The sequence below is a fragment of the Sander vitreus genome, chromosome 16, assembly GCF_031162955.1.
Source record: "Sander vitreus isolate 19-12246 chromosome 16, sanVit1, whole genome shotgun sequence".
Taxonomy (NCBI): domain Eukaryota; kingdom Metazoa; phylum Chordata; class Actinopteri; order Perciformes; family Percidae; genus Sander; species Sander vitreus.
Genome location: NC_135870.1, coordinates 23,922,504 through 24,036,320, shown reverse-complemented (window position 1 = coordinate 24,036,320; position 113,817 = coordinate 23,922,504). Strand labels below are relative to the sequence as shown.

The 113,817-nt window shown below is 42.2% G+C and overlaps 5 protein-coding genes across 8 annotated transcripts; 3 read left to right on the top strand and 2 right to left on the bottom strand.

Moving 5' to 3' along the window:
• Nucleotides 1-4,112: 4,112 nt before the first annotated feature.
• On the bottom strand, nt 4,113-16,387 carry alad (aminolevulinate dehydratase). Its single transcript, XM_078271860.1, has 12 exons — nt 16,300-16,387; nt 15,104-15,229; nt 14,847-14,897; nt 14,036-14,132; nt 11,129-11,264; nt 10,508-10,591; nt 9,089-9,177; nt 7,817-7,872; nt 7,634-7,721; nt 7,460-7,546; nt 6,035-6,164; nt 4,113-4,526 (listed from the first exon to the last, which is right to left on the bottom strand). The coding sequence occupies exons 2-12, from the start codon at nt 15,220-15,222 to the stop codon at nt 4,468-4,470; spliced, it is 996 nt and encodes a 331-aa protein (XP_078127986.1). The 5' UTR covers nt 15,223-15,229; nt 16,300-16,387; the 3' UTR covers nt 4,113-4,467.
• Nucleotides 16,388-17,284: 897 nt separating this feature from the next.
• On the top strand, nt 17,285-20,768 carry tmem203 (transmembrane protein 203). Of its 2 annotated transcripts, none has more exons than XM_078271867.1 (2): nt 17,285-17,416; nt 17,948-20,768. In XM_078271867.1, the coding sequence occupies exon 2, from the start codon at nt 18,152-18,154 to the stop codon at nt 18,566-18,568; it is 417 nt and encodes a 138-aa protein (XP_078127993.1). In that variant the 5' UTR covers nt 17,285-17,416; nt 17,948-18,151; the 3' UTR covers nt 18,569-20,768. The 2 variants fall into 2 exon arrangements, with proteins under 2 accessions (XP_078127993.1, XP_078127992.1); XM_078271866.1 differs by having other exon boundaries at nt 17,888-20,768.
• Nucleotides 20,769-22,194: 1,426 nt separating this feature from the next.
• On the top strand, nt 22,195-63,301 carry tprn (taperin). Its single transcript, XM_078271472.1, is given in 5 exon segments — nt 22,195-23,454; nt 23,456-24,595; nt 56,341-56,542; nt 60,778-60,902; nt 62,682-63,301. Coding segments are annotated over 5 exon segments (2,586 nt in total). The 5' UTR covers nt 22,195-22,398; the 3' UTR covers nt 62,745-63,301.
• Nucleotides 63,302-66,591: 3,290 nt separating this feature from the next.
• Nucleotides 66,592-70,529, bottom strand: ssna1 (Sjogren syndrome nuclear autoantigen 1). The gene is made up of 3 exons (XM_078271473.1): nt 70,240-70,529; nt 68,148-68,347; nt 66,592-66,840 (listed from the first exon to the last, which is right to left on the bottom strand). The coding sequence occupies exons 1-3, from the start codon at nt 70,289-70,291 to the stop codon at nt 66,748-66,750; spliced, it is 345 nt and encodes a 114-aa protein (XP_078127599.1). The 5' UTR covers nt 70,292-70,529; the 3' UTR covers nt 66,592-66,747.
• A 4,107-nt stretch (nt 70,530-74,636) lies between these two features.
• On the top strand, nt 74,637-113,349 carry ehmt1b (euchromatic histone-lysine N-methyltransferase 1b). Of its 3 annotated transcripts, none has more exons than XM_078271470.1 (26): nt 74,637-74,729; nt 88,666-88,756; nt 88,845-89,371; nt 90,835-91,105; nt 91,256-91,404; nt 93,236-93,391; nt 94,365-94,436; nt 94,536-94,638; nt 96,141-96,263; nt 97,579-97,856; nt 99,937-100,169; nt 102,238-102,453; nt 102,575-102,657; nt 102,782-102,888; nt 103,005-103,127; nt 103,396-103,497; nt 105,228-105,332; nt 105,427-105,581; nt 105,752-105,922; nt 107,423-107,567; nt 107,704-107,781; nt 108,064-108,179; nt 109,089-109,175; nt 110,510-110,588; nt 111,378-111,553; nt 111,898-113,349. In XM_078271470.1, the coding sequence occupies exons 1-26, from the start codon at nt 74,709-74,711 to the stop codon at nt 112,085-112,087; spliced, it is 3,957 nt and encodes a 1,318-aa protein (XP_078127596.1). In that variant the 5' UTR covers nt 74,637-74,708; the 3' UTR covers nt 112,088-113,349. The 3 variants fall into 3 exon arrangements, with proteins under 3 accessions (XP_078127596.1, XP_078127595.1, XP_078127597.1); XM_078271469.1 differs by lacking the exon at nt 74,637-74,729 and adding an exon at nt 75,766-75,879; XM_078271471.1 differs by lacking the exon at nt 74,637-74,729 and adding an exon at nt 84,882-84,911.
• Nucleotides 113,350-113,817: the final 468 nt, after the last annotated feature.

Genomic DNA, 113,817 nt, shown 5'->3' with positions numbered 1-113,817 from the left:
TTTTTTAATACTTTTAAGTACATTTTCCTGATGATACTTACATACTTTTACTTAAGTAACGTTTTCCAATGCTGGACTTTTACTTGTAACAGAGTATTTTTACAGTGTGGTATTAGTACTTTAACTTAAAGTGCTCATATTATGCTCATTTTCAGGTTCATAATTGTATTTAGGGGTTGCACCAGAATAGGTTTATGTGGTTTAATTTCCAAAAAACACCATATTTTTGTTGTACTGCACATTGCTGCAGCTCCTCTTTTCACCCTGTGTGTTGAGTGAGGCATCTCACTTCTGTTCCATCTTTGTTGGGAGTCGCACATGCCAACCTAACCTAGGTAAGGACTACTACCAAGGGGGTAAGCGTCTGTCAACAACCCGTAGCTCCTATGGCGCCATTTTGATGCTACCAAGCCATCACCTCCCGTTAGCATTCCATTGACTGCCATTCATTTTGACGTCACTTTGACAGCGAATAACTTTACATCTGAAGCGTTTAAAGACTTTATTTGTCCATTGTTTATTTCTAAAGAAACACGATAATGTCTAAAAGGCTCCATTACCTTGTATCTCACGTTATGGCTCCGTAGCAGACGTTTTTGTAAAAATAGGCTAACGATTGTGTCATAACCACGCGACTTACTGTCGCACAGTAGAGAAATTACCGTACAGTACAGGAGAAGCTCGCAGGCAGTTTCAACTTACATTAGCTGTTTAAGTTTAATTACTAATGTTAACTAGCATTTTAGTTAGCAATAATTAGCCTGTGCCTATATTATCTATATATAAGATTGGGAATGATTGAGATTTCTCTTGGCACAGCTACCAGAAGACTTCCAACTTTCAGACGCTCACGTCACATTTACTTCATCAAGCTCAGTTGGAGGCTGCGCAGTAACGCTCAGCCATCACCGGAAAAGTGCTTCTAATATCCTTCACTGGTCTCCGTCCAGAGCAACAGGATCTGTTGGTCCATTATATACACTGTCTGTGGTTAAGTACTACTAGCCAGTCAGAAGCAGAGTATGAGGGCGCGCCATGCTAGCAGCTAGGCGAGCATTACAACGTGTGTTACGAAGTGACGCACGTTCGTCACGGAAGTAAAGGCTGGACTACAATAGAGCCGTTTAGAGCAGTTTGTGAACAATGTTTTCTGTTGGAGATGGTAAGTCCCTTTGGGGCGGACTTTGGGCTTTTTCACTTTGTACACCTATAACGTTCACAAAAAAGATATATAACACGATAAAAGAAACGGGAAAAGCGAAAAAGCATAATATGAGCACTTTAAGTAAAGGATCTGAATACTTCTTCCACCACTGTGTAAAAGGACCTTTGGTCGTAATGGGCTTTTTTCACAGCAGACATTTTGACTTGTCATAGCAGGAAAAGCACAGGTGTGACTAATAGCACTAACGATGGAATTCAGTCATCATTAATTGTATTATTCACACCTGCGCTTTCCCAACTGTGACATGTCAGAATGTCTTATTTGAAAAAGCCTATTACCTACAATATATTCTAATTCTATTATAATTCCAGGCAACTAAAATGTGTTTTGCCTAGAGATGTTCCGATACGCATATCAGTATCGGGAAAAGCCTCCGATACTGCCTAAAATGCTGGTATCGTTATTGAAAAGTACTGGAGTTTATGCACAGATCCAATACCTGAAGAAAATCTACTTTAAGGTTGTTTACTTTATTTATGTTCTTTTTCTGTTATGACTGACTGTCAAACTGGATAATTAAATGAAGTAGGATGGGATGTTTGTGAGATGTGATAGGACATGCCTGCAGCATTCAGTGACGTGTAGAGAATTTAAAAAGCACCGTGTGTGTGTGTGTGTGTGTGTGTGTGTGTGTGCCTGGATGCTGCTGACTGCTGCTTGTAGATGTTCTTTTTCTGTCCAGCTGTGGTCCAGCTGTGATCGCCTCCACCCACACAGCAGCACCTTGAACCAGACATTAATGACTCATCGTATTAGAGCTTTTCTTGAACGCTTCTGATGTCAGCAGTCAGGGGGGCTTCACACTGCAAAAGCATCCGCTTTATAAGTGCTTTACTTTAGAAATGAGTCATTTTACCGTCATCAACACTGAAATAGCCCACCATCCATCTATCTGCAGCATACAGAAAACAATACCTCATAAAAACAGAAAAATGGGGGAGCCTCTAGCTCACCCAGTAAGAGCGTGTGCCCCATGTAGGCTGAGTCCTCTGCAGCGGCCCGGGTTCAAATCCATCCTACAGCCCCTCTTTCTCTCCCCCTTTCCTGTCTATCCACTGTCACTATCGAATAAAGGGAAAAGCCCCAAAAAATAATCTTAGAAAAATAATACTAAATAATAATACAAACATGTAATTACACTTATTACTGTCAAAAGAAATTATTTTTTTTACACATTTATAACTTTTAAGATCTTGAGTTTCAGCACTGCACTTATTAAAATGTTTAATGCAGCAATTTGCACTTACTTTTTTTTTTTTTTACACTAAAATGTGATTACCTGCTACAATTTTATTAAATGCACTTACAACATAAATTTATCCTACTACAACTTAAATAATTAAATGCACCTGACTGTGTTATTTTCAAGCAATAAGTTATAATTAAGTGTATTTAAGTACACTATTTGTATGACTAGCAGACTACTATTCATACTTAAAGAACAAGAGGAATGTCCAGATGTAATGAGATTCAGGCTGTTAACACTGCCACTCTGTGATGTTGCCTAACAGACAGGAAGTGCAAAAAGCTTTTTTAACAGTGTTGGTAAAGTTGTTGAACAAAGTAAACAGGTGGCGTGTTTACTCACCATGTAGTCTCGCATTGCCAGACCTATCTCCACAGCTCTGTGGAGGAAGGTCCGGCTCCTCCACACACACACACACATTCTTTGATAGGCAAAAAAAAAAAAAAAACTCTGGGTTGTTTGCATTTCTTTTAAACCAATCACAATCGTCTTGGGCGGCGCTAAGCTCTGGACACAGCAACGGTGGCTCTGCAAAATAGTCTCAGGAAGGAACTTGTTTTGGTGGAAAATTTGCAACCTGCAAAAGAAAACGCCACATACAATGTTAAAAGAAATGAACTGTTGACACAATACGGTGACGTGAGCTAGTTAAATTAGCTGGATACATGGTTAAAAGTAATTTGCTCTTACCAGTGTATCGCTGTGTGAACTTCGTCCACAGCAATCTCCACCAATCGGTCCCAAAACGTCCCGGTTAGAGAGGAAATGCCGTAAACATATTATTTCTAAATCTTTACGATCATTCCCTGAAAGACCCAAGCAGGTCTGTCTTGTTGCACGATCCAATTTTCCTCAAAACTTTGCCACACACAAGTCTGTTGTTGAAGCGAATGGGTTTTGAGACCAGCAACACACAGTAGAGTGAAAAATGAGTGAAATACGGTGCCAGGCAATTACCGGAAATGTACTTCTGTTGATCCAAACTACTCACCATGTATCAACTGAATGATTATATTCCCTGTGGTCAATAAGCGCTTGTTAGGGGATGGTGGTGCTTAAGTTGAGTCAGCAGTCACATATATACAGTGCTAAGCATAACTGAATACACCCATGCTAAAGCTGACTAAAAAGAGGAATAAAAAAAAAAATCATATTTTGGCAATTGATCTTAATGCCTTAATTAAAAAAAAGAGGAAAAATACAACCTTTAAGGACACCAATTTTCTTTGTCAATGAATAATGTATCATAAATAAATAAATGGTCTTCCTTAAAATACAGGGGGCATAAGTATACACACCCCTATGTTAAATTCCCATAGAGGCAGGCAGATCTTTATTTTTAAAGGCCAGTTATTTCATGGATCCAGGATACTATGCATCCTGATATAGTTCCCTTGGCCTTTGGAATTAAAATAGCCCCCCATCATCACATACCCTTCACCATACCTAGAGATTGGCATGGGGTACTTTCCATAAAATCATCTCTCAATGCAAATCAAAACCAGCTATTAGGCTAACTGAAATAAAACCATGCCAATCTCTAGGTATGCATGGGTGTATTCACTTATGCTGAGCACTGTATCAGACAATTCTGTTCCAACAAGTCATACCAATATACATTCCATAATCACGTGTCAAAAAGAGATGACAGACTTCATTTAATGCTGATCCCAAAGACAAACAGGAGTCATTTCCTGCTACAAAACACCAACAAGATTGTCAGTTTTTTACATACTCAGTGGTCAGCTCCACGTTAGCCCTTCAAAAGATTAAACAGAAATAGAACATGGATACAGAACTTTTTTTGGATCACTTCTACAAATCAACCTAATACACAGATACACGTACATACTGATATTTGAATTGTTATCAAAACTGAACAGAAAAAGTGAAAGAAAGGCCTTTTTATCCATTTTAATCCGTTAGTGCTCTTTGTTAGCTTGAGTCAACAGCAGGTTTGTTCTGTCTGTAGGTCCGCCCGTCCTTTTTCTATTCTTTACTCCTTCAGCCAGCTGAGCAGCTGAGGTGTGTAGTAGGTGATGATGATGTCAGCACCTGCATCACAGAGCATGGAAACACTATATAGCATCAAGTCCGATTACATCAATAGCTGAGCTGAACAGATAACTGATTTATAGTGACAGAAACCTATAGTAACACATCACCATATTTGGGGAAAAAATTGTTTTATTGTACTATACATACTGATGTACTTAAGACAACCACGGACATTTACTTTAAATGTGCTCCAAGTCAAAATAAGTTAATTTCATATTTTTGAAATAATGAATAAATACTGTAGGTGTGTATCTGCAGGGATATGATAATTCACACAAACAAGTTACAAACAGGCTGGGTAGTGAACAACACGGTTAACGTGCTGCAGATCCTGTGTTCTTAGCCGAGCTGGACCAGAGAATATTTGGTTAAAACAGATCGGTGAGGCCGTCTTGCCCTCATTGTTCTCCGTGAAGTTTGCTTGAGGTGAAATGAAGCCGTGGAGTTGATTGTTTTGAAAGAAGGAAATAATGAGTGTAACAGGTGAACTAGCTTTAAAAAGTGTGTTGTAGTGGATAGAGACTTTAAAGTAGTAACAGTACGTGTACACTAAGGGCTTCAGTATGCTTCAAATGCAGTACTTGTTGAATCGTGTAACAGCTCCTAATGGCAGAATCGAGGGGATAACCTCCTTCCCCCCCCCACCCAATTCTTCACATAACGGTAACTACCTTTGTCTCGTTTTGTGTACAAAGGTGCTGCAGTAGCTAAGTCAGTAGGGAGTTGGGTCAAGTCCCCTTACGGAACAAAGTATGGTGGTGGACTGGTAGCTGGAGAGGTGCCAGTTCACCTCCTGGGCACTGCCAAGGTGCTCTTGACCCACAACTGCCCCCCCAACTGCTCGGGGCGCCTGTTCATGGGCAGCTCCCTCACTCTGACATCTCTCCACTCTATGTATAGGTACTGAGCATTTCAGGTCTGTGTGTAATGTGTATAATAATAACAACAACAGAGTGAAAACATTGTAATTTCCCTTGCGGGATTAATAAAGTATAAATTATTATTATTATTAATAAAAACAAAGGTCTTCAAAGAGAGGCTGTCCATTATCCTGTCTCTATTTAACACCACCACAGATATAAACTCTTTTTCCCTATAATACATAGTCAGACGACACGTTGTATGACCTAGTTCATTTCAAACATACTGAGGGTACCCAGCGGGAAAAATTCACTTTTTGTGCACCAGCCGAATGGCTAGTGAGCGTTCACATTTTACAAGCCACCATTGGGTTTTTTTTTGGCGGGTGAGTGAATTTAATCTACTAGCCACATGCATATTTTACCAGCATTTGGCTGGTGGATGGGGCTTATTTTGCACCCTGCTGAGACCTTAAGCTGACTTAATCTAAAACAGCAGCTACATGTGAAAACAAAAGAGGTGTTTCAGGATTTCAGAGACAAAGATACATTTTGAAATTTAGCCAATTTAGCGAGGACACGGCCTTTGTTCGGGGGATATGAGCGTTAAGCCCCCACCCCCTCCTCTTCCCTCCTCCCTCTCACCTGCCCTGCGGAAGGCGGTCATGGCCTCCATCACAGCGGCCCGCAGGTCGAACGCTCCGGCCTGGGCGCCATGCCACATCATGGCAAACTCCCCGGACACATTGTACACCGCCAGGGGGTGAGTGGGGAACTGAAGAGAACGCGGGAGGAAAATGAAAGATTAATCACATTATGGACACACTTCCTACAAAAAGGCACAATGATTATTTTTATTTATAAAATAAATAATAATTATAAGGTCAAATAAATTCCTGTATTGAATTTGTGATTATTTGGCTAAAGAGTTCTATTTCTTTCTATCTACCTTGCTGACACAACCACTAATGACGTCAAAAATATGCAAATGACCATATGACGTCATCTAGCGACTTTTAGCGACTTTTGGAGCTGGTGCTAGCGACTTTCATTGGAAAAGAGTTGGCAAAACTGCCTGTGGTGAGGAGCAGAGAGTTCGCCTGGAGTTCACTCAGAGTTGGAGTAATAGAGTCAACAATTACTAGATAGTAAAAGCATAGTGACCTTGTTATTTGTACACGCTGTGACTATACAAATCACAACATGTAAACAGGAACATGTTGGCGTTACTTTTGTCACTTATTCGGAGCAGCAGGCTAGTTGGAACCGGTTACCTCCAGGATCTGTGCTAGGCTAAGCTAGCGCTGGGGGCGTCAGACAGAGTTACAACACGCACGGAGATGAGAAGGGTATGTATGGACTTATCTAACTCTGGGGGATACGGGGAATAAGACAAAGTCCCAATAAGTCGGCGTGTTCCTTTAAGTGCGACTCCAGTCCGAGTCTCAGACTTGAGTCCCCATCTCTACCACCAACAGTGTCTAGACCCTAGGGGGAAATATCCTGAACTCACAGCATCACTTCCAGCCTAAATATACCACGTCATGATGGGGGCTAAGTGCCAAAAAATCTTTTTTATCAGTATTTAAGTGAAATACTAGAGTTGTTCACTCTAAATGAAGTCTCGCCTGATTGAACTCTGACAGCAACTGAGTTGTTTCCCAAAATGCCTAAGTGCAGCATTGTTCTATAGTGCTATAGTGCGTAGTTTCTGTCGCCCCCATGAGGAATTCTAAGTAATGACAACAAAACTGTCGGCGCGTCCAAATGATACAAGCCTTCAGTGACCGTGCACCCCCCAACGCCCCCTTCACACAGTTGCTCAGCTTCTCTATCATCTGATAGACGGAGGATTAAAAAAAACATGATGGACTCTTCAGAAGAGGTAATTATCTTCACTCGAGCTTCTACGCGGCAAAGTCACCGGACGTCACAACCTCCTGAACGTAGCCATGCTGAGAAATACAGAGAGAGTTGTGTGGAGCTGATAGTCTAAATTACCTTCGTAGCAACTCGTTCATAAATATCAAAAAGTTACGCACTAAAGCTTTAACTGAGTTAGTTACAGACCTTGTCTTTGACTTCTCTCACGATGTCCAGATACGGCAGACCCGGTTTCACCATCAGCATATCAGCTCCTTCTCTCACGTCTCGCTCCTGCAGCACACAACGGCAGTAAGATCTCCTGCAACCGCTTCAACACAACACCTGGAACCCAGCTGTACAACACGCACGTCGACTCACCACAGCTCGGATGGCGAGTCCTCTGGCTCCAGGAGGCAGCTGGTAGCAGCGTCTGTCCCCAAACGCAGGTTTGGACTGGGCAGCATCCCTGTGTACAAACCCAGCAGGAAGCATCAGTCTGTTCTCACTCCAAAGTGCTATTTCACTGATCTGTTTACACCTGATCCTGGAGCACTTACTTACCTGAAAGGACCATAATAACAAGAGGCAAACTTTGCACTGTAGCTCAGCACTGAAGCCTGGAGAAGATAGTAAAGAGACAAATGTTTTAGTTTTAAAAACATCTTGCTACATTTACATCCTTCTTTGCAATATACTATTTCTTTCTTATTGTCAACAAATCCCATGTAAAGACCAAAACCTACATTGAATGTATCCTACTAACAAATATTGTGTGTGTGTGTGTGTATTAGAGGTGTGAATCTTCACTGATCTCCCGATTAGATTACGATTATCATGTCAGCGATTCGATATCTCGATGCATCAAATACATTTTTCATAACATCAACATTCTGCAGTGCTCTAATACTAAATAAATTGGATACATAAAACTACAGCACTGAGCACATGGCTCTTCCTGAATGTGCAAAACATAACAGAATATGTAAACAGAAAGGTTGTTCGGCATACATTAAATTATAAACAGAAATAACCGATTATGGCCCGGCCGATTATCGATGCAGGGTCGTCCATGTCCACGATTCTATGCATCGATTATTTGATTAATCTCTAATGTGTATCCAAAGCCTGATATATCTTCTTCCTCTGTGCCATAGAGATGCATTTGCTGTCCTAAAACTTAAAAAACACATCAATGAGCCACACTGTTGCACTGGGTGACATGTTCCATTTTAATTAGTCTATCGCCACAGCGCTGTGTCAGCGCTGGAGTATGGTCTGGCTGCACGAGTTAACGTTTGGGGGATAAGGGCTTGTTTGTAATTCTTTAAACCAATCACGAACGCCCTGGGCGGCGCTAAGCCCCGGATGCAGCGACAGTGCCCCTGCAAAATAGATAGCAGAGATAGCGGAAGGGGAGGTACATTCGAGGCGTCCCTCCCAGAACTGTACATCCGGTTAGCCAGACTAATTTTGACTCATTCCCACATACACTGTTGCACCAAATGTGTATTGTAATCCGCAGCTGAAAATAGTCCCTAACAAATGCCCCATTTACTCCTGTTTGAGTAACCTTTGGTAAAAACTACAGTGCCCAGCTGTTTTAGGACATAACAAATAACTTTTTTGGTGTGTTCATAAAAGATTTACGTCTGCAACAGATTCACGAGCTGCAACGGACAGAGTAGGGAAGTCAGAACGTTTTGAAAAGACACGTTGTTGGTTTTCGTCTTTTGTATGGGATTTGTTGACTATGAGAAAAAATCTAGACCTCGATCTCGTTCTTTGAGGTGTTCTTGTTATTACAGTTTGTACATGGGATCTCCCGTCCTTTACCTTGTTTCCCAAACCATTAGATGTCAGGGCATGTTTGATGGCTCGGACTCTTCCATCCATCATATCAGAGGGAGCGATGATGTGACAGCCTGCAGAGCAACACATGACAACATGATCACCAATGTACTGTCATTATTGGATGGCATCAGCTTTCTTAAATTAGCCAAATTTAAAATGTGTGGTCTAAAAATACAGGAATCAGTCTCTCTCTTTTTTATTGTAAAATGTAACTACCGCTTATTGTTAAAGCCCCCACAAATCCTAGAGTACAAACAACATGGTTGCTCTGGCTCGAAAATGTTCTCCTTCTTAAAACTAGAGATGAGCCGATACCGATACCAGTATCGGCTCCGATACTGCCTAAAACGCTGGTTTTGGTATCGGGAAGTACTGGAGTTTATTTTTAACGATCCGATACCATGTAATAAAGCCCTAAAGAAAATCTATGTTAAGTAGTTTATTTATGTTCTTTTTCCGTTATAACTGACTGTCAAACTGCAGAATAAAAGAAAGTTGTGTGGCGTTCATTGTTTATTTTTGTTCATGTGTCACAAAGAATTTAACCTGAGCCAGACCGACAACAAAGATAGAAATAATATCACATCCATACAGAGATAGTAGTATACAGTTATTAAAACATAATAAACTATATAACACACTGGTATGGGATCGGTACTCGGTATCGGCCGATACGCAACTTCAGGTATCAGAATCGGTATCGGGAAGCAAAAAATGGTATCGGACCATCTCTACTTAAAACCCACTTAAAGGTGCTCTAAGCGATGTTGGGTGACGGCACTTCTTGTTGACGTTCAAAGTATTGTCAAACTAAACGGAGGCTAGCTCGCCTCTCTCTCCTCCTCATCCCGTCCCCTCCCCCTCCCTTCCGCGCACTAACCCCCCGACCCCCAACTCCTTCTTGTCGGTTATTGGCTGGAACACTGTTATGTTTGGTGGTGCAGGTTGGCGCAGTTTGTTTTTGTTGCGGTTTGTGGAACCTGGGCTGTCTACAGAGACCGCGTTTTTTTTTTTACAGTGTGTTCAGGGGACAGGCAGCTAGCGGACAGCGAGGAGATGTTTGCTGTATGACAAAAATATTGTAGCCTGAAAAACGGTTGACATTGCTTAGAGCCCCTTTAATTATACAAAGAATGTCTAAAAAGCTTATTTTCCACTTGCAACGTTTCTTTTCGAAAACGACATAGACCTGTCTGCGTCTCTATCACCTGATCTTGGTGAATGAAAACACGAGTGGATTAAGGCTCAATTAATACATACATACAAATAAAAATGGTGCATTCCTAACTTATATAGATCATTCAGATCGAATGGAGAGGCTCACTGAGGAGAAGGAAGAGGCACGCTTATTTCCTATTGTTTGTTACCAAAAAGAGAGACACTTAGAGAAACGGGTTTTACCAGCTCGGGCGTAGGCCAGCGCCACTTCTGCTAAGCGCAAACAGCTGGCGTCATTGTTCAGAGTACCGTCGTCGTTCAGGATACCTGCAGGAGAAAGAACAGAAAATAACATCAGTAATTAGCACGTTATTTCTGTCCGTCGCTGCTCTTTAAATGAAATAAAGACAAGGTAAATCTTGACTGCTAGAGCTGTAACAATTCCAAATGTTGCTGTACAATCAACTGTGTCAGAAATAATTGTGATTAACAATAGAATTGTCTCTTTCAGTCAAATTTAAAAAAAATATTAATTTGTCACTGTTATGTGACCCAGATAATGTAGTAACACAGGTCCACAACCTATGAAGAAAACAATGCCCCTTTATTATAATAAAACATCTTTACTCACTGTATCCCCCCTTTTTGTTGCTATGAACGTGTTTAGGGTCAAGTGCCAACAACTAACAATTGAAATAATAATCAAAATATATAGCCCGACTAATAATCACTTATGTAATTACAAGTTGGCATATCTTAACAAAATCAATGATTATCAGCAGTACGCTTTAAGACCTTAGCTTATGTTAACAAAGACACTGCGATAATGTTAAAAAATAATAATAATTATACAGGCCTACTGACCGCAGTGTCCGTGTGATGTGTAGGGACACAAGCAGACGTCGCACGCCACCAGCAGCTCAGGGAACAAGGACCTGATCTTCTTCACGGCCAGGACAGCCGGCGTGTCGTCTGTGTCGGCTCCTGAACCCCGGTCGTCCTAACGGGAGAAGCCCAGACCACGAGTAGTAGTGTTTCGTGTTAGTGTAAAGAGGAAAGGTTTTCTGCCGCTCGGAACATCTCAATCCAAAACTATGGGTTTATTATTTATCTGCTGCTAGTTCAGAGTGCCTCCACTCTTCTGAGAAGACTTTCCATAAGATGGTAGAACCTAGCTGCAAGGGATTAGTTCCATCCCATTCAGCCACGAGAGCATGAGAGGGGTCCAACACTGATGTTCTGGTAAGAACTCATTCTGTGTTGAGACTAAAAAATGCAATCCGGCGATTTTCTGCTTCGTTTTTTCTGCTTTCATTTTGCACCACAGGCAGATGCGTTTATCTGCCCCCCCCCCGCAGCAAACCGCCGCAGCCTAAACGCACTAACCCCATTCAAAATTTATGGAAAGACCTGCGTTTCTGCCGGACAGTCGGACGGCAAACGCAGCCTACGGCCTGGCTCCCAGTCAGTGTGAACGCAGCCTACGGCCTGGCTCCCAGTCAGTGTTCCAGTTCAGTTCAGGTCAGGGCTCTGCAGGCTAATCAAGTTTTTCTGCACCAAGGGGGCGAAATGTTTTGGACCGTGGACCGTATACAGAGAAGTATAAGAGGTCACAGTCCAAACAATAGTAAATGCGTAGTTTTCAACCATTAACGCTGCAAGAAGATCTGCGTTTTTAGACCATAAAACTCCATGTGCATAGAAAATTATGCTTTATTAGTTAGTTTATTGACCTTTCAGCATTATCACAGGTTCATAAAAACTATTGTCACTAAAAACACTAAATTATTTTGCTGTTAAAACATGATGCCAATAATAAATAGAGCACATCATTTAAAATAAACTAAAAGTTTGCCGTTACAATAAAGCATCAATACTTAGCGGACCACTACATTTAAAATAGACTAAGAGTTACAATTAAACCCAAGTTTATTGCAATTATCTAAGCTAATATCTCTGATCACAAATCTGAAATCTAAATTCTGCTGTCATTTAGGAGTCTGCATTAACAGGGGATCGGTGATCTACTGTGTATCTCTCAGTTTGTAACACTACTAAACAGTTTTTGTCATACAGTAGTTCATTGGTGTGCCCGCATATTACAAAAGAGTGTTTCTGTATCTGCTGCTCTTACATTTAATTAAAACTGATTCAATACTTTAAAGTTTTAATACAGTGCATGGCCTAAGCGCCAAATTAAAAGATTAGGGACCGTTCGGTATTTATGGAATGGACCACCGGAGGAAAATAGGGGAGGGTCATGTCTTTTTATTCTTTGCTGAGGGGAGGGTCAGCCAACATTTTTCAGTCCAATACAACTTTTGTATTCATGAAACGGCAACATTTCAAAGTGGCTTGTTTGGTGCATATTTTTCCATGTAGCTCTTAGTCTCGGCTCTCCTTCGCTACCAGATGGGTCTGACCCATGAGTTTGCTGGGGGGCAGGGGGAGCTGCCCCCTGGTGGCTGAAACGAATAACTGCATTGTTTAAAAAATGAGTGGAATAATTACGTCTGACATGATCAGATATTGTATAAATATCTTAAATAACACAAAACAACTAACTGGTGGTAGGTAATACATCTGATTTCATATACTGCTTTAGTAAAAAAAATATTACCTGGCTGACGATGGGAGCAGCAGGACGCAAAAAACGAAAGTTACTGTTGCACTAGTCTGGACATCTTACCGTGCCAAGGTTACAATAAAGGTTTCTTAAATGCCACATTTGATGTCAGCTTACTAATTGATTGCGGGTTTTGTGTAGATTTGGACTTTTATACGTTTATTCCACTTTGTTTAAACGGCGAAGTGGAGGAAGCCTAGTGACGAGTCCATAGCAACCAGTTTGTGTGTTGAATGTTACCCAGAGTGCCTTGCTGAGTGGTCTCAATGTTTTATTGTTTTATTTCATGTGAATACTAGTTTACTAGAGGAGTAACTTAGTATTTGAAGTAATGCAGTAAGTGTGCATTTAGTTTCCATGCTTATTGTGTTTCCACAACAATGTTAGTGAGTAAATCTACTGAAATGGCCACCACACCATAACAGAGGAGTGGGATGTGTAAGATGAGAATGTAGAGGTTTAGTCACGGCTGTTAAAAAACAATGGGGATCTGTATATATTTGCCAAGCGCAAACCAGTACAGAAGTTATAGATAAATTGCTGGGGGAGGGTCATGCCTTTTTTCCAAATCGTTTTGGAGGGTCATAGAAATTTTTTTACTGGCGAGGGGAGGGTCATGTCTTTTTTTAGCTAAAAGGTCCCAAAACTCCTCGGTGGCCCCTTAAATAAATAACGAACAGTCCCTTACAATGTGCAAATGTGTAAGTCTATTATTAAGATATAAAAACACAACAGGCAGAAATGAGAAAATATTGGTTTCTGTGGCAAGAGGTTAAGACAAAGATCATTTTAAAATAGGTATTTAGAGCAACAGCATGTTTCTGAAATTTTCGTCACTCACTCGCTATCTTCGGTCTCGCTATGTTCCCTGAGGTATAAATCATATAGTGCATCTTAGTAATATATTGTAAATTCATTATTTACAAAGTGGAAAGCCTTTTACTATTGCTGCAAGTTAAATTGACGGGGAAAGGGTGAATTAAAAAGCTGCACATTTGCCCATTTAACAAGAACTTGACACATGAAAAGACGTGTTAGATATATATGCAATAATAAAGGCCATAATAAAGGCAAATACGAGACTGCAAGCCCGTGTTTGTGTGTAACATGGGGTTTTTTTCCCCCACTCTTTTGGTTTTACATACCTTTTCTATTTTTGCAGGGACACCAAAAATCAGCACACATTTCAAGCCGTTCTCCACAAGTGGCCGCAACATGCCCTCCAGCTTGTTCACTCCGTATCTTTGGATGAGAATACATATAATATGAACATAACATCAAAACACAAAAAGGCCTTTCAGGGAATGCCTGAAATCACAATGAAAATGATGCTCCATATCAAGTTTTATTCAAGAAGAACCAAGTAGGCAACGAAAGCAACTTAAGATCTGAGGGAAATGATATCAATTATAAGCATTGGCACGACATTTCACATTTCTAACAGGAACTTCAAGAATCGTGTGCAGTTCAGTCCCTGTGTCTTGTAATTCAGAAGCACACAAAAAGTGCAGGCGGCTTTGCAGTTTGGTTTTGTTGTGAGAAGAATAAAGGTCTAACGGATTCTCTTCTTATCTTGGTCCAGGTCCAGTGTTTGGCTCTGGGTCCACCCTGCCTGCCTGCTTTTATCTGAAGACAACACCCTCAGTGGGTTCCCCGCTGCAGGATGATACTGTGTGTGTGTGTGTGTGTGTGTGTGTGTGTGTGTGTGCTGGTTTAACTATATTCGTGGCGTCCAAAAACCGGGAGTCCAGTATACTTGTGGGGTCCCGACAGCTTTATGGGGCCAAAATGCTGGACCCCACAAGTTTAAAGGGCTGTTTGAGGGTTAAGACTTGGTTTTAGGATTAGGGTTAGAATTAGGTTATGGTTAAGGTTAGGCATTAAAGTCTTGAACCTGATAGCTTGCAGTTATGGGATGGCTATGGCTATGATAGGATGTGTTGCTGTGACTCTTACCTGGCCTGTCCCGGCAGGCTGCCAATGGGCTCCACTGCATCTGCACTGTCTCTGTAGGAGAGAGTGACAAAGAGACCAAGATAGTCCATTTAAGTTTAACATCACAAATATTGTACTGTATTCCACTTCTCGTGGTGAAAGCATAGTCCATAGTTGTTGTTGCGGCATCAGTCAAACTCCTGTCGCCTGCACTTGTTTTTATTTGCCCTTTCATGTGATTGGAATTTGGATACATTTGTAGGAGACATTTCATTTACGTGATGAAGATGGGGTAGATGAGATTGTCAGGTCTCAGATCGGTGACGCAGGTCTGCCAGTATCGGAGTGTTGGGTGGAAATAGCCGCTGTGGAGGATGGACTCGGCTGGTGTCTGCATCTTGACTCTGAAACAGAGAGACCAGTAGTGTTTAGAACACAGACAGGAACACGGGAAACAGATCGGGTTCTGTTTTGACTTTAGACCTCGAGCGGAGTCAGAATACCGCTCTCACATTCTTGTGCTTCAGCTCAGCTCAGCTCAGCTCAGTCAGCGTTAACACTGAGCAGGCATGCGTGATGCTGCTTCTCCAAACAGCAGCTAGGCTCTGTCTCACTGCAGAGGAAGCAGGAGAAGCAGTAGCAGCAAAAACTGTCCTATCCTGTTAGTAGTGTCCTGTACACTGTCTGTCTGACTGTCCCGGGACAGTCATGGAGTCACAGGACAGTGTCTGGGAGTCACTGGACAGTGTACAGGACAGTGTCTGGGTGTCTGACTGTCCCGGGACAGTCATGGAAGTCACAGGACACTACTAACAGGACAGGACCGTTTTTGCTGCCATTGCTGCTTGCTGGGAAGCAGGCTGCAGCTTTTCAAACTCTATTAAATAGGGAACCTTAAATGGGCAATGTTTCACAAGGTTTTTTTCTCCATGCATCCGTACTATGACATAACTTTTTTTTACTTATGAATATATTTTAAGTAAGGGATCATATGGCTGCGCAATAATTCAATAATATAAATGATACGGTGTTGTGATATTGGGACCTGCAATGCTAACATGATCTGATTTGGGCCTTGCTGTAATTTCAATAAACAACAAAAAAAAGCAACTTTAAGATGACAAGCCATTTCTGATACACGGAGCTCGAGCTTTGACTAGACATAGGCTACTGTAACGTTACCTTAAAACACACTACTAAGAATGACTTCGTGTTTTTGCCTTTTCACATTTTTCACTGCCAGATTGGTTGTGTGCTATGTAACATTTAACCAGAGCACTAGAGCAGGCTAGGTTACTATTACAATATGTCATTTTTCACCTTGGCAGGGAAAATACCTTTATACCAACTGTGCAATGTACAGGGACGGTTATCGCCACGACCCACTGTTACTAATGTCACAAATCGGTGATATTACAATCCAGAAATGTGAATTAAAAACGGAATAAACGCCACATAAAGACAGTGTACTTACCTGTGAATACGAGAGCCTGCGCGACTTCTCCACACTTCGGTCAACTACAACTACACTGTTTCTTCTTTGGTTTTACCCGTCGTTCTGGGGCGACGTGATGGCGCACTACCGCCACCTACTGACTGGAGTCAGAGTTTATTTAAACCAACTATAGCGGCTATATTAAAAAAAAACACCCACATAGAAATTATTGTATTGTTGTTATATTAATGTAACCAAAAACATACAGCGTTTGGTGAGTATTACAGGTGGTACTCTTGAAACACAAACGGATAACAAAACTAAAAGTTGTCTTTTCGGCCACCGTACAATCCGGGTTTAATCTATCAGCAGAACTAGCAATACTCTTCAATGGGTAGAGCGCAGTCAGACCGCATATAAAGTAGTGACATGTTCCGATTCTACAGCTACAATCCAAAGTAAGAAAACAGGTCAATCAATTAATGTTGGGAGGTCAGAAACCAAATCAATAATTCGTCATTAAATAATGAGATCTTGGCTAGAACTCTGGAGTAATGACGATAAGGGTAGAGATTTTGTACCGCATGATATTTGTGGAAATATGCAAATACAGTTGGGGGAAAAAAGATAAGGGTAGAGATTATTTTAAAATACAAAAGTCTGTCAAAGTAAGAAGGCATAGAGGTGACTCAATGCTACTTTATACATGATGAAAAGGACAGCGTCAAATAAATGTGAGCCTTGTAACTGGAACTGTTGAACATGTCATGACAGGTTGTAGGGAGTTTATAGTTGAAAGGAATAGATTGCAGGACAGGGTGGTAGTTATGGGAGGGGAGTGGAGCATAAAGGGTTTTATTTAAATAAAACAGCTTTAATGGCCAGAATATAAATATATATATATTTTTTATGATTGTTTAAAGTCACGATATGACACACTCCGGTACAGCAGGTGGAGACATGCACCTTAAACATTGGTTTGTAGCCCGCCACTAAAACTGAAGAAGATAAAGAAGGGTTTTACTCTTCTCGCGATATTTCTCAGGAGGCAAAAGAAGAAGAAAAAGAAGCTACGATGCTAAAGGTTTGTTAGCCTTGTGTACTGACAGTTTCGCATCTAGCTGGATGGAGGAGAAAACGCCTCACTGTTATTAAGGTAAAGTAACGTGTGGTCACAGTCAAGTACATTTTGTGTAAGCCTATACGTCCGTTGTGCTAGTAATTAGATGGGCTCTATCATATCTGACTGTCTGTGGTTAGCTTACATTGTAGTGCAAGCATCGGCTACAGTCTGTATCATCGATGTCATTGTAACGTTAGGTCGACTTGATTTGTAACGTTAATGTTACACTGCGTGGCATTTAAACTCAATCTGCCTGTATACAGCTTTATAAGTCTGTATATTGAACTGACAGTGTGAGGAAATAATGGTATAAAGATAGCTTGGAATCACTCTAACGTTAGCTAGCTGTATACTCATTTAGAGAGATGTGATTTTGGGCCCTGTCTGCTCTACGTTACAGACAATGTGTGGGCGTATGCCTGTTCGTTTTCTTCATCGGTTCTGTCCGATGTGGCGCACTGTATCCTCTTTATTAATGTTGTGTTTTCTTTATCAAACAATAAGGAAGGGTTTCCAGACACTGGGAGCACTTCCTGCAGTCACCTCCCCTGTCATCCTCCTCAGAGTGGATTTGAAGATGTAGCCAAGAGTGAAGTGGATCATCTCTGCAGTCCCTCAGCATTCCTGCCCCAGGCATAGCCAGTGTCTTCTCACCGCCAGCCTAACTCTGGGGCACTTTGGCCCCTAACCAGGGCTGCCCAGCGCGTGACTCAGCCGTCCCCAGTCAGTCAGTCCGTCCCTGGTTTGAAGACCCTGCTGTCCTCAGCCATGCTGTTCTCCCTGAGGGAACTGGTCCAGTGGCTGGGCTTTGCCACCTTTGAACTCTTCCTCCACCTGCTAGCGTTGCTGGTCTTCAGCATGCTGGTTGCTCTGCGAGCTGACATGTTCACCCCTACGCTGAGCTGGTGGCTGGTGTTCGTCCCGCTGTTTGCCGCCGACGGCCTCAGCACCTACTTCACGGCCATTGTGTCGATCCGTCTTTACCAGGAGAACGAGAAGCGCCTCGCCGTGCTGCGGCTCCTCTGGGTGCTGACAGTGCTCAGCCTGAAGCTGGTGTGCGAGGTGCTGTTGTGCCAGAAGCTGGCGGAGCAGGAGCAAGCCAGAGACCTGTGGTTCGGCCTCATCGTCTCGCCGCTGTTCATCCTGCTGCAGCTGCTGATGATACGGGCGTGCCGCGTCAACTGAGGGGAGGCAGTTGACGGTTGTGCTTTCACATCACCGCAAAACACAGGAACATGGAGCGATCTTCCTCTGCCAATAGAGATTTAAAGCATAACAATAGTGTCATTTCTCTTTGGGCTCATTGCTACCTTTTCTTTTCTTTTTCTTTTTTTCTTCTTTTTTTTTTTTTTTTTTTAAATGCACATGTTCCAGGTCTCACCAGATTTGTGTACATTTGTGTTTCTAATAATTATTTATAAGTTCTAATGCAGTGTTTCTCTTCCCAGAAGAGTGGAGGCTGTTGGTTAGCTAGCAGTACCATTGATTTGGAATTAGATCAATCATACATGAGAATAATAAGGGTGAGCACGTACTTTTGGCCATGTAGTGTAAAAATTAGTTAAAAATAATCGATTCTCCAATTAAAATAAAAAAAAATGTTTGGGTGATCCGATATTGATTAATAAAATCCCCAAATCGATCTTTTAATATATGCATTTTCAGCATAGATGTGGGGAATCTTAATGTAAACATTAACCTGATGCATTATAAAAACATATTTGAGGGTTGCTTCTTGCTTGTACAATTTACAGCATAACTTCTCTGAGAATCTCTTTTTATCCAAGCAAAATTTAGCCTAGAAATCTAGACGCACACCTAGCGTCTAGGCACTCTCCGTTGGCTTGCGAGCTGGAAAAACCAAACTCTGGTCAGGCCAATCACATCGTGTATAGAGTCGGTAGGCGGGCTTATGGCTGCTGCTGCTGCTGCTGCTGGGAACAGCGGTCTTCTGGAAGACTTGGAGTTAAGCTTTTCTTTGAGAAAAGAACAAAGAACGGCACTGAAGTCATTCTTAAAAAAGGAAGATGTGTTCGGAGGTTTGACGACCGGATACGGCAAAAGTTGAATCTATCAACTTAGCTCCGCTACCATCTTCGTTGCTCTGCCTGGTTGTAGCGCTATCCTATTGCGTGCAGAGGGAATTTGAAAGACATCCGTTTATCCCGCCCCTCGGATTGAGCTCCGTCAATGGTGTGTTCCCAGACCCAACATCTTGATGTGGGTCTGGCTTGTCAGGCTAAGCAAAATTAGTATTGTAACTGAAATTTCCCTAACGTAATATTGAATCAAACGAGAAATGTAATTGAATCGGAATGGTTCCCATTGCTATAGTGATCCTTTAGTTGATTCCGAAGACTGAATGGAATCAAATTGTAACAATGAATACCAGTGAAGCCATTGTTTGTACCTGAGCCCCCTTTTCATCAGGGGGAATTATGGCTTTAAGTTTTTTTTTTGTTTTTTTTTAAGGTTTTTTTTGGGGGGGGGGGGGCTTTTCCGCCTTTAATGGACAGGACAGGTGAGAGAGGGGGAAGACATGCAGGAAATCGTCAGGTTGGAGTCGATCCCTGGACCTCTGCATCGAGCATAAACCTCTAAATATACATGCGCCTGCTCTACCCGCTGAGCCAACCCGGCCACAGGCTGTACGTTTTTGATACTTTTAGGAATACAAAGAGTCAAAGCAGTACATGTGTACTTGGGACATGGTGTGCCTTTTTCACATTGTGCAATCAATAGACAATGAGCCATGAGAAAAATGCATGCCAGAGTTATGTTTTAATGCACATGTGAACACAACACATGTACATTTAATAAACGGTTGACACAGAAAGGCTGTAATGCCCTAGGCACCTTTTTTGGCCAACTGTCATGGGGAACAGAGCTCTGCTCTTACTGCAACTATGTTGCTCTTTTTCCCCCCGTAGAAGAAGACATTGCTTGCCTGCACAATTTGATTAGGTTCATTACTACTATCATCATGTGTCTCACTTTGTTGCCTGTTACAGGGAGTGTTGTTTCCACAATTGTCAGCTTACAGTCTCACCCCATGTAAAAGAACTGAGTGGGATTATTTTTTTTTTCTTCCACAAGCAGTCAATTGTGAGCACACGTCTTCCCTGAATCTTGCCGTTTATTTGTACAATATGTAATGTATATATAATCTGAGCTTGATCATACCGTATGTACAGTATGTACTGCATGTATTTAAGGCCTCATTTTAAGGTAATTCCCAATGTGAAATGATGTGTAAGTAAGATGTATATGTTGATTCTGGTAAGGAATTCACCAAATTTTTTATTTATGTTCTTATTTTCTTGTTATGGCACCCTTATTGTCATCTGTGTATATACATGTAAATAAACCATCAACATTTATCCAATGCCGTCTAATGAATGTCTGGGTCTGAGTAAAGATAGCTCTGTGACTGGGCCTTGGTCCCCCCTGGCCACAAGGAGGTGCTGCTGGCCTTTAATATGGACGCGTATACCACAATGTAAAGGACCATACATCTATTATCTTTTTTCTGTTTCCTTCTTGTGTTTTACAGTCAATTCGACACTGGGTGAAAATCATACAGACATTCAATAAGATGCATCACACTGCATATCCAGTAGTTATATTAGGGTTCTGTGAACGATAAGCAGCAGTATTGGCTATTATTGCATGTGGACATGTTAAGTGATGGATTTGGATTTAGTCTAAAACCAATAGGTGGTCTTGCCAATGTCATGTTACACATTAAAACTGTCAAATTTTAAAATATTAGCCCCCCCCCCCAAAAAAAAAAAAAATGAGTAGGCCTATGTGTGACACTATGTAACGTGTATGTTGACGTCACCATTTAAATTCCCAGGAATATTACAGAGGGAGTGATTTATAGGTACACCATGCTGTGCTTTAATTTCTTTCAATCTAACTTTTACGAGCAGACAAAGGTAGGCTACATTTGGACTATGCATTTGATTATTTTTCTCTCTCTCTCCCCCCCTCCCCCTGTGCTCTATAAAGCCTTGCTGTTCTTAATTATGGCTCGGTGATACATTTTTGATGAGCGACAGTAATCGCTTGTAGTACCCAAGAATAGCCCTCTTAGTGCTGATTCATGTGCAGCAGGCTACTTGTCAGCTCATGTGTTAACTGCAGACGGATTATCGACAGGTGGCATCACCGGCAAATGCTGAATGTCTAGATATTCTCTACTTATCACATCCGAACAAAAACAATGAAGGGCTAATAGGATCCCCATACTGCAACACTGGTTGCAGAGGTATGCGGGTGTGAAAGGAAAACTTTACAAAGACCACAAAAGACCATCAATTTGGAACAATATTGGCAAACCATAGGTAGTGAAGTACAAGAAAAATTAAGCATAAACAGACGTTCAATTCCTGGGATTTTAGCAATAATAATAATAATTTTCTTTTTTTTATGTGAACCTAGTCTACGCTACAAGTCTCGCGGTGTGGTTAGGATTGCAATAAACATAACATTAAATGAAGCAGTATGCAAACAGTATGACAACAAATATATATGTCATAACTCAATTAAAGATATCCACTGACAGTATTAAATCGGCTATAGTATAAAAAGGGAGGGGCGGGTTGAACCTGAACGCAACACTTTTGATTGATAGCTCTTCCTTGCCCAGTCAACAATAGAAACGGGAGTGGTTTGCGTCAGTGTGTGACGTTCTACATAAAGGGATGGGGCGTATCTGTAAGCAATAACGACCAATCAAGAAGCGGGTGGGACAGCCGAAGCCGCTCGTGCTGCTGCGGATGGGCGGGGCTGCGACCAAGGGTTGTGGGGAGAGAGGCAGTCAGAGTGAGAAAGCAGAGGAAGAGGAGAGAGAAAAAAAATAGACGACAGGGATGTGTTTGAGTGTGCGGTGAACAGTGCTGCAGGTACAGTCAGAGCCGAATACAGGTTTTATAGCCGCACTGGACAGCGGCAAAACCGCCTCAGAGCCTGCCTCTCTCCTCTTCATCCCCTCTAAACAACACTCCGCAATGTCTGGCGGAGGAGAGGTACGCGTCCTCCGCCAAGAGCCTGGGCAAGAGAGCCCGAGGATGCCGGCCTGGAAGCGAGAGATACTGGAGAGGAGGAAGGCGAAGGGCGGCGGGGCAGGTGCCGCGGAGACAAGCCCCGGCGGTGCGGGTTCGCAGCGGGCTAACGGCGAGACGACGGGAAATGTGAACGGCAGTAGCAGCAGCGGACACAAGAGAGACAGCGGACCGAGCGGTGGGTCCGGGCGGAGCTACACCATCACCACAGCCAGTCAACACTTCACGAACAACAAAGAGCCACGGCCGACGGACGCGGAGAGGACGACACCGAGGGAAGACGACAGACATGAGAGCCTGGTGCTACAGGAAAGCCTTGGCCCGCTGGAGGAGAACCCATTCATTAAACTGGAGAAGGAGCGGAGGCGGCGACAGGACCGAGATAACGCTTCTCGTCCTGTCCAGCACATCTTGGAGCTGTATGGCAGTGTACCCGGTATACGGACTATCCGCGCAGACAATATTATCATAATTGAGTCAGACCCGGACTACTTTCCGGAAGCTGGTGGGGTAAACACCGGGTCCAAATGGCAGCAGAACGGTGTCACTAGTTACAGCTCTCTGAACGACCTCCTGGACCGGAGAGGGAGTGCTGTTACTGAGATAAGAGCCAAGGAAGTTGTCATTTATGACACCACGTTAAGCAAGAGTGAGGAGAACTTGAGCACCCTGGGCCGCACTGATCGTGAGGCCTCATCATATGAGACAGGTGAGGGCCAAGGCAGGGTTAGCCGGATGCTGCAGAAGTTTGATAGCAACTACGGGAAGCTGCAGAAGAAGTCCCACAGCACAGAGAACCTACTGGACCTGGATTGTAGTGCCAGCAGCAGGCCACGACTCTGGTCCAGGCCACAGCCAGATCTGGTGCCAAAGGCCAGGCCAGGCCCGTCGCTCAGCAGCCCGGGCAGCAGCCAGCCATCGTCGCCTGTCTTCCAGAGTCCCTTGTCTTCCAAACCAACGCCACAGCCTGTTGTCTCTGAGCTGGGCAGCCCCCAACCGCTCTGCCGGGACCCCTCAGCCTGTCTTTTCCTTCCGTCAGCGGTTTGAAGAGAGTGGAGGCCATGGTGCAGCTGTCACCCCAGGGGATGAGCCAGACAGGGTGCAAACTAAGCCCATCAGAGAGAGAGACTGGGAAAGCTCTGAAGTGCCACCCAAACCCAAGGTGCCATGCTCTCCAGAGACCCGTCGCGTCCGTGCCGAGCCCCCCTCAAGCCCCATCTCATTCAAGGTGTCGCGCTCCTCTTCTGACTTTGAGATCCGTCCCTCACCAAAGCCAGACCTCACCCGAATTCCTGATGGGGACACCCAGGCACGGGCCCTCGCAAACCTGCGCCTGCAGTCCCGCAACTCCTTCACAGTGATCCCCAAGAGCCATGTTGCTGCCTCATCTGCAACAGGCAGCCCAGCACCGCCCAGCCCCATCAAGTCTTCCCCTTCCCACAGATTGGCAGAGGTGCCCACGCCAGGAGTGCCAACCTCCCACGCCCCTATGCCCACCTTGACACCCTCAAAGAGGAATGAGGAGAAACGGCAGGAAAAGGAGTTTGAGAGGCCGACGAGGCTCTCCCAGCCTGAACCATCTCCTTCTGTTGCCACAAGTCCTGCGCCTCGTCCGACCTCAGAACCTGTGTCTCCATCCCCTGCTCTAACCCCAGCTCCTTCCTCTCCACCTGCTCTGCCTTCACCCCCCTCTTCTCCGGCTGTCCCATCTTCACCCTCCTTCTCTCCGGTTCCTTCAGACTCTCCAGCCCCGTCTCCTGTCCCTCCTACGCCATCCACAGCTCCAGAACAACAACCCCCTCCCGTGGATCAGCTGCCTGTAACAAACATAGACGACATTGAAGTGGAACCCCAGCAGCGTGTCTCTGTTCCCAGCCCCATGGCGCAGAGAAGAAAGGGGAACACCTTCACTGTGGTCCCTAAACGTAGGTTGGAGGCCGAGGGCCAGCCAAGCTCACCTGAGCCCCAGCAGGAAGCCTCAAGTGAGCCGCCACCAGGGTCCACGCCCCCACAGGCCCCGTACGCTCAGCTGGGCTCCCTGCTGAAGAAACGCTACCCCGCTGCAGAGGAGATCGAGGTCATCGGTGGTTACCTGTCCCTCGCAAAGTCCTGCCTCTCCAAGACGGGCTCCACGGGCAAGAAGGTGAGAGCAAACACTGAACCAAACTTTGTGACTTTGTTGATGGGTTTTACAACTGCATTCTGAGCATGTAGGGAATCAGTAAGTTTAGTGGGTTAATTGATCAGTCAAACCATTTAGATGATCAACTAATATCAAGAAAGAATGCCCACAAAATAGCTGGTTTCAGCTTCTCCAATGTGAGGATATGTTGCACTTGTCTGTTTTACATCACTGTTTAACTGAATATCTAGCTAGCTGGAGAGGTGCCAGTTCACCTCCTGGGCACTGCCAAGGTGCCTTTGAGCAAGGCACCGAACACCCCCCCCCAAACCGCTCAGGGCGCCAGCAGTCGCGGCCCACTCACTCTGACATCTCTCCATTAGTGCATGTAAAAGGACCTGTGTGTGTGTGTGTGTGTGTGTGTGTGTGTTTCAGGCCTGTGTGCAGTGTGTAATAACAGAGTGTAAATTGTAATTTCCCCATTGGGGATCAATAAAGAGTATAAAATTATAAAAGTGAAACTATAAAATCAGACTTTAAACTATAAAATCTTTGGGTTTTCCAGCCGACTCGCGGACAAAACAAACCATGTGAAGACATCACCCTTAGAGTTTGTGATGGGCATTATGTAATATTTTCTGACATTTACTACGACCGATAAATCAGTCGCCAAAAATGACACACAAGACAGATTCGTTTGCCACCCTAACTGCTACATCATTGTTCTTCAATGAAAATAAACACGTCAACACTGCAGCACGCAGGAGGAATATTATTCCCAGTCCTCACAATCTCATGCATAACATGCGCCAGGTCTTCCCAGGGGGGATCATGAAAGTTTCCTCTGATCTAAATTTAGTAGTCAAGCGTCACACAGGAAAAGCTCTGTTATTGCTATGTTTTCATCTCAGTACATCTGTCACTTTGTGTCCCTTTTTTTGAAGCAAGCCAGTGCACATTCCGGTCACCTGTGATTTTTAAGGATTTAAGCAGCATTTCCACCTCCATGGTTAATCCTCAGTTATATCAATGCATCGTGGTGAGTCACTGCTACTCTAAATCTCCACGTCCCATCACTTGACCTGCTCTCAGGCCTCGATGCCCAAGTGGATTAAAAGCATGTGTTTACACAGCCACTTGGAGTGACACAGAGTGCTTTTTACTGTGGACTGCCGTCCCAAAAAGGCGTGTTATTTGTCACAGAGCGCATTATTGGGTTAGGTGGCCCCTCCAAGCCTATTGACAACAATCTCATCAAGGCTGTGTTCAGTTCTCAGGATTTGGCTCGAGGGGAGATTCGGGCCCGCTCCGACCTGTCCCAAACTCTGAGGAAGTCATCATGTGTGTTTTTGCCCAAAGCTGAGCTATTCCCAGGCGTGCTCCTAAAATCCTAATTAAATGATAACAAAGTTTGTGCTTTTTGGGCATCACAGTTATCTTGCCATCATAATCAGATATAGCTGGTGCTTGCAAGTTCTTGCTGCAATTTGCTCCTGTTTCATCTGTTTCAGGGATTAATTAGATATCAGAGAGCGTTTCTTATTCATTTGGAGATGTCTGCTGCAGGCTGCTTTCGCATTCTGCTCTGGATCAGCCCGACATTATTTTCGGCATGGCGCTGTTTATGTTGCTCTCTTGACAGCCAAAGATCTCAGCCCGTGGCTTGAGTTATCTTTTACGTAACACTAATACGTCATCCACGTTATTGGGACTATCGCGGTGGTTCAGGATGCTCAGGGTGTGGAGCATGGAACCACAGCATCCTGGGTGTGAGTCCAGCCTAGGCCCATGTCATCCCTCACGCTTCCTCTTAGCCTGCTGTACTCTGTCTGCCAAAGAGGAAATGTGTTATGTATTCAGTTACACCACAGCCCTACCCCCTAGCCTTTTGTTATTTACAAAGCGCCACATCGCCTCTAATTCTGAATATTTTTAGGCTTTTGGCAGTTCTTTCGCCTGGGCCGGTGTCTCAACCTCTCAGACGTTGGCCTGCAGTCCTGTTTCCTTGACCTGGTCTGCTACAGTATAAATCCTCTGCTCTCTTAAGTAAATCCAACTACCTCTTACAACAGGGGCACACAACTGAGGCCACTCAAGATGGTATCATGTGGAAACAGTGAGCAGCAAATGGAAAGATTCTGCACATCACATCCCATCATTGAAACTATATATTTGTACTGTGCAGGGCTGGCTATACCTATGTGTATACTACTTATTTGTTATTTTATATAGACCATATTCTTGCATTTAAAGATTATTGTTTGGGCATTTTTAGGCCTTTATTTGGACAGGAAAGCTTAGACTTGAAAGGGGAGAGAGAAGGGGAATGACATGCAGCAAAGGGCCGCAGGTCGGAGTCAACCTCTATATATGGGCACCCGGTGAGCTACCAGGTGAGCTAACCAGGGGCCCAATGTTCTTGCATTTAGACAACACATATTGATGAAAGAAAGGTCTGTTTATATTTCTCAAAGTAAGGTAGAGTATGATTAAAGTATAGCTTTGAGATCTGCAAAGATGAATCGCTTAGGCTCGTTGTCAACTATTAAATTATTCGCCAACTATTTTTAAATAATCCGATTTTAATCGGTTTGAGTCCTTTTTTTATGAACATTTTTTTTGTGGTTCCATGTTTTTAAATGTGAATATGTTCTAGTTTCTTCACTCCTCTGTGACAGTAAACTGAATATCGTTGAGTTGTGGACAAAACAAGACATTTGAGGACGTCATGTTGCGCTGGTCGACATTTTTCACCATTTTCTGACATTTTATAGACCAAACAACTACTCGATTAATTGAGAAAATAATCGATAGATTAATCGAGTATTAAAATAACCGGTAGTTGCAGCCCTAATAGCTTTAACGTCGGGACTGAAACTCTATTAACTATCATATTGGCAGTTGTATCGAAAACATTTCAAACAGCCTCAGCACTCGGTAAACACCCGAACCCAGAATGCCGTAATTCTTATTGCTGCCTACCTTACCTAAAATGGGAGTTTGTAGATGTCTTGTGCAGCATTTTCCAGCATTGTATTTGTGGAATCAATAGAAACTCTGGAAACATGACTAGAATTTAAAAGAACGTTCTGTGGGTTTGATGTTTGCCTGCAGATCATGACTTTATAATGACTAATATTTAGACTGCTGACTTGTGTGCGTAAGCCTAACCCATGCTACCTGGTTGTGTGTGCCTTTTATTGCGTGCACATGTGCATGCAGATTACCACAGACCGTGGCCATGAGACATGAACACATCCTGTCTTTTGTCCTTGTCGCTCACAAACCAAACATTTTCTCCCTTTTCTTGTCAGTCTAGTCTTCTTGGTCATCAAGGCTTAGAGTCTTTCTTCTTCTTTTTCTTTTCTGGGCAGGGCAGCACAGCGCAGGCAATTACAAAAGCATCGAGGCTTGGCCTGGCCTGTATAATTTGTGCGGAATTTTTGTTCAGGGCCGCTTCTGTGTGAGAGCAGCCTCTGAGAATGGCCTCGGCTCAGCGTTCTGGTCTGGGATTGGGGTTTTCTGAGCGCTCTTTTTAACCATTTTTATGAGGAACTTGGCTGAAAAAGAATGTTCCATATGCACGTCAGTACTTGAGAACTTAACCAAAGCGGGTCATTAACTCGTCCTCTAGTTTTTCCTAAAATATTTCCACACTTTCCCCATTTTCTTGCTGCATGTTCTGATTTTTGAACTCTCTTGTATGAGTGCTGAATGCTGGACCACATCCAACACAGTCTCATGTACTCTCTCTGTCGTTATCGCTCCACAAGCACCACTCTCCTTTTGTTGTTTTATTCCCTCTCCCCACAGTGCACTGCTTTATTCCTGTGCGGTGGTGGTTAATAAGGACTGTCCCCTTGCTTCCAGCTTCCTGTGATCTCCTCCTCTCTATTGGGGAAGGAATTGTGGAAGAGCTATGTAGGTCAAGTGCAGCTTCTTGTACCGCTTCACTCCTGCATTTGCATAAACTCTACTCGGCTGACTAGTGAAATAGACAGGCCAGGATTGACTCGGTTTTCATCTGCGGTTTGATTGGATCGGGCTGCCCTTGACTTGACCAATTTATCTTATTTATTTGTGGAAAACGACGCCACACTCTGTTAGGGAGGATACAGCTGGCAACGAGACACGGGAGGGGGTGGAGTGGTTTGTTTTTGAAATCTCAGCTCCCTATGACCAGTTATTATGGGAAAAGGGAGACGGACCCATGTGTTGTCAGCACGAGAGAGAGAGAGAGATAGTGATAGTGGCATTTTATGAGCTTACCTGCCTTTTTTCCAGTGTTGGTAGCTTCTATTGGCACTGAAGAACCACTCAGATGACTAATTGTTTAAACTGCTGCAGCATGTTTATGTCTAATTATGACCATTCTGTCAAGCTAATGATTAGGTTTGGTGAAGAGGATTGTGTGTTTGTTACTGAAAGGGATACTTATTCAGGTGCTGTTAGTCTCATGGAACTTGGGATTTAGTCGTTTTTCTCTTAAGGATGCACCAAAGTGCTTTCTCACAGTGAAATACTATTGAACAATTCCTCAAAGGCCATGTGTACTTGGAGGCCATCTGATAGGGCTGTGGGAGAACGTCGGACAAAAATAGTTGGGAACCACTGTCCTAAGCGGTCGGTATAAACCATGACATAAACATTGTTTACAATTTTATAGGAGATCGTTTGGTAACCATGGCAACGCATATGCGCATCAGACCGTGGGTGCAGGGCAGCATGTTCCCTGATACATTTACTAATAATGCTCATGATGGTTTTTGAACTCTTTTATGACACCAGAGAAGATAAGTAAACACAGTAAAGTCACTGGAGTTCAATGGGTTCCCTCATGTGATCAGCGGGGCACTGATAATGCAGGACGCCATTCACCGAAGCTGTCTTCACCTGACCATTCCTATTACCGGACAAATCATATGACTTCATGTTTACGGGTTTGTTTGTATGAATCAGTGTGACAGGTATAAAATGTAACAACAGTACCCTATACTCTTTAATTCAATTTCATTCAATTGTATCTACAGTGTCAAATCATAACAGAATGTATCCATTAGTCGATAGAATAGGACAAGACCACACTCTAATTTACAGAGACCCAACACAACCCCCCCCCCCAAGAGCAAGCAGAGGAAAAACGTCCTTCAAACTACAGATGGTCCGATACCATTTTTTTCTTCCTGATACCGATTCTGATACCTGAACTTGCGTATTGGCCGATACCGAGTACTGATCTGAATATTTTATTATGTTTTAACAACTGATTACTACTATCCCTGTATGGATGTGATATTATTTCTATCTTTGTTGTCGGTCTGGCTCAGGTTAAACTCTTTGTGAAACATGAACAAACACAAACAATGAACGCCACACAACTTTCTTTTATTCTGCAGTTTGACAGTCAGTTATAACGGAAAAAGAACATAAATAAACTACTTTAACGTAGATTTTCTTTAGGGCTTTATTACGTGGTATCGGATCGGTGCATAAACTTCCCGATACCGATACCAACGTTTTAGGCAGTATTGGAGCGATATCGGAACAGGCAGACACCTTGGACAGACCCTGACACTTGGTGGGCGGCCATCTGCCACTGCCGGTTGGGATACAGATATACAGAAATATAATTCCTAATATTTATAGCAGTTGGCATGATGAGCAGTGCCAATTGTAGTAACAGTAAAGGTAATAGAATTATGACTAGTAATAGCAGGGCGTCGAGCAGCAGCTGCAAACACGATTCAGGTGCCACCCACAATCCAAGGAAATATGCGAGGCGAGAAAGCATAAGAACTCTGAGGAAGAAGCTCCCCGGAGCTAAGTTAGTAACACGTATTAATGGGACATGGATGCACACAGATGGAGAAAGAGAGGAGGAGAGAGAAGCTCAGTGTGTCATAGGAAGTCCCCCGGCAGTCTTAAACTTTAGCTGAGGGCTGGTCCAAGGCAAACCTGTACTTAAAGGAGAATTCTGGTCGATTTCAACACGTAGCTCTGTTGTTTGTAAATTTGGAGTGCTGTCAGTAGCGAGAAAAACGAAAACAATCGGTGCTGCCTACACCATGTTGTCCTGCTACAGTTTGCACCCAGGAGACTGAAACGGGGCAAGTTTTAAACATGCTTTTAGCCTCTTAACATGTTCGAAATGTCATTACAAGTGCCTACCCATGTGAAGTGATTCCTACCGAGTGAACACAGTGAATCTGACTGCAGTAGATGTGAAAGAAATGCATGAAAGTCGTGCTAATTCAGCTGTTTAGTTCCGGTGTCGAGACGGCAAGACTCAGGGACCGTCTACAAACTACAACACCGAAAAGAGATACAACAGAAATATTTATTAATTTAATGATTAAATAAGGTAGTGTCTCCAAACTTACCTCAATTATAACTTGTCTCCTGCTAGTTGTACTACAGCACTTACTTTTAAAAAATAAGCATATGCCTATTTTTGAAAATGTTTTTGTATCTCTTTTCGGTGTTGTAGTTTGTAGACGGTCCCGAAGCACTCGTCTTACTGCCGTCTCGACACCGGAACTAAACAGAGCTGAATTAGCACGACTTTCATGCATTTCTTTCACATCTACTGCAGTCAGATAAACTGTGTTCACTCGGTAGGAATCACTTCACATGGGTAGGCACTTTTAATCACATTTCGAACATGTTAAGAGGCTAAAAGCACTTTTAAAACTTGCCCTGTTTCAGTCTCCTGGGTGCAAACTGTAGCAGGACAACACGGTGTAGGCAGCACCGATCGTTTTTCTCGCTACTGACAGCACTCCAAATTTACAAACAGCAGAGCTACGCGTTGAAATCAACCGGAATTCCCCTTTTAACTATAGTACTAAGTACACATTGACACTAGGGATTGATGCCATGCATTGGTGCAACAACAAAAGTTACAAGCTAGTTGCTCCTACATGAATAAAAATAATAATAAATAATAAAAAAAAGTGTCATGTTTTGTGGCATTAAGTACATTCCTCCGCTGTGCAGGCATGTTAAAGACATTATCTGCATCTGTGTTTAAAAAAAAACACACTAGTGGTTAAATGTCATGCACACAGCAGGTTAAAAATACCCAAACCTAAATGGTTAAAAGCTCTCTGTAACACAGGAAGGCCAATGAAAGGGCACACTCCTTCATTTACATTGTGCGCCTGGGCTACAGGTGTGAAAGTCCATTGTGTTTAATTATTTACCACCCAGCATACATTCCCCATCTATCCTCCCATACACTTCCTGAAAACCTACCACCCTACCCCTTTGCTTTTGGCTTGGCTGAGGTGAAGCGACAGGAGAAATGTTTCATATTAGGAGTGTGTTGAAGTTGAGTTATATCACCAAAAACGGAAACCAACTCTCCTGATGATGTGAAGAGACTGAAGTATGAGATCAGGATTTTTCTTTCTTTAATATTGTCAGGCACCTTTTTGTTATCACTGTGAGAACCTGCAGAGACAGGTACGTACATTACATTAATTTAGCTGTTGCTTTATCTAACGGGACTTACAAGAAGTGCATTCAACCATGTGGATACAACCCAAAAAAAATGAATCATGCAGGTACATCAACTACATCAAATATGCTGAACTGCTTAATTTAGCAACCGTAAGAGATAGAGAAAGTTATTTATTTATTTTTTTTAAATGGGCCAAGGTGCAGTCAGGACAGGACACCTTGTGAGTTAGTATGAAGCAGCAGCTCGGCCCTCCTTGCAGTGAGTGAGCAGCAAGCCGATTGGTAGTAGCAGAGTGTAGCAGACCGCTTTGGGTGTATGGTTTAACTAGGTGGTAAACTCCAGTGCTGAAAAATAATGCTAATGCGGGCAAAGTGCCAAAAAACTGTAGTTCCTTGAGGCTGGCTCCAAAAGGGAGTCAGTCCATATAGACCCCATGTTAAAATGGCCACAACTTGACAGCAGAACTAAACATGTTTAGTTATTTTTGGATTTGACAGGATCTGGCTCTTCAGAAACCTATGGGTGACCTCACGGAGACGCCGTCCGTGTTTTATACAGTGTATAGGTTTGACCATGTCCCGGATGCAGGATGGGCCTGAGCCATTCACTGCAAGATAGTGTAGCCAGTGCAGGGTGCGCAGGGGCGCTGTAGTGTGTAGGGTTAGAATTCTCTGCGAGTTTGTCTTCTACAAGCAACCCCTTCCACATTACACACATTTCATGTGTCATTTGATCCATTGGTAATATACAAATATTAGTGCAGCTTTAAATCCAGTTTTTATAGTCTTAAAATGTTGCATACAGGTTTACAAGTTAAAGTTTTTAAATTTTTTTATTTGGAGAGAGGTGCTAGTTGTCTTTTGATGACTGATATCACTGGCGGTGCAAATATGCTTTCCTTTTTAACAAGCTTGTCATTTCTTCCGAGGGCTCTGTGGCTGCAGGATGTGGACAAACCCACACTCTTCTCACACTCGCACTCATACAAGCACAACCCATGCCTAATTTCTGCATAAACAACCCCGTAGAAATACACACGGTTTCCCACACAGGCCTCAGGCACATGTGCAGCCCTGCAACGTCACTGTAATTAGAATTCAGCCAGCAAAGCCCCATTATCATAGTCGTGTGTGTGTGTGTGTGTGTGTGTGTGTGTGTGTGTGTGTGTGTTTAGAGTGCATGAGTAAGAAGAGACTAAAAGCGGATGACGTTAACAGACGGGGCTTTTTGAAAGTGTATAAAAAGTAACCGAGTGGGCGAATGACAGACGCAGGTAGAAGCCACTGACTTTTAATAACTCTCGTGCTTTTTTTCAACATCTACATCTTTCCTGGAATCAATTCGGTTGGTTGTATTGATAATTTAAGGTAAAAACACACTTAGCTGCCTTGATGAAAATACACCCAGTTCTCCCTCAGTTGCAAAACATTGTTGGGACTCTGGTGCCTTATGTGGTTCTTTTTGTACGGTATGTAAATTTTATTCAAATAGTCTAGGTTGATGACCTTAATAATTTGTTGTCCTGTTTACATGATCAAAAGCTGTCAGTCTTACTGCCATAGTCGTCTCTCTCTGACTGTCTGTCTCTACTTCCACTCTCCCGTTTCCCTTTGTCACATATCCATGGCGCCTGTCGCCGGGGCAACACGAGTCGTGGCCATTCAATCCTGTCATTAGGATTCCAGGATAAGGACACACACTCTCTCTGTCTCACACACACACACACACACACACACACACACACACACACACACACACACACACACACACACACACACACACACTTTGTTACATCAGTGCTGAAGTTGTAGATTCTTTAGTTGGTGGATATGTAGTTGTTATGGGGAGAGTTTTGACCGGATGAAGACCCACGTAAAGTTGAAACATGGTCTAATAAAGATGTTTAAAGGGTTTCCTTGTGAGCATGTTCTGTAATCAGCAAACCTAACCTCTCTCTGTGGGTGGAGACCCAAACAGCCCTCTGATGTTTGACAGATGACTGGTGTGTTTTCATGAGGTTTAATGTAAAGCCAAGGTCAGTTATTTAAGTGCAGGGTTGAAAAGTCTCCAAACATGTTTCTGTTTCATTTGTTACCATACCACCATGTTTTTTTATTAGAACTTGATGGATACTGGATTTTAGAGATTGACACCAATATTAGTGTATATATGTGTGTGTGTGTGTGTGTGTGTGTGTGTGTGTGTGTGTGTGTGTGTGTGTATGTATGTATGTATGTATGTATGTATGTATGTATGTATATGTATATATATATATATATATATATACACAGTGGTGTGAAAAAGTGTTTGCCCCCTTCCTCATTTCCTGTTCCTTTGCATGTTTGTCACACTTAAGTGTTTCGGAACATCAAACCAATTTAAACAAAAGTCAAGGACATCACAAGTAAACACAAAATGCAATTTGTAAATGAAGGTGTTTATTATTAAAGGAGAAAAAAAATCCAAACCATCATGGCCCTGTGTGAAAAAAGTGATTGCCCCCCTTGTTAAAACATACTATAACTGTGGTTGTCCACACCTGAGTTCAATTTCTCTAGCCACACCCAGGCCTGATTATTGCCACACCTGTTCACAATCAAGGCATCACTTAAATAGGAGCTGCTTGACACAGTAAGGTCCACCAGAAGATCCTTAAAAGCTACACATCATGCCGAGACCCAAAGAAATTCAGGAACAATTGAGAAAGAAAGTAATTGAGATCTATCAGTCTGGAAAGGGTTATAAAGCCATTTCCAAAGCTTTGGGAATCCAGCGAACCACAGTGAGAGCCATTATCCACAAATGGCGAAGACATGGAACAGTGGTGAACCTTCCCAGGAGTGGCCGGCCGCCCAAAATTACCCCAAGAGCGCAGCGACGACTCATCCAAGAGGTCACAAAAGACCCCACAACAACGTCCAAAGAACTGCAGGCCTCACTTGCCTCAGTTAAGGTCAGCGCTCATGCCTCCACCATCAGGAAAAAGACTGGGCAAAAATGGCCTGCATGGCAGAGTTCCAAGGAGAAAACCACTGCTGAGCAAAAAGAACATCAAAGCTTGTCTCAATTTCTCCAGAACACATCTTGATGATCCCCAAGACTTTTGGGACAACATTCTGTGGACCGATGAGACAAAAGTGGAACTCTTTGGAAGGTGTGTGTCCAAGTATATCTGGCGTAGAAGGAACACTGCATTTCATAAAAAGAACATTATACCAACTGTAAAATATGGTGGTGGTAGTGTGATGGTCTGGGGCTGTTTTGCTGCTTCAGGACCTGGAAGACTTGCCGTGATAAAAGGAACTATGAATTCTGCTGTCTACCAAGAGATCCTGAAGGAGAATGTCCGACCATCTGTTCGTGTACTCAAGCTGAAACGAACTTGGGTTCTGCAGCAGGACAATGATCCTAAACACACCAGCAAGTCCACCACCGAATGGCTGAAGAAAAACTAAATGAAGACTTTGGAGTGGCCTAGCCAAAGTCCTGACCTGAATCCTATTGAGATGTTGTGGTATGACCTTAAAAAGGCCGTTCATGCTCGAAAACCCTCTAATGTAACTGAATTAGGACAATTCTGCAAAGATGAGTGGGCCAAAATTCCTCCAGGACGCTGTAAAAGCCTCATTGCACGTTATCGCAAACGCTTGGTTGCAGTTGTTGCTGCTAAGGGTGGCCCAACCAGTTATTAGGTTTAGGGGGCAATCACTTTTTCACACAGGGCCATGATGGTTTGGATTTTTTTTCACCTTTTAATAATTAACACCTTCATTTACAAATTGCATTTTGTGTTTACTTGTGTTGTCCTTGACTATTGTTTAAATTGGTTTGATGTTCCGAAACACTTAAGTGTGACAAACATGCAAAGGAACAGGAAATGAGGAAGGGGGGCAAACACTTTTTCACACCACTGTGTGTATATATATATATATATATATATATATATATATATATATATATATATATATATATATATATATATATATATATATATATATATATATATATATATATATATATATATATATATATATATATATGAAGGGGTGTGCAAAAAACGATTCATATTCGAATCACGATTCAAGCTCTACCAATTCAAAATCGATTCATAGAATTCCAAAAATCGATTCATATTTTTTAAAATGTTTTATTTTTACATGGGAAAAGTAACTACATGTACATACTGTGAATCGTTTTTTTAATCGAAAATCGATGTTGAATCGAATTGTCATTTTCTGAAACGTACACCCCTAAAAAAATCTATCATATATATATATATGCCTTTTTAAAAGAGTCTACAGCCATGCCAGTGATTCTTCAAGACACTTAGGCTATGATGCTGTAATGCTAGTATGGCAGCATGCTCACAGTGACATGGTGATATTTCTCAGGTCAAAGTGTTCATGAGCGTCATTTGAATGATTCTAAATGACAGATTCTACGCTTACGAGAATACTTTGATTAGTTGGTGGAAGTAATTACACATGACTGAGCACATATTTGTGAAAGAACAAACAGATTAAATTATTATTATATGTTAATATTAAGTTAATGATTTTCTGTCATTTGAAAGAATTAAACAGATGTTCTGCTATACGTTTTCAAAGTATTTTCATTTTGACCTGTTTAAATTACAACATAACATCAATTCAGACAGAGCTGGACTCGTAATGAGAATTTCAGCAGAAAATGCAATAAAATACAAAAGTATTTCATTCCTATGCTGAAATTACTCTTTGCACAAGGTAGAAACCACTTATTATCGTTGTTATATTTTGTTACCTTAATTAATAAATAACGTTATGTTTAAAATCCTTACTGCCATGGTATTTTAATGGTTACATGAGAATGACAATCCTAGAAAATATGTTGTTTACATGACTTTGTTTAAAGGAAAAAGAAAAGTAGTCCACACACAGATTATTGGTAGCTCCCCCATCTTTATTGTTGCAACGTTTCGACCTTGGAGGGCTTCTTCGTGCTGCCTTTGTCCTGGATGTGCACACTATCCATATTCTTTGGTATGTGACATCATATATCATGAAACTGTGTCGGTCATTGACTTATCTCTGTCCCAAAGTTCACTAAAACAAACCATAGCCCAATCACTGCCAGGAATCCAATAGACTGTATTCAGCACCAGTTGAACTAACGCCAATGTGAGACACACCCATTGGGCTTTTCTTCACTTTCTAAATGTTAAGGAATATAAGATACAAGGTACAATACAAAAAATAATGGAAAAAACCATTGTATCAACAATGACTTTCTGATCCAAACTAGATCATGGACCCAAGAGATATCAGTGATCGTGACCCAGTGTGGGATCCTATCCTGTCCTTTGTCCTGATTGTGGCTTTCCAGACACGCCCGACTATCCACACTTTCAGTCAACAGTCCAAAAGTGAGCTTTTCTGCGTATTGAAAACCCTGAACGCTCCAACAATGACAGTGTGTGGAATGGATTGCTGATAGGTTTTCAATCTCCACCCTGCTGGTATCACCTACACATACAATGTGTGCAGTCGTATTAGTCTGTGCTAGTTCGTTTTCATCAGCAAATATATTCGTAGATGGGACGAAATACTGTTAAAATAGCCGCACTGATCTGAAGCAGATCTGTTCAGGGGCCTCGTTGATGGAAACGCATCCATCTGTTCCTTATCAGTCAGATAATCCAGCACCAAGCACAGCCCATGCCTAATTTCTGCATAAACAACCCCGTAGAAATACACACGGTTTCCCACACAGGCCTCAGGCACATGTGCAGCCCTGCAACGTCACTGTAGTGGGAATTCAGCCAGCAAAAGCCCCATTATCATAGTCGTGTGTGTGTGTGTGTGTGTGTGTGTGTGTGTGTGTGTGTGTGTGTGTGTGTGTGTGTGTGTGTGTGTGTGTTTAGAGTGCATGAGTAAGAAGAGACTAAAAGCGGATGACGTTAACAGACGGGGCTTTTGAAAGTGTATAAAAAGTAACCGAGTGGGCGAATGACAGACGCAGGTAGAAGCCACTGACTTTTAATAACTCTCGTGCTTTTTTTCAACATCTACATCTTTCCTGGAATCAATTCGGTTGGTTGTATTGATAATTTAAGGTAAAAACACACTTAGCTGCCTTGATGAAAAATACACCCAGTTCTCCCTCAGTTGCAAAACATTGTTGGGACTCTGGTGCCTTATGTGGTTCTTTTTGTACGGTATGTAAATTTTATTCAAATAGTCTAGGTTGATGACCTTAATAATTTGTTGTCCTGTTTACATGATCAAAAGCTGTCAGTCTTACTGCCATAGTCGTCTCTCTCTGACTGTCTGTCTCTACTTCCACTCTCCCGCTTTCCCTTTGTCACATATCCATGGCGCCTGTCGCCGGGAGCAACACGAGTCGTGGCCATTCAATCCTGTCATTAGGATTCCAGGATAAGGACACACACTCTCTCTGTCTCACACACACACACACACACACACACACACACACACACACACACACACACACACACACACACACACACACACTTTGTTACATCAGTGCTGAAGTTGTAGATTCTTTAGTTGGTGGATATGTAGTTGTTATGGGGAGAGTTTTGACCGGATGAAGACCCACGTAAAGTTGAAACATGGTCTAATAAAGATGTTTAAAGGGTTTCCTTGTGAGCATGTTCTGTAATCAGCAAACCTAACCTCTCTCTGTGGGTGGAGACCCAAACAGCCCTCTGATGTTTGACAGATGACTGGTGTGTTTTTCATGAGGTTTAATGTAAAGCCAAGGTCAGTTATTTAAGTGCAGGGTTGAAAAGTCTCCAAACATGTTTCTGTTTCATTTGTTACCATACCACCATGTTTTTTTATTAGAACTTGATGGATACTGGATTTTAGAGATTGACACCAATATTAGTGTATATATGTATGTGTGTGTGTGTGTGTGTGTGTGTGTGTATGTGTGTGTGTGTGTGTATAGTATGTATGTATGTATGTATGTATGTATGTATGTATATGTATATATATATATATATATATATACACAGTGGTGTGAAAAAGTGTTTGCCCCTTCCTCATTTCCTGTTCCTTTGCATGTTTGTCACACTTAAGTGTTTGAACATCAAACCAATTTAAACAAAGTCAAGGACAACACAAGTAAACACAAAATGCAATTTGTAAATGAAGGTGTTTATTATTAAAGGAGAAAAAAAATCCAAACCATCATGGCCCTGTGTGAAAAAGTGATTGCCCCCCTTGTTAAAACATACTATAACTGTGGTTGTCCACACCTGAGTTCAATTTCTCTAGCCACACCCAGGCCTGATTATTGCCACACCTGTTCACAATCAAGGCATCACTTAAATAGGAGCTGCTTGACACAGTAAGGTCCACCAGAAGATCCTTAAAAGCTACACATCATGCCGAGACCCAAAGAAATTCAGGAACAATTGAGAAAGAAAGTAATTGAGATCTATCAGTCTGGAAAGGGTTATAAAGCCATTTCCAAAGCTTTGGGAATCCAGCGAACCACAGTGAGAGCCATTATCCACAAATGGCGAAGACATGGAACAGTGGTGAACCTTCCCAGGAGTGGCCGGCCGCCCAAAATTACCCCAAGAGCGCAGCGACGACTCATCCAAGAGGTCACAAAAGACCCCACAACAACGTCCAAAGAACTGCAGGCCTCACTTGCCTCAGTTAAGGTCAGCGTTCATGCCTCCACCATCAGGAAAAAGACTGGGCAAAAATGGCCTGCATGGCAGAGTTCAAGGAGAAAACCACTGCTGAGCAAAAAGAACATCAAAGCTTGTCTCAATTTCTCCAGAACACATCTTGATGATCCCCAAGACTTTTGGGACAACATTCTGTGGACCGATGAGACAAAAGTGGAACTCTTTGGAAGGTGTGTGTCCAAGTATATCTGGCGTAGAAGGAACACTGCATTTCATAAAAAGAACATTATACCAACTGTAAAATATGGTGGTGGTAGTGTGATGGTCTGGGGGCTGTTTTGCTGCTTCAGGACCTGGAAGACTTGCCGTGATAAAAGGAACTATGAATTCTGCTGTCTACCAAGAGATCCTGAAGGAGAATGTCCGACCATCTGTTCGTGTACTCAAGCTGAAACGAACTTGGGTTCTGCAGCAGGACAATGATCCTAAACACACCAGCAAGTCCACCACCGAATGGCTGAAGAAAAACTAAATGAAGACTTTGGAGTGGCCTAGCCAAAGTCCTGACCTGAATCCTATTGAGATGTTGTGGTATGACCTTAAAAAGGCCGTTCATGCTCGAAAACCCTCTAATGTAACTGAATTAGGACAATTCTGCAAAGATGAGTGGGCCAAAATTCCTCCAGGACGCTGTAAAAGCCTCATTGCACGTTATCGCAAACGCTTGGTTGCAGTTGTTGCTGCTAAGGGTGGCCCAACCAGTTATTAGGTTTAGGGGGCAATCACTTTTTTCACACAGGGCCATGATGGTTTGGATTTTTTTCACCTTTTAATAATTAACACCTTCATTTACAAATTGCATTTTGTGTTTACTTGTGTTGTCCTTGACTATTGTTTAAATTGGTTTGATGTTCCGAAACACTTAAGTGTGACAAACATGCAAAGGAACAGGAAATGAGGAAGGGGGGCAAACACTTTTTCACACCACTGTGTGTATATATATATATATATATATATATATATATATATATATATATATATATATATATATATATATATATATATATATATATATATATATATATATATATATATATATATATATATATATATATATATATGAAGGGGTGTGCAAAAAAACGATTCATATTCGAATCACGATTCAAGCTCTACCAATTCAAAATCGATTCATAGAATTCCAAAAATCGATTCATATTTTTTAAAATGTTTTATTTTTACATGGGAAAAGTAACTACATGTACATACTGTGAATCGTTTTTTTAATCGAAAATCGATGTTGAATCGAATTGTCATTTTCTGAAACGTACACCCCTAAAAAAAAATCTATATATATATATATATGCCTTTTTAAAAGAGTCTACAGCCATGCCAGTGATTCTTCAAGACACTTAGGCTATGATGCTGTAATGCTAGTATGGCAGCATGCTCACAGTGACATGGTGATATTTCTCAGGTCAAAGTGTTCATGAGCGTCATTTGAATGATTCTAAATGACAGATTCTACGCTTACGAGAATACTTTGATTAGTTGGTGGAAGTAATTACACATGACTGAGCACATATTTGTGAAAGAACAAACAGATTAAATTATTATATGTTAATATTAAGTTAATGATTTTCTGTCATTTGAAAACGTATAGCAGAACATCTGTTTAATTCTTTCAAAGTATTTTCATTTTGACCTGTTTAAATTACAACATAACATCAATTCAGACAGAGCTGGACTCGTAATGAGAATTTCAGCAGAAAATGCAATAAAATACAAAAGTATTTCATTCCTATGCTGAAATTACTCTTTGCACAAGGTAGAAACCACTTATTATCGTTGTTATATTTTTGTTACCTTAATTAATAAATAACGTTATGTTTAAAATCCTTACTGCCATGGTATTTTAATGGTTACATGAGAATGACAATCCTAGAAAATATGTTGTTTACATGACTTTGTTTAAAGGAAAAAGAAAAGTAGTCCACACACAGATTATTGGTAGCTCCCCCAAAAAAAATCTTTATTGTTGCAACGTTTCGACCTTGGAGGGCTTCTTCGTGCTGCCTTTGTCCTGGATGTGCACACTATCCATATTCTTTGGTATGTGACATCATATATCATGAAACTGTGTCGGTCATTGACTTATCTCTGTCCCAAAGTTCACTAAAACAAACCATAGCCCAATCACTGCCAGGAATCCAATAGACTGTATTCAGCACCAGTTGAACTAAACGCCAATGTGAGACACACCCATTGGCTTTTCTTCACTTTCTAAATGTTAAGGAATATAAGATACAAGGTACAATACAAAAAATAATGGAAAAAACCATTGTATCAACAATGACTTTCTGATCCAAACTAGATCATGGACCCAAGAGAATATCAGTGATCGTGACCCAGTGTGGGATCCTATCCTGTCCTTTGTCCTGATTGTGGCTTTCAGACACGCCCGACTATCCACACTTTCAGTCAACAGTCCAAAAGTGAGCTTTTCTGTATTGAAAACCCTGAACGCTCCAACAATGACAGTGTGTGGAATGGATTGCTGATAGGTTTCAATCTCCACCCTGCTGGTATCACCTTACACATACAATGTGTGCAGTCGTATTAGTCTGTGCTAGTTCGTTTTCATCAGCAAATATATTCGTAGATGGGACGAAATACTGTTAAAATAGCCGCACTGATCTGAAGCAGATCTGTTCAGGGGCTCGTTGATGGAAACGCATCCATCTGTTCCTTATCAGTCAGATAATCCAGCACTGATAGTACAGGGAGACTTAAACGTGCACACACACACACACACACACACACACACGGCTACAAAGGGCATACTATTACAGCAGTGACTCACATAGTCTTGAGACATGGCAGTGTAAACACAGATTTTCACATGTTGCACTGCTTGCTGCCCACGCCGCCAGTCGGCACTATGTGCAGCAACCACCCACACTCGTGAATGAGTTTCCACAGTTCTTTGTTGGGATTATTGATGGTTGTAGCACTTGAAGCATTTCCACATAAACACTGAACTAATTTAACCTCCTATGTGATGAGAAACGACACCTACACAAGAGCACGTACATGTTTGACCTGAATCTGCTGCACAGATCACAGCTCCAGGGGGGTTTTTTTTTTTTTTTTTTAGTAGGTGGACTCTGGTTTTAGCTCCGGTGTGTACTGACCTTTCATTGAAATATGTTGGGTCACTAGTAGCCTGAAGGTCTGATATTTGGGTCGGAGCTGGATACTGCAGGATTGAACCTTTGCATTCAGTAAGTTATTTTGTTTGCTCTCTTTGTTGCTAGCTCGTTGAAGGAAATCTGCTGCTAAGGTGTGTCTTTTTGGCAGCTGGGTGCTGTTCAGCAAGTTACTCATCATTACTGTAAAGAATGTGCTTATCGGTGTGATCACCATGTTACACCAACACAAACAAATTATTTATAAATAAATCTGGGCTCCATTTCAATCAGACAGAACTTCATTCTTTCTATATACAGCAGGAGAGGGTTGTGTGCTTACAGTTTAGTGGCATTATTGTCCGTGTAAGAGAGTAATCGTTACGGTTTATAACGACAAAATGCACATTTTATGGTGCTACAAGTTACCGTAGCTGTTGCAGCATTACACATGTATCGCAATCATTACACATGGACAGGGAATTTAAAGTTTCCTGAAACATCAAGTACCATTAACGCCCTATTTGTGGTGATGTATTAATAGGCTCGTTCGAGATGAACTGCGCCTCGCCTGTAAAGTGGACAGGAGCGTGCGGCAGCAGCAGCCGGGGGCGGTGACAAAAAGCTGCGGTCAAGTCGAACAGTGTTCCAGCCGTTTCCAGCAGCCTGCAGGCTGAACAGGAAGTCACAGAAACACTCACATATTGTTAGGCCCGATTCCAATTCATTAAAATGTTATCAGACCCGTATATCAACTTGTAAACAGTCTCCAGTTTGTTTTTATTATGACAGAGTAGCCTGTTAAAACGCTCTACAGGCGATCTGTTGCTGATGTTAACAAACGACAGACTATAGATGATCCGTAATCGGAACGATTTTAGTCTCTCTGACTTTTAAACGTCACCATCAGCCACGCTACATGTGTTCTGTACAGAATACGCCTTTTAAATCAGACAAATAGCAATTCAAATCCCTCCAATTCAAAAACAATAAAAAAAACTTTATATAAAATGTCATCACGTTGAGTCGATTCTGAACCAGTCAGCTGTTACAGTAGATCAGCTGAGAGCCAGGCATTTCCCGTCATGCCCTGGGTCTTGCAGTCGGTGGAAAGCAACTGCGTCGCCTGGCTCTAAAACCTGCGGCCGCTGTGATCTTGTGAGGTTATTGTTGACCGCGTGTGCATGACGTCCAGAGCAAGTCGGGATAAGGTCAGACACAAATCTAACCGACATGCATTGGGCAGCAATTGCCAGTGATCGATTCTGCTCAGGCCAGGCTCATCTCGAACGTCTTACAGTGCTTCACAGATGTGAATATATTTTGTCCTCAAATACACCACAGCCTCTCTCCTCCCAATCTATATTTGTCTGGATGAAAATAATTCAGGTTTCAGGTTGATTTTCAAATTGAAATCTCCTCCGTTCCCCTTCTCTTACTGTCCTGCTACCGTAGTCCAGATGAGAGTAGAAAGGAGTTGTCCACTTATCTGAGTCGCCTCCAGTTATTAGAATAACTCTGAGCAATAAGCTTAACAAGCAGCAGCGGGTAGTCTGGCCAGTGCTTGGTCGTGGCTGGCTGTTTTCATACAGGCCGCGATTATTGATCTAGCAGCCAAAACTCCAGTCACCTCTCTGTCAGCTCTGCAAAATGTATGCTGAATTGTCTATTTTACAAATATTAGTTGTCGCTCATCAGGATCAGGAAAACAACTCACCAGGTTCCTGATGATTCTGCTAACCTCCTGCTAGCGTCCTGCTGACTCAGCTAGCCTGAGCTAGCTAGACAGCTGGCTCTACGTTTTCAAATGTAAACACTTAGGAAAATGTAAGGAAGATGAGCTCAAGCTAGCCCGGCCATCTCTGCGGCCATCTCATTATTATCAGCCGCTAATCAGCTCATTCACTGGAGTTGTACCTCGTACGATTTCCTTTGATTGATTAATTATTGGTGAAGGTTGTTTGGGGTAGATGGCTAGAATGTAGCCACCAAACGACAACATGGCGTCAACATACAAACAGTAAATTGAACTCTGCTACATCGCAATGTTGTAGTAAATTAATAATGAGGCCACACGCAGCAATAATCTACTCTGTAATTAATCTTGAAATCGTGGCTCACCTTATAAGTATCGAGATGTAGCCCTAACCCAAACCCTGTCTTTTAACCTAACCCTTTAACCATAACCCTTCATAGCTAGCTAGCTGCTAACTTAAGTGTTGACGCTTGCGCAGTATGCCAGTTTCGTTTGGTGACTCTTCCTGTGACTACATTCTAGCATCTACCGTCGTTGGGGCTGTATGCTAACATGACACACAAGATGATTTGTTACACAGAACCATCTGAGAAGTCTGTAAAAGGGAAGGCACTTTCAAAAGATACCTGGCAGGTGATTGGATGAACCTTCTGTCTATCATGTCTGCCATTTTTGTTGGCCTTTGGCCGTCACACACACCGGAACCACATAGCCAGTAGCTCCTCACCGGATGTTGATTAGTTCGGTGAGCTGGTAGTTCAGACACAAACACATTACTTAAAGCCTGACAAGATGGATTTTCGTGTGATGTGTAGGGCTGGGTATCGTTAAAAAAAATGTCGGTACCGATACCAATACCGTGACATAGATACCGGTTCCTAAACCTTTTTTCGATACCAATTTGATAAAACAAAAAGAAATTACATTACTCATTACGGCACAAATCTTTTTATTTATCTCTGTGCGTAACGTAGAGTTTTTCCTGCGTCTCTACGACGTGTAACGTTAAACAGCCAATCACAAGCATTATTAGATCTCGATAGAAGCATTTTTTTTTTTTTTTTAACTAATCGCCACTCTAATTCTTTTATCCCTTCTGCAATTCGGCTTCTAAATGGATAAAATCTATTTTTGGATCATTCTTTATCTACTCTGTAGGGTGTGGGCCTTTATGTAGGCTTGTGTGCTGTTATGTATGTGTGTGTTGTCTGTAGCTGCTCTTAACTAATTGCCCTTCGTGGGATTAATAAAGTTGATGAATTGAAGCATGCTGCATGCCGTTTGGCTCACTGATGCTGATGAGATTTACTTCTTAGGTATTGAACTTTGGTATTGAATGACGAGACATGTTTTGATACTATGTATTTGGTCGATGCCTAAAAAGTATTGAAATCGGTACCTGGCCCTAGTGATACGTGATCTTGTGATATCGCGAGAATACAGTTTCCTTGCAAGTTTAGCTGTATGCAGCCTGAAAGTAATACCACTACCTTTTTTTTTTAAATTAATTGTCATCTGTATTATTTATTTGCAGTTAATCAAAATATGTGCACATTGTCAACAGTTTTCATTGGAACTACCTTTTTAACCCAAAGAAATAGTCCCCGCAAAAACTAGAAAATCCAGTCACCTCTATGGTATTGGGTGACGTGGAGGGATTTTATTGATGAATACAAAGGTTACTGGTTCACCTGCATCTTTTATTTCCGTCAACAACCCTAATGGACAAAGCCTTGGACTTTATCATACATTTGTTTTTAAGTTCTGAGTGATTGAATGTCCTTCTTCCGTAATGTCGCAACTATAAGCATAGCGGGGGTAGGGTTTGAGCTCTCTTCCTGTAATACTTGTGCACTGATCAGCCTCATACCTAGTAACACCCAATAAACCACATTATCTCACTGATTAACTGGAATTGTCAAAAGGCGTCCCTGACGAAGCTTCTCTACCAGTTTCCCCCAGCTTGAAGTGTTAAAGGTGCACTATGAGTTCCTGCATGGTTTCAGCGCAATTTCATTTTTGCCTCAGATCGTAGGCATCTGTCCTTGATCCGCTAGCTGCCTGCCCCCTGAATACACTGTGAAAAAGCCCCTGTCTCGGGAGACAACACAGGGGTCGTAAACGTCTAGAGGCAGAGAGTGTCTGTTTTCATGGAGACAGACGCTGTGTGTAGAAAAGGCTGTTGGACTGATCAGTTTACTCGAGTTGGTCAAAAAAATGCCTCGGAACACACCAAAGTGACGAGATGTAATACGTCTCTGTAACAGCAGGCGGCGCTAATCTGTATTGTCGCCCAAAAATGAAAACCGGCAGCTGATTGGACGAATGCTTCACGTGGGTCTGGTTTCTCCAGAAATTCACAGCCAGACTGCCATGGCGGCTTGTTCAGAATCCGATCTCATATTGTACTAAAATAGTTCACTGAAACGTGTTTCTGAAAACATTTTAAGCGAGAAATAGGCCATGCAGTTGCTGAATCTGTCTTCATTTCAGATCAACAAAGGTCAGTTTAAAAGATTTTGAGAGGCTTAGTCACGCTCATTCCGCTCCCCTTTTCCGGGTTAGCACTCTACCAATCAGATGGGTCATTTGAGTCTGACTGCCGGCAGTGCCCGCCCCGCCGATTATACATGTGAAATCGGCCAAAATGAAGGACGACGGCCCCTCGGACGGACGGCGGTACGGAACACACCGAACCGACTCGAGTCACCGACCTCGCCAGACTGTCCAACGGCCGATTATCGGCTCTGTGTGTCCGGGCCTTAAGGGACAGTTAGTCAGTTTAGTCATGACAGTTACGGAAACATGGGGGGAGGGGCGAGCTTGCTGTGTTTTGTTTTGAATTTACTTGAAACGTCAACAGAAGTAACGTCATGCAGGAACGCACATTGTACCTTTTAATGCTAAGCTAGGCTAAACACATCATGGGCCTATATGAACATTCAGAGATGAAATGATACAGATCTTTTCTTAGTAGGAAAGCAAACCCAACATGTCTGAATATTCTTTTCCATGTATTTTTGTAAAAAAAAAAAAAAAAAGAAGTCTTAAATGTAGGTCACGATAAAAAATGGATAAACGAAAGAGCAGACTTTTGAAATGTGTGCGTGGATATCTTCTCCATCTGATCATTAATGAAGCACCCACCACTTTGTCTCCCCAAATGAGGCCCTGTGCTTCACGCTAGTTATCCCAATTTACCAGCACAGTGGAGAGGTACACCGCATGCTTTGTTTGAGTCCGTGTAGGCTTTATTTATTATTTATCCCTCTCCCACTAATGCAGCTGCAGCTAAACTCCTTAGCCAGTTCATTGTGATGCTGTGCTAATATTATCTACCTGGTTGGAGATTAGCTCTAATCAGGCACCTAGTCAGTCTTCTCTGAGCAGGTACAAACCTTTTTAAAGGACTTTAACGTTGCCATAGCGGGCACAGTGCTTTGGCAGAAATGTGGACATAATTTAGGTTTTTGCATGCACCAGAGGCTTCCGATGCTTTTTTACACTTACTGTACAGTATGTGAGCAGATGCACACCCAATACCAACATGACCGTCCACACCACGCCCTAAGCCACCTGGCCCCGCTGAGATAAACATAGAAACACATTTTGAAGTCAGTCTGACGTACATCATGTAAACACAAACGCGCACATGCTGCTACACCCTCAGTTGTTAGCGAGAGCTTCGCTATTGTGTCGCATCTTCACTGTAAGTATGGAGTCCAACCCGGTCAGCACTGCCAGGGAGTGAGTGAGTGAGTGAGTGTGTGTGTGTGTGTGTGTGTGTGTGTGTGTGTGTGTGTGCGTGTGCGTGTGCGCTTGCGCGTTCATTCAGGAGGATCCACTTTTCACCAAACGAGGACACGCCATGCTGGGTGGCCTGGAAAAAACAAATCCTGGCACAGCTCCCATTTCGCCTATTGGCCGAGGCACATTCATGAAGACATAATCTCATCTGCCGACTCTCTTCTTCCTCTCTCCCTCACTTCTTCTTTTGTCTGTTTTCCCCATGTCCCTTTGTGCGTCACACACAACATGCAAGCAACAAAAACCGAGCAGATGACACTCGGGTGAAAGGAACTTGTGGGATGAATATTATTTCCTCAGCTCAGCGTCGTCCCCCCCCCCCCATCTGATGTCTCAATCTGGTGGGGTTGAAGCTGCTGCAGCAGCAGCAGCAGCAGCAGCTCCAGACTCTGCCGACAACCGCAGTCCTAACAAGTTCTTTTCATTTTGAATTCAACTTCAAACCCCTCCCCTCTCTTTTTTCAGACAAAGCAACTAAATCTATCACAGACCTGAAATGATTCTTTTCTTGCTTTCGTTTTGCCCTCCCATTTCCTTCATTTCTCCCTTACTTTTACCTCGTGAATTATGTACAATATAGAAATTATATTTGAAAAACAATTTTAACCCAGACACCAATATAACGTAAAAAAAAACAACAACGTTATATTGGTCCATCCAGCGGACGAAGATGGATGGACCAATATAACGTTGTTGTTGTTTTTTTTTAGTTCAGGCCAGTAAGTAACTTTGATTGTGATAAACCCATCAGTGAACTCTGAATCTCCTGAGCAGGATTGTTCTGTGCTGTTTTCAAATCAAGTTGCATTCCCTAGAAACAATTCCCATCATTTCATTTTAACGCAAGCTGACACAAAGCATCAGCTCGTTACACACGTGCACACGCATACTGCAATACACAGTCAGTATTTAATAAATATGAAACAAATCCAGAATAATTACTAGGGTTTTTGGTTGATGTAAGTGTCTTAATTTCCTGCATTCAGATAAATGTTTATGCAACAAATGTTCGGTGGAAACGTCTTTATTCATGTGACAGAAAACACAAAATTCAGGAGGCAGGTGACCATTCATAATATAAAAATAGAATAATGGAATAATCAGAGGTGTCAAAAGTATTCATTCATTACTCAAGTAGAAGTATAGATACTAGGGTTTGAAAAGACTTCTGTAAAGGTTGAAGTATCAACTCAAGCTTTTTACTCAAAAGTGTAAAAGTACTGGTTTCAAAACTACTTAAAGTATAAAAGTAAAAGTAATGTAAGGGGGAAAAAATGCCATTAAGGACAAAAGCTTAGCCCCCACAGAGGCCTATAGTGCACTACCCCACCTCCACAAAAAAAGGAGCACCTTGTTGAGCAATTGTATTTCTGTTCTGTATGTTCAAAAATATAAAACAATAAAAAGTTGATCTTAAGAGCACAAGGCGACATTAAAGAACGGCTTGTGTATTGCTAAGGCCACATGGTCAAAATTAAATGATTTATTAAAAATTTAATAACAATAACTTATTTCAGGCTGAGTCTGTGTTTTTCAGACAATGGCAGCTACAGTCTGGTGTTACAATCCTCTACAGTGAAATACAGTCACACTTTTACACCGTTTAGCTGTCAGCATTTTAACCGTGTTTAATCCAGCTACTAGCTTCCAGTAGGCTAACGTTACCTGCTGCCAACTGTAGTGTTAACTAGCGTCCCGTGCAGCGATGTTTCAGTTCCCTCTAACGTCCGTTTTTGGAGCATCAGAGAGAAGCGCAGGCATGTAAGTTGCACCTAATAAGGCACCGAAATCCGCGTTGCTATTCGGTCCGGTAGATAACGGTCGTTAAGGCACCGGTGCCGCATTAGGTCTGTGCAGGTGCGATGGATCGCATACAAACCAATAGGGTGTCGGAATGATATACGTTTATACTTCTCATCCAACCACAATCAAATTCACTCTATCCAGATGGCGCGATTTATCTGGATAGTTTTTTTTTTTTGTGTTTTTTTGAACGATGACAAGCCGGAATGAAAACAAGCCGAACTGAAATAGGAGTAACAAGGCTATTTTTTAAATGTAAGGAGTAGAAAGTACAGATAATTGCGTGAAAATGTAAGGAGTAGAAGTAAAAAGTCTGCTGTAAAATAATTACTCCAGTAAAGTATAGATACCCAAAATTTCTACTTAAGTAAGGTAACAAAGTATTTGTACTTCATTACATTACACCTCTGGGAATAATATAAAGCAGTAAGGGGGGTTCACATCAGTGACCTGGGTCCGGATCTGAGTACACTCGCATCAGGTGTGAAAACCAACTGTACTGAAACACGAAAATGGACTATTACTTAACGCGAGCGACTACAAGGAATGTTAACCGGTTATAAAACTCAATTTAAAACTGATGCCACTTTGTCAGACTCAGATCTAGCTTCGCTTCCACCTTTGACCTGCAGCCGGAGCTCCAGCAGGAGGCTAAGAGCTCTGCGCCCAGCAGCTCTTCAGGCCAGGAGCAGAGATTCACCTTGTTGCACCGCTGGTCCACGGGGCAGCAGGCTAACCCTAACCCTCATGCAGGAAAAAACCCTGAATAGGTCAGTTGTTGGTAGCCTGTCATTGGCGCAGCGTCCTGTCTGAGTGCCCTATGGTGAATGAGAAGGACAGCAGGGCTGAGGCGGCCTCCGGTTGGCCTGTCCCACAGCCTGAGGACAGAAGACGAATCACTTCTGCCTCCATGATGCAGGCTTTTATCCCAGAGATGTAAAAAGACCCACAACTGAAGCTCAAACATGAGCAGCAGCAGGCTGGGATATATAAAGATTGCAGTTCTGTTACCCCCACATTTGTGTTGCCTATCTTTTCCTCTAAGTTGTATTAATGCTGCAGCTAAGCAGCTAAAAAGTAAAGTCAGAGAGAGGACACATCATTGACTGAGGCATTGCACAAGAGCCTCATCTAACAACCTGAACTTGTAGACCAGACAAAAAGAAAAGTGAAAGACAGTGAAAGAGGAAGCGAGCCCAGCAGCTAGCCTGGTTTATTGATAGACTTGCTTTTGGCATCCAGAGACTTCCACTAAGACAGGATGCCAGTTCAGCAAGAAAATGCTTTTCACAGAAACTAAAAAAAGGTGTCGTGGCTAAAAATAGGCGACGCCTGGAACTGAGGGCCCTTGTAAAGATGGTATCATAGAGTCAGAGCCTGTATCTATACACAGGATTTAATTTGTTTTGTGGATTGTACTGTTACTATGGCTGAATACTAAACGTAGAAACCTAGACTGGCTGTCTAAAGGTAGATCTATCAAGATGAAACCATTGTTATTGCTTCTAGTTTGGTCAGTATTGAAAGATTAGCGGTGTTACGTATACCTTGAATATTTTCTAATAAAAGTGAATGGAGGGAACTTTCTGTTTCCCTCTGGTCTTGAACCATCGCATTTATATCCACTTATTTTCTTAAAGAAAAGGCCTTTATCCCTGAACTTTTGATATTTCTGCCTTCTTAATTTTACAACTAGCAGAAGAGGTTAATGGTAATTCTTTGAAATACCTCACCTTAAAACCTTTAGAAACTTGAGGCAGAATTGTAAAACAAATTATGTAGCTGAACATTGTGATGTTGTAGATTAAAACCTATCAGACTAAACCGTACTGATTATGTAACAATAGTGAGTAATTGGTTGAAGGGTCACACTTGTAAAGGCTCCTTGTTTAGTTCACAGGGTTCATAGTCTGTTCTCTGAACCCATGTCCTACTCCACACTGCCTGCCTCCTCAAGTTCCGAGTTATTTATTGTCATAAGCAGTCATAAGAGATGCAGTCATTGGCGATGAACATCTTGGATCTCAGACTCCCTCCAATAATGCTCATTAAATATGTATAAGAAGAAATGTATATGCGTAATGAGAAGTAAACCATTTTAAAAACAGTGAGTAAAAGTCAAAGTATAAAGGTAAAGTGACAGAGTCAAAGTCATAAGATCAGGAGCTCAAGAGTTCAACAGTCTAATGGTTATGGGCCTGAGCCTGGTGGTGCGGGACCGGATGCTGCCATACCGTCTGCCGGACGGCAGCAGGCAGAACAGTTTGTGGCTGGGGGTGATTGGGGTCTCTGATAATCCTTGGCCTTCTTCCTGCATCACCGGGTGTAGAGGTCCTCTGTGGATGTGCTGTGTAGTTTTCACCACCCTGACATGACATGTCAGAGCAAGCATGAAAGCTAAATGATACATCTTCCTCACTGATATCATTATCTCAATAGATTAGAAAATTATAAAGTTATAATTTGCATATATTTATCATCAGCCCAAATCAGTATTAGCAACTATTCAATAATAAAAAGGAATGGTCCAGTAGAGAAAATTGGAGATTACTCTAAATGTTTTAAACCTCATCTGTCAAAAACTTTCAAATGTTCCAGCCAGAGAGAAATCTGTGATTTACATAAGTTGGTATCCCATAGATCCTTGTCCTGAATCTATATAAATCAGTTTTTTCCACATTTGAGCAGCTTCGCCATGTTTTAGTTTTGACTCTGGGAAGAGCCAGTAATCGAGAACCAGCTAACCTGAGAGGTCTGCGAGGTTCTACTGGGTAAGAAGATCTGATCATTTTCTTGGACCTAAACCGTTCAGTGATTTATGGACAAGCAATCAAATTTTTAAGTTGATCTTGTGAGAATTTGGTAGCCAATGTAATCTGAGAACTGGAGTTATATGCTTAACCTTTTTGGTCTGGACTGTATTGTATTCGTTTTGGACACAGCTTTATATATTTGCGTGTCATCTGCATACATGTGATGTGAAACCTTTTGAAAAGTTTTGAGCTAATGAGAACATGTAAAGATCAAATAACAGATGTCCGAGAATCAATCCTTGCGGAACTCCACACGTGAAATGCTCTGATGTACAGCTACCAATTGATACACATAGTCACTGTCTTGAAGGTAGGACTTCAACCAATTCAGGACTATGTTAGAGAGATCAGCTGTCTAGTCTATTATTAGTGTATATTGTGGTCAACAGTATCATATCAGATCAGAACCTGTTTAGATGCTTTAAAAGTTAAATATGGTAAAAATACTACTTTGCACTTTTATATGTTTTTTTTAATAAATGGAAATGCATAGTATTTTGCTAATTAATGTTTTGGTGTCATACAATTGAAGAAGTCCACCTACATTCAGTTGATTTTCAGTTGAATGAGAAGTTGTAAAACTTTTAAATACACTTAAATACCAGAACATTGCTGTTTTGTTAAAGTATATGTGTATTGTGTCAATAACTATCCCAGATGATGAGGCTTGAACAGTACAGTATCTGTACTTTGTTCTACTAGAGGACTTCAGAAGGACTATGATGTGTCAAATGTGTTTAATTCCCAGGTTACTAGAAGTAGGAAGTATTGAGTAAGAAAAATGATGCTTCCATGTGTACGCACATCTTTTTGACATGCCGACTCACTGACTCATATTATGTTGCAAAAAACTATTTCTCTACCATCACATACCTCACCATACTCACATAGATACTGTAGACCATTAAGAAGATATATATATATATATATATATATATATATATATATATATATATATATATATATATATAAAAATTATAAGGATATGGATCAAGCATGACATTTTAAAATGGTGGTGTAGTTTGAACCCTGACCGGTCTTGAGTCGGAGGTGGTGTTGTGACCTTGTGACGGAGATTAGGGCAGATTTAGATCACGGACTGTAGAGTAGATGGAGTCAGGTACAATACGTTAAGAGCAGTCAGCTGATGGCCTCGGGGAGGACATGGACAAACATGCTGTTATATACGTGTGTATCGGCTTTCATCTCATCTTAATGGCAACCCAGGAAACTAATACCATTTTGAGTTTGCAATGCCTACGTGTGGCCAGAATACATGGTTTTATGGTCATTTTAAAACTGTATGCATGAGATTTGTGAGTGCCAAAGGAGAAGTGAAGACTGCACTACAAAATGAAATCGTATAAAATAAAGGAATGAAGGAATTTCTTTCTTTACATAAGATGCATGAGAAAAGTTAACAACAATTTCAATTGACAATAAACAGAAGAAAAGAAGAAACGCACATATAATATGGAAACAATAATCAAGAAGGTATCATCAGATTTTGGAAAAAACTAAAAAATTTCAAAACAGAAGTGAATTCCCTTAGAATGTTACAACAGCAGCTTAAATGATATTCTGTGAATGTTATTGCAGCAGGAACTTCTCAGAGAACATTTTTCTTGTAAAGGGGCGAGATGTCTCCTTTGAGAATAAATGACAATTATAACTGTCAGTGTGCCCACTGACAGCTAAAACCACTGAAATCTCTGGTGGCAGAGTTGCCATTCATGTTGGATTACACGTTGCAGCAAAGTGCGAGGGCCGTCTTACCCCACGGATTCATGTTTGCAGACCACTGAAGCGTTGCCAAACAGACATGTCTTACAGCGAACGCTCAGAGAAGATCAATCACAGGCCCTGGGCTCCTGCAAAGCTGCCACCTGTCTCACTTAGAGGACACGTCAAGTACAGTACATGCAGTCACAGACTCGCCTGAATAAACTGCAGCTGGTTCTCAAAGAACCTCAATTAAAAGCTCTGTTGAATAAGTGATGAGGTAGTTGTTTGGTGTTGAACTAAACTGGCATTACTGCAGTGTGAGCAAAGGGACACGCAATAACCTACAATATAGATGGTTTAATTACAGAGCAATAAGGAAGTACTGTTAATGTTTAATGTGCTCGTAAAATGCAGAGGAGTGATGTCAGTATTATGTTGGAATGCAAAGACATCGGATACTTAAAAGTCTTGGCTGAAGCCTGTAAAGTTTGGCCTCTACTTCTTCCATTCATTTTTTTTATTTTTTATTAATTATGATGCATTTTATTAAAGCATTTCAAGATGGATTTTTTTTGGTTTTCATTATAGTGCCCCTAAATACCAAAACATGGAGATGAGTAGAGATGTTCCGATACTGATACCAGTATCGGTACTGTCTCCGATACTGCCTAAAACACTGGTATCGGTATCGGGAAGTACTGCAGTTAATGCACCGATCTGATACCACGTAATAAAGCCCTAAAAGAAAAAATACGTTAAAGTAGTTTGTTTATGTTCTTTTTCCGTTATAACTGACTGTCAAACTGGATAATAGAAGAAAGTTCTGGGGCATTCATTGTTTGTGTTTGTTCATGTTTCACAAAGAGTTTAACCTGAGCCAGACCGACAACAAAGATAGAAATAATATCACATCCATACAGGGATAGTAGTATACAGTTGTTAAAACATAATAAAATATATAACACACTGGTATCGGATCGGTACTCGGTATCGGCCAATACGCAAGTTCAGGAATCGGTATCGGGAAGCAAAAAATGGTATCGGATCATCTCTAGATGAGAGGGCATTGTGGGATTTACTGGAGGGGCACAATAGTTTAATAAAATAACTAATTTGGGCTGATTGTGTACTTGAAAGCCACTTTCAAACTGGGGGGGCAGATAAATGTAGTGAAAGCAGTAGTTCCTATCAGAAAATGACCGTACCTTATTGTCTCCTTTCCTTTTTTTTCCAGCCAGCTACATTTAAAAGAAAAAAATCTAATATTCGCTCCAAATCATGAACAGGCACCGGCCCAAATTTAGTTTGGCTGGTGTTATTTTCTTTCTCATGTTGCCAGTGAAGTGAAAAAAACCATGGAGGCAGGGGAAATCTGTGTCACCATGTGTCAACAATATAAGTAGAAAAAAATGATGTAATTTACCCATTGGTATGATTTGTTTTTTAGTTGTTATAAAAAAAAAAAAATCCCTAAAAAAAATTGCCAAATCAAAGCAGTTCAATAACATGTTTAGTATAATAGATAATTGCTTATTGTCATTGTTCTGTCTCTGTGTGTCTTTTGCAGCTTAAGATCTCATTCAACGAGTCGAGTCTCCACAGTACGTATGAGTATCCGTCAGAGAGCAGCGCGTGGGACAGCGGGGACGAGGACGAGGACGAGAAACTAGACGAAAAGCTGGCGGACGGACAGCCGAGCATGGTGGGACGCATCCACATCCCCCGACCCAGTTTCACCAGCTCGCCCACGCACATGACCAACAGTAACGGTGAGGAGGTTAATTTGGATGTTTTTGTGGTGAACGTGCAGGTTAGATGTCCAGTTTAAACTCCTATAGAAGCATTAAAATGCCTGTCTTTTGACCAACGCGTTGGTCTGTGAAAAATCCTGCAGATATTCATGCTCCTCAGAGGATGAACCCTTTCCATTTTGGACCCCCCCACCTGCTTTCCTCTTTGGGTGGATATAAATACAAATCGTGTTATTAGCTGTATTTATGTGTCACTTATGTAAAATCAGAGTTAGCAGAAGGATTTTCTAGGACACACAAGATCAAGAAAAACAAAATGAATAATGAGGAAATTAAATCAAAAGCAGTAGCAAGAATAGTAAAAGGAGGACTGGTGGGAATAGATAAACAAGAACCAAATATTCAGAGCATGATCAACAGCAATTACTTGATATAAAAAAAGTGCATTTAAAAGAGAGACTGTAGCAAAACTACATCATATAGTGTACTTTTATATCTTTTGTATGTACATGCGAATACGTCACTCCAGTTCTTTGAGGGATGATGTGAAGATCTACTTTTCACTCTGCATTGCCGCACTTACCATCATGTGTCAATGTTGAGTGACTAAAAAAATTTTTTTTTTTTCCCCTTTCTTTATTCAGAATACAGATATACAAACAAACAAGGCACTTTTACTAATCCACTTAAAAAATAGAGCTTTTGCCTCGGGTCGAGCATATAAACAAAACCTAGGAGCTTATACATAACAAATCGACATGCGACTAAGCAGTTAGCGAGGCATTGGAAACTTCATTTTGGTGGAAATGACACCACTCCTAAACCGAGATGTATAGTGACGAAGTAGAACTACTTTACTACTGTACTTAAGTACTAAAAGGCTGTATCTGTACTCTACTGGAGTATTATTTTTTTTTCTCCTACTTCCACTTTTACTTCAGTACATATTTTCGATGAGTTTAATACTTGTACTCCGATACATTTTTTATGTGTTGCATCGTTACTCGTTACTAGGGCTGCATGATATTTTGTTACATCGTCATGTGCACATGTGCGATAGTCACATCGCAGGACGGCGCGATAGTCACATCGCAGGACATTGCGATGTTGACACTACAACTTTTTTGCTGCTTGATAGAACAGTAAACTTTCACCGTCCTCCTTTTACATGATTGTTACCAGCCGACCCTTCCCCTTTAAGACAGGTGGTCAGACAGGTGTGACGTAACGTTAGTCCGACGGGGTTTGTAATGGGAAGTGAGGCTCTCCCGTGTGTAGAAAAGTACCGTAAGCGGCAGCTGCCACTGACACAGTGATGCACATGCTTTCCCATGGGTAGTGAAGCTACAGTAGTCAGTTTTTTATGTACGCTGCAAAGACTAAATCTAAATCACCTGATTAATGCAACGTAATCACGACATCTCCCGGCCATTTTTCACCGCAGAAAGCTGCTACCAGCCAGGCTAAAGCTAATAAAGTTAGCCTAAAGAAACAAGGCGTCTGTCCCAACTAACATTAAGGTTCAGAGCCGCGACGCTGGAAACCTAACACTAATCTAACAGCAGTCTGTGTCTGATATAACGTCATTTACACTGATTTAAGTGTTCTTGGATACAGTTTGTTGCTAGTGCGTGACATGCAGGCTCTGCATGCACAGCCAACCACCAAACACAATCAATGTTGATCAATTTATCAAACAACCAAAGCAGGCCCCGCTAGTCGACCACAACCTGACATTTAGAGGAAGCAACATGCATGCATTATTAATATCGTTCACTTTAGCCTGGATTGATCGTATTATATGAATACAATGGTGTCATGTCAATCAACCAGTGTATTTCTTCCTAATGTCCCTCTCCAAAATCTCTTCAGAAGAGTAGTCACAGCGCTTACTTGCTTTGGTTTTTGTAAAGAATTAAAGTTCAACAAAGAATGGTTCACATTAGAAAAGTTCCTTTTTCATTTTTATTTTTATTTTCTATGTAGAATCACCCCAGTAGTCGAGAATGATTTATTATTTTTTATTAGTCATCTTTTGTCATATCGCAATGACTTTTGTCATTTTTTTTCAATATCTTTAATAACTACATAACACAATACTTGTACTGTACTTTCAGTACTTATGTAGTACATTTTAAAATAAACTACGTGCAATACTTAAGTACAAAAAATGTTGAATACTTTAGTACTTCCACTTAAGTGTGGTGCTTAAAGAGCACTTCAACTTCTACTCAAGTCAATTTTTTGATAGAGCACTTGTACTTTTACTCAAGTCTGGGTGTCTAGTACTTTATACATGTCTGCTCCTAAATAGTTTGATGGGAGAAATGTAGGCTAGAGATGATAATCAGTTTACAAATGGCAGACCATCCCATAATTAACAGCTGTCTTGTATAGCTGTTATTGTATAGGGGAACTAAGCCCATTTTCAACATTGTTACGCGTTATTCCTATGGTCTAAGACAGTCCCAAAAATACAAGTAAACATTAACAACTCTCAAATTCAAAGTGTAAAGTCTGGAAGCGCTCCATCGACGATGAATTGGTAAAGCTGTTCTAGATGACACTGAGAGCACCCGGGGGAATGTTCTGGGTATATGGGTCCATTTTCTGTTTTAGAGCTGATAACACTACAATAGAATAAAGCTCAAAACAAAATCAGTCCCTTGATGACATCATAAGTGTGAGACTTACTTCTCTGGTTTCCGGCTTTGAGAGAGAGTAGGTCATGTTCACAAATGTTGCCCGGAGTTTTCCTAGGCCGTTGCAATAACGTGTTGGAATTGTTAATTCGGCTGGTGTTCCCCTTTAAGCTGAGGCTGAGTCACAGGGGCTTTTGAGTTGATTTTTTTCAGTCGCGTTCTGTGGTATTTTAAAGGTCTTTATGTGTCCCCCAAACCCTTTTCATTGAGCCTCAGAGTTCAGCCACGGTTGTCCCACCTTGTGTTGGACAATCGTAGAAAATACACATGAAACAGCTCTTTTTTCCCTTCTTAAAGCTGATGTAAGGTGATTGGCGTTAGACTAAATATGAAGAGCATGTGTTGTGTCGTTTTTGAACAGTGTGGTTTTGGCTGTACAATTACATAAAACAAATATAATGTGACAAAGAATTTGGGGTTACACTTTACATGAAGGTATCTACATAAGAGTGACATGACACTGTCATGAACATTATAAACAAGTCATAAATGTTTATGACATAATGCTTCTTTTAGTAAGTGTCTTTTGGTTTTTGTCATGACAAGTTAGGGTTATGGTTAGAGTTATGGTTAGGGTTCATGTATCATGATAGTGTCATGTGTTCATGACAGTGTCACGTCACTCTTATGTAGCTACCTTCAAGTAAAGTGTTACCGAATTTGGGAATGTATAATGAGATAATGAGCTGTCCTGACATATATGAAGACAATCTAAATTTGCTCTGAAAATGAGGGGAATAATTCAAATGGAAACAGGATGAATTTAAAGGCGAGACATTTAGTTTGTTCTCTTATCAGAGTTGTCTGATCAGGCCGATGCTTCTTTATTATGTCAGCGTCACGACCTTCATGTGCACGGTGCAAGAGACAGACAACATTAGGTCAGAGCCGTATCTATCTCAAATATCTCTAATCTACGGCTCCGTATCAGATATGATGACAGAGACCTCTACTGGACAACTCGTGAAACACACTCAAATGTAGTTTTCTGTTTCCATTTTTACTTCATCAGCTCACTTACTACTTCAAATATTCATCAATATTGCTAGGTTTTCCATGTTATTGAAATATGACTAAATTATTTTGCAATTTACGTTCAAAACTAAATAGTATACCAGATATAATATTAAAAGGAATGAGTGGCAACAACACATGGAGAAAAAAAGTTCTTAACATTTTAGCAGTACTTGAAAGCAATACTTGAGTAATCGTCTGTTACCCTGGCTGCAGCAGGTGCTTCCATGACACTATCAGTCATGCTTCCTCCTCCTCTTCTTCAGTTTTGGCCTATGTTTTTGTTTTTTTCCAGTGTAACAAATTACTTCTGATTTCATTTAGTAGAAAAGAGTAACTAAGATGCTCAGGGGAAATGTAGTAAAAGTATACATTTTATTTAGAAACTGTAGTGGAGTAAAAGTTTCCGGAAATATAAATAATGAAGTAAAGTACAGATCCGTGAAAATTCTACTTAAGTACAGTAGCGAAGTATTTGCACTTCGTCACATTACAACACTGCATTTTAGTAACAGATTGTCTTTTTATTGCGTGCAGACCTTTCCAGCTACATTCCCAAGCACTCTGTGGACTTCAGCGCCTGGCAGGAGCACAAACATGACGACAGCGTTTACCAGGAGGACACCACTTCCCAGCACACGCAGATGACAGAGGAAGTTATGGTGAGAGACGACTCCTCTATTCATCAAACACACCGTTTCTGTACCAGGTCTCCTTTCATTTCAATTTCACACGTTCAAATGTCTTGACAGTCCAAAGCCCAAATACATTCACTTCACAATGCTATATGGCAGCCCATTTTCCAACATTTTACCAAATGTTAAGTTGGTAACTTTTAAAAGTTGAAAGTTTGCTCCGGGCGGTGCTTTGGTTTTTGGCTCAACTATTTTCAACATGGCGGCCGGGTCACAAACAGACAGTATATATGATGGACCAATAGATCCCGTTGCTCTGGACGGAGACCAGTGAAGGATGTTAGAAGCACTTTTCCGGTGAGCGCTGAGCGTTACTGCGCAACCTCCAACTGAGAGAGACGACGTAGATGTGACGTGAGCAACCTGTCTGAAAGTTGTAAGTCTTCTGGTAGCTGTGCCAAGAGAAATCTCAATCATTCCCAATCTTGCAGAGACGGAGAGCGTAGGTATATGTAAGGAGATAACATAGACACAGGCTAATTATTGCTAACTAAAATGCTAGTTAACATTAGTAATTAAACTTAAACAGCTAATGTAAGTCGAAAATGCCTGCGAGCTTCTCCTGTACTGTACGGTAATTTCTCTACTGTGCGACAGTAAGTCGCGTGGTTATGACACAGTCGTTAGCCTATTTTTACAAAAATGTCTGCTACGGAGCCATAACATGAGATACAAGGTAATGGAGCCTTTTAGACATTGTTGTTTAAACGCTTTATTCACTGTCAAAGTGGTGCCAAAATGAATGACAGTCAATGGGATGCTAACGGCGGGTGAGTGCTTGTTCACATCAAAATGGCGCCATAGGATCTACGGGTTGTTGACAGGCGCTTACCCCCTTGGTCACAAAGCGTCTCATGTTCAGCTTTCATGTCTTCAGCTGTCCTGTCAATTAAATTAAGTATGCCGTTTTATGTGTTAAATTCTGACTAAAGGTCCTAAGGTAGTTTTTGTGTAATGCAGACTATTAGAATATGGTTTAATTTACTTCACTTAATTTCCATCCTAGCGAGCAGCAAAAAGGGTCTTTTAAAGTCTCAAACATTAGCTAATGAATCCTGTCAGCACTGTGTTTGTACTGAAAATAAATGAAAGACAAAAGATTTTACAAAAGATTTCACATTTGGGCGCCCGGATAGCTCAGTTGGTAGAGCGCGCGCCCATATATAGAGGCTTGTTCTTCGACGCACTGGGTTCGGGTTCGATTCCGACCTGCGGCCCTTTGCTGCATGTCATTCCCCTCCTCTATCTCCCCTTTCATGTCTTCAGTTGTCCTGTCATAAAGGCCTAAAAATGCCCCAAAAATAAATAAATTATAAAAGATTTCACATTTTCTCCTTAGTCATACAAGAACAGCAGGATGTCCACGTACAGTAAAGGATGAGTCTGTGTTACCTTATTTGACAGAAATCTATGCATTTACCTGTTATGTCCGTCAATTTGATAAACAAAAATGTATATTGTGCTTTAATAAATTAAACCCCAGTTAACAAAACTGGTTAAAAAAAAATGATCTCAATATTTGAATAGTCCGGTCAGACTCTCATATTCAAGTCTTTGTTCAGCTCGTTCAACCGTTGTTTGGTAAATTGCTCCTAAACACATTTAGAGAGGATTTGAATTGCTATTTTTATTCTCAGTTCTTAACATTTTGGTGCTGGGGATTTCTTCCTTTGGGGCTGGCTCTAAAAATGTCTCTATGCAGGAAAAACCCCTGACATGGAATTAAAATGTCTCCTCTCTCCTCAGCTCACACCTGCAGACAGCTCCTCCCTGTCGGACTACAGCAGCGAGCCCGCTCTTTACTTCTGATCAGAGGGACCAATCAGCTGTACCGTAGCACCCCCCCCCCCTCCTCCTCCCGTGGGACCAGCCTGCAGCCAGAGCCCAGCCTGACCTGCCTCCAGCTCTACACTCCAGCTGTCTCTAAGCACATCTTCCTGCTCAGACAGGAAACACAGCATTTAGTCTGTTTCTTTTTGGCTGATCTCCTGCCACGGAGCCACCTCACACCACCTTATCAACCACATATCATAGCAGATGAGCTTTTTTGCTAGGTGGCCGGTGTTTCCATTCCCAGCCTTCTTCCTGACCTGCCGCAAAGAATCCAAAAAGCAGCTGGACTGTGTTTGCCCTTACCATCCTGGACAGTTGATCTGTCAGCCTCCCTCCCTCCCTCGTTTCCTCGTCCCCACTAACAAAATATCGGACCCGAATCGATTGTCAAAATCTAGAGAGACGTCTGCCTTCCTCGCCAGACTCTGGAAGAAGTTCACGTCCTCCTTCCTGTGATTCTCTTGCTTCCGACTTCAACATTTGCTTCAGGTTTTTTTGGGGGAGGAGATGTTGACCAAACTCCTTTTTAAAAAGAACAGGAAGCCGCCAGTGCCCACGCGTAGGCAACGCCACGGTGACAGAGTTCAGTGTTAGCATGGAAACATGTGATTAGGATGTCCAAAAAAAAACCGTAGGCTTCGTGTAGGACGTTTGTCCGCTTGTGTCGATCGCTGGCACACTCAAACACACAAAAACAACAACAAAAAATGATGAAAGGGTGCCACAATTGTTTCTTTGTCTTATTCTCTTTTATTTTTATTTTTTTGTACCTGCATGTTTTGATTTCAGCCAACAGCTTGGTTGGTTCTCTTTGACCGTAAAGCTTCTGTATGCCTTTTTTTTGTTGTTTTTTTTGTTTTTCTTCAGTTTTTTTGTACGTTTCCTGGCAAACCTACGCCTGTATTAAAGCTGCTGGATGTTCAGTAGAAAGAGTGTCAACAGCAAGCAAACTTCAACACACCTTCCCTTCTTGGTGACAAGGGAGGGGGGAGGGGGGGATATGCACCCCCCAGGGGTCATTTCTGTCAGTCAGTCAGCAACTGATTCTGATAACCCGCTTGGAAAAAGTGACCTTGGCCAATGTCTGTATGTCCGTATTGCTGGTGACAAACACAAATCATCATACTGTAGAATGTTTCTGTGTATGCTCTATCAAGGTATTTTTGTGTCACGTTTATCAAAAAAAAGTTGTCAGCTGTCGCCTTTTTTAAGTCTGGCTTCTTGTGTATTTATTCCTGCTTAAAGTTGAAGTTTGCATGTCTGAGACCTGCTCATGTACAAAAAAAAAAAACCCCAACCCACTTTTTGTAAAGACATATTTGCTGGTGTGGAAGGAAGCGACGTTTTTTTTTTTGGTGTGTTGTTGTTTTCCAGTCGGACCTCATGTACTTTGACATTCCACGAAGAGAAAGAAGCCGGTCCCATGGAAGTCACGAAGGCAGAACAACCATTCTGATCATTCATAATATGGCATGTTTGTGAGAGTGAATGCAAGATTGTGTGCGTTTTTGAAAGATGTTAATGATTATTTTTTTTAATTAAGATTGTTTTATATACAAGAATGCACCAAGTTTCCAGATGATTTAAACTCATAATGCCAAGTGATTAAAGTGTTGCTGTTAACGGCCTCACGTTCATTCTTGACACGCCCGGGATCGAAAAACCTACGGCCAGTATTGTTGTACAGTTTCCACCATATTTTTCATAAGTACATAAGATGTATTTCTTACTCCCTGTCATTTTTTTTTTTTTTTTTCATTTTCTCCAATCAGATGAAATGTGTTCAGCATCGAGGTTGGACTTTTGCTGTTAGGAGATGGGACGTTTTGTCCTCGTCTGATGAATTTAGGAATTCTCTGTTTTCGTCTGGAGTCTTGGATGTTTGTCTTTTTGTCTTGCTTTTAGCTTTGTTTTGCACCTCATGAGAAGCAACAGAGTAGGCAACGGAGCATACGTGCACTTAAAAAGAACAAGAAGTCTAGTTGAAGAGTTTTGTAGCCACTATTGACAACTCGTATTACACAACCATTGATTGTATGTCAGATAGATGTATGAGAATGGATTTGGAGCCCTTGGTTGGCGGAATAACACTTTTTTAGACTGCAGGTATTGATTTATTTTTTCATCAAAATGAATGAATAGCATTTTGGAATAGACCTCTTCAATTGTACACAGTGAATGCACTGCCGATTAATGCCATGTCCACTGTTTTTACTCCGTTTGCCACAGCCTTGCATCAAAAGTCTTGTGATTGTCGGCCTTGTCGCCGCAAACTGTATCCCAAGCGTATAGTTTTCCACACAGGTCCAGGTTCTCATAATTGGCCTGAAACAACCCCACAAATCCCCCTAAAGTCCGTCATTTTTTTAGTCGTGGTTATAGGTCAGTTCAGCTGATGTACAATAGCTTTCAAGGACCACGGCAGTGATTTAGCGGGGTTTTTTTTTTTTTTTTAGCCCATTTAGTGCGAATCACAACTATTTTTTGCAAACCGTGCTACTGTGGTTTTAGAGTCTGAATGTATTTTTGAACTATTCCAGATGTCCATTCAGTTTCCACTCAATTTCATATGGTATAAAAATCTCCAGAAGACTTGTTCTCGACTTGTATAAGTCATCACAGTGAACCTACTATGGTTGCATCGTAGTGCAGTTAGTGCTGGGTATCATTTCAAACACCAAAATTACACTTTTGATACCTTTCCGAACACTTTTGTGAAGTGTTTAGTTGAAAACTGGCCATTTCAATCATATTGTCTGAAAAGACAAGATTATGAATCTGAGCAAGCGTTCTGTACTCCATACTTGGTGGTACACACATTTCAGTCAGTACCAAATATCCAGCCCTATTACATGCAGCGCAGACATTTTAAATCAATCTGCACATAAACGACATTACCACACATCCTAACGTAGGGTAAACGGAACTGACAAGAATGCAGACTTGACGTGCACTGTGATGGATTACACAACTCAACAGTCGACTAAAGACATTTCCACAGCATGAGGAAATGAATGGAAACCAATGGCTGCTTGAAAAAGCATAACAAACAGTCAGCAAGAAATGTGACGTACACATGATTTGTAATTAAGGAGCTAAAAGTTAATGCGCCTGACTTGGACCTGCTGTGGTCAAACGACACGCCTGTGGATTCATCTGTAGTAAGTGCTGCCTTCAATGTCCAAAATCCCAAAGAGGACATCAACTCTAAAGTGGGAATCTTTAGCTCTCTCGTCTTTCTGTGAACCGAAGGACCAAAAAGGCAGAGAGTGAAACGTGGGGAATCCCCACTAACGGTCTGGAATGACACCAGTGGGACATAGACACACGCCACTTGACTTCTGAAGTGTACGCGCGGACCTCACTCTGCCTACTCCTGTTGCAAAGGGAGCAGTTTGTGTTGGTCACCCTGTTGTAGCGACTCTGTGGTAGAAGCTTCATCTTATTCCCCCCCCCCCTTTTACTTTTCCCACTCGTCTGTAAATGTACATTGCAGCAGATGTGCTTACTGTAAAGTTATTGTCAATGATTTGGGCTAATAAAAAAACAAAGTGATGTCACACTTGTACAAAAATGAAAGCTCAATAAATAGAAAACTTGAACAAATGGAAATACTGTCTACGTGTCAGTTCCATCCTGAGAAACACCATTTTAGCTTTTCTTGACAAATGACAGTAAGCGAGGGAGATCCGAGTTGAAAAATTTGAGATAAAATACGTAACTCATCTTAAATCTAACTGAACACGAACTACAACAGCCTAGTGCAACATATTCCAAGTCTGCCCTGCTGTCCGTTTGGTCAAAAAACAAAAGAGTCGTGGTAAGTGATAAGAAAAACATTTATTAGAATAAGAAACTTACAATAAAATCAATCAAATCTATTACACTTGAGTCCAGAGTGGAGTACAAACGGTTAAAAGCGCAGAGTCGAGGGTTGCTTTTGAGGTCAAAACGAGAGTTCAGGGACATTTCATTGGCATTATTGAGCCTTTCTCCGCGGCTCTGTGGCTTTACTCAGGTTTCCTGCCTCCTGCTTCAGGACGCTCAGAAGAGACTGGGAACTCTCCAAGATCTATAGGAGGTGGGGGGGGGGAGTAGAAGAAGGAATAAGAAGTAAAAAGAAGAGAACATATAGCTGACAGTTTGGTTTATACTGTTAAGGTCATTTAAAAAAGGGGGCCAGGCACTGCTGACTGTCTGTTGTTCTTTAATAAGAGCAGCTTTGGTGTGTGTGTGTGTGTGGGTGGGGGGGTTCGACATCAGTAAGCAGGGATGTACCTGTGGGAGAGGAGACTGCTGCAGAAGGACAACAGGATGGTGCGTCACTGACTGTAAAAGCACACGCTGTACAGTATCACGCTGTGCCGTCAAGATATTTGGTAGCTTGACTCAGCCTTATATCGACATCGTATCTGCTTAGGCTAATCCAGTGGTTCCTAAAGTGGGGCTCCCGAGGACACCCCCCCCCCCCCATTTCAATCCAAAGTAACACACGTTGCTTACTTCACGTGAAAAACTTGGAGAGCCACTTGGCTAATCGTTGCTGGCCCAACTGGCTTGAATAGGCAGTTTTCATCTAAAAGGCTTTGGCATGCTCAGCTGTCCAACCACAGTCCTGTGAACTGTGAACAACCTGAAAAAACCCTGAAGTGCAAAATTGGCAATGAAAACCGTCGGTTTAACCCTGCCTGCACTGACAAAGTATTTGTTTGTTTGTTTGTTTTTTTTACAGCCAAAACCCAACCAATGTCTTTAAATTTGCAATACACGGGTTGCAGGGTTTAAAGACTACAATGAATGTACGGTGGCCCTACATTGAGAAACCCCACACAGACTTCATGTTCCTACGATGGTGCTCAAGAGAGAGAGCCACAGCAAGTCAAGCTTTTCACACATCAACTCAATAAAAAGCAGAAAAATGGTATTGCTGCTACTAAAAGTTCTGTTAAACGATGGTTTTTTTTAATGCAGTCTTTGACGTGCCTGTGTCAGATGTGACCAAATTTAAAAGAGAAAAAATGTATTCATTAATCCTGCAAAACCCACTAGAGCTGCTGATTATTTTCTAAAGAACATTTAAGATAAAGTTGGGTTTTTTTAAACCTATCCCAGCTGCTTAGAGTCCAAGGTTATGTCTTCAAACAGTTTTGTTTGACAAAAAAAAACACCAAATATTCAATTCACAATAATATGAAACAGAAGGGTGGAGTTGAAACGGGTCACATGCTTATTTCACAGATACTTTTGTGTTTTATTTCAATTTGGAACCGATGATTTTTCAAACAATTCCAATAATTCAATGGAATGGTCATTTCTGAACAATTCCAAGTTGGAACCGGTTCTCGATGCACACACTCGCACGCACACACACACACACACCTTAGTGTATGCAGCCTCGGTCTCTGCGATGGTGCGGTCGAACGTGGCGCGGGCGGCGAGTCTTTGCGCCAGGCTCTCGTTGACTCGGCTCAGCTTCTCCGAAAGGACGCGGATGTCGTGCTGCAGGCGCTCCTTCTCCTCTTCCTCCTGCTTGATCTGACTGTTCAACTCCTCTCGCTTGGAGCACAGGTCCTCAATACCTGACGGAGACACAGCTTCATCACACCGGCCCGCCTCACTGGAGCAGCTGAGGCCAGCGACGGATGATTCTGTGCCTGGGTGTGATGACGGGGGTTGTTTGCTTTAAACAAAACTGAAAAATATCAGTATTTATGCACATTTCTAAATCACATGAAGATCAAATGATTGCATCGGTAGTGAAACGATTAGTCAGCGTTATGGATTAGTCTGTAACAGAACTCATATTGAAAACTCATACTGCCAACAACATGTGTTGTATACTGTGTGTTTGGGGTGTGCCTGGATAACTCACTGACAACATACAATACCGGTCAAAAGTTTGGGGTCACTTAGAAATTTCCATTCCACTCCATTCCAGACAGAATACCAGCTGAGATCAGTTGCATTGTTTTTTTAATCAGGGCAGCAGTTTTCAGATTACATTATGTGTTTACATAATTGCAAAAGGGTTCTCGACTGTTGTAGAAAGAAGTGGCTGATCTTTAATGCAATATCTACATTGCCCATTATCAGCAACCATTCATCCACTGTTCCAAAGGCACATTCTGTTTACTAATCAGATATCATTTTAAAAGGCTAACTGTGAAAACATTGGAGAACCCTTTTGCAATTATGTAAGCACATAATGTCATCTGAAAACTGCTGCCCTGGTTAAAAAACAAAAACAAACGCAATGCAACTGATCTCAGCTGGTATTCTGTCTATAATAGAGTGGAATGGACATTTCTAAGTGACCCCAAACTTTTTGACCGGTAGTGTACAGTTTAACATTTCTGGCCAGTTTTGTTTGGACCAATCATAAAGTAGAATTAAATACCTTTAAATTGGGTCTGGCACCCTGCCAAAGGTTCTCAGACTACAAACAGATTAACCAGCAACTGACAGGTGAGAAGTGTTAACATTACGTCGTTCATGTTTCTTTCTCAGAAACTAAAAACACGTTGGCTGTATATTTGTTTTCTTTTTTTTGGAGGGCGGGAGAAACGACCAACATATTTGTTAAAACAACTTCAAGTTTAAAGAAAATGATAGCCTGTTAGTAGAGCTGGGCAATATATCAATATTATATCGATATCGTGATATGAGACTAGATATTGTCCTAGATTTTTGGATATCGTAATATGGCATAAGTGTTGTCTTTTACTTGTTTTAAAGGCTGCATTACAGTAAAGTGATGTTATTTTCTGAACGTACCAGACTGTTGTAACTGTTCTATTATTTGCCTTTACTCACTTAGTCACTATATCCACATTACTGATGATTATTTATCAAAAATCTCATTGTATTTTAGGAAGCACCAATAGTCAACACTACAATATCGTTACGGTCGATATTGAGGTATCTGGTCAAAAATATCGTGATATTTGATTTTCTCCATATCGCCCAGCCCTACCTGTTAGCCCTCAGTTGAACTAACGTGGTCTGCGTGCATAGGGTTTAAGGCTGGTTTCCAGATGATAGACACCGCATAATCTGGAAGGGTTAATCACACTGTACCAGAGTGTATCCTGTTCCGGTCAAATAAGCTTTTAAGAACAGTTCAAGGAGAACAGACCAGCCCAACATCACAGGTGTCTGGACGTTAACGTTACTACCCCTGTGATACTACAAAGTGAGTATGTTGGGAGCCAACGTTATCTTTAAATGAAACATATCCGTGACAACAGGAAAGCGGGTTCACCTTTGCAGTTTAACGTTAGACACTGAAGTATCTTTGTGGCAAAATATTATATTCAAAAGGACAACGTTACTGAATTAGGCACACCACGTCGCCAAAACAGCCACTTAACAGTTAACGTTAATCACCCGGCATCACACCTTTTTCAGGGACTAGTACTACTAATCTATAGAAAAACGTTATTGACAAGATAAATAAGTTAAAGTTACCTACATTTGACAAGTTCATTGTTGTAAGTCTGCAGAGCAGCAGCTTGTTGGGTCATGTTGGATTGTATCTAGCTAACGTCCGCCTAAGTTAACTAGCTAACGTTATAAGCTGTAACCGCGGCTAGGCACCGCTTGAGATAGCTAGTTAAATGTTATCTAAATTCTTGCGGCCGGCTAACTTGTCATCTGTCTCTTTTTGTATCCAAAAATACAAGCGCCTCCCCACAGAGAAGTGTTTCCGACGAAGTGCTCGTACATGGCGGGTTTCCCGGACAACTGATCCACTTCTTCTTCTTTGGGCCGTTCAGGGTACTACTTCTTCTTTGGTGATGTTTTACGGCATTGTTGTTGCATTGCTGCCTCCATCTGGAGCTCAACTATTACTGCGTCATCTTCATATTACATCCTTTTTATTAGTCCTAGTCCGGCAGCCCAGAGCCTTTCGATCAAACCCAAAGAGTATCAACATTAGAGCACAGGGGCATCCAGGGGATGACCTCTCATATGCAGATATGGATGTCTGCCGGAGCCCCACTGCTGCGTTTGGCCCCTGGGGGCCTCAAAGAGGGCTGAAAAAATGTGTTCGATCAAACCTTCAAAAGTACCATCTCAAACCACTCCGATATGAACAGGCAGGTCACACAGAGTACTGAATGGCCCCTGCCAGCCACCAAAAAAAAGGGCCCCTCAGATATGGCCAAGATCAAACGAAGGGGGTACCACATGAAACCACCTTGAAATGAAAAAGCACATCCCACCGAACCCAAAAATCACAATGCCAGACAAATTACTTGCTGCAAAGGGCCTGCCAGACGCCCCTCAAATGTGGCCCCAATATCATACAATTGACCTAGATTAAATGTTGAGAGTACCACTTCAAACTGAACCAATTGTACACATCCACAAAGTACAACCATCAGCATGCCAGACACATTTTCTGCTGCTTACGGTCCACCAGACACCCCTGAAATGGGGCAGTAGTGGCCTAGGGGTTAAGGAAGGGAGGTTGCCGGTTCAATCCCCAGACCAGCAGGATAAAATCTGGGTGGGGAAAGTGAAAGAGCAGCGCTTGTCCCTCCCTCATTACCACCACTGAGGTGCCCTTGAGCAAGGCCCTTAACCCCAACGGCTCCAGTGGCGCTGCTCAGTGGCCAGCAGTACTGGGCAGCTTCCAGGTATGAATGTGTAAACTGCGTAACTGTGTGAATGTGACAGGTCGTCGTTGCAAATGAGAAGTTGTTCTCAATCGACTTACCTGGATAAATAAAGGTTAAAAAAAAAAATACAGTCCCCACATACTTGACCTTGGAGCAGACTGTAAATAGAGATGCAGCATCACCCATGAGGGGCATTGTGAGGTTCACTCATTCACACAATGCAATAAGAAGATGGTGTATTACTTCAGGTCAGCGAGGAATGTCTGTGACAGAGTTGCGGAGTCATGTGATCCCTTTTCTTCTCCATCAACAACATCTCCATACCTCCTGAATATAGCTACGGGAAGAGCAACATCACAGGAAACCCAGGAGTATCTGACTGGAAGCCTTTTTACTGGCCATGAACTGTGTGTGAAGTTCCAAGACAAGAAAAGGATGTTGAAGCCCATCCAAAGAAGACAAGTTTCAAATTTTCCAAAAGAAAACCTAAAAAGGAGGCAAACTACTACCAAGGAAAAGTATGTGGCTGAGACCATGAGAGATGTATTCATTCACCTTCTTGTTATGATTTCACAGAAGACGACCTTTGACCTTAGACATATTAAGAGCTTCCCAGTTACAGAGTAACCGCTGTCCATCGCACACTCAGATGGATCAAGCCTCAAGACAGACAAGAGTAAGTTGCTCAGAAAACTTGAGATGCTACAGGACGGTTTCACAACTTTACCGCGGATCAATGTGACACTTAAGTTGCTTTTCCATTACATGGTACCTGCTCGACTCGCCTCGACTCTACTCGCCTTTTTTTGGTTTTCCATTACGAAAAAAAGTACCTGGTACCTGCTAACAGGTACTTTTTTTAGTACCACCTCAGTCGAGGTTCCAAGCGGAGGCGAGCCGAAAAGGTGACGTGAAAAAACCTGCAGACTACTGATTGGTCAGAGAAAATAGTCACTATTCACTACTTCATCAGCAGACAAGAGTGCCGAGCGTCCTGACCTGAACAAACGCACCATTTTTAAATAGTTTAGCCAGATATTGTGAGATATAGCTAGCTACTCTCTGCACTATTTACAGGACTTTATATATATTTATATTTTAGTTATGGCAAGCCGCAAAACCACGACCGTGGTCAACTGAGGAGGTAAATATTTTTTTGTGTCTGGTTGCGGACGTGCGGATCCAGCGAGAGCTAGATGGGGGGGGGGCTCCTGATCCATTCCTTCTTATATGCCATTGGAAAGATAACATCATATGGAGTCCTAGACAGAAAACTCCTCACATATGTCTGTGCCAGTCAAGGGAATGAGATTCATGTATTATTTGACACATACCAACATGGACAAGAAAAGGGATCACATGAGTCTGTAATTGCATTGATCAAGGCATCCCTGTGGTGACTGTCTTTCTGTATTCTGCTGGCCTGAAGCTGTGCAGCTGGCTGTTCCTCTGCCTCCAATGCTGTCAGACTCTGCAACTCTGTCACAGGCATTCCTTGCTGACCTGAACTAATACACCATCTTCTTATTGCATTGTGTAAATGAGTGAACCTCACAATGAGGGGCACTAATGGGTGATGCTGCATCTCTATTTACAGTCTGCTCCAAGGTCAAGTATGTGGGGACTGTATTTCAGGGGTGTCTGGTGGACCGTAAGCAGCAGAAAATGTGTCTGGCATGCTGATAGTTGTACTTTGTGGATGTGTACAATTGGTTCAGAAACAGTTTGAAGTGGTACTCTCAACATTTAATCTAGGTCAGTTGTATGATATTGGGGCCACATTTGAGGGGCGTCTGGCAGGCCCTCTGCAGCAAGTAATTTGTCTGGCATGGTTCGATTTTTTTTTGGGTTCGGTGGGATGTGCTTTTTCATTTCAAGGTGGTTTCATGTGGTACCCCCTTCGTTTGATCTTGGCCATATCTGAGGGGCCCTTTTTTTAGTGGCTGGCAGGGGCCATTCAGTACTCTGTGTGACCTGCCTGTTCATATCAGAGTGGTTTGAGATGGTACTTTTGAAGGTTTGATCAAACACATTTTTTCAGCCCTCTTTGAGGCCCCCAGGGGCCAAACGCAGCAGTGGGGCTCCGGCAGACATCCATATCTGCATATGAGAGGTCATCCCCTGGATGCCCCTGTGCTCTAATGTTGGTACTCTTTGGGTTTGATCGAAAGGCTCTGGGCTGCCGGACTATAACTAAAGTTATCAAATATATGTAGGGGAGTAAAGAGTATAATACTTGCCTCTGAATTGTAGTGGAGTAGAATTATAAAGTACCAGAAAATGGTCCTGGAAATACTCAAATAAAGTACAAGTACCTCAAACTTGTACTGCAACTTGAGTAAATGTACTTTCCACCACTGTGTATAGCACATTTATTTACAAGTGAACTCATGTGCTTTACATTAAAATGTATACCCTACCATTATTTACCTATTCACATGTTAAGAGTTTAGATTTTTTTCTTCGCTTTTTATGAAATGTTGTCTTTCTTACATTTCATATTTTTCATTCATTCATTCATTCATGCATAAACAACCCACAATTCATCATCTTTTTTTAACAGTTGAGAGTGTAATTGTTTGATCTCTTATAATAAATAAATATGTTGTAATGAAATATTAGTGTAAGAAAAAGTGTCCTTAATGTAGAGAAGCCCAGTAAGCATTTACATGAATAGGTCTTGATAGCAGACATTTGACTTGCCATAGTAATACAAGCAAAGGTGTTACACATTACATTAACATGGCTCTGTTCTATTCATGTGTTATTTATGTTTGCATTTATATTGGATTCATGATATAGCCTAATGGTTTGTTTCTTTAAATCTTTTATGCTCCACATATCTGGAACAAACTCCCAGAAAACTGCAGGTCTGCCGTAACTCTCAGTTCTTTTAAATCAAGGCTGAAGACCTTTCTTTTTGATGTTGCCTTTTTTAAAATAATTGTTAATTTCTTATACTGCACTGTAACTTTTATTCTCGTATTTTATTTGTTTTTCGTTTTTTTTTTTTTTTATTGTTTTTAGCTGCTCTTAAATGTTTTATAAAAAGCACTTTGAATTGCCCTGAGTGCCTTTAAAAGATGAGTGTTGCACCTAATAGCTGTACCTTTTTCAGTATGTCTGAATGCTGTGGCTGGGCTACTTATTTATCACATATTTCACTTTCTTGTGATCGTAATATCTATGGGGGTTATTATGAATATCATAAGGATTGACATTATTGACAATCATATTCCCAGGTGTGGTATTATACCGTCTGCAAATCAGTATATGTGACGTATTCGCGGGTGGGCGGAGTTAACGTCCAGGCACCATGGCTTCGGTTGGACCCGAGGTGAGTGTGTGAGCTTTATCTATCCCAAGCTTGTTTTACTTTTCACAATGTTTTTCCAAGGCTTGGAAAATGTGTATTGCTCCGGTAGCCAGAACCACGCTTGTAAACGGGCGAATTGTCGATGTCGAGGTGTCGTTTTTTCGTAAATTGCCCGCTGCCAGCCCGCAGTCTCTTGCTACTATTGTGCTGGACCGGAGGGCAACTGAATGTGCAGGAAGATGCTGCGCCCCGGAACCTGAATGGTCCGTCCGGGCGCGTTGTGGGCTCTGCTCTATGGATTAGTTATACACGGTCCTGGGTCACGTCACTGTCCTGCTTCTGTCCGATTTTAGCGGTTCAAAATAAACTGCGGATAGATATGCATGCGTTTTTAGCCGATGTTATTCGTTGTATTAGCTTTATTGTCTGTCACCGGCTCACATTGACGGCTAATTTATACACTGCTGTTTAGCTAGCTGCTAGCAGCCGAGCTAGTTAGCAGACAGTATATACTCTCACATCTCAAATCCACACAATAACTGATTCTTGAGGTGAACATCTTTTTTAAACGAGAGAGGCTAGTGTCTACGTAGTTTGGAACAATACTTGTAAATTCCCCGCTGATAATGTTATATTATCTTATGCTGTGCAGTCTGTTAGCTACATGATAATTGATGCAGTCAATGAAGGCAACGTTCAACCTCCCACTATAAACATATGGCGCCAGCTCTTAAACCGGCTTTGATGCTCTTTGCATGATTATTTTTTTCACATTAAACTTTTATTAGGAATAACTGTCCTGGTGGAGGCTTGTCTTTGCTAGCTATCTGCAGTTACGGCCATGACTTTCAGTCGGTATAAAGCAGTCCAGGGCTAGCTGTAACAAGTTGAACTGTTGTTTTTATTAATGTTTAATCAATAAAGGATGGACTGATGGAACTGATCGCTTGGCTACAATGGTACAGAAGTGTGAAAATGCATCAGTCCTTCAGTCTTTGTTTCTTTTTCTTTTTGAGAGATGGGATCCAGTCTTGTTCGGCAGAGGTCGCTTGAGAAGCGTTGAGATGATAATATGCTCAGCAGTGCTGGAAGTATATTGAGGTGTAGTGAAGAAAGGTGCGGGTCACTGAGCTGTGCAGCTACTTCCGTTTGCACTCATAACATTGGTCTGGTATGTTGATGCATTTGACACCGATACAATGGGTCGCCATAAAGTTTCAGTTCACCTAAATCAAAAACTAATTTCTCCACATACATCTAGTGGTATTTAACACTGTAGATAGTTTTGGTTTGATCTGTTGATATTTTTTTTTAGATATCTGTATATTAAAATTCAGCCTCCTCTCTAATACAATGGATTTTCATTGAAGCATTGAAAAATGCAAATACGTTGTTTTTTTTTCTTGTTTTTTTTTTTTTAGAAACCATGTGCCTGAAATGAACACACCTCGCCATCAGTCCCCTATGAAAACAGTTGACAATGAAGTAGTGGGATGACTAGTTTGTTTATTTAGGATCCTCATTAGCACCTGCATTGCTATTCTTCCTGAGGTCCTTACATCTCACTTGAAAATGTGGCAATGCAATAATAAATACACATAACAACATCATAAACAATAAAAAATTGTAAAACAGAAACTAAACATACACTATCATTTCATGACACAACTCATATAAAATAACAAAATACACACACATAAGACCAGGACAGACACATAGACAGCTCCACCAGTGCAGTCATTGGGCATTCCTTACATTTAGGTTGAACACATTTTTAAGACAGGGATATCCACGTACTATCATCCCAGAACATCTCTTTCATCCTCTTTGGACACATCTCACTAGTCCTGCTGAATCGGTTGGTCAGTCATTAGATGAGATGATTGACTGAAAATGAATCGCCCAAAATGTTAATGAGCGATTGTTATTTGGAAGAAAATGCGGGCTAGATCTATCTGTTAGGGCTGAACGATTTTTGAAAATAATCTAATTGCGATTTTTTTATCAAAAAAAGATTGCGATTTAATATGCGATTATTAAGCTCATTGTCTTCTGTATTATTCAACAAAGACAAGCAATAAATCATTGTATAGTATGGACAACACAAGATTAGATAGATTAAACAAACTGTTCTTTCCTGGAGGCCAGGCCTGGATGTGATGATGAAATTAGGTGATGCATGAATTTATATGAATGACATCTTTTATTTAACTACTTCAGTCACAGTAGTATACTGAGCACTGACCAAGTCTGGTGGAAACATTCATATGAAAGTCAGAAACAAATCACACAAACTAAAGTGCAGATTGCAGAAATATAAAAACAACTATGTGGCTTTACCACACTTAGTAGTATTTAGATTATTTCATTATTATTTACTGTAATAAACATATGTCAAAATGTGGCTTGCACTTTTTAAACACTGTCTTTGAACTTTACTAGACAGTTAAGTAAAAAATATAGTATATACAGTTTATACAACGGTGTATTTTTTTTTTTTTTTTACAGCACACACAGAGGAGCTGCCTCCAGCCCCTCCCTCCCCTCATGAAGTTGCGTGCCCGTGTACATGACAGCATCAATGTTGCACTTTCTCAGAGAGGCTATCGTTACGTTAGCAGTAGCGTGCTGCTGCTGGTCTTGCCGTGGGATTAACTGTACTAATAAAACCGTTGAAACAACGCAGCCACGCTGCTGTGAAAGCTCCCCGAACGTCATTTATCAGAGTCTGGTTGTTACCCCTCTCCTCCACTCCATAGATTTATAATGGAGCTAGCCAACTGGAGCTAACCACTAATCAGAGTTAATCGTTGCTAACCGAGCCTTCAGTTCTGCGTGCCTGTATCCATGGACTCGAGCCCGAATCAAACCCTTCATTTTATTAAAATGGCTGTAAAAGTTTTAAACTACAACTCAGAGTTGTTTGAATGACAGAAATCTGCTCAAGGTACGGCGTAGCGCTAGCGTGCTAAGTTGATGCTTTCTGTGCGGAGTGCAGGCTGATTTGCTCTTGCGAGTCACGTGACCAAATCGCAGCCTTTGCGATTAGGAAATTGCGTTTTAACATATCGCGATATTATTGCAAATGCAATTAATCGTTCAGCCCTTCTATCTGTCTGTCTGTCTCTTTATTCATACAAACTTTTACGCATACTGTACATAGATCTAGGCCTTTTTAACCAATATTTACTCACATCTTTAAACAATGTGTGTCGCTGCCCCTCACTAGCAAATACTACTTTTGTATATTTGGTGCAGAAGGTTGTGTAAAAGCCGCTATTTCTTTCAGTCAGCCATTACAAAAGTTAAAATATATGTTCTACCTATCTAAGTTTTGCTGTTGATTTCACTGATTTAAAATTACCAAGAAAGTTGAAAACGTGTTACTTCCTGTGCAGTCTGGATCAACGGAAGTACATTTCCAGGATAATTGCCTGAGCCACGCGCCAGATGTCCTTGACCTTCTGCTCTGTGTGTGTTCTCTTTAAACTAGCAAGCTACATGCTGAAAATGGCAAGTTTAGAAGAAAATTTGGATTTTTCGGTGAATGATTGTAAAGATTTACAAAGAATATGTTTACGTCCTATACTGTCTAACTGCAACGTTTTGGGACCGATTGGTGGGGATTGCTATGGACAAAGTTCACAGTAGCTCACATTACTGTATTGTGTGAACAGTTAACTTAATATTGTATGTGGCGTTTTCGTTTGTGTTGTGCAAATGTTCCACTAAAACAAGGTTCTTCCCGAGACTATTTTGTAGAAGCACCGTTGCTGTGTCCGGAGTTTAGCGATGCCCAAGACGATTGTGATTGGTTTGAAGAAATGCAAACAACCCAGATTGTTTTTTGTCCTCCTATCCCAGAATGTATTAGTGGTGTAGCTAGACCTTAAGCGGGGTTCTGTGGGGGCTCTATGTAGAGCTTATGCCGTAGCCTACGCAAGTGGCCTAAGGTTTATACTTGTGCGCTGGTGTCTTGTTCTAGCGTATCTCTTTAAGAGAATAGCAGGGCTGGCATGTGTGTGTATGCGTGGGCAGTGTGTGGTAGAGCGAGTGAGAGAGTGACGGGAATTAGCTTCTCCCCAGAGTGTCTCCCCTGTGCTTTCTAACTACAGTCGTAAAGTAGTAGCAGGAAAAGTGAATCCTCTCCTTGATTTCATGTTGTTTAAATGGAGAAGGAGAACCCAGAAATGAGTAGGGGGGAATGCGACGCTACCAAGCCAAACAACGTGCGTCGCCACAATGTGTAGTTACATTTTTTTGAGAGGTGCACGTCAGGTGAGGTTCCGTATCTACACGTACCTACGTACGTACCTATGGCGTTGATTTAACGCAGGACTATGAATTGGGCTTTACTCGCACACACAGCGCCTAATGGAGACTTCATTTGCATTGTCTTGTACAGACAGATAGCAAATGGCTACCCAAAGGCTGATACGCATTAAATTGAGTTCTTTAACAGTAAATTTACAGTACCAGTCTTAATTTACCATCCCAGTAATTATCATATTTTAACTAAAAAGATATACATTTCAGCTTGAGGTAACTGCAGGGCTCCTGTATAGCGTTGCACTACATTGGACAGGTGTTTCTGATTTCCTGGTCACTCAGTGGTGTGTGTGGGTGTGTGTGTGTGTGTGTGTGTGTGTGTGTTTGTGTGTGTGTGTGTGATTCAGCATATTGTTCATGTGTGCATACCAGAGTAGCTCCTCTCCCCACAACTTTGAGCGCCAGGCAGCAGCAAACTGAAGCAGAGAAATTGTGGGTGTACCTAAATGATGTTCTGGTGCACCAAAATGTAAGTAAGTAAGGCGCAACCAATGTAAACCATTAGTCTGGAGCCCTGTATCACGTTAATGATTTCACCTAAACTATAGTTTTTAACCAGGACCTTCCTTCAGTAAGACAGTTAGAGCTGACACATTCTGGTTGGTTGGTCGGTCTATTGGTTGGTCGATATGCTCTTGTCCGGCCAAATTGTCATTGGTTGGACAATTGCTGGTGTTACTTTCACAAAAACTTGAGAGCCCTTTGGAGGCGTTGCGTTTCTACAGCGGAGACGCTTTGGTTGCATCTGGTTGCTATGATACAGAATATCCGGAAGGAAAACTGTCTGCACGAGGTAGAGTAGCCTACTTGCTCTGGCCCTTGATTTGGATGAAGGGAAGGCTGAATTAGCCTGGCTCTGCCCTCCTACGTACTTCCGCTCAATTTTCATTTTATTTTAGTACACCGTCTGGGTTTGCGGTATATTCTTAGGTTTTCTCCGGCCAAATCTTTGGTGGTCCAATCAGCGAACAGAAGGAGTGGCTGAGAACAATAACGTTGAGGTTGTGCGCTAGTTTGAGTTGTAGGGCTGCAACTAATGATTATTTTCATAGTCAATTAATCTGTTGATTATTTTCTCGATCAATCGATTAGTTGTTCGGTCTATAAAATTTCAGAAAATGGTGAATAATGTGGATCAGTGTTTCCCAAACGCCCAAGATGACGTCCTCGAATGTCTTGTTTTGTCCACAACTCAAAGATATCCAGTTTACTGTCTCAAGAGGAGAGAAGAAACTAGAACATATTCACATTTAACAAGCTGGAATCTAAGAATTTTTACTTTTGTCTTAAAAAATGTACTCAGACCGACTAATCGATTATCAAAATAGTTGCCGATTAATTCAAAAGTTGACAACTAATCGATTAATCGTTGCAGCTCTATTGAGTTGTAGTTCCGTAATGGCGGCGGAGAAAGATGCATGCGAAGCCATTCGGTCCGTTGTGGCAACGCTGCCGAATATCCAGAAGTAAAAGCCCGAGCAAGAACGATCTTTGCTGAGTTGTGTTGGTGGCCATGATGTTGTGGCCCTCCTCCCCGCGGGGTTCGGGAAAAGTTTGATTTTCCAGCTCGCTCCGTTAGTGGTGAAGGAGTTGGCTAAGGCTAACGCTAGCGATGCTGAGCCGACGTCACGACCAAACGATTGGTTATGGCAGATCCAGAGTGGCTCTGGGCAGATCCAATAGTTTTAAACTTTGACAGAGTACCCGCCTTCAAGGAAGTTAACACTTGTCAATGGAGCGAGGCCAGACTCTCTGTACAAATGAAATGTACCAGAGTCTGGTAGGACCAGGCTAAGGCTGAAGCACATACAGAAATAATAAGCACCCGCCAGTCTATGTGGCCACCAGTATTAATTTTTTCTCCATTGTCGTTCAGCATTTGTATGTGTAGTATGTGACAGTTGGTCTTTGTAATATTTGTCCTACTCCTCTTTCATTGTGACTGGGTGGCTGGGTAGAAAAAGTGTTGAGCACAGCGTTCTACCCAAAGTTGAACGTTCTTCAACTCTTGGCAACCAGAAAAAAACCTAAATAGAATAAGTGCTCAGCGCATTGTCACGCTGCTGCCGTTTGTTGCACAGTGTAAATATGCGGCGATAACATTGCAAAGAATATAATAAATACGCTTTGGACACACAACGCTACCACTCTGGTTTGTCTATATATATTTTTTTATACCAATCACAACTGTCCTGGCCGGGCCTAAGTCCCGGACGGAGCAACAATACCCTTGCAATAGCAAGGGTATTGTTGCGATAGATGGATGAGATAGTGGGGGGTGGGGGGGGGAGGGTGTCATGCTTTATCCCAGCAATGTACACCCATTGAGCCAGTCTAATCTAGTTTAATCAATATTTTTCCCCCATCAATTAATCGATCGGTTGAAGAGTATGTCGAATTTTAGTCGACCAAGATTTTCTTTGGTTGGCTACAGCTTTAATTTAGGTAAGTATTGGATTGTTATTGGCAGATGCCCACTATTTTAGTGCGTCCCATTTGTACTCGGAAGTCAGTTTTTCTGAGGTCAAAGTCAGAAACGCCCGCCCCCTGACCTCGGATTTTTATGGGCTATAGAGATGATGGAGGGAGGGGACCTGCAACTAATGAATACTGAAAACTGTACTTGCGTCATAGTCACCTTTTTAATAAAAATAAAAAATTGTATAAATTAATAATCTGACTCAATTGCACTATTGACAGCTTTGGCACAAAAGAGTAACGGTGTTTATGTTCGTAATATTTTAATTATGGAACAAACCACAAAATGTTGCTATTCTAGAACCTTACCCGTAGTAGGGTTAAAATTTGATCCTGATGGTGACACTACAGGAAAGGGGTCCTTTTAAATTAAAGAAATGTTCATCCCCTTTGGATCATAAATGTGCTCAGTAAATTTAATTTGGTCATTTCATGTTTGATTTTGATGTGCGTTGATAACTGATAGAAAAAACCCTTTTTAACGTAAGAATAAACAGCGATAACGGTACATCCTATGAGTAGTAATCTTCAGCCACACTTGAAATTAGCAGCCCTACGTACTGAATCAGTTTTGAATTGAATCGTGTCCCCAAGAATCTGAATCAAATTTTGAGATACCAAAAGATTTCCACCCCTAACACCCAGGCCCAATAACCAGTGTTCTAGTGACAGTTCTGGTATCCTACATAAACAACCAGTTAAAAATAACTTTTGAAAGAACAACTTTGTACTTAATGGCATAGTGGTGCTTGTGCTAAATGCTAACATGCTCCAGTGTTTCAGACAGGAATTTGTGAGACTGTGGTGGGGGGAGGACCTCATACTCTCTAGGAAGGTGCGGGGCATACGCCACCTCACATTTTTAGAAATGTAGCTATTTTAAGGTGCATATGTAGGACTTTGGCATGTGGGCCTTAATTTTCCAAATTGATACCATAAAGGTCAGAATACATACGTTGCTTACCAGCAGCATGCAGCTGCACTTTTCCAGACACCATGTCCGCTTCCCTGAAGTCACCTATGTAAACAAACAACGAACGGTAAAGCGCATAGGCTCCGTCCAAAAGTTGTCAAGATATTTTGCTCCAAATGTAAAATGTTAACGTCATCGTGGCGCTAGAGGAAAAGTCATGAACATGAATGTCTTCAGCAAAATGTCACGGCAACCTATCCAATTGTTGAGATATTTCAGTGTGGACCAAAGTTGTGGACCAACATACAGACCGACCTTGCCATTCCTCGTGCCTCGTGGAAAAAAAACTTAACAAAGAAGAGTGAAGGGCTGTTGGCATGGCTACAGACAAGGCCTTGCAATAGTCTGTCATCTGCTTTGCTTCCACATTTTGGCCCTGTTGCCGTGAAGTACAACGTCGTCAGCTTTGTCTCTTTATTGTGTATGTTTAAATCTGCGCAATCATGATGCACATCAAGAGAAGCCAATGTACAATTTCATTGTGTCTGAGGCTACATTTACATTGCTACATTTTGGTTTACCTTTACACCTCGCATTCACATTGCTCCGGCATTTCCGAGCCTCTAAACTGAAGAAATTTGTCCAGTCATGACGTCTCCATCTCTGAGACCATTTTATTTCTATGTCTGAGACAAAGCTAAAACCCCGGCACGTACATGCCCAGAATACAAGAATGTTGATGAGACGGTTTGGGGCGTCTTTAAACGGAGATTAGTTGTTCTACTGGAGCTAAAAACACACAAACCGTGTGCACGGAGATCGCTTTTGGCTCAAAACTCTGCGTAAAAACCAAAAACGTAGCAATGGAAAAGTGGCATGGGTATAATGACAATACCGATCATTTCTGATTCTGATCAACTTTGTCACAGTGCATAAACTCTAGACCTGACAGAGGCTCAAATGGGCATAAACATTTGTAATGCTGTAGTTAATGAGGTTCACATTATACTGCAGGCTCAAAGTTGACTTGTGCACAGGTCGAGGCTTTGTTGTGTCAGTCAGCAATAAGCGGCTGCTCTTTGCTTATCCGTGGCCTCCTTTTGTGTCTTGTGGGTGATGCATAGCTCACAGTGAACTAACTGTTCACTGGCTTTACACTTCTCTTTTGTACACACCACAGTATCTGATATCTACTAGTTATTTACTTCACTGAAACTTGGCCACGGTTGGAGGGAAGAACCTATTTCCCTTCTTTTTTGTGCATTGAGCCCTGAAAGTCAATAAATCTGAGCCCTTATGTCAGGATGACAAGGTTTTTTTTTTATTGTTTAGTTGTGAAACGGGAGAAGCCACCAACATCTCTACATCTGCATTCCTGCATGTCTGAAACGTCCCCTGAGAAGAAAACGCATATCACTTTGCAAGTGACAAGCTTCTATTCTGTTCATCAATTGATTTGCTTTTAAAGTCATTCGAGGATGTGATGGTTTGCTGCTTTTTCATTTATTTGTGTAACTGGATTGTTGGACTGTTGGACAGACAAATCGAGTCATTAGAAGACATTACAGTGAGTTGTGGTAGCTTTTAACGGGCATCTTTATTATTATTTGCAATTTTATAGACGAAAATTATTGATTTGAAATGTTATATAGAGAAAAATACCGAATGAGTAGGGAAGCTTTTTTGATGTTGCGTTACGCTTAGCTGGTATTGTACATTTATATTCACTCAGTTCTGTATTGAGAACAGGGCTGGGCTGCTTTTGGGATTTTTTTTTTCAGGCTCATTCCTCAATAGCAGCCTGGTCTGTTTCTTCTGTGACTCCCGTTAAAAGGTTCTGATGTGGCCTGATGTCCACCATTTGCAAACATTTGGCTAATCAGGCTCCTTACCGACATCCGATTACTGATCCTGACCCCCCCTCTTCCTCCTCCTTCTATTGGTACTCCTAAAGTGGCTGTTCGTACACACCAGCTATAAAGCCCCTTTCCCCCAAAAACGTGATTGACCAAAACACATTTCCATTTTACACAAAATAGCTGTGAGATAAAAACCCAAGTAGGGTATATGTTATGCTGGGTTATTGGGTATGCAGTATTTACATGGTGAGTCTGTTCCAGTGTATATCTTCAGTGGCAATGAGGTCTTGTAGTTTAAAGTAATGGAGTGGTGTTACAGTTCCAGTGAACTGACTGAGCATGCTCTGTGGAGACCATCTGAAGAGGAGGACCGACAGAGGGAGCCACCAGGTCACATGACCGGCGAGGTGAATGTGCATGCGGGGAAAGAAAAGGAAGAGAGGAACAATCTGTTCGACACATTCTCTCTCTCTCCCTTTCTCTGTCCTCCCCTTTCCCTCTCTCTCTCTCTCTCGCTCACACACCTCACTCTCTCTCTCTCTCTCTCTCTCTCTCTCTCTCTCTCTCTCTCTCTCTCTCTCTGACGCCTTCTTCTTCTCAGTGGAGGCCATGAGAAGAAAGCAGGTATGATGCTTCCTGGAGGCACACTGGGGAAAAGACATGTTAGCTTTCTACTCTTCACCCTTGATTGGCTTTGAATGGTCTGAGGAGACGCATAGTCTTGCTTCTCAGCTCCTTTTTAAGCCATTTTCTATAAAAGTTACAATCAGTTCGAGCTCTCTTGCTGTCTTCTCGTTGAGATGGTTTCTCAGTTTGTAAGATGCGCTTCTCGAGACAGTTGCTGCTGCTTAATCAGCAACTGATTGCTCTTGATTCCTGTAATCAAGGACTTTAATCTCAAAGAGCGGTGTGTGTTGTCTTGGTAGCTGTGCTGCTGTGTCAAAGAGAGATGTGAGATCCTGTTGTTGGAGAGATCTCCTCATGGATTAGCACAACAGCTGTATTCAGAGCAATCACAGCATGGAAAACACGATGTAACTCGATCCATGGAAATGAACGTCTGACCTCCCGAAGATCAGGAATCTACCCTGAGAGTAGATGTTTAAATCTTGGATCCAACGTCCTTTTTGTCATACCATTTTCTTTTATCCCTCCTCTTTGCTCTTATCTCTCAGTATATAATGAAGTCCCAGGGGACGGGATGTATGTGCAGCCTAGACTATGTGATCAGGAATATACTGGAACATAAGGCTGCAGTGCCTGCTGATCAACCTAAAGGATGCATGCTAGGCTGCGGTGTGAGCTTCAATGTTTACCGGCTTTGATCTTCAGAGCAGCTTTCTGGCTCAGGGCCAGACCTGGCATGTCTTGATCAGTTTGTCAGTTTGCACAATTAATCACTCTACAGGTAAATTATTGTCTTTTTTTATTAGCTAGTTTATGGACCGTAGAGAAGTGACAGGAAGTGAGGGGGGAGAGGATGGATGACGTGCCAGATGCAGACTGGGATCACTGCTATTAGTCAGATCATTAGAGTACCAGGAAGATTTATTTTTATTTTTTTATCCTTTAGAACCGTGGTTCCCAATTCTGAGGTTGGGACAGTTGAAGGGGCAGCATGGTTAATCCGTGGGTTCTCAAGATGATTCAAAAGAGAGGATAAAACGGGGGGGAATTTCCGCCTGCACAAGTGAAGTATTTTTGTGACTTTCCTCCAGTCTTTGTTAGATAGTGTACTACTTCAGGCCTCTAAATGATTCAAACAAGACAATCTGAAAAGGGGTAAAATCCCCCCTTTGGTCAGACTACTCACATCCCAGAGATGAGGGTTCACAAATATGTGAGGATCACAAGGCCGCGGAGGCAACTCATCCTTTTTGTTTTCTTAGGCTGTGTAAAATGCGCTTGTGTACTTTTTTAAAATCATTTCAACTCATTTGGGTGTTGGCACCTTGCGCAAGCCATTGAATGTCTAACAGCTTAATTGTGAAATGTGTTTGCTTTGTATGCAGGTAGCTGTGACCTGTTTTTAGTAGGCTAGATTTAAAAATCACATTAGTGCAAACATCTAGGCCTCGTCACACACAAGGTTCACATTATGCTTTAGGGGCAGTGAATGATTAATCCATAAGAATATTTTATAGCATTACAAATATTACATATAATATGTTAAGAGCTTTGGCTATTTCTAATCATTACTAAGCTTATTTGTCGAAAGGTCCATTCTGGTATTTAAACTAAGAACCAATGGAGCCTTGGTTTTGCAGCGATAGCTGAAGCTTTAGTCTGTTCTAATATCCTTTCATTGTTTGGTGTGCTACTTGAGGTTCCTGATCAGCACTAAGAGCCTTGGCTTCACATTTGGAGCTTCTTTCAGCAGCCCATATATCCTCATCCACGAGCCTCCAGACCCCTACGTTCCCCATCTAGTGGAAAACCACTGCAATGGCCGCGCTGTGTCAGTAAACAATCTGGTTGCGAAATGGCGGAGATCTGCAGGCAGGCTTCTCTGCTCCCCCGCCCCCCCCTTCTCCTTTCTGTCTCCAGTGTGTACGTTCCACTTTCCACCACTAGGGGGAGGGATGAGGCTGGTGTTCTTTTTTTGTTGTAACTGGCTGTCCCCATTCCATTTAAAAAATGAACTGAAGGGTTGTTCTTCTCTTCACCCTCACATGTGCTCACTTGAGATCATACACCACAGAGGATTGTCCCAGACTAGATGTTCTTTGGGCCACACCCTGAGATATTGTTCTCACAGCCCGGCTCCTTGGCCTGACTGGGCTGCTGAATGACAAGGTGCATGTTCGTGTTCGGCTCAGGGACTCCGGAGCACGTGTTTGGACAATGATTTGGGAAATGTGTCCTGATGGCTCACTTAGTTGGGGTCTCGATTGCATGCAGGTTTCAGGACAATGCTGTCTGTTCAATCTAAGGATTTGACTGTCAGAGCCCTTTTTGAGAGGAGAATTGAAGTGCTTGAATCAGTTTGTCAAAATGAAGCTCTCGGTGGTCTCTGTTTCTCGCAGGTCTTGTGAGTGGGCTAGTTTAGAGAGAAAATGTTTCCTCTGCTTTCTTGAGGCAATCGGATTCAGTACCTGCTTTAACCATTCACTAGATACTGTATGACCCCAGCCCAGAGCAGCCCCGTCCATGTGTCTGTGTACCTTTTTATTCTGCTCGGTATGAGTCTCACATAAGGTCAGGGAGACTGTTAACCTTCCCAGCAAGTCCTAGGAATGCTGCTCTTTAAGGACAAACTGATCCAGGACCACTTTACTCTGACATTTGATCTAAAAAGTTGTCTAAGTGTAAAGAGAAATGGAGCAAAGAGAAAGCAAAAGTGTGGATTCATGATGGGGGATTTTTTTGGGCCTCTTTTGTGTACTTTGGGCCCATTTTCCCAAAGTGAGCAAGAGGTTGACGGTCATGCTCAGGAGGAAGAGAGAGTTTTGCATTTCCTGGTGTTGCCTCTTCAACTGCTTCCTCCTTTGAGACGTAAAGATGGGTCTGTGGGTGGCTAAGATTTCTTTTGAAGCTTTGGGTTGTGCACCTACTGCACTACTGGTTGGCTGTAGCATAGAAAGGGAGAAGACAGACAATGGAAGTGCATGGGGGTCGACCTCATTCTCTTGGCTTACTCTATAGTCTTTTATTCTGACAAAGACACATTACTGAAAAGAGGTTTTACACCGCTTTCAGTGCACAAACGGAAGATACTTATGCTTGGACATTTTTATTTTATTTTTATTTTTTTTTTTTTTTTTACACATTACAAATTTGTGAATTAATAGGGTTGTCAGTTGATAGAAAATGATTGTGAATCAACAGCCATTTTGATAATCAAGCATAGTGCCAAACATTCTTCTGCTTTTCTCAGCTTTATTTCATTTAGGGCTGCATCAATTATTTTGATTTGTTTTGATTTTGAACTAGTCCAATGATCATTTAGTCCTAGAATGTCTTGTTTGGGCAGATCAACAGTCTTAAAAACCCCACACTTTCAGTTTACATTGATATATAAAACAGACAAAAGCAGAAAATCCTCACAGAGAATATTTAATATCTTTGCTTGATAAAATGACCTCAACAATTAGGCTAATCGATAATGAAAATTGTTGCTGATTAACTTTCTGTCTATCGACTAATACATTTAGTGTCTGGGCTGATATCATACATTGAATATCTTTGTGTTTTCGACTCTTGGTCAGACAAAACAAACGTTTTAAAGAGGCTACTCCGGCCTTTGGGAACATGTGAACTATTTCCAGACTAACCGATTAATTGAAAATAGTTATCGATCGAGAATGACTATAAAGTAAGTGTCAGTCGGCGCTCTGAATTCAATCTTCCATTGACATGTGTTTTTTTTTTCCATCAGCCCGCTGGTCTAGCCAAGGGCAGCTTGGATAAGGGTGTTTCCACAAAGAAAGAGGAACATGATGCAACGAGCAACGGAGAGGATAAACCAGGTATGAATTGAAAGCACTTCATTTATAAAAATGATCCGTTTACATTGTAATTTGCATCATTTCTTTGTTTTGTTTTGTTCTTCCATAGATGGAGACAAAGAGATAGCAGCCAGACTGGCCTCTTACCCTCCAGCGGAGACGATGCTAAACGGTACCGAATGTGACGACAGGAGGCACAAGAGCCCGACGCACGGCTCCGCCACCGCCACCGCCAACAAGACTTTACCGTCGGTGACTGAGAACGGCATGTCGGACACGGAGCCGCCGCACGCTTCTGTTACTGGAAGCAATGGATTTATTCTCACTAAGCAGCAGCAGGAAGGCGGCTCTGCAGCGGGGCCAGGTGCGGGAGCTCCCCCCCACAGGACTAACTGGTTGCCTTCGGGCTCACCGACGGGGGGACACACGGCCAAATCTCCCCCGGCCTCGGCGACTGGCGGCGCACCGAGTTCATGTACACTAAGGACTGACCCCAGTACGGGGACTACGTCGGGACGGGAGACCCCAGACACTAAGAATGGCACCGCCTCGTCTCCTGCCCCGTCTCCAGCACCCGTCACCATACACAGAGCGCGCAAGACCATGTCCAGACCTGCTGTCAGCCCGGCACAAAAGGTAACGCGTCAGAATCTGGTGCATCGTCAGCGGCTCCTTTTTAGTCTTTTTTTCTCTTTGTTTTCTATTAAATAAAGGACTTTTTTTCCCCTCCATTATCAGTAAACCATAAATAACAAAAGTATATGCACATCCAAACAAAGTATGAGGACACACGCCCATATGCATTAATCTGCCCTTCGTCCACCATTTTGGAACCTGGCCGCAGGGATTTGCTCCCATTCAACAATAGCATTGTACCATAGCATTGAGGTACCAGCACAGATGTTGGGTGATAAGGCCAGGAGCTCTCAGTCAGTGTTCCAGTTTATCCTCAAAGGTGTTGGGTGGGGTTGAGGTTAGGGCTCCACAATTAATCGCAATTGGTACAGATCCTCACAAAAAAATCCCACTATAATCATTTTAATTTCTTTCAATGTTAATCATTTTCAATGAAAATGAGAATACTGATGCAAAAATGATCATTCCCTCCAATATCGTGATTCGTGAATCATATCGCGATCGCAATATCAGTCAAAATAATCGCAATTAGATATTTTCCTCATATCGTGCAGCCCTAGTTGAGATCAGGACTTTGCGCAGGCCAGTCAACTTTTTGTCCATACCGTGTTAATTGACGAGACAAGTGTATGCAAAATGATATAACTGTTGCTTAATGCGGTTAACTGTGTTCCGTTACATCAGACACAACTCTATAACTGTTTCAAGAAAGTTTGGAAAGAGAGAGAATTTGGTTCAACAGGTATATTACAATACAATTCAGCTAAAAGATGGAAAAACTAATATTGAATGAGCATATTTACCAGCACCACTTTCTATAAATGGAGGCTTTTGTGAGCTGTGCTTGTTGCAGGAGGACCTTGTTTACCGTAAAACACAGTGGTCAGTGTCTTGTTGCAGCAGCACATGCAATCATGTGCGCATAATATCAGGGTGAAAATGAAATGACCCTTTTCAAAGAAGCAAATTGGGGTATTTTGTGATGTCGGTTGGTTAAAAAAAAAAAAAACGACCTCACAATGAGCCTTCCCTGTAACAAATAGATTTGTGTACCGAATTCAATACTTCTTAGGCACTGACCGAATTGCCTCTAAAGTATTGGAAAAAATGCCCCGTCATACGATACCAAATTTCAATACTTAAGGAGTAAATCTCATCTAAGTCAGTGAGCCAATAAGCTTGCTTATTGCATGCTTAGTGGCTCAATCTAATAATGATTGTGATTGGCTGTCTAACTTTACACGTCGTAGAGACACGCAGGAAAAACTCTCACAGAGACACGGGGCTCACGTAGTAGGAGCTGAAAAATAAATAAGATAAGATTTGTGTCGTAATGTTGTATCAAAGTCACAGTATTGGTACCGGGATTGATATTTTTTTATTTTTTTTTTAATGATACCCAGCCCTAACTAAAATCTTAAAACATAGTGGTCATAAAGGATTTTGGTTCTTGTTACCTACAGCTTCTTAACAGGGAATTAAGAGAAGCAAAGAGTGCCAAAATGGAGAAAATGGAGACTCCTGTTGCACCTGACGCTCCGAAATCCTCGCAGCAGTCCCCCGCGCAGAACCATCTACCTCAGAGTCCGCCGGACACGCTAGCTTCAGCACAAACTGCTTCATCGGCTTCACCAGCACCTCCTCCAGCTCCCGCGACACCTCCGGCTCCTCCAGCAGCCCCTGAGACTCCTCCAGCCCCCTCGGCTCCTCCAGCCCCACCCAAGCTCCAACTAGGTGAGGCATGACACATGACATGACAGAAACTGGCCTACTGTAGAAAAAAGAAACTGACTTTGTGGTGGGGTTTTCAAAGAAACGTAATCAGTGGACCAGCCCAGAGCATCATCTCTATTGACCGTTTTGCCGTAAATGTGTGTGTTGTAGGTCCTTACTCAGGAGGGTTGTCATCCCGTAAGAAGAAGAGGAGGATGGGAATGTACAGTCTGGTTCCCAAGAAGAAAACCAAAGTGCTTCGGCAGAGAAGTGTGCTGGAAATGTTTAAGGAACTACAGCAGTCTGCCAAGAGCCCGCAGGTCAGTGCTCCTCACATTAGTCAAAACGAACCCAATTTAAGTTTGAAAATTAAAATTTGTGTGACATCTCACGTTGGAACAAACAACAAATCAAAATCGCTACAGTAAGCAAGTTTAAAAGGTCACTCTGGCACACGTTAAGATAAAAGGTGGCCTAATTATATGCTGTTATCAGGTTCACACTTGTGTTTTGTGTTTCTACTAGAACATGTTTATATGCTTCAATGTTCAAAAATCACTATTTTTCTCGTACTGCCCATGGCTGCTGCACCTGTATTCAGCCTCTGTCGCCTGTTTCTTTAAGCCCACCCTCCCCCCTCCCTCACCTGAAAAAGCCCAGTCTGCTCTGATTGGTCAGCAGGTTTCCACATCTCACAGTCTCCTGGAATCTCTGCTGTTGCACTCAATGCAGCTGGAGACTAACTGCAAAGGAGTATATAGCAGGACTTTGTACTGTGAAAAATCACCAATAAAGGCTTCTTAACCAAATACTATACAACCGGACATGTTCCAGCAGTAATGTGACCGGAAATCGGGGAGAACTAAACAACATTGGTAGCCAAGATTACAGCTTATCTGGCATTAGCATGTAGCTGCAGTACTGACAATAAACACTGCAGTAACGTTAGCCTAAAAAAACGCCTCAGTCGCGTGCCTGGTGCAGATGACCAATCACAAGCTGCATCTCATGTCGCTTAGATTGCATCCCCGACTCCTCCACTTCCACCTCCCTTCCTCGCGTCTGAGTCCGTCTCACTGAGGAAGCACGGGAGAGACGCGAGGGAATCGTGGGAGGAGAGCGAGGAAAACGAGCAAATGTGTTTTTAGAGGGATGAGACGTCCTTTCCTCTAAAGCGTCACGTGAATCTGCAGCTGTATGGGCGGAGTAAGCAACTCTTTCAGCTGCACGGCTTCTGGGAAGGCTGTTCTCATCTCCTTGGAGATTCCTCCCCGATGCTCGCTCCTCGGTCCTCTGGGTAGAGATGAGGGCTTTCAAAAAGGGGACTTGAGAGGCAGCTACAGAAACCCAGCTCCGAGTTACAAGACACGGAGCAGAGAGTAGAAAAAAAACCCGTTGCAAGCGGAGCGTTCAGAACATTGGGAAATCTGAGGTTTCTGCTAAGGTGGATTTCTCTGAAATATGGTTACCTCATTATTTGAAGCTTTGGCCACGTTTAAACATGGTTTGGTTTCATTTGTAACATTATAGATATGACAGAAAATATGAAAAAGCATAATAGCTTCCCTTTTAAGACATACTTTATTGATCCCACAAGGAAAGAAAAATGTCCCTCTGTTTTTAGTTATAACACACAGGCCGTGGACCTATACATGCACTAATGGAGAGTGAGCGGGCTGCCCATGCCCAGGAGGTGAACTGGCACCTCTCCAGCTACCAGTCCGCACGCCGTACTTGGTCCGCACAGGGATTTGAACCAGTGACCCTCCAGTTCCCTACCCTAGTCCCCAGCAACTGAGCTACTGCCAACCCCGTTTATTCACCTAAACCCATACTACTCTTGCTGTTGATGCTTTTTGAACTGTTGTTGTGAATTGAACGTCAGCAAAAGGTGTCACACTAAGTCTCTTTAGACGTTTTTGAGATCTGACAAGGTGTAGTCCAAGACATTCCAAATGTGGAGAGAAACAACATATTCTTTAAAAAAAATCTGATCAGTCAACAATCTTTAGAATCTGACCATATATTTGATGCCTTGTTAATACTTGACAGTTTTTATACATTTCAGTGTCACCACAGAAGAACTGTATATTTAACAGCATATTTTGAGATTGTTAATGATCATCATCTACTCCTCCTCTTGTCTCACAGACTAAAGAGGTAGCAAGCCTAAATGGGGAGAAGGTGGAAAATGCGTCGGAGGAGGAAGAGTCGGAGGAGGTGGAGTCTGAGGAAGAGGAGCGACAGCAGCCAACAGAAGAACCTATCAGTGCTGCACAGGAAGCAACATCTGAACCCGTCTCTCAGGTTGGAACATTTAAACCCCCCCTTTCCATTTTATCCTTCATGCAAAGTGCAGAACTTTGGCGCCCGTTTACAGCAGTGTTGTAGAACTGTTGCATAAAATGTTTTTATTGTACGCAGAAAGTAGAAGGAGCTTCATAATCTTTTGATTTAAGTCAGGCAGCAACTGTGTTGGGTAGCATTTGGGGAAAGCAATAAGTCAGTGACAAAAAAAAAAAGTGTCCGTGTTGACAAGATGAAATAAATTGAAACATTCAGTCAGATGTTTTGACGTGAAAGGGGAGAGAGAGAGGGGGGGAATGACATGCACCAAAGGGCCGCAGGTCTGAGTCGAATCTGCGGCCGCTGCGTCGAGGAGTAAACCTCTATGTATATGTGCACCTGCTCTACCAACTGAGCTAACCCGGCCACAAAATCATCCAAGTATCACTGTGTGACCCTAATGCAGGGGTGTCAAACTCAATTTCGCTAAGCGCCACACTGGAAAAAGAGAATCGCATCAAGGGCCAGACATGTATAGTTTACTGACATGCTTTTATTTCATCGAAAAAGTCAAATATCTTTGCCTCATTTATTGCATGTCTCATATAGTCTTCTCACTTACAGTTTGGTCCACATAAAGCCCTGAAAAAGTGAGCAAAAAAGTTCCAAAGCCATCCTAGAATTTAACAAATCAAGCAAACCAATGATTACATTTTCTAAGTGGGCTACCACCCAGCTGACTCACAACAAGCTCTTTCACAGCCGGAATATGCAAACTCTCTGGCTCTGTGGCAATTTCTGAGTCTCAAAGTCGGCAAATTTGCCAAATTCTGCGTCGAGTGTCGGGTAATTCCCATGTTTTTGGTTTGGCGCACAACTAGGTGGGCCAAAATTTGATTGTGAACCTAAATTGATATGCAGGCCGGATCAGAATTTGCGAGGGTGTCATGTGCTCAACGCTGGTGATAAATTCTGTTCTCTGTTTCCGCCGGAGGTGGGAGAGGAGCAGGAGTCTGAAGAGTCTGGAGAAGAAGAGGGAGAGGAGGAGGGCACCGAGTCTGACTTGGTAAGATCCAGCATCATTACTCAACCCAGCTACTTCATCTCACATCACCTTTTTTGCAGAAGACATGTACTGCTTTTTTTTTGTATTTGTCTGCCGCAGAGCACAGAGTCCAGTCTGAAGAAGAAGTTGAAAAAGAAAATAAAGAGGGACAGCGCGTGGCTCAGGCCGTCTAGGAAACGGAAGAGGAGGATAAAGGCCAAAGGTGATTTCTGTCACACCCACACCTGCACAGAGTCCTCCACATGTTGAGCGACAGGAGGATCTGCCACAGTTGTTGGCAACATGAATTCATTTGAAAATACTGAGAAGTTTGTTTTCCCTTTTGAAACGTGATGGCCTTCATTCATCATCAGTGAAACGCACACTCCGAACTAACACATTTTCTTTGAAAGTCTATTGACATTTTACAATGAGCGGACATCAGCTTTTATTGGCTAAAACTGGTAATATTTTTTATAGCTTTAAGCACAGTTAATCCCTGATGCGCAAGGGTTGTACGTTCTTCTGCATATCCTGTCTTTTACAGTATGCAACATGTGTGCATATATACTAATGTAGGGCCTGTTTAGAACCTCTGGAGAACCGCTCATCCAAACAACTGCTTAATCAACACTACACTTCCTTGGGTCCTGAGCAATACTGTACACCCATCATGACACAGTTGCGTCCCCCAGCAATGCTACAGTATACGCGTCATTTGCTAACCGCTAACTATTTGGGACCAGGCTATTTCCAGGGACAAAAAAACGTTCATTCCGAAAGTTACATCGCTGATTTTTGAGTTTGCTACAACGTAACACCTCCAGTCTCGCTTTCTTCTTCATCAACTGGAGCGAGCAACGGACAGCGAGCTGTACCCAGAATGCCGTTCAGCGGCGTAACGGTTGAATACACCACACAGTTTGTACACAACACACTACTTATTAATATGTAGCTCTCAGGAGCTTGCACTCAACACTGGACGTCCTTGGGTCTTCAGCAATACACCCGCCAAGTGTGACGTCGATCGGGTTGTCCAGAGAAACGAAGGACAAAGACTTGGGGCATCATTCTCTTATTACTTTAATGTTCAAAAACAAATGGACATTTGTTTTGCAGTAAAGAAAATCCCCATGTGCGTCACACAATTCCCACAGAATATCTAACATTTTAATTTTAAGATTTTTTTTTTTTAAACTTAAGGGGTAACTTACTTATTACGCCGTTTAAATAACACAGGCAACAACAGCCTTTCCTGTACTGTTGCTGCCATCTGTTCTGATACCAGTTGCATACTGAGTAAACCCTTCCTCTCCTTTACTTAGAACTTCATTATGTGAAGAAATGACTCTCTTCCAAACTGCACAGCAGCTTGATTTTCCAAAACCTACACATTTCATAAAAACCTTCAGAGATCATTCTCAAGTCTTTCTGTCCCCTCAAACTCTAAAATCCAGTTCACACTTATTCACTCAGTGCACACACAAGTGTGAGTTGGTTTCACTTTTTATGTTTTTTTTTTTTTTTGTTTTGTTTGTTTAAAGATTACTGCATTTAATTGCTTTGTCATACAGGTTTTTTTTTTTTCTTCCTGTCACACTTTCTTACAGATATCCACATACGATTGAATCATAGCATCGCTGCTCAAGACTGTTTTTTCTTTTTTCAACTTACTAACAGTAGACAGTGAAGCCTTTTCTTACTGGTCACTGTTGTTGTGTTTAGAACTGGAGGCGGGGGATCAGCCTCAGGCTTCAGCTCGGGCCCAGGCAGGCGTTGGGAAGGAGTGCACGCAGTCTGTCAACCTCAACAAGCCCCAAGATCCGGCGCTTCACTCACAGAACAAAGGTGATCTTTAGAAGAAATTAGGACGCTTGTTCGTCAACATTCCATGTTTGATGTGTTTTCACCACTAACAATACTTGTTTTAATACAAGTATTAATATGATCATTTGGACACGTTTAGTGTTCTGTGTAGAGCAGGGTTTCCCGTTGTGTGTTACACTAGCAGAAGTTGACCTCCTTACTTGAAACAAAAAATACACAGCTAAAATGTTAAAGCCACTGTGTGTGTGTGTGTGTGTGTGTGTGTCTCATTTTTATGGCCTGATAATCCGTTTGCTGACCTGTACAAAATGTCAGACTGAAGAATAATTCAGTCATAGGGGGCAGCTGTGGCTTAGGTGGTAGAGCGGTCGCCAACAAATTGGAAGGTCGGTGGTTTGATCTCTGGCCCTGCAATTCCATGTCAGTTCCATGTCCAAGTGTCCTTGGACAAGATACTGAACCCCGAATTGCTCCTGATGCTTTCGCCATCGGTGTGTGAATGTTTATCTGATGAGCAGGTGGCTCCTTGTACGGCAGCCTCGGCCACCAGTGTATGAATGTGTGTGAATGGTGAACGGTTCCTGTACTATGTTAAAGCACTTTAAGTATTCGTTAAGACTAGAAAAGCGCTATATAAATACAGTCCATTTTGCCCTAACTGAATTATAGTCCTATTGATTGAAGATCTATTGTATTTTTTTCAGAGTTGTTCATTCTGTAAATAGCTGCACAGCAAGCTGCACGCTGTGTCCATTGTTGCTATTTTTGTGGCCATTTTTCTGATGAAATTGTACTGGCTCTAGCACAGGAATATGACAGCCCCATTCTTAACGCTGCCAACAAAGTTTTGATTGGTCTGTTGTTTCTTTAAGCAGAGAAACAGCTGTCAATAAGCACAGCACCAGACCTATTTAAAAGTCATTCTGATGGCAACCAGTTTTTGTTTGCACAATGAATTGATCCTGGTGAAAACTGCCCCAGCCTGGTTGTTGATGCCTGAAGACTTGAAAACGGGGGTAATTATACTCGGATCACGTAGGTGCAAGGTCGTAAGAAGAAGCATCAATGAATGCCTGGTCAGATTTGTAATCTTGTTTACTTATTCTGTGATCAAATAGTTCTTGATTTTTAAATCAGATTTTTGTCTTCAGACTATTTTCTTTAAGTAGTTGGTAGTTCCTTTAAGTTTGTCAGTAAGTAAGTGAAAGCTTGTGCAGATTGTGTGACTTCTCTCGTTAGATTAAAAAATATGGTATGGTATGATTCAGGGCATCGAGTCCTTCTGATTGAACTGATTTTTAAACTGATATTGGGGTCTGACTTTGTTTCTTTGCAGACGCTTCAGGGTCAGCCATGGAGGAGGTTCAGGAGCTTCCGCTCTGCAGCTGCCGCATGGAGACGCCCAAGAGTCGAGAGATTCTCACCCTGGCAGACAAGAAGTGCATGGCCACAGAGAGCGTCGACGGACAGCTGACCCGCTGCCAGGGTGCCATACTGAAACATGAAATGATGCGTCCCTCCAACTCTGTTCAGCTGCTGGTTCTGTGCGAGGACCACCGCAACGGCATGGTGAAGCACCAGTGCTGCCCCGGCTGCGGCTTCTTCTGCAGGGCTGTGAGTACAGCTGCACTTTGATCATGTCTCACTGCAATGTATGTGGACTTACTGGGGGCTACTGTCAAAAGCAGCAGGGCTCCAGACTAACTTTTTGCCTATAATAATAACATTTTTATTTAGGTGCACCAGCACAAAATTTAGGTGCACCCAAATTTTTACCTTGCGTCGCCGTTAGCGCTGAATGGCGATACACAATATATAGCTCTGTATTTTTGTACAAAGTGGCCTAAATGTTCAGTTTTAACTCAAAGCCACTTTTCACAAGCTCTTTTATTAAAACAGATTGTGATTAAAATAAAATGCAAAGACAGGGTTTCCTTTACCAGTTTGAAAATATACAGCTGCAACACATGTAAATGAAAGTTATCTGAAATAAATAGCCTAGGATATATTAAAATATATATATATATCTATCTATCTCTGAGAAAGCTCATTCACTTGTTTTTAACAACAATAACAGACTGATTAAAATAGAGAGAGGACGCCCGGATAGCTCAGTTGGTAAATATAGAGGTTTGACTCCGACCTGCGGCCCTTTCCTGCATGTCATTCCCCTCTCTCTCCCCTTTCATGTCTTCAGCTTTCCTATCAAAATAAAGGCCGAAATCTTAAAAAAACCGAAAAAAAAAAGACCGAAAGACATAGGGAGAGAGGGGGAGTGCGATGGACTGAAGCGTATGTTACTCGCAGAGTGACGGCTGACTCATTATGAATGGGTCCAGCACGGGTAGAATGCGCTTTGGCGGGTCAGTGGCGTTGCACACGTCTTGTGTAGACTATGAAATGTCTGTATCGTCACTGCGCGGCATTTTTATGAACTATGATATTCTGGCCATGGGTCACATCTCTCGCCCAGGTCCAGCAGGCTCCGTCTCACACGCTCAACGAACTGAAGTTAGTTGCATCTAATAACTTTTGTGTTTTTCGCCGTGGTGGCCGCAATAACAGAGAGTTACCAGTGGAAACACTGGTACCAATACAGGTTTCCCCTCTCATTCTTAACAATATACAGCCGTGTTAATAACAATTAAAACTGTAGACAAATGTCAGCAGTTTGGACCGGCGGCGCTGTGTCTCTCAATGTTGCAGGTGAGCCGTGTGTGCGTGAATGGGGGCGGGGCTGCGCGGAGGAGAGAGCCAAACACAGGCATGGCTTTACAGAAGGAATGGGTCATGTAACGCAACATTAAACCATATCGATATAAACGACTCGGATGCGAGGACGTTAGGTGCACCGGTGCGACCTAGGAAAAATCTTAGTCGCACCCTTACAAATTGTGGTCGCACTCTAGAGCCCTGAGCAGGGTCTACTAAGGGCGTTTTCAGACCTATACTTCGTTTGCTTTGGTCCGATTCAGTTGATGAGTTTGTAAACTTGGAGCGATTTTCCTCGTCTGCTCTCGCAACCAAACCAAACAATGCACCTCTATGCCATAAAAGCCTAAACTATTTTTATGACTTTAGAAAGTTTAACTTTCTGTGCATCAGAGGTCACCCGGAGTACTTTTAACCACTTCCTCAATAACTAACACCGCTACCTTTGAGCACGTAGACACATGCGACAACGAGCTTGACCGCAGTCTGAGAGTGCTAGTGTAGACCGATTTATACAACACATTGCTCTACATTTGAACACACTATGTACATGACTCTGGGGAATGAGCATGGATATGGGCAAACATTTCTATGGCTTCATTGCCTTTTTTATTTTGTGTCTTGGAACATCCTGGGGGCTTCAAGTGTTTTTCTTCGCTTGACTTGAAAAAGACAGCGTGTGGCCCAAATGATGTGGCCATAAGAGTTTAGGGTGCAGTCATTTCTTCATATGTCACAGCAAATTGTTTTGGTGTGAATTTTTTGACAGTTTTTTTTTTACATTGTAAAAACAGTTAATCAAAAAATAATTCTTGATATTAAAATGAATGATTAATTGCAGCCATAAAGTGGAATTTTAGAGGACTCTGACTATTGCTGCACATGTAACAGTGTTTTCTAATGACCTGACCCCTCACAGTAACACAGTCAGAGAGGACCATTGTGTTTTGCTTACGGAGACGTTTGGCTTTTCATTGTGCAGGGGACCTTCATGGAGTGCCAACCAGACCCCAGCATCTCCCACCGTTTCCATGGTGCGTGTGCCTCGATGCTGAAAGGTCAAAGCTTCTGTCCCCACTGTGGAGAGGAGGCCAGCAAGGCCAAGGAGGTCACCATCGCCAAGGCCGACACCACCTCCACCGTGCCCTCCACGCTCGCACACGGACCTGCCACGCCTGGGATCCCCGAGGGCCGAGCAGACACCACCACCGGCAGGTAACGTACCAGCTGTGGTGTGGCGCTGACTGGCAATCAGGAAGTATGGGAATTTTCCCAATGGCCCAGTCATGTGGGCTGCAGTCTTTTTCTCCCAACCCCGGCATTATATATAGCCTACGTAAGGCTGGTGGGGCAGAAAAGGTGCGCCAAAAAAAGACGCAAATGTGCTAAGATAACGGATTTATATGAGCAGTCTGCAGGTGATGATGAGGACTAAGGATGTCACGAGAACCGATACTTGCGATACCTTTCGATTCTAAAATGACAAAACACCGATTTTTTTTATTTTTTTTTAAGCACTGAGCGCCAATGCCAGTGTTGGCATCGGTGCTGCGCCTCTTCAGGAAATGATGGGGGCAGTATACGCTTCAGAGTGTTCCAGTCGATACTTGCTTTCAGAGGTAGGAGGTCACGAACAAGTGGAACTACACATGGCATAGGGAGCCAAAGTCACGCCCTTCTACTTCCGGTCCATGGGAACTATCTTTCGAAAAAATATCAACGAGAGTCAATGGAGAGATGATGATAATTTTTTTATCCCGTTTGAATTGTGCCATGAATTACACATATGATGTTCATCAGTTTAATAGATAATTTCGCAAGTCAAGAAAGTCTCAGTTTATTGTTAAATCAGTCCCTCCAGAAAAACGTGATTTATGCGATCGCATAATTCAGAGCATAATCAGCCAAAGTCCGCATATTTATGCGGGGGCCGCATTTTTTCAAATACGCCGCACTTTCGCCGCATAAATTGCCGATTTCCGCGCAAAATATGCGGGGCTTGCATAATTTCATAATCCCCGCATTTTCGTTGCAAAAAAAGTCACATTTATCTTAGCAGAAAGTTGAAAAATGTTGCGTTTACTTCACACAAGAGCAGCTATTTTCCCCTGTTGTCATAGGAACGTTATGAAGTGACGTAATTACCCCGCGATGAAGCCATGAGGAAACCGCAGTTTTTGCAAGTTCATCGCATAAAATTGCATAAATATCTCGCATATTCCATCGCATTTTTTAAGGAAACGTGCCGCATAATCAAGGATTTTTGCCCGCAACAATTACAAAAAAACTCTGCATTTCTCTGGAAGGACTGTTAAACTGTTGAAGCATTAGACTGTGAAAATACGTAATTAGAAAGACTACGCACTTCAAAGTCCCATGGATGACGTCTCGCTGAAGCTACGGTGTCTCTGTGTATCGTACCGGGGATGTAACGTTACTCAAATGAGCAGCGGATCTCGCTCGTTCTTTTGCTTATCTGCTGAAAACACTTCACTGGATAAAACCCATCAGGTAAGATAACGTTACATGTGTCGTGGAACAGAGCTAAGCTAGCTAACAAGCGAGCATGTTGAGAATCAAGCTAGGTGACGTAAATTGTGTGAGACGAGAGATGTAGTTCACTGAGCGGTTTCACACAAAACTAAGTGGTACTATGACAAACCTACGGCTAACTGAGACTTTCTTCGGTTGAAAAATGATCTTTTAAATTGACGAACATCATATTTGTAATCCATGGCTCAATTCAAACGGGATAAAAAAATAATTTGCCTCTCCCCCGTTCACTGGAACGTGTCTGGGGACACTAGTTGTTGCACTATGACCATTAATTGCACTTTATTATGTTGTTCTATGCTCTATTGCACATGTTTTGTATGTCTTGTTATGACATTTTGATATTTTTCAAATATTTTAATTAAGAAGTTCATGTTTCAAGTACATGGAATCTTTTTTTTTACCGTGGTATCGAAATCGGCATCGAGAATCGTGTTATTTTACAGGTATTGGCACCGACTACTGAATTTTTGGTATCGTGACACCCCTAATGAGGACAGTGGCAAGGTGCTTTGTGTGAATATTTAGTGTAAATATAGTGTGCTACATGGATGAAAGAGTCAGCTGATTATTGCGCAATCAAGGCGCTCTGTCCGCAGAGGTAGCAACTTCTTTTTGTAGTTTTCTCCATGGAAGATTTTTAAGATGAATCCAAAAGTCCAAAAATGTCCCCAATGAAAAGTCATCCATAGACTGCACAGCTAAGTACTTCTCCTCCTTTGTTGTCCAGCTCATCTTGTCTGGCTGCGGGGGCTGAAGTCAGCGGCAGGGCCGACAGCTCGCTGTCCAATCGCTCTGCACAGGGACTCGACGCCTCTGCTGTTCCTGGGTCGTCCAGGGCCGCGTCACTGCTGGCTGTGGCGGGGACCTCTGTCCCACCTACAGTCCCTCAAGGAACAGCTAGAGAGACTCTAGAGAGCGTCCTGGTAGCTCTCGACACAGAGAAGTAAGTTCTACCACGAGAGTGGCGTCTTGATTTATCTGGATGACCCAAAGCCTGGACCTTTGAGACAAACTTGGACAACCACTCACATTTTTCTTTTCTTTTTTTTGCGTGTTTTGATCAGGCCCAAGAAGCTGCGTTTTCACCCCAAACAACTTTACCTCTCAGCCAAACAGGGAGAACTCAAGAAGGTTGTGCTCATGTTGGGTATGTTGACTCCACCTGTTCTGTTTTAGTGCCCCATCAATCTTGGTTCTTTATATGAACCTAACTTGTGTTTCTATCCAAATGCTTTTTAACAAAATGGTTTCCTTCTCCGTTTCCCTTCCAGTGGATGGTATCGACCCTAACTTTAAGATGGAGTCTCAGAACAAACGCACGCCGCTCCACGCTGCAGCTGAAGGAGGATACAAAGACATCTGCCACATGCTCGTACAGGTAAGACTCTTTTAATGATCGTCTTTCAGTCCCGCCTTCTTCTTACTCCTGTGGTTATGAATAAGGTCGGTTCAGATCCTCAATTTCGTGTTCTAAAATGAAAAATGCTGCTCCAGGCCGGCGCGAACGTGGACATGTGTGACGAAGATCAGCGGACGCCACTGATGGAGGCCTGTGAGAACAACTACATGGAGACGGTCCAGTACCTGCTGAGAGCTGGAGCCAGCGCCACACACAAGGTAAACCTGCATCTGGTTTGTGGCTAAGGCTACAGTGATGAGCAAAATCAGAATGTTGTTGAATTGTTGTCCAGAAAAACTGAATAGCACTAACTAACCCTAACTATAACCAGTGCCTAATCCTAGAGCCGTTGGGGACAAAAAACACTGATAAACAGTGGTTTCTTGCAAAACAGATTATTACATTATTTAATCACGTGCATATATACTGGAAGTTCATCTCGAGACTTGAGAAACTGTCAATAATTGGATTCTCTGCTGCTCTCAGGATGTTGAAGGATTCACGTGTCTCCACCTAGCGGCAAAGTCTGGCCATTACAGCATCGTTGAGCACATTCTGTCCACAGGATTAATCAACATCAACTGTCAGGTGGGTACCGTTTCACATGTTCTCTTCCAGTCATTTTGATCCTCTTAGTGATTTCAGCCGTACGACAGGGCTTTCACATTCGTTTACGTGTGTGTTTCCCCTCGCGCACCAGTCATCATCATTCAGTAGCATTTAATGCTGCTGTCCAGTCACTTTCTCCTCCAGCTGATCATATCATATGTCAGGCTGTCTGACCACACATTGATGCATATGTTGGATATTGGGTAGTTTACACCGTACAGCTGATTGTAAATAATGCCTCAGCAGAGTTCAGTAATTCAGTAAAGTTCTTGACATTTGACTGTCAGGCTCGTGACAGCACGGCTGATTGAACTTAAAGGGGTCAATGAACTTTTGATGCACCTGTCAAATGATGAACTGAAATGCCGACTTAATCATTTTGCTATCAATGATTAAGTCAAATGACTTTCGATGCATGCGATGGACCTTTTTCACAGCAGACATTTTGACTTGTCATGGTAGGAAAAGCACAGCTGAAACTGATAACCTTAACGATGGCTCAGTTCCATCAAGTGTCCCAGTAAGCTATTTCAGTGAGTCAGCATGCACAATACCAGGGCCTCTCCTAAGTGGAATGCAGCCATCATTAATGGTTCTGAATACACCTGTGCTTTTCCTACTATGACATGTCAACATGTCTGCCGTGAAAAAGGTCTATAGTATGATGCATGTGTATAGCATGTCTTAGGTAGTATAGCCTGTGTGTGAATGTTGTCTGTCGACTTGGATTTGGCTGTTCAATATGAATATTTGACTATTTGTTCCTTTTTTGACTATCAAGCAACTCTTTATTGAACTGCCAGATTTTTGAACGGGTTCAGCGGGACATTCAGGGTGACGGCTACGTTCACGTCATATAGTAAACAAGCCAAGTTAGCCCTCCAAGCTAATGCTTCCTAACTACGCTAACGACGGTTTGGAAAGCTCTCTCTTCCTCCGGGCAGCTGCCTCCATCTCACTCAGATTCACCCTGGGTCCCGGGCTGCTGCTGCCTGTTCACGGCGCAGACGGGATGACATAGTGGAATGATTTTACCTCGGAGAGCAGCGTGAAAGCGAGGAGTGATCACTCTGCAGTTTGGGGACCAAAATGTCCCCAGAAGTACACACACTGACAAAAGGAAAACGAAAAACAACTGCTCGACTTGAAGAATACTGATGATCCGAATCTTCCACTTTTAGGGGGCAAGCCCTGCACAATTTTAAAAACGTATTTGCTTTTTTTTTTTGTCTGAGTGTCAGATGAGAACTAAGTCTTTATGCTAAGCTAACATGCCACTTGTGTGCGCACGTGCGTGTTATTTTGTAAAGTATCCGGCTGCGTTGTGTCCTTCCTGTATGTGATTACCTACCTGGCCTTACACATTCGCTCGCAGAAGAAATGAGAGGAGCTGCCGAAACGATCGCTGCAGCGCACGGGCTTGCGCGGCTGCTCCGCTTCTGATCGCAGCTGGTATGAACAGACAGGTTGGATAACATGGGCGGAGAAATGAAAATAGCTCGGCTTTGCAGCTGTTCGCGGTGCTTTCGCTTCCAGTGTGTTTTCACACAGAGAAAGGGCGGCTCTGTGTCTGTTGTGTCTTTGTTTGAAATGTTGGACCTTGATGCAAGAAGGTAGCCATTAGGGCAGCTGTGATGTAAAGACACGGTCTCTCCTCGGAAGAAGCTTTGCACCCAGTGGGTAACAGGGGTGTATGAATTTCCCCTCAGGATGATGGAGGTTGGACAGCCATGATCTGGGCGACGGAGTACAAGCACGTGGACCAGGTGAAGCTGCTTCTGTCCAAAGGAGCCGACATCAGCATCAGGGACAAGGTTGGCTAAGGAGTCTGTCCACTCTGCGTTTCAGGTGCTTTACAGAAGAAGCCAGTGTTGTGTCATTGTTGGTTCATGCTGTTTTGTTTTCTAGGAAGAGAACATCTGCCTTCACTGGGCAGCGTTCTCAGGCAGCGTGGAGATCGCCGAGCTGCTCCTAAACGCCCGCTGCCACCTGCAGGCTGTCAACATCCACGGAGACTCCCCTCTACACATCGCTGCTCGGGAGAATCGCTTAGAATGTGTCACGTGAGTTGCTGCCTCCAGGGAAAAGGCCAAACCCTTACTTTTTGGAGTAAAACAAATGCATTGCTTTTTGAACTACAGTTAAAAACAAAAGGATTGATTCAAAAGAGCAATTTAAAAAAAAGTTGTCCAGAAGCTTGTTGTTGATGATCAGAAGAATGTGGTCTCCCCAGGCTTTTCCTGACTCGAGGAGCTGATGTGTTTCTGAAGAACCGCGAGGGAGAAACTCCTCCAGACTGCTGCAGCCACAACTCCAAGGCCTGGGCGGCGCTGCAGGCCAACAGGAGGGAGAGGGACACCAAGAACGCCAGGCTCGCTCGAGCAGAAGAAAAAGTCCTTCACAGGTTGAAATCATACTGTGAAAATAGCAGTGTTAAAAAGGGGGGGGGGGGGGACTGCTTTGGGGTGGGCATGTAGAGACCGATAGAAAGATAGAATAATATCCAAGAAGGCCAGGTTGAGTCATTGATCCGTGAGTTCAAAGCTTATTAGATGGAAAAACACTAGGGCTGCACGATTGGGAGGAAAACGTCCTATTGCGATTTTTCAGGACACAGATTGCGATATAATGGTATCACGAGTCTACTTGCTTGATTATGAAGGAAAATGCACAGTTTTGAAATGTGTATTTCTCAACTTGAACATACAAAGTGAAACAAGCACAAGAAGAAATACATAAACAACAAATGTGTTTAAATACCTTTGGTAAAATAGCCAAATTAAATAACAAAAACAATCTTTTCAAAATAGACATGTTTGCTTTGTTCAACAGTACAAATGAAATACTGTAATGGGATAATTAAAGTGGCTGTATGTAACTTTCAGTTTGTGTTGATTCTAGCGGCCGCTTTGGACAGAAGCGGTAGTGTTTTTACCACGCCTGCTGTCGTGAAGGTCTTTTCTTTACGATGCTGTATTACCCACTGTAGGTTACTGACTTAGTGTTAGGCACATAGTCGCAACGAATATTTTACTTGGACAGAAACTCATTAATCTACAATAAGAGAATATGTTACCAAAGCATTGTTGCATTTCAAGTGTTGCATACGGTAACTTAGCCTACTTTGGATGTATCGTGAGCTAAACCGGGTAACGTTGTCACTGTGTCACGAGCCAAAGCATTAAGAGATTGTTGTAGCAACCAACGTAATAATAACTAAGATTAATATAGCGCATTTCATGAGACCCACGGACGCTTTACACAAGTACAGGGGGACAAGGGAGAAGAAGACCGTAGGCCAACACAAACGCGTAATAAAACGTCCGCGCTAAATGGAAGGGGGACGTCATTTAATGTCGGCTACTGATGTACAACCACATCGCCCAGACTAAAGTTATTTTATGAATGAAATAGACATATAATATACCTGAGGGTCAATTCGGGGATGTTTTTGAATAACATTTTGGAAACAATTTCCTTTCATTTGTTTTAATTTCAATAAGCAATTTGTTGTATTTAAGCAGAATACTGAAAGCAGCAGAAAGGCAGAACTTAGTACACTTTATCTGTTTGCTTGCATATCGCATGTTTTCCTCATATCGTGCAGCCCTAGTTAACAGTGAACAATAAAACAACAAGCTTCTTAAGACACCGTGGCTTCATCTGTTGTTAAAACTGTTGGTAAAGTGAAGGGTGTTAACAACGTGGAGACTGCAGTTCGCGCAGAGGCTAGAGTGTCACATAGCACACCTTTTGGTTTACTTAAATGTAATCGCACAGAGTCACATTGCGGTTGGATCAATCGTGCAGCCGTACAAACCCCCCAGCATTGTTTTTGCCACAACCTCTGCATCAGATGTCCTTGCGGTTGACAGCCCCTAACCAACGTCTGCTCTGTTTACAGTGACATAGCTCTGGGGCAGGAGAGAGTTCCCCTTCCCTGTGTCAACTCTGTGGACAGTGACCCTTACCCAGACGACTACAAATACATCCCTGAAAACTGTGTCACCTCCCCCATGAACATCGACAGGAACATAACCCACCTACAGGTTAGTACAACCATTTCATCAGGCATTCGAAAGGAAACAAAAGAGATCTTTTTTTTTTTTTTTTTTTCTTTTCCCCTCTGTGATTGGCAGTGTGACTTGATCAGCATCATTTTCTCTCTTTATCCATGGCTACCAGTACTGTGTTTGTAAAGAAGACTGTTCGACAAGTATCTGCATGTGTGGACAACTCAGTCTGCGGTGCTGGTACGACAAGGTAAGAATAGATGTCTACACGGACCGAGCACAGTCTTCTTTTAACAAGATGTATCAGAAAGTATGTGGACACCCGAACCTGGCCAAACCATGAAAAACAGCACCCGACCAAACGTATGTGAGCCAAGCGTCCACATACCATGTAGTGTGTAATAATATTTATCAACCATGACCACCATGAAATATATATGCTGTGTGTGTGCATATATACACACACACACACACACACACACACACACACACACACACACACACGTGTATGTGTATTTTCTTCCACGTTTAGAGTGGTCGTCTTCTACCTGAATTCTGCCGTGAGGAGCCTCCTCTCATCTTTGAGTGTAACCATGCGTGCTCCTGTTGGAGGACCTGCAAGAACCGCGTAGTGCAAAATGGACTCAGGTATTCAAAATTCATCTCAATGACTACGTTTACATGCACATAATATTCTGGTTTGTTGCACTTATTCCGAAAAAAAAAAAAATATTCTGACTTAAGCTGTTGACATGGCTAATGAAAATGAATATTCCACTAATATTCCTGTTTACATGCAGCTGTGCAAAATAGGATTTTTTTCAAAGTATTCCACCGGTGGAGGACTTGTTGGACCGTGCAAACACCGTCTCCTTCTTTCATTCCCTTAACCAGCTTTATGAAAAGGTCGCCGTTGCGATGTTTGTGGATATCCAAAAAGCTGTTGATACCTAAGTCTTTTGTAATGTTTAGAAGTAGGTGTGTTTCTCCTTCGAGAGAGAGAGAGAATATATATATATATATATTTAAATGCATGCATCTCTGCCACAGCCTAGCAAACTATTGGCTAGTTGTGTACAACAACCATAGCAACCCACAGAGCTGACTTTAAGCCGTAAACAGGCAAGAGACCGAAGACCGAAAACCATCGCAAACTGCGATTTTAAAAACCCCGAATGAGACACACATTCCAAATGCGCTGTAAACATGTCCAAAGAACGCCTCTCCCACATGTCTTAATCGGAAAATCAAATTCGGAATATGGTCATATTTGGATCTATAGTGGAATATTAGTGTGCATGTAATGCTACTGTCTTCAGCAGAGCATTGCTAGAATAAATCTAAATAAATCTTTTCTTCTGTCAAGTGATTTCTGTTGTCTGGAAGACAGTTTTACAACATGCAACTTTACAACTTCTGTGGTGGTAGAACTGTGCAAGGAAGCACTATATAAAAACGTCTTGTTGTAACTATCTTATAATTAAGGCTGTGAGGGGTGTTAAGTTAAATATCTACCACAGAAGAGAAATAAAAAAAATGGTTGTGTATCTTTTCCAGGACCAGGCTTCAGCTCTTCAGGACCAGGAAGAAGGGCTGGGGTGTCCGAGCAGTACAAGACATACCACAGGGGACCTTTGTGTGCGAGTAAGTCCCATTTACATACAGATAAAACACTGTTTATATACGTGCACCTCACCTTTCATTTTTTTTTTTAACCACAAAGAGCACAATACAACACAGCTTGCACCCTTGCTGAACTGTCAGTCATTTTTATTCAATTACTAATCACAACACTGAACAGGCATGTTGTGTCCTCCTCCACCAAATAAAAAGAAAAGCCGTTACTCTCACACATGCATGGTCTGCATCTCCTGCCAGATGGCAGCAGCTCAGACTGTGAGCGCAGCATACTGTGCCGGAGAGACAGTTATGCGTTCTGCTTCTTCACATTCACAAGTGCTGTCGGTGTCACTGAGGCGTTGCGTTATTGTAACTATTTTCCACTGCTTTTTTATTTTTTCATCGCAACATTTAGGGTTCTGTGTACCATTTCAAAAAAACACGTTGGCTAAGAAAAATACCTCAGTTTCCTTTGGCAGTTGTCTTGAGAGACTACGGGCACTATTTTAACGATCTAAGCGCACGGTGTGAAGCGCCTGGCGCTGGTGCGTTTAGGGCGCGTTTGACGGCGGAAAAAAGGATCCGGGCGCATGGTTCAAAAGGATTGTACTTAGTGTCTTCGTTAATTCATAGGTGTGTTTTGGGCGTAACATACAATAAACCAATCAGAGTGTCATCTCCCATTCCCTTTAAAAGCCAGGCGTGTTTGTACCTTGGCGCATTGCTATTATGAAGGCGGAGTTGCACCGTCATATTTTTATTTGTAATCTTTTGCATGTGTGTGTGCTGCTGCGCTTCCGTGTGTGTGTGTGTGTAACAAGCATAGTGTGCGCGCCGTGCACAAGCCTAGGCGCATTTTACTAATGCGCTGTTAAAATAACAAGGAAATGCTGCGTTATTGACTTTAGACCAGGTTTTTGTTGGTCAATGGCGCTGATCACTTCCCGCTGCCTCAAGATAGCAATACGCCCAGAATGCACCTGAACACACCTCCCTGTAAGACCAGCACGCCCATGGGCGCACAGATGGTCACAGGTGCATTTGCTATTTAAACGACATGGGTGCTGGACGCTCTTAAAATAGCAAAGACGCTGCGCCGGGTGCTAGATAGGGCCCAGCATGTTTCTGATCTAAACGTTGTTGCTTTAATAAAATGTTGTCCAGTGTGGCCCTTAGTGAAGTTGAGTTTGACACCCCTGGTTTAGCAGAAGGAATGTTTTAATGTATCTCCGAACTGTTCCCAAATAAAACCGTCTAACTCCTAGTAGAGGAAATGTTGCCATGTTGTAAACAGCATTAGCATTAAAAGGTTTCAGTGATGTCTCCAGCTACTGACTGCTCAACCTGCTTCTGAACAGGTACGTCGGGGAGATCATCTCCGAAGCAGAAGCAGAGATGAGGCAGAATGACACTTACCTGTTCAGCCTGGACGATAAGGTAAAGGACCAACAGATTGTTATATTAACACATGTTCAAAAATGGAGAGAAACCCAATTCCAACCTTCACTCTGATCATTTCCTAGTTACTACTTGTAAGGAACACACCGACTTATTGGGACATTGTCTTATTCCCCGTATCCCCCAGAGTTAGAGAAGTCCATACATACCCTTCTCATCTCCGTGCGTGTTGTAACTCTGTCTGACGCCCCCACCACTAGCCTCGCTTAGCACAGATCCTGGAGGTAACCGGCTCCAACTAGCCTACTGCTCCCAATAAGTGACAAAATAACACCAACATGTTCCTATTTACATGTTGTGATTTGTATAGTCACAGCGTGTACAAATAACAAGGTCACATGAGACACAGCCTCTGCTACTTGGGCGGAGTAATTTGCTCGCAGCACCTGAGAAGCCCCGGGGTGAGGAGCAGAAGTAGCAGTGCTTCGCCTTTCTGAGAATATAGTTCCCAGTATGTATACGGTTAGAAGATGGCTGTGTCTCATGTGACCTTGTTATTTGTACACACTGTGACTATACAAATCACAACATGTAAATAGGAACATGTTGGTGTTATTTGTATGTTAGTGGTGGGGGCGTCAGACAGAGTTACGACACGCACGGAGATGAGAAGGGTACGTATGGACTTATCTAACTCTGGGGGATACGGGGAATAAGACAGTCCCAATAAGTCGGCGTGTTCCTCTAACATGTTTTCTTTACATCAACCATGCAGAATTCTCCTTTCAGCTGTGTAGTTTATTATTTATTATTTATCTTCCCTCCCAGCCACAAGATCTATACTGCATCGATGCTCGTTTCTATGGAAACATCAGCCGCTTCCTCAATCACATGTGCGAGCCCAATTTGTTTGCCTGTCGAGTGTTCACGACACACCAGGACCTTCGTTTCCCACACATTGCCTTCTTTGCCAGTGAAAACATCAAGGCTGGAGAGGAGCTTGGGTAACACTTTTTATAATTCTTCTTTAACCAATTTAAGACATTATGTCTTTTAGAGACAGGATTTGAAAACTGAAATGTTTGATGCCAATATGATGTAGTGGCCAAGGCTAACTAACAATTAAAAGCCTAATTAATATTTAACAGAAAATATGAACAGCTTAGATGTAGTGGTGTAAGTGGAGTAAGGACCCTGATACACTGTAATTCTGGGGCTGATACAGATTTTTATTAAGAGCTGTCTCACTCAGCGGGACATGCAGTGAACAGTTTTGTTTTTCAACCCTGGAAGTCCGATAAAGGCAGCACTTTTCTATAATCCTTTGCTTTTTCTCTCCCCCTCTCAGATTTAACTACGGCGACGACTTCTGGGAAATCAAAAGCAAGCTGTTCAGCTGCGAATGCGGCTCGTCCAAGTGCAAGTACTCATCGGCGGCCATGGCGTCGCTGCAGGCGGACAGCACCCCGGAGAACCAGCAGCAGCCCAGCGCGTCTCCCGACACCAGCTCTTCCAACAGTCCCTCCAGCCCCTCCTAAAGCCGCCGTCACACTACACTTCGCTACATGTACACAACTGTCGGACACACGAGGGCGGCCGTCTCCATCCTCCTCGAACTTTAAACTTTTTAATCAGTGAACTTGTACTGCGTCTTCACTTCTGATTTCAAAACCCATGGACCGCGGACCTTCGCGAAAGCCCGTCAAACGTTGTCACACAGAACCAGATGCACAATCGAATCCTGAAAGAGCTTCCTGCTCCTTTTTTATTCCACCTTGTGTAACAGGAACAGCGGGGGGGCAGCAGCGCATCACGCACAGCAAATCACAGGGACAACCAACACGTCTTTACATTTCTTACTTAACTTTACTGCGAAGGAGAACTGTGCATTTTGTCCCTTTTTTATTTGTTTCTTTTTTTAATTGTTTGAATTGTTAAATGGCTTTTCTTATCGAGTCATGATCAAGGAACTTTTGGGGGATGAGGGGTAGCATTGTCTTTTGCAAAGACAACCTCAGCATACAGCTGAGTTTCACTTGTTTGGCCTCTGCGGTCATTTATCATGAACCATTCCGGCAAAATTAGATAAATATCCAACCATGTTGCCACTTCTTTGTGTCACTTCATCTTTGTTGCAGTGTTTGAACGCATGCACCATCATAGTTGATTATGAATTGATGAATTAACCGAATTGATAGGAAAGACAAAAACATGGTGCAAAAGTTTATTTTTTTTTTTTTTTATTTGCTACTTAAGCGGGTATAGAGAAAGATGGTGTTCCATTCCTCAAAAATGAGGCGTTTCTAGTCTGAATGAATTGAGCCTTTTTATTAAGCATGTTTAAGGGGGATCGTGTCAGACATTTTGCCACAGTTGAGCAAAAATGGATTGATTTAAATTGAAGTGGAGTTTAAAAAAAAAAAAAAAGAGAAAATGGTGCTGTCAAAGGTTTTTACTTTTTGTTTTGATTTTTTTATTACCCAAGTGAACATAGTTTGTAAGATAAGAGAATGTTTAAAGTTTTTTATTTGTTTTATTTTAACTCCAGTTTTCTAATCGTAGTTACTGTAGGCTATTTTTTTATTTAGTTTCATGATTTTGCCGACAGAAGCCAACCTGTCTTTTTAAATGTTGTTAGTAAAGCAGTGACTGTTGTGCAAAGTCTTGGAAGATATAAAGAAAACAAAAAGGCTATAAAAAAAAAAAATGCACTTCATAAAGTTCTGTTACATATTTCTGGACCGTGAACCATCCATCTAATTGGTTGTATCTTTTTCATAATAAATTTACTACTAATGCATTTATTCTGATACGCTCTACTTGTTGACGTTTTCTCTTAGAATGCCAGCCTATTTGCCTCAATGTTGCCTAAAAATGTCGATGCAGAATTTGAACTTTCTCCAGTTCTGTCATTTTTGCAGATTTTCTTCAGGTCCGGGTAGAGATTGCTTTTTTAGCTCCCTTATCTTGTCAACCACAAACACATGACTGTAAAACCTTCAAACTGAAGCCTGCAGTTTTGACCCTGCAGGAATCGAGCAGCAGCAGCTCAGTTTTGACAGACGGGCCCAGGGCCCAGTGCTGAAATATTGGAGCAGCTGTGGCATCGGAGCTGCTGACACTTCCTACATTCTGTTTGCTTCAATGAGTTTGGATTTTCAAAGCCTCTAGTTTGTGCCATAATTTTAGAGGGCTACTGAAGAGCTCATTTCAAACTCGGTGTGCGTGTGTATATATGTGTGTGTGTGTGTGTGTGTGTGTGTCACAC

What these genes read in the sequence shown, in the direction of transcription:
- alad (XM_078271860.1), bottom strand. Translation starts at nt 15,222, where the DNA reads ATGCAGACACCAGCCGAGTCCATCCTCCACAGCGGCTATTTCCACCCA. An exon ending in GCTGGCCTACGCCCGAGCTG is followed by an intron (nt 9,178 to 10,507) that starts GTAAAACCCGTT and finishes GTTGCTCTGCAG; the next exon opens with GCTGTCACATCATCGCTCCC. An exon ending in GACTCGCCATCCGAGCTGTG is followed by an intron (nt 7,547 to 7,633) that starts GTGAGTCGACGT and finishes TGTGTGCTGCAG; the next exon opens with GAGCGAGACGTGAGAGAAGG.
- tmem203 (XM_078271867.1), top strand. Translation starts at nt 18,152, where the DNA reads ATGCTGTTCTCCCTGAGGGAACTGGTCCAGTGGCTGGGCTTTGCCACC.
- ssna1 (XM_078271473.1), bottom strand. Translation starts at nt 70,291, where the DNA reads ATGACCCAACAAGCTGCTGCTCTGCAGACTTACAACAATGAACTTGTC. An exon ending in CAACAATGAACTTGTCAAAT is followed by an intron (nt 68,348 to 70,239) that starts GTAGGTAACTTT and finishes TGTCTCCGTCAG; the next exon opens with GTATTGAGGACCTGTGCTCC. An exon ending in CCGAGGCTGCATACACTAAG is followed by an intron (nt 66,841 to 68,147) that starts GTGTGTGTGTGT and finishes CACCTCCTATAG; the next exon opens with ATCTTGGAGAGTTCCCAGTC.
- ehmt1b (XM_078271469.1), top strand. Translation starts at nt 75,781, where the DNA reads ATGCTCAGCAGTGCTGGAAGTATATTGAGGTGTAGTGAAGAAAGGTGC. An exon ending in GCACTCATAACATTGGTCTG is followed by an intron (nt 75,880 to 88,665) that starts GTATGTTGATGC and finishes TTTTTCCATCAG; the next exon opens with CCCGCTGGTCTAGCCAAGGG. An exon ending in GGAACATAACCCACCTACAG is followed by an intron (nt 107,568 to 107,703) that starts GTTAGTACAACC and finishes CATGGCTACCAG; the next exon opens with TACTGTGTTTGTAAAGAAGA.